The 144,179-nt window shown below is 45.5% G+C and overlaps 1 protein-coding gene across 1 annotated transcript; it reads right to left on the bottom strand.

Annotated features, from left to right (window-relative positions):
• Positions 1 to 28,442: 28,442 nt before the first annotated feature.
• Positions 28,443 to 129,921, bottom strand: MECP2 (methyl-CpG binding protein 2). The gene is made up of 3 exons (XM_075324192.1): positions 129,833 to 129,921; positions 45,752 to 46,084; positions 28,443 to 37,421 (listed from the first exon to the last, which is right to left on the bottom strand). The coding sequence occupies exons 1-3, from the start codon at positions 129,862 to 129,864 to the stop codon at positions 36,419 to 36,421; spliced, it is 1,368 nt and encodes a 455-aa protein (XP_075180307.1). The 5' UTR covers positions 129,865 to 129,921; the 3' UTR covers positions 28,443 to 36,418.
• Between the last annotated feature and the right edge of the window lie 14,258 nt (positions 129,922 to 144,179).

The raw sequence follows: 144,179 nt of genomic DNA, 5'->3' as shown, positions 1-144,179 counted from the left end.
CAGTATGATGTACCCCACACAAACCTTCACACTGCATAATTGCTTGCATACAGTTTAATGGCCCTCAACCAGCCTTTCATAAAACATAAAGGCTCCCTCATAACCCTCCAAATAGAATAATGCATGATCTGCCGCCATTGGCGACATGCCACTGGACCTGGGTCTGGTAATCCGGATTCAGACTTTTTGGACGACTGGTGAAGGTCTCAGGACCCAGCCCGCCACGAATGTAGCCATAGTAATCTATATATATATATATATATATATATATATATATATATATACATATATATATATATATATATATATATACATACATACATACATACATACATACATACACATACATACATACATACATACATACATACATACATACACACACACACACACACACACACACACACACACATTTTTCAGGACTTCACAGTCTGTGTATGAGAGAAATACCTGGAACAGTCGCAGGTCTCTTGAAGCAAGAGAACAGCCTAATAGACATAAGTGGGGTCAGTTCCGGCAATGTGATCTCTACATGGATCATTAAACACACACATGTAAATTCAGACTTACCCTTACTAGTTTGTTGTTTGTTTTTTTTTGCTTTTTGAAGGTGGGTAGATGAAAAACTGTAACGGAACAATGAACTTTACATGTTGTTGGTACATTTCCTAGAGAGATCTCACTTCTTACCCATCTGGGTGGTATACTTCCTCTTCTCTGATTGTGAAATATTTAAAAGTGAAAGTAATGTGGAAGCAGCAATATATTTTCCTTAAATTCATTTGATTTATAGTACTGTGCAAAAGTTTTAGGCAGGTATGGAAAAAATGCTGCAAAGTAAGAATGCTTCAAAAGTAGAAAATAGAAATTGTACTAGTTTATTTTCAAGAATTGACAAAATGGAAAGTAAATGAAAGAGAAATCTAAATTAAATCAATGTTTGATGACCGGCCTTGATCTTCTTTAATTCATCTAAAGACACTTGTACACGAGAGGGAAATTGTTCCAAGCATCTTGGAGAACTAACCCCAGATCTTCTGTGTATGAGGCTTGTGCAGATTCTTCTGTTTCCTCGTGTAATCCCAGACAGATGGGATGATGGGAGATCAGGGTTCTGCGGGGGCTGGATCATCACTTCCAGGGCTCTGTGAGGGCCAGATCATCACTTCCAGGGCTCTGCGAGGACCGGATCACTTCCAGGGCTCTGCAGGGGCCGGATTGTCACTTCCAGGGCTCTGTGGAGGCCGGATTATCACTTCCATGGCTCTGTGGGGGCCGGATCATCACTTCCAGGGCTCTGCGGGGGCCGGACCATCACTTCCATGGCTCTGTGGGGGCCGGATCATCACTTCCAGGGCCGGCTCATCACTTCCAAGACTACTTGTTCTTAATGCCATTGGCATGATGTTCTGCTGCAGAATAAATTTGGACCCAATCAAACGCCTCCCTAAGGGTATTACATGATGGGGCAGTATGAATGGTTTTGTCCAAAAGTACAACACATTACACAAAAAATAAGCCCTTATACGTCTATATGACAGAAAAATAATAAAATTATGGCTCTTGGAAGAAGGGGAGGAAAAAAAAAAGAAAACAGAACTCGGCCCTGGGTTGAAGGGGCTAAAACCTATCTTCAGCATAAGGAAGAACGAGGAGTCCTGGAGGTGATGATCTGGCCCCCACAGAGCCATGATCTCACATCATCTAGTCTGTCTGGGAAATGACAGAAGGATTCGCACAAGCCTCATACTCAGAAGATCTGGAGTCAGGTCTCCAAGATGTTTGGAACAATCTCCTGCCAAGATCCTTTAAAAACTGTACAAGTGACAAGATGTAGCGTTGGCATCTCTGCAGGGATGCCAACTTTCTCACTGCCCGGTCGGGACCCGTTCTCCCCTGCTGCTGCACGGCCTCCCACATGCTCTGCTGCCTCCTAACCCTCTCGGGCCCCATATATGCTGCACAGGCTTCCCGGGAGTGCACCTAAGATGTCCGCGCACACCAACCCTCCTCTTAAAGGGCCGGCGTGCCATTTCCAGGAAATGTCTCTCAGCCTATGGCTGAGAGGCACTGTGTATTTAAGGCACCGTCCCATTAGGGGAGGTGCCTGCACAACATCCTTAGTTAGTTTGACTACCAGTCTGCTAGCTAGTTGTTGGGTACAGAGCTCCTGTCCCGTTATCCCTGTATTCGTCACAGGCACCTGACTTCCCATACCTATCTGCCCCTGCCGTGCCCACCATACCTGTAACTAGCCGCCTGCCTGTCTGCTCCAGCCATCCTGCCTGCATCTTTGTCTATACCTGAGTCCATCTGTCCTGGGGGTCGGCAGCCACAGTCCCGGTCACTGCCCTGGGAGCGGTACCTGGCGTCCGCCTCGCGGTAGGTGCCTAGTTAAGCCCCTTCCACTTAGAGTTAAACCCGGGATCCCCCTGTGGTCCAGTGGGTTCATTAACCCCGCTCACTTCCCCTACACCAGCCGTGAACATTACATAAGTACGGAGAAGAATGGATAAAGGCAAAGGGCGGTCACCAAATACCGATGTGATTTAGATGCCTGTTTTCTTCACTCATTTTGCATTTCATTAATTGAAAAAATAAACTATTAACACTTAATATTTTAAAAGCTTTTTTTCCAGAATTTTCCACACCTGCCTACAACTTTTGCACAGTTCTGTATATTAGTTATTGGTTTAGAAATCATTCGTAATGAAAACCGTAACGCCGGTCCAGATCCGTGTTACAACAGATACTGCTGCAAACCTAACTGACTTATATAAGATGGGATTTCTGTCTGCTGTATGAACACAGCCTTATCGGCACATTTTTGTAGGAGTCATCGATATCTGATATTTAAGTATCGTCCATTACTTGTATTGTGAAACCTGGTGACAGATCTGAGATAATTTCTATTTGACAAGGTGTGAGTTTCCAATTTCATCCTGAAGGGGGCGCTTTGCACCTTTTACATTCTTCTTGTATGAAATCTCAGAAAGTTAATTTCTGAATCATTTTTGTTAGTTTCGAAGAGTAAATAAAGTCAAACCGTTGCCAATATATCGGCCGGTCTGAGTTATCACATATCTAAAAGGCAGATTTTGGAATTTTATTATGTTCCGTAAATCGAGTTTGTGTTTCATTAAGAACATAGAAAAGTGACGTCTGATCCTGTGTGCACAGTGATTAGCACTTATTCCTATCAAAAGGATCAATGTTGCATCTTCTTCATAGAAAGTAATGGTTTCTTTCCAACCTTGTGGTTCTCTTGTGGATTTGTTGCCATTTTCCAAAAATATCTTTTTAGAATAAGCGATTGCAATACTGGAAAGGGTTTCATTAGTCTAAAGATACAATTACATACGACCGAAAGCCACCATCGCCTGGGGGAATCATATGCTCACAGGTTAAAGGGGTTGTCCACTACTTTTACATTGATGGCCTATCCTTAGGATAGTGCATCAATGTCTGATTGGCCAAGGTCCAACACCCCACACCCCCGCTGATCAGGTGTTCTCAATGCTGGTGGCAGCAGACAGTGAAAATGATCAGTTCCAGACCTGGTCCGTCAACTGCCAGGTATTGCACATCCACCTCCTTTTGATTTGAAGGGTAGGCTTTTGTGCAGTACCTGGCCATGGCCACTATCAGAAGATGGGGCAGCTCCGGAACTGAGCATTTCTTGCCGCCGCTGGGAGCAGGTACAGCTGATTAGCAGGGGTGCGGGGTCCAATCAGACATTGATGACCTTTCCTAAGGATAGGCCATCAATAAAAAAAGTAGTGGACAACCTCTTTAAAGGGAACCTGTCACCGGATGTTTATAATACCTAACGGTCGGTGCAGAGCAGACTGGTTGGATGGGCGTCTCCGTTCTCCGGGTCCACACCTCCACTTTCAGCCATTTTTGTCCTTCTTCTGAAGCTAGTGTGGATGACACATTCTACTTCATCTACACTAGCCGACATTGAGGACCCGCGCAGGCGCACAGTGATCTGCCCTGAGTAGGGCAGATCAAAGTATGGTAGTGCGCCTGCGCGGGACCTCAATGTCGACTAGTGTAGAGGACGTAAGACACATCATCCACAGGAGGCGCAGATCCGGAGAACGGAGACGCCCATCCGACTAGTCTGCTCTGCACCGACCGTTAGGTATTATAAAACATCCAGTGACAGGTTCCCGTGAAGCCGGTAACACACCAGTGTTGACAGAGACTCGTTTGCCCCTGCAGGTGAGTGTGGCCTTATCAGCATGTGCAGCACAATGTCCCACAATGAATTTTATAAGCTATTGTCGCTGCACGAAAACGCAGCGTCTAAGGCTATGTGTCAACAGTAGAATGTTGCTGCGGATTTTTCTGCATGAAAATCCACGGCTTTCCCGCAAAATCTGCACCTTTTCAAAGGTGCGGATTTACCGCGGAATTGCCGCGGATTTTTTTTTTTTCCCAATTCTGAAGCCAAAATCCGGATCAAAATCCGCAACAATAATTGACATGTTGCAGATTTTTCCGGATCAAAATCCGCACCAAATCCGCCGCGGAAAAATTCGCAGCATGGGCACAGCATTTCCAAAATGCCATAGAAATGGCTGGGAAGTGCCGCTGCTGCAGATTTTCGGGAAATCCGCGGCTTTTCCGCGAGAAATCCGCGGCAAAATCCGCGCATTTTCCACAGCGTGGACACATAGCCAAGGTGGCTTTACACACTGCAACATCGGAAATGACATCGCTGTAATGTCTCCGGTTTTGTGACGTAATAGCGACCTCCCCAGCGACATTGCAGTGTGTGAAACACATCAGCGACCTGGCCCCTGCTGTGAAGTTGCTGATCGCTACAAATCGTTCAGGACCATTCTTTGGTCCTTTGTTTCCCGCTGTGCAGCATGATCGCTAGAAAGTTTCAGTGTGTAAAGGGGACTTTACAGCGACTTCGTTAGTGACTTCCCTTTCAAAAAGCTGCTTTACAACGTCCCCAATGACTAGCTAGGTCGTTCTGCAGGTCTGGATCGCTGTTGCGTCGTTGGCCAGGTTTGCCTGTTTGACAGCTCACCAGCGACTCACCAGAGACTTTGTAGCGATCCCGGCCAGGTTGGGATCGCTGGTGGGATCGCTGAAAGTCTCAGTGTGTAAAGGGGCCTTAAGCAACATCGCTAGCAACATCGCTGCTGAGGCACAACTTGCTAGCGATGTTGCTGTGTGTGACATCCAGCAACAACCCGGCCCCTGCTGTGAGGTCGTTGGTTGTTGCTGAATGTCCTGGACCATTTTTTAGTTGTTGCTCCCCCGCTGTGAAGCAGACATCGCTGTGTGTGACAGCGACAGAGCAACAACTGAATGTGCAGGCAGCAGGAGCCGGCTTCTGCGGACGCTGGTAACCAATGTAAAGATCGGGTAACCAAGAAGCCCTTTCCTCGGTTACCCGATATTTACCTTCGTTACCAGCGTCCGCCGCTCTCACGCTGTCAGTGCCCGCTCCCTGCACACATAGCCAGACTACACATCTGGTAATTAACCCGATGTGTACTCTGGCTAGGAGTGCAGGGAGCCAGCGCTAAGCGGTGTGCGCTGGTAACCAAGGTAAATATCGGGTAACCAAGGGAAGGGCTTCTTGGTTACCCGATGTTTACCGTGGTTACCAGCGTCCGCAGAAGCCGGCTCCCTGCTGCCTGCACACGTAGCAGAGTCCACATCGAGTAATTAACCCGATGTGTACTGTGGCTAGGAGTGCAGGGAGCCAGCGCTAAGCGGTGTGCGCTGGTACCCAAGGTAAATTGGTTACCCGATATTTACCTTAGTTACCAAGCGCAGCATGCTTCCACGTGTAGCGACGCTCCAGCGATCCCTGCCAGGTCAGGTTGCTGGTGGGATCGCTGGAGCGTCGCTTAGTGTGACATCTCAGCAGTGACCTCCTAGCAACTTACCAGCGATCCCTATCAGGTTGTATCGTTGCTGGGATCGCTGGTAAGTTGTTTAGTGTGACTGGGCCTTTACACTTTAATATCCCTTTCTTCTCGACTACGTTTAACATTCTATAGGTATCATGGTATAAGCATCACCATTATTACAGTTGTGCTCCAAAGTTTACATACCCCGGCAGATTTTTTGGCCTTTTTTCAGAGAATATAAATGATAACACAAAATCTTTTTTTCCACTCATGGTTAGTGGTTGGGTGAAGCCATTTATTGTCAAACTACTGTGTTTTCTATTTTTAAATCATAATGACAGCCAAAAACATCCAAATGACCCTGATGAAAAGTTCACATACCCCAGTTCTTAATACCATGTATTGCCCCCTATAACATCAATGACAGCTTGAAGTCTTTTGCGGTAGTTTTGGATGAGGCTCTGGTAAAGCTGCCCATTCTTCTTGGCAAAAAGCTTCCAGTTCCAGTAAATTTCTGGGCTGTCTTGCATGAACTGCACACTTGAGTTCTCACCAGAGTGGCTCAATGATATTGAGGTCAAGAGACTGAGATGGCCACTCCAGAACCTTCACTTTTTTCTGCTGTAGCCAATGACCGGTCGACTTGGCCTTGTGTTCTGGATTTTTGTCATGTTGGAACATCCAAGTACATCCATTGCGCAGCTTCTGGGCTCATGGGTGCAAATTTGCCTCAATTATTTGCTGATAATGTGTTGCATTCATCTTTCCTTCAACTTTGACAAAGTTTCCTGTGCCTTTGTAGCTTACACAGCCCCACATGATCAGTGATTCACCTCCGTGCTTTACAGTAGGAATGCTGTTCTTTTCATCATAGGCCTTCTTGCACCTGTCCAAATGTAATGTTTATCGTTGTGGCCAAAAAGCTCGATTTTGGTCTCATCACTCCAAATTTCCTTGTTCCAGGAGTTTGCAGGCTTGTCTCTGTGCTGTTTGGTGTATTGCAGGCAAGATACTTTGTGGCATTTGCGCAGTAATTGCTTTCTTCTGGTGACTTGACTATGCAGCTCATTTTTCTTCAAGTGCCTCCTTATTATGCATCTTAAAACAACCACACGGCTAGTGTCAGTGAGTCCTGTATTTCAGCTGATGTGATTTGTGGATTTTTCTTTGCATCCTGAACAATTTTCCTGGCAGTTGTGGCCAAAATTTTAGTTGGTCTACCTGATCCTGGTTTGGTTTTTACAGAGCCCCTGGTTTTCCATTTGTTAATCCCAGTTTGAACACTGCTGACTGGCATTATCAATTCCTTGGATATCTTTTTGTATCCCTTTCCTGTTTTATACAGTTCAACTATCTTTTCCCATAGGTCCGTTGACAATTCTTTTGCTTTCTCCATAACTCCCAATCCAGAAACGTCAGTAGCTTGGGGAAAGATGCAAAAGTCTGTCTGGATCCCAGAAACTCACTCCGCTTTTATGCACACACACTGATTGCAAGGAAACAGGTCAGAGGTGAGGATGTTACCTTTATTAGCCATTCAAGCCCATTTGTGTCAACTTCTGTGAATGTTATCAGGCCAATATCACCAGGGTATGTGAACTTTTGATCAGGGTCATTTGGATGTTTTTGGTTGACATTATGATTTTAAAAGCGAACACACAGGAGTTTGACAATAAATGGATTCACCCAACCACAAACCATGAGTGGGAAAAAAGTTTTTGAGTTATCAATCATATTATCTAAAAAAGGCCAAGAAAGAAAAAAATCTGCAGGGTATGTAAACGTTTGAGCACAACTGTAATCAGGATACCTTGTTATCCTCATTGGTATTAGTGCAATTGATAAAATGTAGTATTAGGGTACCGTCACACTTTAGCGACGCAGCAGCGATCCCACCAGCGATCTGACCTGGTCAGGATCACTGCTGCGTCGCTACATGGTCGCTGGTGAGCTGTCAAACAGGCAGATCTCACCAGCGACCAGTGACCAGCCCCCAGCCAGCAGCGACATGCAAGCGACGCTGCGCTTGCACGGAGCCGGCGCTGGAAGCTGCGGACACTGGTAACTAAGGTAAACATCGGGTATGGTTACCCGATGTTTACCTTAGTTACCAGCGCACACCGCTTAGCTTAGCGTGTGCAGGGAGCAGGAGCCGGCACTGGCAGCGTGAGAGCTGCAGAGGCTGGTAACGAAGGTAAATATCGGGTAACCACCTTGGTTACCCAATATTTACCGTGGTTACAGCTTACCGCAGGCTGTCAGACGCCGGCTCCTGCTTCCTGCACATTCAGGATCGTTGCTCTCTCGCTGTCACACACAGCGATGTGTGCTTATCAGCGGGAGAGCAACAATAAAAAAACGAACCAGGGCTGTGTGTAACGAGCAGCGATCTCACAGCAGGGGCCAGATCACTGCTCAGTGTCACACACAGCGAGATCGCTAATGAGGTCACAAAAAACGTGACTCAGCAGCGATCTCAGTAGCGATCTCGCTGTGTGTGAAGTACCCCTTAAGGTACCGTCACACATAACGAGATCGCTTGCGAGATCGCTGCTGAGTCACGGTTTCTGTGACGCAGTAGCGATCCCGTTAGCGATCTTGTTATGTGTGACATCTACCAGCGACAGGACACATCGCTGTGTGTGACACTGTGTGACAGGGTCACAGTGACTGCTGAGATCGTTATACAGGTCGCTACTGCGACCTGTATTGTTCCTGCATCGCTGGTAAGATCTGACTGTGTGACATCTCACCTGCGACCTCCCAGCGACTTACCTGCGATCTCTATCAGGTCGCATCGTTTTCGGGATCGCAGGTAAGTCGTTGTGTGTGACTGGGCCTTTATTGTGTGTTCCTCAGTCTCATTTCATTATCTTAATTCTTCTGAGGATCAGTATTGTTCAAACAGCATATATTCATCAGAGCTATCTCCATTTTAGTGCATCCTTTATTGCACTTGATAGGGAACAATTAGGGTATGTGCACACGTTGCTTTTTTTTCCGCGCGGAAAAAAACGCACCCTCTGGCAGAGGGGAGAATTAAACAATGCTTTTTGAGAAACAACGCATCGAAAACGCATGCGTTTTTCATGCGTTTTCCATGCGTTTTTTTAGGTGCGTTTTTTAAGACTTGGGTACCTATACGTCAGAAAACCCCCACAAGTGACCCCATTTTGGAATCTGCACCCCTCAAGGATTTTATTCAGGAGTATATTAATCATTTTGAATCCACAGCTACTTCCCCCAAAATGTAGCTGTAGCAACAATATTCTCACTGTTGGGCTATGTGGCCATGATCCAGCGACACGGCGTCTAGTACACAGTGTCAGCCTTCCTGCAGAGATGTGAGTGTTGTCCACGGGAGAACGCAGCTGGCCATGCCCACGATTTGGGTTCAGGCTGCTGTGGAGCTCTATGCTACCTGCAGAGAACACTCATCTACGCAGCATAAATTGACATGCTGAGGCTCGGGAAGCTGCTTCACAGGTCGGTTTATGCTGCAGAGAAAAGAAGCACAGTGGGCATGAGATTTCTAAAAATCCTTCCACTGTGCTTCTACTGCACAACGCAGCGTCATGGACGCAGGGAAAACACTCTGCGCCCAAAACGCTGCAAACCCCAATTGTGGGCATCCAGCCTAAAAAGCGTCAATGGAGGTCAAATATATATACAACGTCCCACCCCCCCCTGCATATTCTAAGCTGGCACCTTTAGTACCTTTCATGTGGCACTAAAGGGTGCCTAGCCTAGTTTTTATCACAAAAACAAAAAAAATAAATGGCGTGGGGTCCCCCCTATTTTTGATAGCCAGTCAGGGTAAAGCAGACAGCTGTAGCCTGCAAACCACAGCTGACAGCTTCATCTTGTCTGGTGATCAATTTGGAGGGCTCCCCGGGTTTTTTTTTTTTATTTATAAATAAAAATAATAAAAAAAAAAAAATAACATGGGGTCCCCCCAAATTAGATCACCAGCCAAGGTGAAGCTGACAGCTGAGGTCTGGTATTCTCAGGGTGGGAAGAGCCATGGTTATTGGACTCTTCCCAGCCTAAAAATAGCAGGCCACAGCCGCCCCAGAAGTGGCGCATCCATTAGATGCGCCAATCCTGGCGCTTCGCCCCAACTCATCCCGCGCCCTGGTGCGTTGGCAAACGGGGTAATAAATGGGGTTGATACCAGATGTGTAATGTCACCTGGCATCAAGCCCAGCAATTAGTGATGTCACGGCGTCTATCAGACACCCGACATAACTAATTGACAGTAAACAAAAGCAAAAAAACACAACAAAAAATTTTTTATTAGAAAAAACACTCCCCAAATCATTCCCTTGTTCTCCAATTTAATCAAAAGAATTGAAAAAAATGGGTCCGCAGAAATCCATATGGACGTCCCACGTCGGCTCTGGACCTTCTAGAATATAGGGGCACGTTCAGGGAACGTATCCCCCATTTTCTAGGAGGGCAGACCCTCCATTTGAGGAGAGTGGGTGCAAAAATCTGCACCCACTCTCCCCGGGTCACAGCTGCAGAGTGCGAGCAGCCAGCACAGCTCACACTGAACACAGTGCTGGCTGTCAGCTGCTCTGCTCATGTGACCGGCCGGCGTCTGCTGTGAAGGAGGAGGGGGCCGCGGGGGATTAGCGCTGCGACCGGACAGGTATGTATGACACCGATACCGGGGAATTGGGGTGAACGGGCAGGGCCTGGGTGCATTTTTCTGTCGCATGTCTCAAGGCACATGCGACAGATAACATAGGAGCAGGGCGGCCGGTGCGCTACTGTGCGTGCGGCCATGTTGGATTTTCGGGAGGGGGGTCGGGGGTCAGGGCGGGCACTTTGGCGACACCGGGGGCTTTCCTGAACTTTGCCAGGAAGTGAGGTCAACAGGAAACCTCTTGACCTCACTTCCAGGTAAATGCCTGCGTTCTGGCGTGCCGACAAAGCCCGCGGACCGCAACAAAAAAGCAGGTCCATGCGGTGTAGCTGCGTTCTGACCCCACATCATTGATTTCAATGGGGGAGAGAACGCAGCCACAACGCACAAAAGAAGTGACATGCTGCTTTTCTTTCCGCACCGATTTTTGGCATCAAAAACGTTGCGTTTAGAAACGCAGCGTGTGCACTGATTTTTCAGCTTTCCCATACACTTTGCTGGGAAAGCTGAACGCATGCAATTTGCCACTGAAACGCTGCGGTTCAAAACGCAGCGTTTCCGCGGTAAAAAACGCAACGTGTGCACACAGCCTTAGGGTCTGCTAGGGCAAGCTGACATGGAACGGGGCGCGTAGTCACATTAGGGTGACAAACCCTCCATGGACAGGCAGGAACCAGCTTTAGGGTATTATCAGGGCTATTATAGTCCACAGACCTAGTTGGTTGCCTGTGGTGGATCCTTGGTGTCTACACAATTCCCCTCCCTTGGCTGTATTTGTATACCCTGGCTCTCTATGTAGTCTTTAATATTTTTCACTTATGTTGCTTTTAACAACAATAAACAATCTTTTAAGGGATTCTGTACTTATTTTGGTTAATTTTCTATTTGTTTTGTAAACATTTCTATTGTATATTGTATCAGGTGGAAAACCCCACTTAAAAAACTGCAAAGTGTGAACACACCCAAATTATACCACTTTTGTCTACGACTATGTCGCTCAGTACCATCATTCAATTTCTTTTCAGAACCTATTTTTTATTTTATTGAATCTTTCTCTGTATAGTGTTTTTTTGAAGTTCCATGGAAACAGTCAGCAAGCTGCTTTACATTACTTCTTGGAGTGCTGTTCTGCTGTTAAAAGGCTCCAAGTTTATTTTTCGGTGTCTCCGATTATTTCAGACCAATGTTAAATAGGACACATGTCTGTTTTTAGAAAATGTTTGTATTCCCTGTGAAATAACAAATCTGAAACATTTTTCCTTAGAACTCTGCAGTGTATCGTTCCTCTGTTATTCTTCCTGGAAAAGTATAAATAAATAGGCAACAGTCGGGATGTGTCCAAGCCAGAACTAAAAGGTCCTCTTTATTTTATAGGTTTATTCCCTTGGGTGCATAAAATATTTATATAAAAAATGAAGTACATCAGCAGAATGGCTTCACATAAGACTATATAGACAAGCCATCTACATTTTTTGTACAGTCAGTCCTAAATTAGCCATACATTACAGTAAAACCTCATTTCAGCCTTCATTAAAGCACAAGATTATAAGACGGTGAATGCGTCCCTGGTGCAGGTTTCTGGGACTTGATAACATTTGTAGACTTGAATCTATCTCCGCACTTTTGCGTTCTCTCATAAATGTGTAAAGCTAAAGGTTTTCCCTTTAGTGGAGCATTTCTAGTTTACAAATCCCATGATCCATATTTTCCAATTCTCCATGGCCAAATCAGAATGAATGAATAGGGATCACTGGATGTGTAAAGACCCCCAGGCACATTCGATCTAAAGCATATTGGGGGAAGGGTCATCAAATTCTCTCAACTGTTGACGTTGGGAAAGAGAATTATTGGGCAAGTTCAATTAAAAATGTCTGATCTTAAAAAAACTGATGCAAGTTTCCAAAACTTCTCCGGGAAACCAAAAAAAATCGTAGATGTAATCTGTGTGATATTTTTCACAGGCCCCTTTCACTTTGGGTATTCTGAATATTGTGATAGCCCCCACGTTATTATCTCTTCTATTATCTCCATTGTATCATTATACAGTCGGTCATGGATGAAAGTATTGGCATCCTTGGAATTGTTCCAGGATATTAAGTATTCCTCCCAGAAAATGTCACTGCCGAGGATAGAAGCTAACCCGGCCGTATAGTACAATACAAAGGGAAGGAAAAAGAGACGCTTTATCGCTAGGAAAATGGGGAAGTGGTGATACCTGACAACAACGTGCAGCTCACCCTCACCGACCCTATAAATGCTCTGCCGAGAAGGAATACCTCGTAATAGGCAAACTCTGATCTGGGCCCTAATTAAGGATGGCGGGTATGAGCGCTTGTCAACACCACTAACACTTAAGAGAGACAAAAGGAAACAATACAGGGGAAACACGAATGCTACCACCTGAGCCCAGGTAGATAGCAAAAGACAAACACTTATCTGAGGAGTAGCTACCACAGAAGTCTCTGGAGCAACAGGAGATGACTGCTGCAGATCACAGCCAGGAACAACTATAAACCGCAAACAAACCACCCCAAGGTGAGGTTAATAAAGGAAGTCAGAGGCTGGCAGCTGAGAGGAAAAATGTCAGTTTCCCAGGGTCATTAGAGTCAGCTGCAATAACAGGGAACTGTCAGATAACATGCGCTGCCAATCTCTGTGATTTTCTAGCACTTGCTGCCCCTGGATTGTCAGCCGACAAAATAATTGCCATTTCACATGTTTTGTTATACACATTTCTTTCCTTTGTGTGTATTGGAACAATACATAAGAAAAAAAGGCAAGTTGGACATAATTTTATACTAAACTCCAAAAATGGGCAGGACATAATTGTTGCCATTTTTCCAAAATTTTGGGTACACTGCTTTGTTTCAAGCATTTGATGGTCATTCAAACTCACTTGTGGCAAGTATCAGGGGTGGGCAATAAGAAAATCACACATGAAACCAGATAATAGGGGAGAGGTTGACTCAATCTTTGCATTGTGTCTGTGTGTGCCACACTAAGAATGGAGAACAGAAAGAGGAGAGAACTGTTCAGAGTCCACCTCATTCTACTTAATGTGCTTCTGATTAGGTGATCACCTGAACCAAATCTTATTTAACGAGGGAAAGTATAAAAAAAAATACTGCTGTGGTCTTCACAATAGGACAAGCTGGATGGCAAAACAAGTGCTAGTAATATCCCACAAGTAATAGGAATGAAAAAATAACTTTTAACCATGGCAAAGGTGTTGAAAAGAAAAGTCTTGTGTGAGGAAAAGGGCTCAATTTTGTAAGCGTCATGCTGCCTCCATCCTTAAAATTTGTAAGACAGCAGTCCATTACAACAAGGTCAAGCAGCAGACATTGGGGACAACAAAGCTACAGACCGGCAGAGGGCAAAAGCGACTCTCCACTGACTGGGATGACTGTCATCTTATTCAAATGTCACTCAGCAACCGCAGGATGACATCAAGTGACCTACAAAAGGAATGGCAAATGGCAGCTGGGGTGAAATGGAGGGCAAGAACAGTTCGTAACAGGCTCCTAGAGGCAGGGCTTAAGTTATGTAAAGCTAGAAAAAAGCTTTTCATCAATGAGAAGCAAAGGAGAGCCAGGCTGAAGTTTACCAAAGACCATAAGGATTGGACCATAGAGGACTGGAGTAAGGTAATCTTCTCTGATGAGTCTAATCTTCAGCTTTGCCCAACACCTGGTCTTTTAATGGTTAGACGGAGACCTGAGGAGGCGTATAAGCCACAGTGTCTTCTACCCACTGTGGAATTTGGTGGAGGATCATTGATGATCTGGGGATGCTTCAGCAAGGCTGGAATTGGTCAGATTAAACTTTCTGAAGGATGTATGAATCAAATAGCATACAAGGTTATCCTGGAAAAACAATTGCTTCCTTCTGCTCAGGCAATGTTTCTCAACTCTGAGGACTGGTTTTTCCGGCAGGACAATGTGCCATGCCACACAGCTAGGTCAATCAATGTGTGTATGAAGGTCCACCACATCAAAAGCCTGTCATGGGCAGCCTAATCTCCAGACCTGAACCCCATTGAAAACCTCTGGAATGTAATCAAGAGGAAGATGAATAGTCACAAACCATCAAACAAAGAAGAACTGCTTAAATTTTTGCACCAGGAGTGGCACAAGATCACCCAGTGTAAAAGACTGGTGGAAAGCATCCCAAGACGCATGAAATCTGTGATTAAAAAATCATGATTATTCCACAAAATATTGATTTCTGAACTCTTCCTGAGTTAAAACATTAGTATTGTTGTTTCTAAATGATAATGAACTTGTTTTTTTTGCTTTATTTGAGGTCTGAAAGCAATTTAATTTTTTTGTTATTTTGACCATTCCTCATTTTTAGAATATAAATACAAATTTATTGCTTGGAAATTCGGAGACGTTGTCAGTAGTTTATAGAATAAAAGAACAATTTACATTTTACTCACAAATATACTGTACCCTATAAAGAGAAAAATCAGAAAAACTGAAAATTTTGCAGTGTTCTCTTAATTTTTGCCAGAACTTTTTAGGTTAATGTCTGTACTCATACACATATTCTATTTGTGGATGATTTGATTTGATGATTTGCTTATTTTATGTATTTTTTGCTTTTTTTTTTTCAATCGTGTTTACTATTTAACTATAGTAGTCATGTTTGTTTAGACCTTAGCAATTCAGATTTATAATTGTGCTTACCCTTAGGGGTACTTTGCAAGCTGCGACATTGCTACTGCGATATCGTCGGGGTCAAATCGAAAGTGACGCACATCCGGCGCCGGTAACGACGTCGCAACGTGTAAAGGCTAGATGCGCCGATAAACGATCGCAAAAGCGTCGAAAATCGGTGACCTGTGTAGCATCGGTCATTTTCATAATGTCGCACCAACAGGAGATACGATGTTGTTCCCCGTTCCTGCGGCAGCACACATCGCTGTGTGAAAAGCCGCAGGAGCGAGGAACATCTCCTTACCTGCGTCCACCGGCTATGCGGAAAGAAGGAAGTGGGCAGGATGTTTACGTCCCGCTCATCTCCGCCCCTCCGCTTCTATTGGCTACTTGCCGTGTGACGTCGCTGTGCGCCGCACAAACCGCCCCCTTAGGAAGGAGGCGGGTTGCCGGCCAGAGCGACGTCGCAGGGCAGGTAAGTGCGTGTGAAGCTGCCGTAGCGATAATGTTCGCTACGGCAGCTATCACAAGATATCGCATGTGCAACAGGGGCGGGTGCTATCGCGCTCGGCATCGCTAGCCGATGCTAGCAATGTCGCAACATGCAAAGTACCCCTTAATCTAGTAGTTTGTTGAACTTTTTTTGTATATCTTTCTCCTTCAAACAGTTAGGACGTCTCCATTTTGTTTGTAGACCATTGGCACTCAAAAAAACAAAACACGTAAAAAGGCCCATGAACTATGTGCCCATGTGCTATCCTCTAAAAAAAATGATGTAGTACTCCGAAAAATGAATAGATCCTTGGTCTCCACATGAAAGAAATGGCATGTCTATCTCCATATGCCAACATCCTGGAAGTGCTGCAGCCATTCCTGTTGGCCGATCTCTTACTGCAGCACGTTATGAGATCAAACATGAAAATAATCCTCTGGAAATTGACTAGCTCATTAATGCACTTGCTGGAAAATGATTGTGCTGGATATATGATAATCTTCTATCAGCTATGACAGGTTGGGAAAAAAAAAGGATTTCACAAACAGACCTTGCCAAGCATGTGATGGCCAAATTGGTTGTTTGCCACGCGGCTTATTTCTTGGATCAAGAGGCTAAATGTAGTTTATCATCAGCATTATGGTCTCATGAAGAAGTGAAGTCTGCAGTCAGGAAGGTAAAAGGTTCAAGGAACTGAACAAGTGCATCTATAGAAATAATACCCCGTTTGCAGCTGATAATTTACTGGATTGCAAGAAGTAGGAGTCACAAATATATTTAACCTTTATAATATTGGAATGTATTCTGTGGAATATGCAATGCTTCCTTATAGGGGTTGTAAGATCCTTAGGATTTGTCATCAACATCAAATTGGTACGGGTTATACATCCGCGCTCCCTCACTGATCTGCGGGTGTCACGGCCGTCACTATGCATTTAGAGACTTGTGTTAGGATCTGGGCCAGAGTCTCACATTGCCATCTCAGACTCCTCACATTAAACTATTTCCCTTTCCTTTGGTGCTAAAAGGGTTATTGGCAGTTTTCCTTTCCAGCAGCTTCTGATTCCCGGCCTCAGGTGCTTCCGGTTTGTGACCACTCCCTTCCCCAATATATGGTCACAGTAGAGGGCACTGGTTATTCTGACTCATTCTGAAGCTAGGCCTTGAGGTGGAAGGAGCTGCTGGAGCCCTTGTTGTGTGAAGGTGTGTAGGCTGCAGTCCTGGTGTCTGACTGCAGCTATGAAGTTGGGCTTTGTTGTTTCCCCTGTCTGTTGTACCTTCCCTTTATGTTGTTTTAGTGCAGTGATAGGACTAGCGATCCTCACCTGCCAACTCACCAGTCAGGGTTATCGCAGGACATTCCTAAGGTGTCAGGGATCCTGCTCAGCAATAGATGCGGAAGCTGTATAGGGCTTGCTAGGAGTGTATTGTGCAGCTGTGTGCAAAAGGTGTCCCATTATCCCCCTGCCTAGCACCAGAGCCCACTGTTGTTAATATGTCCCTGGTGTACCCAGTGTTTGTTGTGAGGAACCCCTTGTTTGTTGTGTCTCACCGTATGCTGGACCCTTCCCAAGTCCATGCGTGACAGCAGGTACTTACAGCCATAGCTGCCAGAACTCCATTACAAAGGCAGAAAACCACAGCTTCATGCACTTTGTACTGGACAATAATGGACATGTAAAATCTTAGCTGCAGTACCTGAGAACGACCACTATGAGGTGTACGGAGCTGTGGTGCTTAATCTCCATAGGCCAAGAACTATACAGATAGAAGCCAAGCGTGAAGGTGCCGGATGTCAGCAGTACACCGATCTTAGTTTAATCATCTCTCTTAGGGATAGATCAATATCTTCGGTCTGGACAATGCATTATAGATATCATATTGGCGGCACGGTGGCTCAATGGTTAGCCCTGCAGCCTTGCAGCGCTGGGGTCCTCGGTTCAAATCCCACCAAGGACAACATCTGCAAGGAGTTTGTATGTTCTCCCCGTGTTTGCGTGGGTTTACTCCCACTCCAAAAACATACAGATAGGGACTCTAGATTGTGAGCCCCAATGGGGACAGTGTTGTCAATGTATGTACAGTGCTCTGGAATTAATAGCGCTTTATAAATGAATAAATCTTATATTAAATGTTGCCATTTAAACAATTCAGCTAAAGGATTTATGCAACAGTTCAAAAATGGGCTTCAAATGTTATATAATTGCACTTACTAGTATACTGTATACTTCAAACCGTCAGCTATTCCAATTTCATCCCTTTTCGAACTTCAGCAGCACTTCCGCGGGTTCTCCTTCTCCTTGACGTTGGCACACTTGTTATTCTTCCAATACACCTGTATATGACGTTTTCGCATGTATTTCTCTACATCTTACCATACCTTTGTAGGGCACGGTCTTCCAAACACGTCTATAAAATGTCTGATGTGGGACGAAGATCAAAAGACAATGCTGGAGGAGAGCGAGGGAAGGAACTTCACTTTCTGTAAATCGCAAGTTCTCAAATACTTTTCAACTGAAAAAAATTGTTTTTGGAATAACATAGTTGCCTAAAATGGAGTTGTATAGCCTCCGCTACTGATGTATGGGCAATGTTTCAAAATTAGACACGTATTGAGTTAAAGGATCCAAGCAAAACAAGTCATAATACGGAAAAAAAAAAAAAGTACGTAACTTGAAGTGTAAATCTACTCTGCACCTCCATAAATTTTACACATGTAATTCCAATGAAATGCAGTTTAAGACCGAGATGTAAAAATAAGTTTCAGGTTTGGCTTCTTATCCTAAATCATGTGGCAAGGCCCCTTTATGGGTCAATATTGACTTTTAGGATTGCTACTTCCAATAGGTGGCGCTAGAGGTCCAGTCTTCTTTGTTTCTTCAGACTTCAGTGTCTGCAGTGCTAGTCACCGACCCACACTAGAGGTGGCTTTACACACTGCAACATCGCAAACGACATCGCTGTAACGTCACCGATTTTGTGACGCAATAGCGACCTCCCCAGCGACATTGCAGTGTGTGAAACACATCAGCGACCTGGCCCCTGCTGTGAAGTTGCTGATCGCTACAAATCGTTCAGGACCATTCTTTGGTCCTTTGTTTCCCGCTGTGCAGCATGATCGCTAGAAAGTCTCAGTGTGTAAAGGGGACTTTACAGCGACTTCGTTAGCGACTTCCCTTTCAAAAAGCTGCTTTACAACGTCCCCAAAGACTAACTGTAGTTTTGCAACAGCTGGAGTGCCACAGGTTCGCCATCACTGAACTAGGTCGTTCTGCAGGTCCGTATCGCTGTTGCGTCGTTGGCCAGGTCTGCCTGTTTGACAGCTCACCAGCGACTCATCAGAGACTTTGTAGCGATCCCGGCCAGGTTGGGATCGCTGGTGGGATCGCTAGAAAGTCTCAGTGTGTAAAGGGGCCTTACCAGTAACAGCCTGTCGTACGTGCAATATTGTGTGATCGCTGCCGTAGTAAACATTATCGCTACGGCAGCGTCACACGCACTCACCTGCCCTGCGACGTCGCTCTGGCCAGCGATCCGCCTCCTTTCTAAGGGGGCGGTTCGTGCAGCGTCACAGCAACGTCACACGGCAGCCAATAGAAGCGGCGGGGCGGAGATGAGCGGGACGTAACATCCCGCCCACCTCCTTCCTTCCGCATTGCCGATGGAGGCAGGTAAGGAGAAGTTTGTCGCTCCTGCGGTGTCACACATAGCGATGTGTGCTGCCACAGGAACGACGAACAACATCGTATCTGTGGCAGCAGCAATATTAAGGAAAGGAGGGACGTGTTAACGAGCAACGTTTTTTCACGTTTTTGTGCTGGTTGATTGTCGCTCATTTGTGTTACACGCTGCGATGTCGGTAACGGCGCCGGATGTGCGTCACTAATGACGTGACCCCGACGATATATCGTTACCGATATTGCAGCGTGTAAAGCACGCTTAAGTAACCAATATCAGATGGGTGAGAGTCTCACCGGTCAGCTGTTTACAGGACCTGCAGCGGTCGTGTAGTGTCCTTTCTCAGGTACTACAACTCTACTTTAATGTGGGCTGACTGTAGTACTCCATAGGCTGAACGTTTGGAGGCCCTGGCTCTTGGTATTGGCTGCTCCAGGAAGTTCTGGGCTTCAATCTCCCGCCGATCGCGATTGATGACCTATCCTAAAGGTTGGGTAATCATTATGTCCTGAGCAACTTCTCTAAGGGTTTGTGCCCACGATCAGTGTTCACAGGGTTGTGGATGCAGTATGCTTCAGCTGTGTCCAAAATGCTATGATGTACACTACAAGCAGAGTGGATGGGATTTCTAGAAATACCATGTCTACTGCATGTGTGCGGCTTTCCGAGCTGCAAGTATGTCAATTGTTTGCTGCGGAGTTGCAAGCGTTCTTCGCAGGGAGAACAGGAGAGAAAGACAACAACTGCCCGAGCCCGGAACGTGGGCATGGTCTCCCGCAGTGGAAACTCGTGGCCCCGCAGGCCAGGACCTGCTGCATCCCAGATACAGTAGGTCCTGATCAAGGAGATGTCCCCTAAGCGGGGCACATGACACTTTAGCAACAGTCTTAATGATTATTTTGCCTTGTGGTATTCGTTGACATTTTCTTTATTTGTGTTATTAAAGGGAACCTGTCAAGTGAAATATGCACCCAGAACCACGAGCAGTTCTGGGTGCATATTGCTAATCCCTGCCTAACCGTCCCTGTACATAGTAGCATAGATAAAGGGATCTTTAGAAAAAGTATTTCTAAAGATCCATATGATATGCTAATTAGAGCGGGGACTAGTCGCAAGGGCATTATTTCCCTTGGTTACGCGGCCCCCCTTAGAATGTTAGCACACCCCTGTGGGCGTACTAACATGCTAATGAATGCGCAGCGTCAGATGATGGTCGTGCTAACCTCTCTAACCACCATGTCCGACACTGGACTTCGGCTCAGTGCGCATGACCCCGGAGGTTCGGTCATGTGCACTACACGAGTTTGAAGCCAGGTCGTCTACACCCGGCATCATTGTGTGCATGACCGAACCTCCGGGGTCATGTGCACGGAGTCAAAATCCAAAGTCGAGCAGCAATGGTAGCGGAGCGGTGAATGAGATAATCCTCTGACGCTAAGCATTCATTAGCATGTTAGTACGCCCACAGGGGCATACTTACATGCTAAGGGGGCCAACTAGCCAAAGGAACTAACGCCCTTGCGTCTAGTTGCTGGCCTCATTAGCGTATCATGAGGGATGTTTAGAAACACTTTTTTCTAAAGATCTCTTTATCTATGCTACTATAGGCTGGGACAGTTAGGCTATGTTCACACAGGGCTTTTTTTGGTAAGTTTTTCTCCTGACCAAAACTTGATCTTGTGGCAGGAAATCTCCTTTGAGCGATCTGCGTTTTTGGTGCGTATTTTCTACAAAATAAACATTGCAAAAATGCTGCAAAGAACTGACATGCTCATTCTTTGAAATCTGCAGTAAAAACGCAGGTTTTTTGACAAAACAGTCAGAAAACAATCTGCAGGTGTTTTGTGTGCGTGTGCATGAGAGATTTCAGAAATCTCATAGACTTTGCTGGTACTGTAAAAAGAAGCTTTTTATTAGCTTGGATTTGCATAAAATCTGCAGCTAAAAAATGCAGCAAAAACGCTGGACATTCCGCAGGTGCTCCCAGGAAACAGCACCACAACTTTTGTCTGTTTCCATGCTGCGGAATGTCGTGTGGATATGGTGCGGGCTTTCTGCATTGAGGATACAGTACCATGGCTTCGGTACTGCATCCTCAATGCAGAAGAAGTGCTGCAGTGATCGGGAGTTCATACTTACCTCCATCATGCAGCACCTCGCTTTCCGGCAGCCGGGTCACTCTCTCAGCGTCTGCAGGAGAAGGTGGGCGGGCCTGAACTAGCTCCGGCTGTCACATGACCAGAGCTCGTGCAGGCTCCGCCCACCTCTTCCTTCGTGTACCTGGATTCACCGCGCTCCTGTACACCGGACGGAGAAAGTGACTCTGGTGAGGCAGGTAAGTATATGGGACCCTGCGGAGAAATCCGCAACAATAATTGACATGCTGCAGATTTTTCCGCACGAAAATCCGCACGATTTCCGCTGCAGATTTTTCCGTGGGCACAGCATTTCCCAAATGCCATAGAAATGGCTGGGGAGTAGCTGTGCTGCAGATTTCTGGAAAATCCGCAGCTTTTCCGCAAGAAATCTGCGGCAAAATAGTCGCATTTTCCGCAGCGTGGGCACAGCATTTCCCAAATGCCATAGAAATGGCTGGGGAGTAGCTGTGCTGCAGATTTCTGAAAAATCCGCAGCTTTTCCGTGAGAAATCCACGGCAAAATAGTCGCATTTTCCGCAGCGTGGGCACATAGCCTTAGGCAGGTATTAGCAATAAGCACCCAGAACAGCTTGTGGTCCTGGGTGCATATTGCACCTGACAGATTCCCTTTAACCATTTATGTCAATTTTTTAGATAAAAAATTCACATTCTGCTAAAATGTTGCAAAGTTTGTGTCCCCTTCCCCCCCCAAAAAATGTCCATGTGTACATAAAATCACTCAGGGGGTGGCAGCACATTTGTACAAAAACTCAGCATCTTTTAAAAAGTCACAACGGAGGAATCGGTTACAAACATCTTCTCAAAAGCAAAAGAAACAAACACAAAGCAAATGCAATAAAAAAAAAAAAAGTCTTCAAGAAAGGCACAAGTTAAAAAGAATTTAGTGCAAAGTGCAAATAAAACCCAGACTAAAAACATTTAAAAAAAAAAAAAAAGACAAAAAAATGCAATCTTTCCCGCAATGATATAACACAGAAATAAACCCACACGATGACAAGTACAGGAGGGTGGGATTGGGTGTAACAATGGGGCCACGACTAGGAAGAGCGTTCAGCATATTTATTAATGTGTTACAAAGCAGTTGTGTTTGGAACAGTTACTTCAGTATTATTTTTTTTTTTTAACAATACTAACTTCAGATAAAACATTTATCGACGTTGTCTTTACCCATCAAAATCTACACACAAATATAAAATTTTTAACACCACAGTTTTAACGGACTAGCAAGGAATTCAATGTCTGAAAACAAACTCAAATCAGGATCTTTTTTTTTTTTTTTTGCTTTTTCGTTTAAAGGGAGTAGTAATAACCTCGGGAGGGAAATTTAGGGAAAGAGAAAACAAAAAAACAGGCACTAGTTTGATACACATGGTAACAGAGCGGAACTGTACAAAGAAAGCACTCGGCATACATTTAATTAACAGTCCTTGTATATTTGGTCATATGATGTTCACTACGGATTCTTGAAGCGAAAGAGTCTGTTTTGTACGGCTGTTAACGGAAGCGGTGAAGAACGGATTCCCTGTGTCAACGGAGGGGGGCGGAAGCCGCCCAGAAAGGAACAAATCTATTCTGCACTTCTCAGTTGGCTTTTCTAACACTGTTAAATCACTTAGGTCAATGTAAATATATTGATTTCACGGATATGAACTTGAAGCCCAAGGGAAGTCTAAGTTACATTAAAAAAAAAAAAGTAGATGGGTCATCCGATCCTTTAGGGAAGACGAAAAATAATCTGAAGACAAGGGCACATAGCATATTAGTGAACATACAATTGTATATTTGACATTTGCAAGCCTAGCGGGTCCTGCACGGCGCTGATGGAAGCAGGAAATCAATCGCCCCTCTTTAGCTTTATGTACACGGAGCAATCACTGGCGCTGTATCTGATCAAGCGATCGTTAACATGATGGTTTCTTTGCTTACACTTTGTTACTGTCTGCAGCTCATCCCGGTGCTCAATAGTTTCACTGGCGGACAACGATGGCAAGAAGCCGCAATCACACAGTGGCTTTCATTGAGGCAAACATGGTCCATCAATGTATTACATCTGACTGACACACAGTACTAAGTTACCCCTGCAGCGAATCGTCAGGACAGGTTTAATAAATTGCAATAGGGGTTTTCTTCATAACAAAATCCCTTTAAAGAGTAAATAAACTTTTGATTTTTTTGGTTTTTAAGCCATTTAATTACCTGGAGATTGTTGGGGTCCGGTGACTCCCATCAATCATTCAAAAGATCTCTGAGAAGAGCGCAGGTCTGGAGGCACAAGTGCGGCTCCTGCCTGACCCAGCATACAGAGTGGATTATAAGTGCAAAATTATAGAGGAGACCCCCAGCAACTGCTCAAAATATCTCTAAGGCTATGTGCGCACTAGAAATGAGAAGTTTCTCAAGAAAATTTCTTGAGAAACTTCTGGGAGTGCAAGATTTCCGGACCTCCGGAAAAAATCCGCACCAAATCCGCATGCGGATTTGCCGCGGAATAGCCGCGATTTTCCCACGGGTGGTTCCCTGCGGATTTTTGCAGGCTGTACTGCTGAAATCCGCAGGGTACCTGCGGAAATAATGGACATGTTCATTTTCTCAAGAAAGTTTCTCGAGAAATTCTTCTCAAGGAAATTTCTTGAGAAAAATCCGCACCAGTGCGCACAGCTATTTTTTTTTACCATAGGATTTGCTGGGAAATGTCTGCACAAAGATTGCAGACATTTCTCAAGAAATTTCCGCGGCAAATCCGCAGGTAAATCCGCGGGTAAAACGCACTAGTGCGCACATAGCCTAAAAAGCAGACAGCTCTGGAGACAGCACACAGATCCTGCCTCAGCCAAGTACGCAATCTCCAGTCTGACCCACGCTTACAAGGCTCCCGTCTGACCCACGCTCACAAGGCTTTCGTCTGACCAAGCTCCCGTCTGACCCAAGCTCCCGTCTGACCCAAGCTCCCGTCTGACCCAAGCTCCCGTCTGACCCAAGCTCCCGTCTGACCCAAGCTCCCGTCTGACCCAAGCTCCCGTCTGACCCAAGCTCCCGTCTGACCCAAGCTCACAAGCTCCCGTCTGATCCAAGCTCACAAGGTTCCCGTCTGACCCAAGCTCACAAGCTCCCATCTGACCCAAGCTCCCGTCTGACCCAAGCTCACAAGCTCCCATCTGACCCAAGCTCCCGTCTGACCCAAGCTCACAAGGTTCCTGTCTGACCCAAGCTCACAAGCTCCTGTCTGACCCAAGTACACAAGCTCCCATCTGACCAAAACTCCCGTCTGACCCAAGCTCCCGTCTGACCCAAGCTCACAAGCTCCCGTCTGATCCAAGCTCACAAGCTCCCGTCTGACCCAAGCTCACAAGGTTCCTGTCTGACCCAAGCTCCTGTCTGACCCAAGTACACAAGCTCCCATCTGACCAAAACTCCCGTCTGACCCAAGCTCCTGTCTGACCCAAGAGCACAAACCTCCTGCCTGACCCAAGCTCCCATCTGACCCAAGCACACAAAGCTCCTGCCCGTCCCAAGCGCACAAACCTCCTGCCTGACCCAAGCGCACAAACCTCCTGCCTGACAAAGCGCACAAAGCTCCTGCCTGACCCAAGCGCACAAACCTCCTGCCTGACCCAAGCGCACAAACCTCCTGCCTGACCCAAGCGCACAAACCTCCTGCCTGACCCAAGCGCACAAACCTCCTGCCTGACCCAAGCGCACAAACCTCCTGCCTGACCCAAGCGCACAAACCTCCTGCCTGACCCAAGCGCACAAAGCTCCTGCCCGTCCCAAGCGCACAAAGCTCCTGCCCGATCCAAGCGCACAAAGTTCCTGCCTGACCCAAGGGCACAAAGCTCCTGCCCGTCCCAAGCGCACAAAGCTCCTGCCTGTCCCAAGCTCACAAAGCTCCAGCCAGATCCAAGCGCACAAAGCTCCTGCCTGACCCAAGGGCACAAAGCTCCTGTCTGACCAAAGCGCAGAAAGCTCCAGTCTGACCCAAGCAAACAAAGCTTCTGCCTAACCCAAGCTCCCATCTGACCCAAGCACACAAAGCTCCCGCCTAAGCCAAGCGAACAAGCTCCTGCCTGAGCCAAGCACACAAGCTCCTGCTTGAGCCAACTGCACAAAACTCCTGTCTGACCCAAACGCACAAAGCTCCGGCCTCACCCAAGTGCAAAGCGGAGTTCAGATTCAATGGGCTCTCCACCACTCACTCAAAAGATCTCTACAAAGTGCACAGCTCTAGATGTAAGAGCACAAGCCCCTGCCTCATCAAGCACACAGTGTGGAGTACGGATTTAATAGAAAGTGCCTGGCTTTCTATTGAATTGGTGGTACTTTGTTTTGTGTTCACTCAGGTAGGAACCCGGCTCTCTTGCCTCCTAAGCTGTGCACTTCCAAGGGGTCTTTTGAGCAGTTGATGAGGTCTCCCTAAAACCAGTTCACGCTCCCCAAAGATCTGCAGGTAATTAAAGGGCCTAAAAAAAATGAAATAAATGAAAAGATTAGTTATTGAATAATCCTGGGCATCCAAGAGCTACACAAAATAACACCATGTAAATTTCAGCTACATAACAGGTTTATGCATTTTTCATATTTTAAGAGTTGAAATAAGAAGGCCGTGAGCTTGGAAGCACAACCCTTACCAGTGGAAGCGAAGATACATCCCTTTTCACAATTTTTTTTTTTTTTAATCCCAAAATGTAACATTATTTTCAACTTCGAAGTGTTAAAAATGTATATGGAGACCCATGTTCCTTCCATGTTCTGCTTCCAATTAACACAGCAAAACTTTTTTTTTCTCCTAAATATATATAGATTTATAGATAGAGCATATAAAACCAGACAGGTTGTGGAGTTGATGGATTTGCTTTTGACATACAGGCAGACTTGGGGGTGGTTGTCGTTATATTTCCCTTCATTTATCCTATAGATAGCAGATATCACATGTAGCTTGTAACATCTCAGCAGACACAGAAAAAAAACAACTGAAAAGGGCACAAAATGGAAAAACAAAAAAAATGTACAAATGATAAAGCTATCAAAGCATTTTTTCGTTTTAATGGAAATGAAGGGTGAAAAGCTCAGTATAATGTATACAGTAATATACAGTATATCTATATATGATCATGTATACAAGTGGAAGAATTTGTCAGAAAGCAGATTTTGGGATCTGTACAATGGCATAGGGAGCCATCAGGCTGGGATACTAGACTACGGCATGCTGCAACACAGAACGTCACACATTTTTCCAGCGGAGTATTACCAGTTATTGATATGATGCTGCCACATTAGACAGAAATCAGATCCTTTTTTTTTAACACAATAGTTGTGTCTGGTATTGCAGTATTCAAGTCAAGGGGCAGATCTGCAGTACCCTATACAGCCCGTGGACAGGAGTGGCACCGTGAGACCCTTTTTTTCTAATCTCCGGCAAACATCTCCTGCAACTTGTGCATGAAAATAGGAGCAGATTTCGGTCACAGGCTGTAAAACAAAGTGCATCTAAACAATGCGAGATAGTAAAGTGCTCAAAGTTCATAATCTAACACTAAAATAATAATTAAAATAGAAAAGCAACGAGATAGCTGGCAGTGATTGTGAACGCCAAGGTGTGTACTGTGTACGCTCGGGGAAAGGTCGGAGTGCTTACTTGAAGATCTCCGATGGCATACCCCTTTGTAAACGGCGATAACAGAGAAGCAATTAAAGGTTTCGGTAATGGGGCAAAAAAAAAAATATATATATATATAAATAATATGCAAAATAAAATGTGGTCATCTCAATTCATGCAGAAAACATCACCCCTATTCTTGTTCTACATCAGTCTAGACACAACACGTGGCAGCTTTCGTCATTTTGGGGTTAAGGGTGCATAACATAGATCCGTTTTGCAGCACATCCCTAATGATCCTATATGTCAGTTTGTTTTTTGGGAAATTTATATTAGCATGCAGAATAGGACATCAGACTACACAATTTTTCATGTTAGAAGTAGCAGAAACCTGATGAATCTGAACAAAGATGCCTAAAGGGAAAAATGCTGCTATATCCTACCCTGGTTACTGTCGTGCACTGGCTCAAAACAACCACAATTCAATATTTGCAGAAGGCACACACCTAGTGATAAAGAACTGAAAGGATGGACTTCTCCACCTTCACTTGAGAAGTCCCTGTACTCCAAGATACGGGGAGCGGTCCTGTCTATTAGTAGCTGGGAACTGTTGGGCATCAAACGGAGTTACTAAACTATTGAAATGTTCCGATCGGCCAATATCAACACCAATAAGAGCTGTGTCGCTTGAAGGGGGCTGTCTGAGTATATAAGCTAAGCCAGGTCCCTTCTCTAATGAACTGAGACAGTCCGGGTCACTTCAAGCACCTCAACAACACTGAGGGGGGAAAAAGCACTTTCAGGTGTCGGAGCGTCATTAGAAGTGTACGGTCAAACAAACATATAGCCATGGAGAGTACATGGCAAATTTTTCGGCACCAATTGTCTTCATGGGAAAAAAAAACACAGCCTACCACTACTTTGGTCTGTTTTACGAACCAGAATAATGTACCGTATTTTCGGATTATAAGACGCACTTTTCCTCCCAAAAATTTGGGAACGAAATGAGGGGTGGGTCTTAAAATCCGAATATAGCTTATCAGGGGGCTGTCTGTGCGGTGACCAAGTGCAATCGGGCGGCCGGGTGCCTGGGGCTACGTGCGAGCAGCCGGGTGCCTGTCGGTGCTGGCTGCTTCTCTGTCTTGGAGGCCGGCTGCCTCTCTGTGTGGGTGGGCGGGCGGCCTTCTGGCTGCCACTCTGTGCGGCAGGTGTCCCAGTGTGTCCACGATCGCAGTTTCAAATGATGGCACCGGGAGTCAGCGTGTGCGCAGATGGAGCTCTTGGATGAGAGCTCCATCTGCGCATGCGCCGCTCCAGGTGCCATCATTTGAACAGAGACCGTAGACAGACTGGGACACTCACCGCACCGGCCTGCTCCACCACTCACCCGCCGCCACTGCTGCTGCCACTACTGACCCGCTGCCACCACGGACCCGCCATGACTGCCGCCACGGACCCCGCCACTGACCCGCCACGGCTGACCGCCGCTGCCACCACAGACCCGCCGCGGCTTCCAGCACAGCCTCTGCCTCCTGTGACCCCGCTTCACCACCACTGCTGCCCCCCTCCGGTAAGACAACACCGGTTTATAAGATGGACCCCATTTTTATCTTTTTTACCTTTTTTGATCTCTAAATTTGGGGTGCGTCTTATAAAACGAAAATACGGTATATAGGCGGCATCAGTGCACAACACGGAAGCAGATGCGAATGGTCCACTATGGCTATCTGAATCCAGTTTCATTCATCCGTGTTATTAAGTCTGTATTGGACAGACTGCGGATCTCCTGACCGAACCATAGGCTTATATGAAGCCATGAAGTTCATGTCAAGACACGCATGGCCAGTCCATACACCGCAGTCCAAGGAAAGACACAGATGAGTGAAACTGGCCTTACATAGAGGCAGCTCCATCTCTAGGAAACACAATTTAAGCTTCTTTGAAAATCATAAATTATATTAGCAAATGTCCATTTTCCTTCAAATTTGCCAAAACAATCTTTTCTTTAGCCAAACAACATCTTGCCACACACCGCCCAATATTAAACCAAGACCAGGGCCCCCTATGAAAAGCTCCTGTTATTTCTCAATAAATATGTTAAAATGTAATTGAACGGGGTCCCGGTTTTAAGAAAACGTCTCACGCTTCAGTTTACTCGCTCGTTAACCAACATCATTCATTTCCACAATAATCTTCACACTGCCGGATTCTTTGTTTTCTGCAGAATCTACCAAAATACAATATTCACTAAGTAAAGGGACGTTGTAGCCAATTTCCATGGTTTCTGTCTCTAGGTTTAACCATTGACATTTGATTTCATACAATCGAGCCATATCCTTGAGTCCGTGATTTAAAAAAAAAAAAAAAATGGCAGAAATTGAAAAATAAGCTGTCTGTCCGCAAACTGAATCGGCTCGGTGCGGTCTAGGCAGACGTACAAACCACAAGTCTTTTCTCGAACATTTTCATACTTTCTCAGTGTAAATCCACGCTGCTTTGCCTACTACTTCCTGGAACACCAAGTTCAGATTAAGACTCCTACAGTATCTTTTCTAAGAAATTACCAAATAGTTCCATCTTGATTAAAAAGAAATAAAAGTGGAATTTTTGCATGAAAAATCCATATGGAAATGATGACAGATTACAGGGGAACTGCTACGTTGTAACTGTTCTGTGCAATGATAGGATCGATGCTTGTATAGAGCTGTCCCCTGTACTGTATACTAATACTCCCCCTAGTGGACAAAGTGGTATCGCACACAGATCTCCTAATTGTTATCTCAGGGCGCAAGCGCATTGGAAGTCCACTCATATTTTATAAGGATGGGCATCAAATTGTGCGTAATCGTTGATGATGTATCCAAGATACAAGACAGAACATAGGAGCCGGTGGCAATGTCTACATGACGTCCACTGTCACTGATTAGGACAGTCCCAATCTTACAAAATAATGAAGAATATACAAAAAGAGTAAAAGGGCTCACAAATGTAGTTTTCTACTGTTCTTTATCACTAAAGTGAAATGGACCAAAATAATAACAATTGTGTAAATGCAGAAGCTGTCAGACCACAAAAAAAGTTAATCAAGTCAGGGACCCTTATTATGCTCATACAATGATGGGTACCAGAAATGAGAAAGACCGCCATGATGAGTATGCTAACTGACTAGAAGGACCTGTGCTGATGTCATACCCATGTGACCAGAAGGGGTATGACATCAGCACAGGTCCTTCTAGTCAGTTAGTAAAACGAATCTATAATAGAATTAGCATATATAACAGGGGGAGGCTGGACTGCCAGGGGGGCGGAAATCACTGAAAACCTACCCTGGCTATCAGCTGATCGGTAGCTGCTGTCATTCAAAAAGCTGCTCATTTTACAAACTTTACTTGCTTGTGTTTCAAAACCTATACATCCGAGCTGACAACTAAAGGTACAGTATGTATAGAATGAGCATGATAGTGCCAGTATAGCACTGGCTTTAGGATATATAGAAAAATCCTGGTTATTGGTGTGCTTTAAGGAAAGCATTTTTCACAACCATTCATTCATGTGGCCATAAAGTAAGAAAATACTGTGCATTTACTGAAAACCCACCCCAGCTATCTGCTGATCAGCAGCTGCTGTCATTCAAAAAGCTGCTCATTTTACAAACTTTACTTGCTTGTGTTTCAAAACCTATACATCCTAGCTGACAACTAAAGGTATGTATAGAATCAGCATGATAGTGCCAGTATAGCACTGGCTTTAGCTTATATAGAAAAATCCTGGTTATTGGTACGCTTTAAGGAAAGCATTTTTCACAACCATTCATTCATGTGGCCATAAAGTAAAAAAATACTGTGTATTTACATGGTGGAGAATAGCTGGGCCCGCTATGACTTCTGCTCATGATTCACAATGTCACATGATTACTTCTGTATTTGAGGCCTATTTTTCCCAGTATCTAAGACAGCAGCTCCTAATAGATCCCTGGACCCATATGTGAAAAAGTTTATCCTTCAGCTGAAAGCAAAAAGTTACCTAAGGCTAGTTTCCCACATCCGTATTTTCGCCGGATTAGTGGAACCGGCGCACTCCAGTACAGTGTATACAGTACAATGGCAGCACGACAAGCTCCGGTCACATGCTGTCATGTGACTGGAGCATGTGACCCGGAAGTTGCAGCCCGCCGATTGTACTGTAGTGTGCTGGATCCGCCAAAAAGACGGATGTGTGAAACTAGCCTTAGGGTACAGTCACACAAACATATACTAGAGTCACAAGTAGGGGCCACAATCCCAGGAAAGCGCACAGGGCTACTCACCAAAACTATAAGCCTAGTCTAGTGACTGTGATCGGACTGCATAATATACTTGTGTGAACAAAGCCTAAATGCCGCTTTACACGCTACGATATGTCGTCGGGGTCACGTCGTTAGTGACGCAAATCCGCCATCGTGTGACATATCGTAGCGTGTGGCAACTACGTGTGAACGAGCAAAAATACTCACCTTATCGTTGCTCGTTGACACGTCGCTCATTTTCTAAAAATCGAACGTCCTTCTGTGCTCCGGTTGTTCATCGTTCCTGAGGCAGCACCCATCGCTCCATGTGACACCCCGGGAACGATGAACACAGCTTACCTGCGTCCCGCCGGCAATGCGGAAGGAAGGAGGTGGCCGGGATGTTTACGTCCCGCTCATCTCCGCCCCTCCGCTTCTATTGGGCGGCCGCTGTGTGACGTAGCTGTGACGTCGAACGTCCCTCCCCCTTCAGGAAGAGGATGTTCGCCGCCCACAGCGAGGTCGTTTGGAAGGTAAGTACATGTGACGGGGGGTTACGACTTTGTGCAAAACAGGCAACAAATTGCCCGTAACGCAAAAACGGTGGGGGCGGGTCCGATCGCACATGCGAACGCACGATAAGTCGATACGTGTAAGGCGGCCTTAACACTAGAAGTCCTAGAGAGGGGTCATTTAACATTTCTACCATTGGATCCCTATGGAGCTCGAAATTCCTGGGACTTCTAGTGTTAAGAGTGCAATAATCTCTAATGTTAAACCACCCCCAAAGTACATTTCGGTAGTGCAAGCATGAAATGAATGATCAAAGACAGGGTTAGTTTGTGTATTTCGGTAAGCAGACATTTACACACATGATAATTGGAGAGTATGGATGCAAAAATATTTTCCTATGATGACAATAATCTCCACACAAACTAAAGTGCTCTCTAAGAAAAGGCATCGGGGAAAGGGCACTTGATCTCTACAAAATAAAGTGCACGTCTCCCTTTAAACATAACAATAAAGTATCAAGGTCCTGCGATATCACGGTTATATAGCGGTCGTATGGAAGCAAAAAAAAACCCTCATTCCAGTGCTAGGAAGGTCTCTGAGTGTCAGATATGTGGTGGGAACGGGAAAACTCGGAAGCTGCTTTTCTAGGTGGTGGATTTGCCGCTTTTGTCAGACATTCTGATAGGAGCTGAAATGAAAGACAACGGGACCGGACAACAATCCAAAGTCATTCTTTCCAAAGGTTTGGTAGCCGCCACCGACAACTGACAACCGCGCTGCCTCCCTTTAACACGTACCATGCCGAGACTCTAATGATCCTGAATACACAAGGTGCTCATTGTCTGACGCTCGGATGCAATGGATTTCTCTGTAAACAATGGGATTCTTCATTTCCAAACAGATGTAACGTGCAGGTTTATAAGGACTTCCAAAGCTTCGCCACGATTATGTAATGACTAGTATTAGACTTTCCATTAGATTATATACATTTTTTTTCATTTATATACTGCTAAAATCCTGAAAATGCATGAAAAACAAAAACAGTCTTCCCATTAACACACACAATGGTGTTTACCGATATATATACACGTGTAAATTTATCATTAAGCGCATAATATATATATATATATATATATATATATATATATATATGCAATAGTTCCTAGGAGTTATGCACGTTTCTAACTGTAAACCCATGCAAACTCACAGCGTCCTCACAAATATAAAGAAGGTCCTTATGCGACATTTTCATGAAAGGAAAGCTAGCACTCAGTTACCGGGGTCTGCGCCTCTGACATATATTGCTGAAAAGCCGCCACCACAAGCTTTCAGGTGCCTCTTAAATCTGTCAGCAGGTTTTTGCTATATAATCTGAGAGCAGCATGATGTAGGGGCTGAGACCCTGATTCCAGTGATGTGTCACTTACTAGGCTGCAGTCAGTCATTTTGATACAATCACTGTTTTCTCTGCTGCTGATGTAGCAGAGCTCTGAAATGCTGAGCTGTGTATAACCTCGCCCACACTAGGGATTGGCTACTTTTGGTGTATAACCCCGCCCACACCACTTTCTGTGTATACTGTATATTTGCATAAAGCTCCCAGTGGTGTGGGCGGAGTTATACACTGAAAGCTACTAACCAGGTGTGGGCGGGGCTATATAGTGAAAGCTACTAACCACTGTTGTGGATGGGGCTATACACAAAGCTACTAACCACTGTTGTGGATGGCGCTATACACTGAAAGCTCCTAACCACTGGTATAGGTGGGGTTATATACACTGAAAGCTACTTACCACTGGTGTGGCGGGGCTATATTATGAAAGCTACTAACCAAGTGTGGGCGGGGCTATACACTGAAAGCTGCTAACCAGTGGTGTGGGCGGGGCTATATTGTGAAAGCTACAAAGCAGGTGTGGGCGGAGTTATACACTGAAAGCTGCTAACCAGTGGTGTGGGCGGGGCTATACACTGAAAGCTAGTACCCACTGGTGTGGGTGGGGTTATACACTGAAAGCTACTAACCAGTGGTAAAGGCGGTGTTATATAAACTGAAAGCTACTAACCAGTGGTGTGGCCGGGGCTATATTATGAACGCTACTAACCAGTGGTGTGGGCGGGGCTATACACTGAAAGCTACTAACCAGTGAGTGGTGTGGGTGGGGCTATATTATGAACGATACTAACCAGTAGTTTGGGCGGGGTTATACACTGAAAGCTACTAACCAGTGGTGTGGGTGGGGCTATATATTGAAAGCTAACCAGTGGTGTGGGTGGAGCTATACTATGAAAGCTACTAGCTAGTGGTGGGGACAGGGTTGCACACTGAATGTTACCAACCGGTGATTGGGGGGGGGTCTATACACTGAAAACTACTAACCAGTGGTGTGGGTGGGGCTATACACTGAAAGCTACTAACCAGTGGTGTGGGTGGGGCTATACACAAAGCTACTAACCAGTGGTGTGGGTGGGGCTATATATTGAAAGCTAACCAGTGGTGTGGGTGGGGCTATACACTGAAAGCTACTAACCAGTGGTGTGGGTGGGGCTATACTATGAAAGCTACTAGCTAGTGGTGGGGACAGGGTTGCACACTGAATGTTACCAACTGGTGATTGGGGGGGCTATACACTGAAAACTACTAACCAGTGGCGTGGGTAGGGCTATACACAAAGCTACTAACCACTGGTATGGGTGGGGTTGTACACTGAAAGCTACTAATCAGTTGCATGGGCAGGGTTATAGACAAAGCTACTAACCACTGGTGTGGGCAGGTTATACACTGAAAGCTACGCACCAGTGCTGGATGCAGCAGGATTAGGCTATGTGCGCACCTTGCCATTTTTTGTGACTACAAAGATGCAGCATTTTTGGCCGCTAATAACGCACAAAAACGCACCAGCTGCAAAAATGCATTGGTAAAAACACATGCGTTTTTGGCTACATTTTTCCAATGCATTGCATGGGTGGAAAACGCAGTAAAACGCAGAAAAGAATTGACATGACCATTTTTTTTCAGCTCAAAAACGCAGCTAAAAAAAAAAAAATAAGTTGTGTGTGAACAGCAAAAATGAAAACTCATAGACTTTGCTGGGGAAGCAAAGTCATGCAGTTTTGAGCCCAAAAACGCACCCGAAAAACGCACTGTGCGCACATAGCCTTAGGAGACATGAGACCCCTAGTCCTGTAGTGATACTCTCCTGCTGAGAAAACACTGAATTTATTGAAACTGCAACACATAGACTAGTAAGTGGCACATCGCTGGAATCAGGCTCTCCACCCCAACAACATGCTGTACTAGCCTAATGATAGAACAGTAAGGGAATCTAAGTTATTTTTTTTTTCTGTTGGTGTGGGAATATGGAGCTAAATAGAAAACTAGACAAACAAAAAATTTGTTTCTAACAGGAAGAACTTATGAAACAGTGCAAAAAAACAAAAACAACACAACAGTCACAAAAATAAACCGCTTATAGTAACAGAAAAAAATAAAAACAAATGCAAGTGTATTTACATCAAACATATAAAACTGAAAAGTAAAATCCCTAGATTTGCGCCTTCATGCTTGTCGACTTGATTTGGATTGTACGGGTGAGAAGAGCAGCGCAGAACTGATTATTACTAGAGAAGTAGCCACTTCTGTTACAATAACTGGAAGAACATTACATATCATTTCCCCATCCTCTCTGAGCATACAGATGGGCGTATGGGTGCAGATATAGCTGCACTCGCCTGCGTATACCGCCACATCCTCTTCGTATGTTCGCTGCCAGTAGGGGCTGCATCTGTAGCTAGGATTGATCTCGGGAGTGAGAAATCAGGGTTTTTTTTGAGAAATAAATACTCGGACAGTCCTCGTTTAGTTATGTAACCAATAGTGCTAAATAAAACTACGTATATACACGAACCATTATAGGATAAAACCAGCTGTCACAATGAACTAAAAAAAAAAAAAAAAGGGGAAGCGATTACGTCATAAGTGACTAGATAAAATAATCTTTTGTAGGTCACCGGCTCAGTGGGAAGTGATTCATTTGGCAATACTGTGGTCTGTCTATACGTTGATCACGGATCGAGTTACCATGTAAGATATTGAGTCGTTGATCTGCAACACTGTGAGACCCCGCTAGAGATGGCACACAGGAGCAAAGCGTAAAGTTGGCATACCTAAAAAGTTGCGGAGACGGCCCCCCACCTCGGGTCAGTAGTATGATGCAGAATAAACCATGATCAAAAGGAGCCTATTTCGTATAAAAAAGTGCAAAGCTGCTTCTGGCTCTGTTAAAAGTCTTCACCCCCTGACTGACTGTGCTCGTCGGTATTAAAAAGATCCACATTCGACATTTACTCCCAACCCCGAAGCTACGAAACTCCAAGCTACAGGAGGAAAAAAAAAATAGACTTTTCTTTACTTCATTTATAGGGAAGCTTTGTCAGAGCCCTACCAACAAGGAGAAAAGACAACAGCTGCCTTTATATATATATATATTTTTTTTTATAACTGTTTTTTTGTTAATCTTCTTAAAGTCAGCTAACCCTCTCCGTCACCGGTGTTCTCGTATCGACCGCTTCCTCCCTGGTCGGCCTTTGTACGGGTGAAGAAACAATGTCTTTTCGTTCGCCGTCCCCCCGGTTTCTGCACTTATCTGCGGGCTGAGTCTTAGGTGGCTCCTGAGCACATCCGTCATTTTCTGGGATTTTCTCGTCTTTGCAGATTTTGACACTTAAGTCCTGGGGCTCGGGGGCACTTATGATGATGTCCTTTGAAGTCTCTGGCTCCGGGTTGGTGGTGGATGCTTTCGATTCGGAGTGGTAGTGGTGATGGTGGTGATGATGGTGGTGGTGCAACTGCTCCATTTTCGGTAACATGCTCCTGCTCTTGCTTTCTGGGCTTTTTGCAGGCTTGGGTATTTTAACACTTTTGTCTAGAACGGTGGAAGGATATTCCGGGGTCTCTGTGTCTATAACATCCAGACTCACAGTTTCCCGGGTCTTGCGTTTCTTAATTGGTAATACGGTCTCTAAAAGCGGCCTGATGGAAGACTCTTTGATTGCTTTTTTCTTCGCGGCCTCTGCCGCCGCTGCAGCCGCAGCGATGACGCTGCCTGGCTTACGGCCCCGTTTTTTCGGAGCGGCGGCTGGGTCTGTATCTAATTTTCTTTTACGGCCTGGACGTTTGATAACAAGGACTTGCTCTGATGTTGTTGCATCCGATTCTTCCTTATTTTCTGAAAAAGGCATCTTCACCAATAGCTTCCCCGGAGTCTTTTCCACCACCCGTTTAACCTGAACCCCCTCTAATTTCACAGCTGGCTTAGCTTTCACACTTCCTTTGGGTCTTCCTCTTCCTCTACCCGTTCCGACAGGCTTGGGAGCTTTGGGTTTTTTCGGCTGTTTTTGCTCCCTCCGAGATGGACTGCCTCTCCCGGTTACCGTGAAGTCAAAATCATTTGGATCAAGGGTTGTGTCTCCTACCTTTTCGAAGTATGCAATAAGCTCAACTTTCGACCGAAAAGCTTTACCAGTTGGGCTAGTAAAAGAGGGGGAAAAAAAAGAAAAGAAATCAGAATGAATGTACGTATGTTATAACATTATTAAATCTAGCCTTGCAATAAAAACATTAAAAAAGTGAAAGTTTAGACAAACATCTACCCTCTGCGGGCGGAAATCTGAAGGTTTATGTCACGTGGAACAAAAGTTATACCAATGGTAGGCCGTACACATTCATTATCTCTTCCATCCCCTCCACGCACAAGCGTAGGCTACTTTCACACATCCGGTTTGAGCACTGCGGCTCAATCCGGCTGTGAAACCTATGCAACGGATGCGGCGAAAACACCGCATCCTTTGCATAAGTTTTTACATGCGTCCGTTTTTTTCCGGTTGCGGCACGCTACTGAGCATGCGCAGTGGAAGAAACCGCATGCGGCGGCCGGATGCGTTTTTTTCCGCATCGCGCCGCATCCGGCGTCCATAGGCATGCATTGAAAAATGCGCCGCAGCGGCCGGATGCGGCGCGATGCGTTTTTTTTACCGGAGCAAAAAACGTGCCAGGGAACGTTCCATCCGGCCGCGGCATCGGCTAAATCTGCCGCATGCGGCAAAAACCGGACCGAATGCAAGCCCATGCGGCACTAATGTAAGTCTATGCAAAAAAAAAAACGCAAAAAAAAACGGTTGCGGTTTTTCTGCAGAGCGCCGTATTGTGCCGCAGAGCAAAAACCAGATGTGTGAAAGTAGCCTTAGGCTACTTTCACACATCCGGTTTGAGCCCTGCGGCTCAATCCGGCTGTGAAAACTATGCAACGGATGCGGTGAAAACACCGCATCCTTTGCATCAGTTTTTACATGCGGCCGGTCCGGTTTTTTCCGGTTGCGGCATGCTACTGAGCATGCGCAGTGGAAAATACCGCATGCGGCGACCGGATGCGGTTTTTTCCGCATCACGCCGCATCCGGCCTCCATAGGGATGCATTGAAAAATGCGCCGCAGCGGCCGGATGCGATGCGGTGTTTTTTGCCGGAGCAAAAAACGTTGCAGGGTACGTTCGATCCGGCCGCCGCATCGGCTAAATCTGCCGCATGCGGCAAAAACCGGACCGAACGCAAGCCCCTACGGCACAATGCGGCACTAATGTAAGTCAATGCAAAAAAAAACCGCAATCGGCGTTACAAAAGCCGGTTGCGGTTTTTCTGCAGAACGCCGTATTGTGCCGCAGAGCAAAAATCCGGATGTGTGAAAGTACCCTTAGCTGTGTGCTTATGCTCTCTACAGTGCCTGACAGATTTTCTGCGGCAAAATCCGCGGGTACAGAGTCCCGTGGTGGGCACATAGCCTAAGGGGGGGGACATTAGATAATGTAAACAGTAAAAACAAAAGTTAAAATCACGGGAAGTGATTTGGAACTATATTTTATTTTAAAAAAACTTTTTTTTTTTTTTTGTTTTACTTTTTAGAATATATGATGTCTCCTTAGGGGACCTGAAGCTTCTTTTTCCCCATTAGATATAAAACAATTAAAAACAACACATATTTTGTATCGCTGCGTTCAGAAAATGAAAAAAAAAAAAAAAGATTAATCCGATTGGTAAATGGCATAAAAATAAAGAAAAATAAAAAAAAAAATGCCACAATTATGTTTTTTTGGTCAATGCAACATAGCAATAAGAGGCGATAAAAACATTGTATTTATTCCAGAATGGTACCATTAAAAAAAATGTCAGCTTAGGATGCAAAAAATAAGCCCTCACACAGCCCCAGATCCTGAAAAATGAAAAGGTTACGAGTCTCAGAAAATGGAGACACAGGCAAAAAAAAAAAAGTTCTAATTTTTTTTCATAACCTAAACAAATAAAAACAAAAACTATACACGTTTGATATTTACGTCCTCGTACTGACCTGGAGAATCACATTGCCAGGTCAGTTTTACCATATAGTGAACATGGTAAATAAAACAAAACAAAAACAATTGTGGAATTGCACTTTTTTTTGCAACTTTAACCCCTTAGTGACGGAGCTAATTTTCACCTTAATGACCAGACCAAATTTTGCAATTCTGACCAGTGTCACTTCATGAGGTTATAACTCTGGAACGCTTCAACGGATCCCGGTGATTCTGAGATTGTTTTTTCGTCACATATTGGACTTCATGTTAGTACCAAATTTAGGACAATATTTTTTGTGTTTATTTATGAAAAAAATTGAATATTGGCAAAAATTTTGAAAATTTAGCAATTTTCAACTTTTGAATTTTTATACCGTTAAACCAGAGATTTCTGTGACACAAAATAGTTAATAAATAACATTTCCCACATGTCTACTTTACATCAGCACAATTTTGGAAACAAATTTTTTTTTTGTTAGGAAGTTAGAGGGGTTCAAAGTTTATCAGCAATTTCTCATTTTTACATCAAAATTTACAAAACCAGTTTTTTAGGGACCACATCACATTTGAAGTGACTTCAATAGGCCTAGATGACAGAAAATACCCAAAAGTGACACCATTCTAAAAACTGCACCCCCCAAAGTACTCAAAACCACATTCAAGAAGTTTATTAACCCTTCAGGTGCTTCACATGAACAAAAGCAATGTGGAATGAAAAAAAGCAAAAATTAAATTTTACCTAAAAATGTTGCTCTAACCCAAATTTATTCACTTTTAGAAGAAATAACACAACAAAATGGACCCCAAAACTTGTTCCCCACTTTCTTATGAGCGCGCCGATACCCCACATGTGGTCAGAAACCTCTGTTTGGACAAATGGGAGGGCTCGGAACAGAAGGAGCAATATTTGAATTTTGGAAAGCAAATTTGGCTGAAATAGATTGCGGGCACCATGTTGCATTTACAGGTCCGCTAAGGTACCTAAACAGAAGAAACCCCTCACAAGTGACACCATTTTGGAAACTAAACCCCTCAAGGCTTCTATCTAGGGGTATAGTGAGCATTTTAGATCCACAGGTACTTCACAGATTTTGTTAACGTTACGTTGTCATATTGAAAATTTTAATAATTTTCTCAAAAATGTTGCTTTAGCATCAATTTTCTCACTTTTTCAAGAGGTAATTCCAAAAATTTGACCTCAAGGTTTGTTAACCACTTTTTTATGAGCGCGGTGATACCTCACATGTGGTCTGAAACCTTTGTTTGGACAAATGGGAGGGCTTGGAACGAAAGGAGCAATATTTGAATTTTAGAAAGGAAATTTGGCTGAAAAAGATTGCGGGCACCATGTCACATTTGGAGGTCCCCTAAGGTACCTAAACAGCAGAAACCCCGCACAAGTGGCCCCATTTTGGAAACTAGGCCCCTCAAGGAATTTATCTAGATGTTTGGTGAGTACCCTGAACCCTCAGGTGCTTCACAGAATTTTATAACGTTGAGCCATGAAAAAAAAAAATAAAATTTTACCACAAAATTGTTATTTCAACCAGGTAGCTTTTTTTTTTACAAGAGTAAAAGGAAAAAATTCAGCATAACTTTTATTGTGCAATTTCTCCTGAGTTTGGCGATACCTTATATGTGGTGGAAATCAACTGTTTGGGCGCATGGCAGGGCTCGGAAGGGAAGGAGTGCCATTTGACTGCAAAATTGGCTGGAATCAATAGCGGACGCCAGGTTGCATTTGGAGAGCCCCTGAGGTGCCTAAACAGTGGCGGTCCCCCACAAGTGACTTCATTCTGGAAACAAGACACCTCAAGGCTTTTATCAAGGTGTATAGTGAGCAGTTTGAATCCACGAGTACTTCACAGAATTTGATAAGCTTAGGTTGCCATATTGAAAATTTTCATTTTTTTCACAAAACTGTTGCTTTAGCATCAAATTTCTCACTTTTTCAAGAGACAACAACAAACCGTGGACCCCACAGGTTGTTATCCAATGTCTTATGAGCACAGGGATACCCCACATGTGGCCAAAAACCTCTGTTTGGATAAATGGGAGGGCTTGGAATGGAGGGAGCACCATTTGAATTCTGGAAAAGTTGAAATAAATTGCGCGCACCATGTCACATTAGCAGGGCCCCTTGGGTACCTATACATCAGAAAACCCCCACAAGTGACCCCATTTTGGAAACTGGATTTTATTCAGGAGTATAGTAAGCATTTTGAATCCACAGGTACTTCACAAAAATGTTGCTGTAGCAACAAATGTCTCACTGTTAGGCTCTGTGGCCATGATCCAGCGACACGGCATCTAGTACACAGTGTCAGCCTCCTGCAGAGATGTGAGTGTTGTCCACGGGAGAACGCAGCTGCCCAAGCCCACGATTTGGGTTCAGGCCGCTGTGGAGCTCTATGCTACCTGCAGAGAACACTCATCTCCGCAGCATAAATTGACATGCTGAGGCTCGGGAAGCTGCGCCACAGGTCGGTTTATGCTGCGGAGAAAAGAAGCACATTGGGCATGGGATTTCTAAAAATCCTTCCACTGTGCTTCTACTGCACAACGCAGCATTATGGACACAGGGAAAACACTCTGCGCCCAAAACGCTGCAAACCCTGATTGTGGGCACACAGCGTAAAATGCTACAATGGATGAATGGATAGATGTCAAACAAATATAACGTCCCATTCCCCTGCATATTCTAAGCTGGCGCCCTTTAGTGCCTTTCATGTGGCACTAAAGGGTGCCTAGCCTTGTATTTAGCCCCCCAAAAAATTAATAATTAAAATAAACGACGTGGGGTCCCCCCTATTTTTGATAGCCAGCTAGGGTAAAGCAGACAGCTGTAGCCTGCAAACCACAGCTGACAGCTTCACCTTGGCTGGTGATCAATTTGGAGGGCTCCCCAGGCGTTTTTTAAAAAAAAACAAAAACGTGGGGTCCCCCCCAAATTAGATCACCAGCCAAGGTGAAGCGGACAGCTGGGGTCTGGTATTCTCAGGGTGGGAAGAGCCATGGTTATTGGACTCTTCCCAGCCTAAAAATAGCAGGCCGCAGCCGCCCCAGAAGTGGCGCATCCATTAGATGCGCCAATCCTGGCGCTTCGCCCCAGCTCATCCCGCGCCCTGGTGCGGTGGCAGACGGGGTAATATATGGGGTTGATACCAGCTGTAATGTCACCTGGCATCAAGCCCTGGGGTTAGTGATGTCACGGCATCTGAACAGATACCCGACATCACTAACCCAGTCAGTAATAGAAAAAAAAAAGACAAAAAAAAAATTTATTTGAAAAAACACTCCCCGAAACATTCCTCTTTTACCAATTTATTGAAAATAAAGAAATTCCGGTCGCTGTAATCCATTTTGGAGGTCCCGCGCCGACTCTGGATCTTCTAGAATATGGGGGGCACGTTCAGGGAACGTATCCCCCATTTTCTGGAAGAGCAAGCTCTCCATGAGCAGTGTGGGTGCAGTAATCTGAGAATACTGCACTCACACTGCCCCGGTCCAACCTAGGGCAGAGTGACCTGCAGTAACCTCATTCCAGAATATGAGGGGCACGCTCACAGAACGTACCCCCCATTTTCTGGAACAGCAGCCTCTCCATGTGAGGAGTGTGGCTGCAGATCACTGCACTCACCCTCCCCCGGTCCACAGTGGAGCCTGTGCATCAGCGACGTCAGCAGGATCCCTGCTTGCAGGGATCCAGCTGACAGCCGCTGTCTGCGCATGCGCCGCCAGCATTGAAGAAGGAGGCGGCGATCGCGGGCCCGGAGCGGCAGACAGGTAACGTATAACCGGGGGCTTGGGGGGGGGGGGGACGGGGGGTGACGGGGGGTGACCTAGTGGGACCTGGGGACACCTTTCTGCCGCATGTGACGTGTCACATGCGGCAGAAAGAGCAGAATGAAGGCGGCCGCGCGCTGTGTGCCGCCATCTTCCACGCTCCGGAGGGGGGAGGGGGGTGGTGGCTCTGGAGAACCGGAGGGGGCTCCGGTGACCAGAGGGCTCCGGTGGACCGGAGGAGGGGTCAGGGGGAGGACATTTCCCTCCGATCTGAAATGTTTGATCATTTCAGATCGGAGGGAAATGACTGCAGAGCCGGCGCCGGCGGCAGTTTTCTGTGCGCTTCGGCGCCATTTTGGATGTCCGGTGGGGGTAGGGGTGGGGGTGGGGGGACTCTCCGGTACCGGGGGCTTTGGGGGCACTAGGGGGTTAGATTTCTTTCTCATCTGACATGTTTGATCATGTCAGATGAAAAAGAAATCAGTTTTACCGGCCATTTCTTTTTTTTTCATGTGTTCGTCGGTATACGGTGTATACCGCCGATCACATGATCGGGGTCCAAAAAAAACACCCCGATTCATAATCTGGGGGGTCTCAGCTACCCCCGGTAGCTGAAACCCCCGAGATTTTCGGTCGCTGGGGGGCGCTACAGGGTTTTTTCGGGCCGCCGCTTTAAAGCGGCGGAACAGAATAAGTACCCTGTTTTGCCGCCGCTTTAAGTCGTACGGCCGTCGTTATGAGGTTAATACACTTGGAATTTTTTCCCCGTTTTCCAGTACACTATATGTTAAAATGCAAGGAGTCATTTAAAAGTACAACTCGCCCTGTAAAGAAACAAGCCCTCATATGGCTATATTGAAAGAGAAATAAAAATGAAAAATCACCCAGGGGTAAAGGAGTTGTTCTCTTTGGAATCTATCATCAGGTTATCGCTGGGGGACTTTATTTACAGTTTCTCAGTGCTGGGGCCCCTAGCAGTCAACTGCAATGTGAGGGGGAACCTTACAATGCCCACCCAGGAGCGGTGAAATAAAGAAGGTGTCCATAGACAGTGGAACCTCGCTTAACGAGTAACCCAGTTAGCGAGTATTTCGCTTAACGAGCAAAGCTTGCTGTAAATTTGTAAGTTGGTTTACGAGAAAGCTTTGCTGTACGAGCAAAATCCTCACCGCACACACTTCCGGATCCGTACATCCACCGCGCTCTGACCCACTCTTGCAGTCCACACAAACACACAGAAACACACACAAACAAACATGCACACACACATATTATGCTCACCTTACCTTCCGTTCCCTCGCCGGCCTCCTGGAACTTGTAGTTTGCTCGTACAGGATGTGTATCGGGTAACCATCGCGACCGATGCCGGACCTTCCACTCCCAGCGCGCTGACGTCAAAGGCAGGACCCGCTTGCCTCTGATTGGTCAGCGCACTGCCTTTGAGTAGCGGCTGACAGGGGACGTTCCTCCCTCGTCACGATGGTTACCGGATACACATCCTGTAGCGGCGAACTACAAGAACCATGAGGCCGGTGATGATATTATGCTCACCTTACCTTCCGTTTCATCGCCGGCCTCATGGTTCTTGTAGTTCGCCGCTACAGGATGTGTATCCGGTAACCATCGCGACGAGGGAGGAACTTCCCCTGTCAGCCACTACTCAAAGGCAGTGCGCTGACCAATCAGAGGCAAGCGGCTCCTGCCTTTGACGTCAGCGCTCTGGGAGTGGAAGGTCCGACATCGGTCACGATGGTTACCCGATACACATCCTGTACCGGCGAACTTCAAGAACCAGGAGGCCGGCGATGGAACGGAAGGTAAGGTGAGCATAATATGTGTGTGTGTGTTTCTGCGTGTTTGTGCGTGATTGAACGTGTGTGGAATGACACAATAGGGGACCAGGATGGGACATTTAACAGGTTGTGTAACGAATGGTCTGCATTCCAATGATTTCCTATGGGAAATCTTGCTTTGCTGAACGAGTAACTTGGTTAACAAGCACACTTCCAGAACGGATGGTTCTTGTTAACCAAGGTTCCACTGTATACAAATCCATGGTGGCTTCTTCAGAACTCTGCCGCCTCCCCTCCCCTCTCTCCTCTGGTTATTAGATGAGGACCCTCTTCTTATAAAGTGGTTGTCAGTATCACAAAGTAGGTGATATATTTATGATTGCTGAGGGTCTGGATGCTAAAAAACACAAAGATCCAGAGCACTAGTGCCCCAAAGTCCTGTATGAAAGCAGAGGTAGTGAGCATGGAGGACCACTGCTTCATTCTGTCTATAGACGGCCATGCTTTCTACCACTCCATTCACACCACACAGGTGACATTGGGCCCAAGTTCGTGTAACTGGAGTCCCTGCAGCCAGACCCAGAGCGATCATAAATTTACCATTAATCCTATGGACATAATTAATATTGCTTATAGGATAACGCCTTAACTTAGACTACCTAAGGGTACACAGAGCTGTTTGAGGGGGTCTGGTGCCAGATTCTCAAAATCCTCGGAAAAACTTGAGCGATGGCGATTAACCTCAGTCACAACTCCAAAAAGACTACATGTGCACATACTCTAATGGTATTTATGATCAGCTCTCTAAACCTGAAATTTAATACCCCTTTACCATATAATTTCAGCGCACTAACATGCTATAGACATTCATATTCCTGGTCATTTTGGACTACTTACTTTATTAAATAGACGTCATATTTTCCGGCAGATCGCCCGGACTTTCTTTGTTTCAGTTTTCTTGTCCAGCCCTCGGGAAGAGTGGGGTCTTCATACATGGGCCCCCTATCTCTAATAACAGAGCGCCGTTGCTTTGGGGAGGCAGAGGCTTCAGCAGGCACCACGGGTGCAGCTTCGGTACTTTCTGGTACCTCTGCTTTTCCCTCTTCGCCGGGCTCCTCCGCTGATGGATGTCCTTCTTCAGGTTTGTCGTCATCATTCTTTTTATCCTTTTTAACTTTCCTGAGTTTTGGTGGTTTATCTTTCTGGTCTAAATCTTCTGTCTTTTCCTCCCTGAAAAATAAAAAGAAGATCGGAATTGAAATGAAATGTAGCCCTTGCACTCACAGAGCCATTCACACCTATGGCAGACGATCGGGAAATGGTTCCATTTTTTTTAGATTTGTATTTTTATCAATTGGGTGTAAAAAGTGGTTTCGAAAGAGAAAACTACTTTTCTTACAGAGCAGTCTTCACTCAACTTTCTCCATTCCTAATAAAACCCAAATAACCATCAGGGAAGGGGGCAACAAACACAAAATTACGCAACAACAGAGGTTATACCTCATTACTGCACTGGAAAGATCCACCAATATCTATGGGATCCGGCTTCTTTACTTTCAGACCAGTGCTCTACATAGGAAGGTGTTCTCTAGGTCAGCGCATCAATGGTGCTTTGTGTGAAGGGGGCTGGCTGACAGATCAACTCAATAGCTAAGCCAGCCGCCTTCCTCCATCTATGTATTGGTTGCAGAAGAGAAGGGACCTGCTTTAATGTGAGCAGACCCTTTATGCACCGCTCCCATATGTACCAATTGAGAAGACACTTTTCTGCTTTGAGGACGGAGCAGAGCAGCCGGGACATTGGTGAAACTGACATCGGTGGGGCTTTGCTACTAAGTAATAAACATTCCCCCAAAATTTTCTCTTAACCCCTTTACGACCAAGGACGGAACTGTTCGGCGGTTATCTCTGCACATGTCTGCTGATTTGAACAGCAGACATGTGGGGCAACAGGCGCATGCTTGCCACATAGATTGTGATGTCAAAATGTGACAGTGCAATATTCTGACTGCGGCAGGGATCGCGCCTTTCCCCACCGCCATCGGATGCCCTGTAAAGCGTTCACGGGGAGCCGATGGTTGCCATGGTAGCGACGGGTCATGTGAGAACTCCTGTCGCTATCATGACGTACTTCCTGGAAGAGCAGACAGAGCGGCGGCTCTTAAAGGAACAGTGCATTTTTGCTGATCTGAGCTGTGCAGCTCTAATCAACAGAAATGCACAAGTGATCAGACTGCTGATCCATAAAGTCCCCTGAATAAAAAATGTAAAAAAATAATGTCTTTAAAAATATGAAAAAAATAAAAATAAAACAATTAAAAAAAAATATACATACAATGGAAACTTGGATTAAGAGTAACTTGGTTAGAGAGCGTTTTGCAAGACAAGCAAAGCTTTTTTACAAATTTGTAACTTAGTTTCAGAGCAATGCTTTGCAATAAGAGCGAATACTCACCGTGCACACTTCCGGTTCTGTCCTTTCACCAAGCTGTGAGCCGCTCTGACGGTACCCTTCTGAACATATGTACTGTATACAGTATACCATTGTACAGTATACTATATAGCATGTCTATTAATTTGCATTTGTGGACACAGTATTGTACTTTCTTATTGATAACCAGTGCAGCACATTGCTTGTACTGTACCTCCTGCACACCAACAATGATATTGTAAGCTAACGTGCAGTTTAATTTGCTTTATATGATTTTACTGTACAGTATTTTGTATTAGTGTACTGTAATAATTGTATATGAATACAGTACATTATTTTGTATTACTGTAATAATTTTGTATAAATACAGTAAATATTTTTGGGTTGTGGAACGAATTGTGGGAAAATTCGCTTTGATATAAGAGTAACTTGGTTTAAGAGCACACTCCCGGAACAAATTATTCCCGTAATCCAAGGTTCCACTGTATTTGTAATCTCTGAGTTCAGAAATGCCTGACCTATCAAAATATAAAATCAATTAATCTGATTTGTACACGGCGTGGTGAGGACAAATTTCCAAACACCAATATTACATTTTTTAGTTGTTGCAACATTTTTTAAAATGCAATACCAGGCAATCAAAACGTAGCATCCGCACAAAAATGGAATAATTAAAAACGTTGGCTCAAGGAGCAAAAATTAAGCTGTCACTGAGCCCTAGACCCCGAAAAGCGAAAACGCTACGGGTCTTGGAAAATGGTGCCAAAAGCGCAGGGTTTTTGTTTTACGAAATTTAAGATTTTTGTTCACCACTTAGATAAAGGTAAAAATTATACATGTTTGTTATCTACGAACTCGAACCGACGCGAGGCATGACACTGACACGTTAGTTTTACCTTTTAGTGAACACTGAATAAAATATGCCAAAAACAATTGTGCAATTGTACTTTTTTTTTTTTGCAATCTCACAGCATTTGGATTTTTTTCCCCCCATTTTCCAGTACACTATATGGTAAAACTAATGATTTTGTTCAAAATTACAACTCATCTCGCAAAAAATAAGCCTTTATATGGCAAGATTGATGGAAAAATAAAAAAAGTTACGGCTCTCCGAAGAAGGTGAGCAAAAAATGAAAACGGAAAATCGCGTAGGGGTGAAGGGTTAATAGGAAAGGGTTCTTTACAGTGAGATCAGTCAGACTGTGGAAGAGGTACACAGACACTAAAGGGTGCTTTACACGCTGCGACATCGCTACCGATATATCGTCGGGGTCACGTCGTTAGTGACGCATATCCGGCGCCGGTAGCGACATCGCAGCATGTGACACCAAGGAGCGACGATCAACGATCGCAAAATCGTCCAAAAACGGTGATCGTTGACACGTCGCTCCGTTCCTTAATGTCGTTGCTGCTGCAGGTACGATGTTGTTTGTCGCTCCTGCGGCAGCACACATCGCTATGTGTGACACCGCAGGAACGACGAACATCTCCTTACCTGCGTCCACCGGCAATGCGGAAGGAAGGAGGTGGGCGGGATGTTACGTCCCACTTATCTCTGCTTCTATTGGACGGCCGCTTAGTGATGTCGCGGTAACGTCGCTGTGACGCCGAACACACCTCCCCCTTGAAAGAGGGATTGTTTGGTGGTCACAGCGATGTCGCTGCACAGGTATGTGCGTGTGACGATAATGTTCGCTACGGCAGCGATCACGAAATGTCGCACGTACGACGGGGGCGGGTACTATCGTGCTCCACATCGCTATCAATCGCTAGTGATGTCGCAGCGCGTAAAGCACACTTTTAAAAAAGGGCTGGACAATTTCCTCAGTCAGTACACATAATATAGTCAGTTATAAGTGATTTAGTGACAAAATGTATAATTGGTGGAGGAAAATTGAACTAGATGGACCTAGGTCTTTCTCCAACCTATAAACCTCCTTTAAACTGGATTAGAGGAATTATCCAGCACCTCATGTCCACATTGGGAAGTGAAATCAATACACGTTTTATTGACAGGTTGTATTAACAAATGCCGATTCCCCCTCCCCCCAAAACGTCCACAAAATCATTGCCAAAAAAAAAAAAACAACCCGCTGCAAAAACACAAAACCTACTGTTTTCTCCAATGCAAAAATATAAGAAAAAAAGACGGATAAAGCCGCTGAATAGGCTCCAATGAAGCGCGGTGCTGAAGGCCGCTGAATTTAGATTTATGAGTAAGGAGTTTCTAATAGTCATCTGCTTTAAAGACATTGGCAGAAGCACAGACTGTTACTGGCAGAAGCTTTAAGTAGTTGGCATGATGGATTGCTATTTGTAAGGATATTTAGGATGCTGAACTACTCTTTGTTGGGAAACACTTGGTAAGAATGCAAAAATATAAAGCCGAATTGTCATATTTAGGCTGGGGCCGAACAGCGACCTGTGGCACTGTGACATTAATGGAATCAGGGTCCTATATAATGTACAGTCAGTGTATGGTTAGATTGCTGTCCTCCATAGTTTTTAGTATCATTCCATTCGTCTTCCGTCGAACGGTACCGCTCTTCAGCTTTGCTGGCTCACACTGTATAGAGCGATGCTGTCCGAGCGTTCCCTTCTCCTATTCTAAAATGTCATTGCACAATCACACAGTTACAAGTGATCTTGTAGCTGCAGGAGGGAAGATCTAGCTATTGGAGGCAGCCGGAGTCCCCATAAAGAAAGCAGAGATGGTTATGATAATCTGTGCCCACTCGATCGCTGTATACACAGCGCCAAAGAAGCGCTGTGTTGGCAGTAATAAAAAAAAGCTGATGGCGTGAACTGCTCCATTCATAACGGTCATGTGATTACGGTGTATAGAGAGGAAGGAGGAGCTGCTGGGTTTTAGGAGGCCCGGACATCTCTAATATAAGGCCAGGAGGCGGCATTTCCGCTGTAACTGGGCCTAATACACCAGCCCCAGTTACAGGGGGAATAGGATGAAAATAAAAAATATTTCAATATTTAAATGCCCCTAAAGGTCTGTTATGAGGGAGAAATCAAAATGCGTAAAATAAATGAACGATAAATAATAGAATAGAATGCCACTTAGAATCCAAATTTCTGTTACAAAAACACAAACAAAACATGTCCTATGCATAAAACTACTTGTTATAGAATGGGGATTGCATTTTTCAATGTAATTTAGAGGACCCTTATGGTCATAAAAAAAAATAAAAAAAGGAAAAGCAGACATTAATTTCCTTTATTTTTCCAGTCTGCAAAAAAAATAAAAAAAATAGAATTATGACACTGACAATTTGACATGACAATGAAGCCTGATGTATAAGGAAAACAAGACGCCAAAATTACTTGAGTGTCTAAAAGGATTATTTGTTTACAGCTCTGTAAACCGCATGTACGAAAAAAAATGATAAAATGTGCCCAGTTAGGGACATGGCTAAATGGTCCAGGCTTGAATTGGTTAACACACTTATGTACATATCTATTAGGTAAAAAAACCTTTTTACTGAGACATCTTTAAAGGGAACCTGTCACCAGTTTTTCGGCCTATAAGCTGCGGCCACCACCAGTGGGCTCTTATATACAGCATTCTAACATGCTGTATATAGGAGCCCAGGCCGCTGTGTAGAAGGTAAAAAACACTTTATAATAGTTACCTAAACTGGTCGCCGTGCTGGATGTGGCTCAGATGGGCGTCTGTCCTCCGGTGCCGGCGCCGCCTCTTTTGGCCATCTTCGTCTTACTTCTGAAGCCGCGGTGCAGGACGCGTCTACGTCATACACACTCGCCGCTCCTGTGCATGCGCACTATAATACTTTGATCCGCCCTGCTCAGGACCTGAATGCCGGCGAGTGTGTATGACGTCGGACGCGTCATGCACTGCGGCTTCAGAAGGATGACAGAGGCGGCGACAAAGATGGCCGAAAGAGGCGGCGCCGGCACCGGAGGACGAAGACGTCCATCTGAGCCACATCCACTGCAGCAACCGGTTTAGGTGAGTATTATAAAGTGTTTATGTTCTACACAGCGGCCTGGGCTCTTATATACAGCATGTTAGAATGCTGTATATAAGAGCCCGGTAGTGGTGGCCGCAGCTTATAGGGCAAAAAAAACTGGTGACAGGTTCCCTTTAAAGTGATGGAATTCAGAGTAATTGACGACTGTAGCACAAGGCTGGCACCCTCACAGGAGACATTAGGCATTGTGTTTCCATCTGTGGAGCGTGACCTTACTGAATATTCTGCCTGCACCCACAATCAGCTACAAAAGCAGCGTCCCGATTGCCTCACTTTATTTCCGAACTATGGCCTGCAGATCGATGTGTCACACGGCTGAAGTAGAACTTCACAGCCGTCGTGTTCGATGGACTGAAAACCTGTCGGTAATAACGCTCTCTCCTATTCAGCCCTTTTGGTAAAAGCGCAGCACAGATCGGATGTAATTAGATATCCTATTTAAAATTCCACCCCATTGTAAAATAGGCTTTTCACAATGAATAAAACCCATCTTCTGCATTTTGTACTTTCATTAGAGAACTGTTGAGTGAAACTCCAACAGGATGTGTGATTCACCTTGCAGCAATTCCTCTGAGCTTTTAGAGATTTGCTAGATGTTCCTGGGTGACTTTTTCCACATCATTAGACCACGGAGTTCACTTTACAGGGAGCCTATCAGTACAGCTGCCATCTGCAGTATAAGTGGTTCAGACACTCATTACTTTTCTGCAGAAATTGTCATGTTAAACTACATTAGTGCAGTATAAGGACTGGTAGCTAAACGCTGGAACAGTAATAGGAATTGTCTGTAGCTCAGACAACATGCTCACAATTTATCGTTTTAATAGGATAAAGAGAAACAGGCGTGGAATAGTAGAGCGTTAATCTCTATAGAAGGACTTGCACCCGAAAAGCAGCAGGAAATAAAATATTCATCAGAGCACCATGATGTAGGCAAGGAGATCCTGAATCCAATGGTGTATCACTTAGATTACTGACTGCAGCCGTTCTGACACTTAGGTTTAGTCATGTAGCAGTGCTGAGTGAGCTGTCCCACAACACCAGGCTCTCTATAGAGGTATCAATCGGGGGGGGGGGGGGGCGTTTTGGACTACTCTGCATGTGAGTTTCTAGTCGTGCAATGATAAGGGTGCTGCTGCTTAAGATCAACCACCAGGATTTTCATATATACTGCTCAAAAAGAACAAAGGGAACACAAAAATACAAAATCCTTATTTAAGTGTTCCCTTTATTTTTTTGAGCAGTATATAAACTACAGCCAGTGCTATACTGATGCTCTCATGCAAATTCTAAACATACCTTTAGTTGTGAGATCGGATGTATACCTTCTGAAATACAGGCAAGTAAAGTTGGTGAAATGCCCTGTTATTTGATTGATAGCAGCTATAGAATATCTAATAGGTGGGTCGGGTTTTGCTAGTTATTCCTGCCCCTGTCTGCCTGCCTATCCTTCCTTCCTCCCCCTGTAATAACAGACAGGGGGAGGAAGGACAGGCAGGCAGATAGAGGCGGGAATAACTAGCAAAACCCGACCCACCTATTAGATATTCTGTAGCTGCTATCAATCAATTAACAGTGCATTTCACAAACTTTACTTGCCTGTATTTCAGAAAGTATACATCCGATCTCACAACTAAAGCTATGTGTAGAATCAATAAGTATAGCACTGGCTTTAATTTATATAGGAAAATCCTGGTGGTTGGTCCTCATTAAACAAACATAGCAACAAGAAACCAAAAGATTGGACTGTGACAAAACAGGCATGCCTGAACTTTTTGTGCTAACCCTTGCAGCATGCTGCCTCAGCGTACATAACAAAAACCTGCTGACAGATTCCCTTTACAGAAATAAAACTTCACTTTGAAAAACCCATATAATGGAGAGAAACCAAAATTTGAGGAGGGGGGGGAGGGCGAGTGATTCCATGAAAGAGCAGCACATGACCCTCGCCGACAGCCCAAGGTGTACAATAAAGTATCAGAATATATATTAGCATACAGGAGCACCAAACCAAGCCCACTCACATATACAATACAGGAGTTTTAGTTTTCCACTTTTCAATTAAAAAAGAAGAAATGTTTATGCTATACTAGCTTTCTCTCAGTATTGAAAAAAAACTACTGTTTTTCACATTTTTCTGATTTCTTTTTGGACCACAAAGTACCAATAAATACACTTAATATCTAATATACGATATTTTGTGTCAAGGGAGAAGCTAGAAACAGAGGTTCAGTCTAGCAATAGCTTTCTTTTTTCAATCCTGCTTTTTTATATATATATATATATATATATATATATATATATATATATATATATATATATATATATCACACATTGTGTACCCCATAAAGTTATAAAAGACCCTCAAGGATACTAAGGCTGCTTTCACACATCCGTTTTTTTGCCATCCGGCACATTCCGGCAAAAAAACTGATGCAACGGATCCGTCGAAAAAACAGATCCGTTGCATCAGTTTTTTCCATGTGTTCCAGCTGTTTTTTGACGGATCCGTTGTGCTACTGAGCATGCGCAGTTCCAAAAACCGGATCCGTCGTTGGATTCCGTCATATGCCGGATGATGACGGATTCAGCGCCCATAGGCTTTCATTGTAACTCACGTCGCACGGCACCGGATCCGGCGCAATACGGTTATTCGAAGGAGACAAGCAGCGTTCCACCCGGCCGCTGGATCAGCTATTTACGCCGGATACGGCAAACACCGGATGCAACGCAAGGCCATGCGGCACAATCCGGCGCTATTACAAGTCTATGGTGGAAAGACCGGATCCGGCAGCAACGCATGCCGTCTCCGTTCTTTCCCAGATTGTGCCGCACGGCAAAAACCGGATGTGTGAAAGCAGCCTAAAAGGCATATTTTTTATTATGGATTTCCCTGTAACATGGAACCTGACATGATCACTAGGAGGAAGCGATCCCACTTCTTCCTAAACTGTATCCACAGCCCCTGTTCAGCACCGTGTATGCAGCGACCAGGAGGGTAGAGATGGTAATAAACTCTCTGCCTTCTCTATGGGAAATCTGCAGATGTATTTACAGACCATTTTTTATTATAATTAAAAAAAAAATCACAGATGGATTTCACTATTCAATGTGAGGGAAAAAAATGGTGTAATAGAAGCAAACATGAATGAAAAGAACGGCCTTTGACATTGCATCCATGGCAGAGTACAGACATGTTTGGATTGTTTCTGTGTAATACATCACATATTATTTTCATATATTTGCATGCTAAAAACTAATATTATAACACAAGGGTGTAGCAAAGACCAATTAATGTAGATATCAGCATTTCCCCCTTGACTATTCTCACAGGGGCAGACTTCAAGGCAATGAAATTCAGTCTCATGACGATAAGATCGTCAATTCGGTGGTGTGGGTTTATAAAAGGTATAGGGGAAAATAAGTTATTGCCTCCAAATAATGTCTATTTAGCTACTTTCACACTTGCGTTGGACGGCTTCCGTAGCATTGCGTTGTGTGACGGATGCATCGGATGCTACGGATCGTACAAAACAATGTAAAGCTTTTTTTTTTTCCTTCTTTACAGTTTTACCGGTGGCCGGGCGCTCAGCTGATCGCTCTCAATAGCCGGCGGCCGGGCGCTCAGCTGAGCGCTCACATGCCAGTGGCCGGGCGCTCAGCTGAGCGCTATCACATGCCAGTGGCCGGGCGCTCAGCTGAGCGCTATCACATGCCGGCGGCCAGGCGCTCAGCTGAGCGCTATCACATGCCAGTGGCCGGGCGCTCAGCTGAGCGCTATCACATGCCGGCGACCGGGCGCTCAGCTGAGCCTTATAAAATGCCGGCGGCCGGGCGCTCAGCTGAGCGCTATCACATGCCGGCGGCCGGGCGCTCAGCTGAGCGCTATCACATGCCGGCGGCCAGGCGCTCAGCTGAGCGCTATCACATGCCGGCGGCCAGGCACTCAGCTGAGCGCTATCCCATGCCGACGGCTGGGCGCTCAGCTGAGCGCTATCACATGTCGGCGGCCGGGCGATCAGCTGAGCGCTCTCACATGTCGGCGGCCGGGTGATCAGCTGAGCGCTCTCACATGCCGGCGGCCGGGCACTCAGCTGAGCGCTATCACATGCCGGAGGCCGGGCGCTCAGCTGAGCGCTATCACATGCCGGCGGCCGGGCGCTCAGCTGAGCCTTCTCACATGCCGGCGGCCGGGCGCTCAGCTGAGCCTTATCACATGCCGGCGGCCGGGCGCTCAGCTGAGCGTTATCACATGCCGACAGCAGGGCGCTCAGCTCAGCGCTATGACATGCCGGCGGCCGGGCGCTCAGCTAAGCCTTATCACATGCCGGCGGCCGGGCGCTCAGCTGAGCGTTATCACATGCCGGCGGCCGGGCACTCAGTTGAGCGCTATGACATGCCAGCGGCCGGGCGCTCAGCTGAACGTTCGGCCACCGAGAAACAAAATAAAGTTTCTGTGATTTTAAAATAAAAAAAAAAAAAAGAAAAGAGCATGCGCAGTGAAAAATAAAGGTTTCCGTCGCTCAAAAAAACAATACATGCAGCGTTCCTTCCGCCCGACGCAGCGTCAAAATAACTACGCTGCGTCGTCCAGCGGATGCAACACTGACACTTGCGTTACAGTGCGTCGTCTATACAAGTCTATGGTGAATAGCGCAGTGCGTTAACGGACTGCGCTATTCTCCATAGTGACGGACTCCGCTGAACGCAAGTGTGAAAGTACCCTTTCAAAGCTGGGTTGATTCAAAGATGGAGTAAACCAGTATCATATCTGCACAGGTGTAACTTGCCCTTCTGATATCATCACCTTGTTGTTACGTTAAATATAGTCCAACCATTTATCTTTAAAGGGCCTGTATTCATCTCAAAGAAAATCTATCACCATGTTCTTACTAACACACATGAGAGCAGCATGATGTAGGGGAAGAGATCCTGCCTCATGTGATGTATCACTTACTGGGCTGCTTGCTGCAGTTTTGGTAAAATCACCACTTCCTCTGCCACAGATCTACCAGTTCTCTGAATGTTGAGCTCTGTATAACCCCACCCACACCACTGATTGACAGTTTTCTGTGTATATTTTGCATAGGCAGGAAGCTAACAATCAGTGGTGGGGATCTGGCCGCCCGACTATGGAGGACAACATGGCAGCAGATTTACTAGTCCTCTAGTGATCATCACTGCAGGAAGCAGCCCAGAGACATACTGCTGGAATCAGGATCTCTGTTTCTTTATTATGCTGCTCTCAGATTGGGTTGAAAAAACCTGCCGAGTCTCTTTAAAGGGTTATCTCATCTATACAGCTCCTGGCTGTATTCCATGCATCTTTACAGGAGAGGCTAGTGCAAAAAAAAAATGTATATGCAGAAGCATTAAGATATTGTTTAGAAAAAAAATAAAACACTAACATAAGACTTTGCTTTGCATGTGATTGCTGCAGAAAACAGCACTACCACAAACCACACAGACCAGAGGTAACTTGTGCTGGCAGAGGAAGGCAAAAGTAACAATTAGCAAAATCTCAAAAACAATTTTTTTTAACCTGCAGAATTTCTGAGACTTGAAGGTGTCACTAGAAATATCTCATAACGCACATTATTAATTGGGTAAACATTCAGTGTTAATTCAGTGGGTATCCAGCACATATGGTAAGAAGAAGTACATGTTTACAAGGATGAGAAAATTATTTAATTCCCTAAGCAGGTACCTGCAATCTACATAAAAAAAATAATAAATAAATATATTTTATATATATATATATATATATATATATATATATATACGTACGTACGTACGTACGTACGTACGTACGTACGTATATATATATATATATATATATATATATATATATATATATATATATATATATATATATATATATATATATATATATATACACACACACACACACACACACACACACACACACACACACACACACACACACACACACACACACAGTGAAATAGTCCACATTTAGCTATGTTGGCAGAAGCATCAGGCTCCAGGCATTTTGATGGGAAGTACACCGTATTTTTCGTTTTATAAGACGCACCCCAAACTTAGAGATAAAAAAAGGTAAGTAAAATAAAAATGGGGTCCGTCTTATACTCCGGTGATGTCTTACCGGAGGGGGCAGCAGTGGTAGTGAAGCAGGGTAACAGGAGGCAGAGGTTGAGCTGGCAGCCGTGGCGGGTCCATGGTGGCAGTGGCGGCAGGTCAGTGGCGGCAGGTCAGTGGCACGTCAGTAGTGGCAGCAACGGCGGCGGGTAAGTAGTGGCAGCAGTGGCGGCAGGCGAGTGGTATAGCAGGCCGGTGCGGAGAATGTCCCAGTCTGTCTGTGGTCCTGGTTCAAATGATGGCGCCTGGAGCGGCGCATGTGCAGATGGAGCTCTCATCCAAGAGCTCCATCTGCGCACGCGCTAACTCCCTGTGCCATCATTTGAAACTGGGACCACGGACACACTGGGACACCTGCCGCAGAGCCACCGCAGTCCACACAGCCACCCGCACGCACAGAGTGGCAGCCAGTAGGCCATCCGCCAACCCGCACAGAGAGCCAACCGGTCTCCAGGTCAGAGAGGCAGCCGGCACTGACAGGCACCCGGCTGCAGACACGCAGCCACAGCCACCCGGCCGCCCGAACACACCCGGTTGCTGCACAGACAGCCCCCCTGGTAAGCTATATTTGGATTTTAAAACGCACCCCTCATTTTCCTCCCAAATTTTTGGGAGGAAAGTGCGTCTTATAATCCGAAACATACATTATATATTATATTCACCGCTGGAGTGGCGCTTTAAATGTAAGCACCCTCCCCCCTATCATATGCTCACCTTCCAGCAGCTTCGTTTTTGAGCTTTGTACCGCAGCACCATTTTTTGCCCGTAACATCGGATTGTCCGGAAGTCAGAAGTTACGTCACAAGGTCTCAGTACAACTCTATGAGAGCCAGAAGGAGGCCAGAACGAGGCTCTCATAGAGTTTTGACCTCCACTCGCTCCATGAAACACTGGAACGGCTGACAGGTCACAGATCACATTAGACCTACGGGTGCGGTGGCGACAGGTGAGTATAGACCAGGGGCAGGGGACTTAACGTTTAAGCACCACTCCAGGGAAATAATAAAAAAACAAAATGTTGGTATGGTTCTGTAATTTTTTTCCATCTTTCTAAAATTCCAGATTTGTTTTTTCTCTAAAAGTCTACAGTGTTTGCCAAGTCTTCTTGGTGTGAAAAGACACTAATCCTCTGTGCTTGAAGCACTATTTTTTTTCATGCGTCGTTTTCCTTGCTGATTTTAATCAATGCTGCAAGGGAAAATGCATCACAGTAAAGTCTATCAGAATCTTGAATTGCTGTGCACATGTTGCAGATTTTTTCCTTGCAGATTTTGGTGCAGAAAAAAAATCTGCAGAATGTCAATTCTTTCTTTCTGCATTTTTTCCTGTGTCTGATATCCATTGCAGTGCTCGATCTGAGCAATAGATTAGATCTGTCAGTGGTGCACTCACAGACCTGGCTTCACCTCACAGACAATGCATCCGGCATGGCATGTGAGGCGATCCGTAGCTCAGTAACCCAAGGTGGTCATGGTGATGACCCAGGGTTGCCATGACAGTAATTGGATAACATCAGCTGGAGACCCGCCGCCAATTGTGAGGATACAGTGCAGGACCCCCCATAATCGCCTTGAAACCCTTGAACCCTTTAATAAAAAAACAAAACGAGATTAAAAAAAAAAAAAAATTTTGTCTACTGCATTTTTCCTGCCACAACATGCAGTTTTGTGTACAGAAAATCTGCAATGTGGGCACATACCCTAAGGCTATGTGCGCACTAGAAAAGTGATTTTTCTCAAGAAAATTTCTTGAGAAACTTCTGGGAGTTGAAGATTACCGCACCTACAATAAAAAACCGCACCAAAAGCGCGGGAAAAACGCATGCGTTTTTCCCGCGTTTTTTTACCGCAGGTTGGCCCCTGCGGATTTTTATGCTGTAACTGCAATAAATAATATAGATAATCGATAGACAGACAGATAATGGATAGAGGGAAAGATAGATAGAGAGAGAGAGAGAGAGATAGATGAGAAAGACCTATATAATATCCTACCCCCCTGCATATTCTAAGCTGGCACCCTTTAGTGACTTTCATGTGGCACTAAAGGGTGCCTAGCCTTGTATTTAGCCATAAAATAAATAAATAATAAAAAAAAAAAAAAAAAAAAAAAAATCGACGTGAGGTCCCCCCATCTTTTGTAGCCAGCTAGGGTAAAGAAGACGGCTACAGCCTGCAGACCACAGCTGGCAGCTTCACCTTGGCTGGTAATCCAAAACAGAGGGCACCCCACACTGTTATTTTACATTAAATAAATAATTTAAAACAAAAAACGTGGGGTCCCCCCCAAATTGGATCACCAGCCAAGGTAAAGCGGACAGTTGTGGTCTGGTATTCTCAGACTAGGGAGGTCCACTGTTATTGGACACTCCCCAGCCTAAAAATAGCAGGCCGCAGCCGCCCCAGAAGTGGCGCATCCATTAGACGTGCTAATCCTGGCGCTTCGCGGCAACTCATCCCGTTGCCCTGGTGCATTGGCAAACAAAGTAATATATGGGGTTGTTGCCAGATGTGTAATGTCACCTGGCATCAAGCCCCGGGGTTCGTGATGTCACGCGTCTATTAGATACCCGACATCACCAACCCAGTCAGTAAGAAATAAAAAAATAGACAACAAAAAAAGTTTTATTTGAAAAAACACTCCCCAAAACATTCCCTCTTTCACCGATTTATTGAACACAACAATTAATTCCACATCCGGCGTAATCCAATAAAGGGGGGGATTCCCATGACGATCCATACCATAGTCACTGTCCCAGTCAATGAAGAACAGAATGTTCCCCATTGGCTGGGAGAGCAATGCAGTGACCTGAGCTAACATCAATAGCCCAGGTCACTGCAGGGGATGACTAGCGCTGCTGTCAGGAGGATAGATGAGATCATTACCTGCTGTGATCATCTCCTGTACTGCTGACGTCAGCGCTGTCACTGACTTCTATGCCCGCCACGTTGTCAGCAATATCGCGAGAGCCCGTGACATCACAGCTAGTGACAGTCTCGGGCCGCTCGCATAGACAGCAGTGACTGCGGTGACGTCAGGAGGCAGGAGATCGTCACAGTAGGTAATGATCTCATCTCACCTCCTGACAGCAGCGCTCGGCATCCCCGCGGCTGCACGCACTGCTGTGTGTCAGTGTCTGCCTGCGCTGCAGAGTGACAAGCAGCTGATACTGCGGGCAGACATTGACACACAGCAGTGCAGGCAGCGGCGGGGCTGGAGCGGGACACAGACTGCACGGGCACCTGGAGGTCACATGGAAGCGCTTCTGTGCGGCGTCATGGGAGTGTGACGTGTGTGTTTACTCTGCTCCGCTTCCTCTTCTGTCATAATGACATCACTTCCTGCAAAACCGCAGGCAGCGATGAACATTACCGCAGGTAAATCGCGGCTATACCGGGGGTATACCGCACATCATTTGCTACCTGCGGTATACCCCCGGTATTTTGCGATTACATTACAGTGAATGGAGTGAAATACCGGGGGTATACCGCAGCTACCTGTGGAAAAGAAGTGACATGCACATTTTCTCAAGAAATTATTCAGAAAGAATTTTCTTGAGGAAAAAACCGCAGTGTGCGTACAGCTAATTATTTTTCCCATAGGTTTTGCTGGGAAATGTCTGCAGAAAGATTACAAACATTTCTCAAGAAATTTCCGCAGCAAAACCGTGGGTAAATCCGCGGGTAAAAACGCCTAGTGCGCACAGGGCCTAAAACTGTTTTACCATTGACCAATTTTCTATGAACTTAGAAGGACTTTGAACATTTACAGAAACACCGAGGAAGGAACTTTTACACTTTGAGTATTTGGTGAGTTGTTGTTTTTTTTACATAAGTATTTATAAACCAAAACCAGAAGTGGAAGAGTCAAAGGAACAATATATAAGAAACATGGGCAACAATTCTGCATTTTTAACCCACTCTTGGTTTTGGCTTTCACATAATGTTGAAAAATATTGAATGTGTGAATATGGCCTTTAAAATAATATACAGTGTGTCCACCCATATCCTGTCCTCTGCCATTAACTTGAGAACGGCGGCAGCTATAGAAGTGGTGTCTAGGTATAGTAAAGTAGCCATGCGCTATGCAATGAAACCACCTATAGCGCCACCTGGTGGAAAACAACGGAGTTAGCATTTTTATCTCGAAAACGGAACGAGATAGAGAAAAAAAGTGAATTACAAAGTTGTAGGGCATCATCAATTCAATACGAATAGACACCTTGCATACAGAAATGCTATGATTAGAACGTGTAAAACTCACAAGGCTGTCACAAACCACCGGGGGGGTCACTCAGAAATCCCCCGCGCTGGCTACCAGTACGTCACAATCGGGGGGTAACAAGTGGGGGTCACCCCTCCTTTATACCTCCCGACCGACAGACAGAGCACGTGACGCGCTCTCTAGCGCCCCTCTTATAGTCAGGCCAATTATGGAATTGCCCGACAATAAGCAAGGAGGCCGCTATACTACTTATGCCGATTATTGAAGGGTCCCCGGTGAGAGTAAGGTATATATTCCCCCGACCTCCGCGGGCGGAATATATAAAATCTCCCCGAATCTCACTGGCCTCCCCACAATAATCCTTGGCACAATTCGCTGCCACCAACCGATTTACGGTAACTATTAGCCGAACACACAGACGTGGGATTCAAGATCGAGATAACAGAACAGCCCAAGATTAATTATATAATTTAATCAGCCTAAAGCACACTAGAAACTACAATATATACAATAGGGAATCTACAGAATATACATATGTCAGAGTACAGTTACAATCAAAGCATGGGTTACAAACAGGCATACACAGTTCCAGCAGTTACCTTGTTGCGTCTGGCCACAGGGGGGCGCTGTACCCAGGTTTCTAGGATCCTTCCCACAGATGTTTCCTACACGTGCCCCCAGCGAGAAGAACCTTGGAAAATGGCCGAAGTAGGGTTATCAACCTGGGCAGATCCAGGTCCCCTCCTACCTTCGTGACCTCACAGGGAGCACTGCTCCACCCCTGGCTTGAGTTATGGACAATATCCCAACATGGAATATGGGCCATAACTTTGCCTGGGAGCGTCGTAGGCGGACGCCAATGCTCTCATTGTGACAGTTATGAATTTAGCTACAGAACGAGGGGACTCATGACCTGCCTGCCAGTTCCCCATTGGCTGATATCACGCCTGGGGCATTTCCCGATGTCCTGCTCCCATAAAAAGGGTGTGCCGGCATCGTCTGCATGCGGAGACACCATTTTTATGGTTGCCATATTTATCGGAAATATGGCTTGCGAGATATGAACCATTTTTTACTGGAGTCGTTCTGTCTGGCTATTTCCATAGCCTTGCTAACTAGCTAGCAGCTCCTACTACAGGGTGACGGCAGGGAGTCATCCTGTGTCCATTGTTCCCACACCACCTAATTTCCATATCACAGGACATGGCCATGGAGGTGTAAGTGGAACACTGAGAACAAGAAGGGAGGGGGCACTGCCAGGGAGTGATGAGGGATTATGACTGGAGTCATAATTCATCTTCATATCCCGGGATTTGCCTCACACCTCCCCCCTTTTGAGGGCGCTAGGGGGCAGCACACTCCGGTGTTCCCCCGTGCGCCCATCCGCGACCTCTCCTTGTCGGGACAGCCCGTCTGCGTTACCGTGGTCACGGCCCCTTTTGTGGCGAATGGGGAAGTTGTATTGCTGGAGCGCAAGGCTCCATCGCAACAATCGCCCATTCGTCCCAGAGACGGTGTGCAACCAGCTGAGGGGATTGTGGTCCGTCTCCACGATGAAGTGGCGCCCGTATAGATAGGGTTGCAGACGCTGCAGGGCCCACACTATGGCCAGGCACTCCTTCTCCATCGTGGAATAGGCAACTTCCCTTGGTAACAGCTTCCTGCTCAGGTACAAGACTGGGTGCTCTTGGCTCGCAGAGTCCACCTGGCTGAGCACCGCACCGAGGCCGAAGTCACTGGCGTCGGTCTGTACTACAAACGGCCGCGTGAAGTCGGCTGCCTGTAGCACGGGCGGGCTGGACAGGGCGTCCTTTAGGGCCCGGAAGGCTGTCTCGCAGTCCATTGTCCAATCGACTGCAGAGGGCAGCTTCTTCTTGGTGAGGTCCGTCAAGGGCTTTGCCAGGCTACTATAGCATGGAACAAACCTCCTATAGTACCCAGCGGTCCCCAAGAAGGACATCACCTGCTTCTTGGTCCTGGGGGTGGGCCAGGATGCGATGGCCTCCACTTTCTCAGGCTCGGGCTTCAGTGTTCTCCCACCTACCCGGTGACCGAGGTACTGGACCTCGCTCATGGCCAGCTGACACTTTCCCGGCTTGATGGTCAAACCTGCCCGGTGGATCCGCCTGAGCACCTGTGCTAGATGCTCTAGGTGGTCCTCCCAGGTGGGACTGAAGACGGCAATGTCATCCAGGTACGCGGCCGCGTACCCTTCAAGTCCCTTGAGCAGGGTGTTGACCATCCGCTGGAAAGTGGCAGGGGCATTCCTCATCCCGAATGGCATCACCGTGGACTCGTATAGTCCAAATGGGGTAATAAAGGCAGAGCGTTCCCTGGCCTCGCGAGTCAGGGGGATCTGCCAATATCCCCGGCTCAGATCCATGATGGTCAGGTACTGAGCCCCGGCCAACTGATCGAGCAGGTCATCGATGCGTGGCATTGGGTACGCATCGGCGACCGTGACAGCATTGAGCCCCCTGTAGTCCACGCAGAACCGAGTGGTTCGGTCCTTCTTAGGGACGAGGACTACAGGCGAGGCCCAAGCGCTGTTGGATGCCTGGATCACCCCCAGCTTCAGCATCTCGTCAATCTCCTGGCGCATGTGTTGCTGCACCTCCAGGGAGACCCGATATGCTGAACGCCGGATCGGGGGATGATCCCCAGTGTCCACGTGATGGACAGCCAAGTCAGTCCTTCCGGGCTGGTTGGTAAACAACCCCCGGAAGGGGTGTAGGGTGGCCCACAGCTGGGACCGTTGGTCCTCCAAGAGCTGGTGGCCAACCTCCACATCCTCAATGGATCCGCCTGCCCTAACCTGGGCTAGCATATCCAAGAGGGTTTCCGCTTCTCCCTCCTCGGGCAGGTTGCACACGGGGAGCGCACATGCCTCCCGCTCCTGATGTGCCTTCATCATGTTCACATGGAAGGGCTTCCGCCTTCCACGGGCAGGGTCCAGGGTGACCAGGTACGTCACAGGGTTGAGCTGCTGGTACACGAGGTATGGGCCTTCCCAGGCTGCCTGAAGCTTGTCCTGTGGTACGGGGACCAGTACCCACACCTTTTGACCCACTTGGTAGGTCCTCTCACAAGCGTTCTGGTCGTACCAACGCTTCTGATCGGCCTGGGCTTGAGCCATATTGTCGTGTACCAGTTGCGTCAAGGCCTGCATTTTGTCCCGGAAGCGCATGACATACTCGATAACCGACACTCCAGGGGTGGCCAAATCCCCTTCCCAAGCCTCTTTCACCAGAGCCAGGGGGCCCCGCCCACGTCGCCCGTACAGGAGCTCAAACGGTGAGAATCCTGTTGAGGCCTGTGGAACCTCCCGGTAAGCAAATAACAGGTGTGGGAGATACCGCTCCCAGTCACGCCCATGGGAGTCGACCAACATCTTAAGCATCTGCTTTAAGGTGCCATTGAACCGCTCGCACAGGCCATTAGTCTGTGGATGGTACGGGCTGGCCACCAGATGTCGCACCTGGACTTGCTTACAGAGGGCCTCCATCAGCTGGGACATGAATTGGGTCCCCCGGTCAGTGAGCATTTCCTGGGGAAAACCCACTCGGGAGAAAATCTCCAGCAATGCGGTGGCCACCTTGTCAGCCCGAATGGACGACAAGGCCACTGCTTCTGGGTACCGGGTGGCATAGTCCACTACCGTCAGTAGGAAGCGTTTCCCGGAGCTGCTGGGGATGGCCAGCGGGCCGACCAGATCCACAGCCACCCTCCTGAAAGGCTCATCGATGATTGGCAGAGATACTAGTGGGGCTTTGGGGCGTGGCCCCGCCTTCCCCACTCTCTGACAGGTTTCACACGAACGGCAGTAGGCAGCCACATCGGCCCCCATTTTTGGCCAGTAGAAATGCTGGTTTAACCTGGCCTTGGTCTTAGCGATCCCTAGGTGTCCGGCCATCGGAATCTCATGTGCGATCCGCAACAACTCCGTCCGGAACGGATAGGGTACCACCAACTGTCGGTCCCTGGGCCACGCCTCCGGTGAACCCTGCTGGACCGTGGCCCGGTACAGCCGTCCTTGGTCCCAGACCACTCGCTCCGGGTCCGAGTCCGAGGGAGGCTGTGCCGCCTGCTCCTTAAGAGCTTTCAGGCTGTCGTCAGCTTCTAACGCTGCCTGAAACCCCTGACTAGATGTGGCCAGAATCGACGAGACTGTCACATCTTCAGTCAGTACCCCGGGACCTGTGTCCTGGCCTCCACCTGACTCGGCTGCCACTTGGTCAGAAGGGGAAGAGCTATCGGACCTCCGGGAGGCCCCTTGGCTTCCAGCACTCCCACTGCGGGTGACAGCGGCCACAGCCGCTGCGACCGTGGGTCGTGCCTGCTCCTCCTCCGTTCCTGACCAAGTCGCCGGTTCAGGCAGACCTACCTGGCTTCCTGACACCCCGGTTGTGGGGGAACCATGCACCGAGATCTTACCTGGGAGCACTTCCGCTCCTGGACCGGCCCCAATCTCACCTGCCTGTTCCCCTCCTGCAGCAACAGAACCCCGCTGTGAAATCTCTGGGGACCCCACATTTGCTGTGGTAGCCCCCACCCCACACACTGGTCCTCCCCCTGCAGCACCCTGCTCTCTGCTTATCCCTGCAGAGGGCAACAGCTCCCAGCTCACAGGCTGGTTACTTGTAGAGGCATTGTCACACCTTTCTCTGACCCCCTCCCCTCCTGTCACAGCTGCAGCTGCGTGTGTGTCTATGGTGTCTGTGCAAGCAGAAATATCAGAGTTCACTCCCTCCTCCCTTACATCATTCATAGATAACACATTAACATTGTCAGGAGTCATGTCAGTACTGGCTGAAGGTTCAGCCCTTGGGGGGGCCCAAACTGGGAGGTTATCTGCCCCAAATCTGTCCCAAGTAGCACGTTTGCAGGGATCCGATCAGTTACCCCCACCTCCCTCACCCCCCGCCCTGCGCCCCAGTCCACATAAATGTCAGCAACAGGCAGCGCCGGGTCAGTGCCTCCAATCCCGGAGACAGCGAGGGTTTTTCCAGGGATCAAGTCTTGGGGGGACACCATCTCAGGCCGCACCAGAGTCACCTCCGAGGCGCTGTCTCGCAGTCCTATGGTCACAGACCGGCCGACGGTGACAGGTTGGAAGCTGTCCAGGGACCTACCACCACCCCCACCCACACAATACACCTTGGGCGGCCCTTGGGACGGGGACGGAGCCGGGGCCTTGGGACGCTGAGGGCACATGGCCTTGAAGTGTCCAGGTAGGTTGCACTGGTGGCACCGTCTTGGTTCCGCCACGGGCCTGGAGAGGGGAGTTGAGGGGGACACCCCCTGCAGTCTAGGGGCAGGTGGGGCAGTCGCAGAATTCATCTTACCCCCTCTCCAGGTGCTGCTGGTGGCCGCTCTCCTGGCCTCAGGGGCCCGGTTGTTGGTGTAGTCATCGGCAAGGGCAGCTGTAGCCGTGGACCCCTTTGGCTTCTGGTCTCGGATGAACTGGCGGAGATCCTCAGGGCAGTTCCACAAGAGTTGCTCCGTGATGAACAAGTCCAGGATCTCCGGTCCGGTGGAAAGCTGCAGGCCTTGGGTCCAGTGGTCGGCAGCTCGGGCAAGTGCCCGCCTGTGGTCAGCCCAGGAGTCCTTTGGTCCCTTCTGTAGGCTCCGGAACTTCTTGCGGTAGGACTCCGGGGTGAGGTTGTACTGTTGGATCAGGGCCCGCTTGATGGTGTCGTAGCCCTGATCTGCCTCAGCAGGCAAGTCCCCAAGGACATCCAGGGCCTTACCCCTTAAACGGGGGGTCAGGTATTTGGCCCACTGGTCCTTGTTCAGATGGTGCTGCAAGCAAGTCCGTTCAAAAGCAGTCAGGAAAGAGTCCAAGTCTCCATCCTTCTCCAGCACTGGGAAGTCCTCAACACGGACCTTTGGAAGTTTGGTGTTTTGAAGGTCACATGTGGCTGATGAGGGCCGGAGCTGAGCTAGCTGCAGCTGGTAGTCACGGTCTGCCTGTCGCTCTCGCTCTCGCTCTTCACGCGCTGCCTGCCGCTCTCGCTCCGCAGCCTCACGCTCTGCGTGCCGCTCCGCAGCCTCAGCGTCACGCGCTGCCTGCCGCTCTGCCCTGCGCTCTGCCAGGAGTTCCTTGTAGCCCTTCTGGTCTCCAGCCTGGAGAAGGGCCATAGCCATTTGAAGAAGGCTATCCGAGCCTCCCAGGCTCGGTGGAATGGCACGTGGTGATCTGCGGCACGCTGCAGAGCTAGGCGATTCACTGTCCCTTTCAGAGCGGAGGGCTGGCATCTGGCTCGTTGAGGAACCTTGGGTGAGCTCCTCCTCATCTTGTCCAGCAGTGCCAGGTTGCGCAATGTCCTCGGCAGAACGGTTTTCTGGCGTCGAGCTCCTGGAGGACTCGTGGGCAACCTCCTCATTGCTGTCCACAGCACCGTCCTCCCTCTCTTCGGCTCCTGCCTTAGCATTGGCCAGTTGCATAGCTCTGCTCCTGGTGCCATCAGCCATTCTTGCAGACTTTTGGTCACTGACACAGAACTGACACCTGATGCCTCCACACACCTTACAGTATCTGCACTCTGACACTCTAGTGTTGAGCTAGTCTGAAGACCCCAGCAGCCACAGCTGCTGCAGGCAGTCTTTAGTGTCTGGGAGTATGGGTCTCACACTCACACACACTATTATCTCGATCCCACCGCTATGCCACCAATATGTCACAAACCACCGGGGGGGTCACTCAGAAATCCCCCGCGCTGGCTACCAGTACGTCACAATCGGGGGGTAACAAGTGGGGGTCACCCCTCCTTTATACCTCCCGACCGACAGACAGAGCACGTGACGCGCTCTCTAGCGCCCCTCTTATAGTCAGGCCAATTATGGAATTGCCCGACAATAAGCAAGGAGGCCGCTATACTACTTATGCCGATTATTGAAGGGTCCCCGGTGAGAGTAAGGTATATATTCCCCCGACCTCCGCGGGCGGAATATATAAAATCTCCCCGAATCTCACTGGCCTCCCCACAATAATCCTTGGCACAATTCGCTGCCACCAACCGATTTACGGTAACTATTAGCCGAACACACAGACGTGGGATTCAAGATCGAGATAACAGAACAGCCCAAGATTAATTATATAATTTAATCAGCCTAAAGCACACTAGAAACTACAATATATACAATAGGGAATCTACAGAATATACATATGTCAGAGTACAGTTACAATCAAAGCATGGGTTACAAACAGGCATACACAGTTCCAGCAGTTACCTTGTTGCGTCTGGCCACAGGGGGGCGCTGTACCCAGGTTTCTAGGATCCTTCCCACAGATGTTTCCTACACGTGCCCCCAGCGAGAAGAACCTTGGAAAATGGCCGAAGTAGGGTTATCAACCTGGGCAGATCCAGGTCCCCTCCTACCTTCGTGACCTCACAGGGAGCACTGCTCCACCCCTGGCTTGAGTTATGGACAATATCCCAACATGGAATATGGGCCATAACTTTGCCTGGGAGCGTCGTAGGCGGACGCCAATGCTCTCATTGTGACAGTTATGAATTTAGCTACAGAACGAGGGGACTCATGACCTGCCTGCCAGTTCCCCATTGGCTGATATCACGCCTGGGGCATTTCCCGATGTCCTGCTCCCATAAAAAGGGTGTGCCGGCATCGTCTGCATGCGGAGACACCATTTTTATGGTTGCCATATTTATCGGAAATATGGCTTGCGAGATATGAACCATTTTTTACTGGAGTCGTTCTGTCTGGCTATTTCCATAGCCTTGCTAACTAGCTAGCAGCTCCTACTACAGGGTGACGGCAGGGAGTCATCCTGTGTCCATTGTTCCCACACCACCTAATTTCCATATCACAGGACATGGCCATGGAGGTGTAAGTGGAACACTGAGAACAAGAAGGGAGGGGGCACTGCCAGGGAGTGATGAGGGATTATGACTGGAGTCATAATTCATCTTCATATCCCGGGATTTGCCTCACAAGTGTGTCCACCCATATCCTGTCCTCTGCCATTAACTTGAGAACGGCGGCAGCTATAGAAGTGGTGTCTAGGTATAGTAAAGTAGCCATGCGCTATGCAATGAAACCACCTATAGCGCCACCTGGTGGAAAACAACGGAGTTAGCATTTTTATCTCGAAAACGGAACGAGATAGAGAAAAAAAGTGAATTACAAAGTTGTAGGGCATCATCAATTCAATACGAATAGACACCTTGCATACAGAAATGCTATGATTAGAACGTGTAAAACTCACAAGGCTGCGGACGTGAAGCGATACCTCATGGAGGCCTTCCTACAAGTCATTGGGTATGGTGGCTGTGTGGAGTGGCCTCCGCTCACCTGACCTGACCCCATTGGACTCTTTCTGTGAGGTCACATCAAACAGCAGGTGTATGCGACCCCTCCACCAACATTGCAGGACCTACGACGACGTATCACAGATGCTTGTGCAAACGTGTCACCTTCCATATTGCACAACGTGCAGCAAGATACAGTATGCTGTGCAGAGTCCAGATGTGCATTGCAGCTGACGGGGGCCACTGAGCATCAAAGTTAAATGAGTGCCATATGCGTGACCAGCATTCAGCGTTTTTTTTTTTGGGGGGGGGGGTCATGGGTTTCACATCATAGCATTTCTGTATGTAAGGTGTCGATTCGTATTGAATTGATGATGCCCTACAATTTAATTCACTTTTTTTTCCTCTATCTCGTTCCGTTTGAGATAAAAATGCTAACTCCGTTGTTTTCCACCAGGTGGCGCTATAGGTGGTTTCATTGCGTAGTGCATGGCTACTTTACTACACCTAGACACCACTTCTATGCCTATAGCTGCCGCCGTTCTCAAGTTAATGGTGGTGGACAGGATACGTGTGGACAGAGTGTGTGTATATATATATATATATATATATATATATATATATATACACATATACATATACACACACACATACACACATATATATATATTATATATATATATATATACATACACTCACAGTATCTTACAAAAACTTACGCTAGAACAACAAACTAAAGAATACACTAGCCACATATAGCCTCTTTTTAAAAGCAGCCCAGTTAATTTGCTCTCCGCTTCTTAAAAGGGTCTGGATCCCCCCCCACCAGAAATAGCGCCACCCTGCACCCTGTGCGTGGAGTTGCAGCACCTCATTACTCAAGTAAATGGGGTGCAATCGGGACACAGCTCACAGACAGGAGAGGTCTTCTTTATGGGCACAAAACATACTCCATTTTTTAAGTCCGTAAGCACCATGGTAATATTCCCCCGCCATGTTTCAATACGTTTATGTCATAGGTTTCTAAGTCTATACAAAGACAATTCCTTCATTTCTGTGCTACATACTGCTGTTTTATTAAATGTAACAAAGGTTATGGTGCTTCCCCCTTACGCCCGCCGCACTCCAGATGTTTTAGTTGGTAGCTTTCAGCAGGAATGCACGATTGCTAACATTCACTTACATCAAAACTGGGAACGTGAAAAACCCATTAGTAAGATCCTCGAGCATTACTACATAAGATTGCATAACAGTAATCCAAACTGAGCAGGGAAAGCGGTGTCCGATCAATACCTACACTGAGCAAATCTAAATACCAAATGCCATTCAGATAAGAGTTCATCATCAGCAAAAATGTATCAAGGAGACATGACTGCGGCTTTTCTAAACTGAAATAAAAACAATTAAAAAAAAAAAGGAAATAACAGATTTATTTTGCACACAAGAAAAATTGATGACACATGGATGGCAAACACAGAAGCAGAAACAGAAAAATTAACTAAGCTGATTAAAAACATAAATAGAAAAAATAAATCTACACACAGACACACATATATATATATATATATATATATATATATACCGTATATGCCGGCGTATAAGACGACTGGGCGTATAAGACGACCCCCAACTTCTGCCCTAAAAATATAGAATTTGGGATATACTCACTGTATAAGACTACCCCGCTCGCTCCCAAATGAAAAAAAGTCTGCTTTGATTGCAACATGTTAATTTTAATTCCGCGAGAGCGGTACAATATGTTTTTAAAGGGCCATTGACAGATCAATCGCTCCAATGTTCACTTAGTACAGCAAGAAATGCTCCTCCCTGCTGTATAAAGCCACAACTGGACTGAAACAATGGTACTACACTCTGCTACAAACAGACACACACAACTCTGCTACAAACAGACACACACAACTCTGCTACAAACAGACAAACACACACAACTCTGCTACAAACAGACAAACACACACAACTCTGCTACAAACAGACAAACACACACAACTCTGCTACAAACAGACAAACACATACAACTCTGCTACATACAGACAAACACATACAACTCTGCTACATACAGACAAACACATACAACTCTGCTACATACAGACAAACACATACAACTCTGCTACATACAGACAAACACATACAACTTTGCTACATACAGACAAACACATAGAACTCTGCTACATACAGACAAACACATACAACTCTGCTACATGCAGACAAACACACACAACTCTGCTACATACAGACAAACACATACAACTCTGCTACATGCAACAAACACACACAACTCTGCTACATACAGACAAACACATACAACTCTGCTACATACAGACAAACACATACAACTCTGCTACATACAGACAAACACATACAACTCTGCTACATACAGACAAACACATACAACTCTGCTACATACAGACAAACACATACAACTCTGCTACATACAGACAAACACATACAACTCTGCTACATACAGACAAACACATACAACTCTGCTACATACAGACAAACACATACAACTCTGCTACATACAGACAAACACATACAACTCTGCTACATGCAGACAAACACACACAACTCTGCTACATACAGACAAACACATACAACTCTGCTACATGCAACAAACACACACAACTCTGCTACATACAGACAAACACATACAACTCTGCTACATACAGACAAACACATACAACTCTGCTACATACAGACAAACACATACAACTCTGCTACATACAGACAAACACATACAACTCTGCTACATACAGACAAACACATACAACTCTTCTACATACAGACAAACACATACAACTCTGCTACATACAGACAAACACATAGAACTCTGCTACATACAGACAAACACATAGAACTCTGCTACATACAAACAAACACATACAACTCTGCTACATGCAGACAAACACACACAACTCTGCTACATACAGACAAACACACACAACTCTGCTACATGCAACAAACACACACAACTCTGCTACATACAGACAAACACATACAACTCTGCTACATACAGACAAACACATACAACTCTGCTACATACAGACAAACACATACAACTCTGCTACATACAGACAAACACATACAACTCTGCTACATACAGACAAACACATACAACTCTGCTACATACAGACAAACACATACAACTCTGCTACATACAGACAAACACATACAACTCTGCTACATACAGACAAACACATACAACTCTGCTACATACAGACAAACACAGAACTCTGCTACATACAGACAAACACATACAACTCTGCTACATACAAACAAACACATACAACTCTGCTACATGCAGACAAACACACACAACTCTGCTACATACAGACAAACACATACAACTCTGCTACATGCAACAAACACACACAACTCTGCTACATACAGACAAACACATACAACTCTGCTACATACAGACAAACACATACAACTCTGCTACATACAGACAAACACATACAACTCTGCTACATACAGACAAACACATACAACTCTGCTACATACAGACAAATACACACAACTCTGCTGCTCTGTGGGGCCTGCACCCGCGGCTCGGCGGGTACAGCACCCGCGGCATCGGCGGGGGGGGGATTGGCAGGGCATACATCTGGGGGGTTAGAAGCAGCTCACCGGGGCCCATAATGGGCACAAGTCCCCCTGTGTTAGATATCTCCCCCATAGTGCTGCCCATGGCCCCTATATAGATCGCACAAGTCCCCCTGTGTCAGATATCTCCCCCATAGTGCTGCCCATGGCCCCTATAGATCGCACAAGTCCCCCTGTGTCAGATATCTCCCCCATAGTGCTGCCCATGGCCCCTATAGATCGCACAAGTCCCCCTGTGTCAGATATCTCCCCCATAGTGCTGCCCATGGCCCCTATAGATCGCACAAGTCCCCCTGTGTCAGATATCTCCCCCATAGTGCTGCCCATGGCCCCTATATAGATCGCACAAGTCCCCCTGTGTCAGATATCTCCCCCATAGTGCTGCCCATGGCCCCTATATAGATCGCACAAGTCCCCCTGTGTCAGATATGGCCCCTAGGCTGCTGCCCAAAGTAAAATAAAACCCTCTTTCCTTATCTCCTGTCTGCTCCGTGCTTCTGTTCTTCCACTTCCTGGTTGTCAGTGCGGTCATGTGATCGGCACAGCAGCCTGAGATCTCTGCCTGATCACAGTGGAAGCAGGGACACGGGGAGAAACGCTGCAGGGGTAAGTAAAGCTTTTTTATTTTAGAATGAGCAGCAGCCTGGGGGCCAAATCTAACACAGGGGTGGGCATGTGCGATCACACTGGGACGCAGGCTCATATAATATGCACCGCTGCCCCAGCCCATCACTGCGTGCGATTTCAGCACCATTGGAGATGGACAGCGGCTGTGCATATTATATGAGCGGGTGCAGGAGATCAAAGGATGCAGGCCGCAGCGTTCCCCTGTGCTCCAGAGCTGCTGCCCCCACCTCCCCTGGACGCTGCAGTGTACATACACACCCCCGCCCCGTATATCCGGCGTATAAGACGACCCCCCACTGTAGCCATTATTTTAAGGGGGTAAAAAGTCGTCTTATACGCCAGTATATACGGATATATATATATATATATATATATAAACTAAGCTGATTAAAAAAATAAATAAAAAAAAATAAAGTTTACATATAATATACACACACGCATATATATATATATATATATATATATATATATATATATATATCTATGCAATTTGCAGCCTGAAAATCTGCAGTGCTTTACAGTATCAGCAATATGAAAGACTTTGCGAATCAAATCCATGTACCGCATGAAAAAAAAAAAAAATCTGCAGAATGAATTGACCTCTGGTGCAAATTTTCAAGCCCCAATATGTGAACTTATTCTGAGCATTTTCACTGCAGTTTTCATTTTTTTGCAATAAATTGGGTGAAAACGTCAGCAAATCAATGGCCGTCCCGCAATGAAATCCGCCACAGAAATCGGCTGTACATACACAGTTCCAACATTGTGAATATTTGCCAAAAACGTATCCATGCAATGCAGAAACAATGCACAGCCTAAATCATGGATATGAAATCCCACATTTGATTTATGCTTTGGGAATATTAGCGGATTCCCCCTCTTGCACGTCAAAAGATGAAATGTGCGGAAACATTTCAGTATTTCCGCAATGAACGTATGCGGAGTTTACTTCCAGATCACAGTCATTTTCTTTTTTTTTTTTTTGCAGAATTTGTACAGAATCGTTCCCAAGAAAAAAAAAACATAATTACTGGACCGAGCTGACAGGTTCCCTTTATATACTTTGTTCTTCTGAAACATATTTTGTATTCGTTGTTTCTTCATGCAGAAATTATTTCTCAGAACCTCACGATATAAATAACATCAGACGGAGCATTTATACATTGTGCACTTCAGGACACTGGCTTACAGCATACTCGACACAAGCAGTTTGCCCAAAGATGGCTTTATGCCTGCGCTGATGGAAGAAGGTGGCAAGGAAGCTTCCGACAGTCACCGGAGACTCCCACCTTCTCATCCACCTCGAACTCAGCAATAGGCTTTGGTCTATGGACAGGAATACAAAAGGAAGGCAATAGGAGTGCAACAAATGTATTTTGTGATAAATTTGCCTCCCCACCCCAAAAAAACGCATTCTATGTAGTATGTTTGCCCTGTGCTCCATCACAAAAAACAAAACGCATTCTACGCAGTACATTTCTTTTTTTTTTTTTTTCCAAATGTTTTTATTAAATTTTTCAATTTTTATAAACATAACAAAGACCTTCATGGTTACAAAAGAAGAACATTCCTCTGACAGAATAAAACATAATAGGGGATATTGTCCCAACTTAAAATTCCAGACTGCTCTTTGGTAAGTCGTTAAAACCTGTGTCAACCCTAGGTATTTCCGAAGTTGCTGATGTGTCCCGATATACCCTTATCTGCTCATCTTCTCCGCTCTCCACAACCCACTACTGGATGATTCTTAATTTACCCAAGTTGTCTTGGATATCATTCAAGAGATACCACTCTGAGTGTGTAAAAGGTGTCATCACATTATTTATCTCTCCCGGGGTAAATTGGCGTTCAATAAAGTTTCTCCATCTCCCAAAAAACTTGCCTGTCAACCTGTCTTTGTCCCTTTCCGCTGCCATTTTTTCTAGTCTCAATAGGTTGTGTAATTCGCCAATGACTTCCTTCATGGATGGGCTCTCTCTGTGTATCCAGTGTTTTAAAATACATCGTTTGGCTATCATGGCTATGTCATGTAGTATTGCAAAATTTTTCTGTCCCTGCGCCTCCGAACCCCCTCTTACTCCTTTCTCAAAGGAGTGAAAAATCCACACCATTAACTCTAAATCACTAGAAATTCCCCATGTTGCTCTAACAAATGCCCTAACTTGATTCCAAAACCCCTGAATTTTCTTACATTCCCATAATCCATGTAACATATCTGTTTTCTCTTCTTGACACTTAGGACATCGCATATCTCTTCCTGGTATATTGAATCCCAAGATAGCCCTATGTAAGATTCTAAATTGAGTGTCCCTCCATCTCTCATTAGTAACATGTTTCCGCACTTGTACCCAACCCTTCAATATGGTGCCCACCACTTCTTGTCCTTTCAATTGTTTCCCCCAAGCTGTTAGGGTACGGCTATCTTCCCTAGATATAAGCACCCCCCGAAATATTCGGTAGATATGAGAGACATTGACACTTGCTATATCACCTTCCATAAGTTCATCAATCAAACTTCTGTTCAGTTCCCTTCCAAGCTCACTCAGATCTCCAAGCACCCCAAATTTTAATTGTTCATATTGGATAATATGCGAGCTATTGAGGTCATACTTATCTAGCACTTCTTTGCCTGTCATCCACCTTCTCTCCTCCACATTCATAACGTCTTTCACCCACCTAATGCCCTTCTCTTTCCATCTAATAAACAGCTTGTTTTCTCTTCCCAAGGGGAAGTTTGGAGATGCCCAAGGGTTCAAGTACTTAGACACTTTCCATGAAAGACTCAGCTTCTTTCTCACTGACTTCCAGGTTAACATAGTGTCTCGGAATATGATTGAGCACCTTATGTGCCTTTCCACCTTGGACAATGGAGAGTGTAGAATGGACGTCAAATCCCATGGTGATGCATACTTAGCTTCCATACCGTAGTCTGAGTGCCTACTCGTCCCTCTCATCCAATCCAACACATGCCTCATTATACACACCAGATTATATCCCCGAACATCTGGGAAGCTAAGTCCTCCCTCCTCCGCTGACTTCATCAGTGTACGCAATTTTATTCTGGGTTTCCTTCCCCTCCATACAAAATCCGCATACGCAGAGTTCAGTCTATTCACATCCTTTAGTTTTAGTAATAACGGGATTGTCTGGAATGGATATAGTAGTCTAGGAAAGCTCATCATTTTTATCAGGTGACATCTTGCCAGAAGTGGTAGAGGCAGACCCTTCCATCCCTTGATTTGTGTTATAATTTTCCTTATTAACGGTCCGTAATTTAGCTCGTAGATCGATTCCATCGTTCTCCCTATATGTATTCCCAGGTATTTAATTGAAGTCTGTGCTATAGGGATGCCACAGAAACAACCCTCCCTTGCGTTTCCCCCTGTTGGTCCTTGAGGCCCCCTCAGAAACATGATCTCGCACTTTTTCTTGTTTAGCTTAAATCCCGATATTAGTCCAAATTTCTCAATCAAGGCAAGAGTCTGTGGTAAATCTGCGCTGGGGTCCCCCATATACAGTATAACATCATCAGCAAAAAGCGCTACCTTTATTTCCATTTCCCTTATCTTGATCCCTTTAAAGCTGTTCTGTCCCTGTAAAATTCTTGATAAAGGTTCAATTGCCAGGTTGAATAGGAGGGGAGATAGCGGGCAACCTTGTCTTGTTCCCTTCATCAAAGGGAACACGTCTGATAGAAAGCCCGGAGTGTATATCCTAGCTCCCGAGTTGGCATATAGTGTTCTGATATAAAGTCTCATTTTGCCTACTAATCCTATGGCCTCCATTACCCTGTCTAACCAGCTCCAGTTTACATTATCGAACGCTTTTTCAGCGTCAAGAGTAACTAGGGCTGGTTTTGCCCCTTTCCCAGTGCACTCTAATCTCACTGCGTCTAACACTAGAATTGTCCTCCGGATGTTAGTGACAGCATTTCTCCCTTTAATAAACCCCACCTGGTGTTCTGTAATGATCCTAGGTAGAATCATGGCCAATCTGTTAGCCATGATCTTGGACATTATTTTTAAATCCTGGTTTATAAGTGATATGGGCCTATAGCTAGAGGGATCATCTAGATCTTTGGTCCCCTTGGGGAGTAATTTGATATATGCTACATTAGAATTTTTGGGAATTTCCCCTCCCTCCAGTAATGCGTTAAATACAGCCGTAAGATCCGGTGAGATCAGATCCTTCATAGCCCTGTAAAATTCGCTATTAAACCCGTCAGGTCCCGGTGCCTTGTTGGTGTTAAGGTCCCCGATTGTTCTCATTACCTCCTCCACTGTAATAGGTGCATTCAAGGCACTCAAGTCTTCCTCATTTAACCTGGGCATGTGTGCTTGTCTCAGCCATTCTGCCTCGTCAGTCATGTCATTATCTCCTGGCCCATATAATTTTCTATAATAATCTCCCAGCAGTTTATTAATTTCCTTAGGGTCCGTGGTCACCCCTCCCCCCTTTGTTTTCAGTTTGGGGATCACTGTCATCTTTCTGCTGCCCCTTGCCAGGTTTGCCAACATTCTCCCCGCCTTGTTGCCGAATCTATGCAACTCAGCTTCTTTGTGCGACCAGAATAATTGTTCCTTCCTTTTGGCCCAATCGTCAAATCCCCTTTTCGCCTCCAACCATCTGTCTTTAGCTGTGGGAGATCTGTTTGCCAGGTACTTAGTGTAAGCTACCCGAACTGCTTCACTCAGGGCATTATAATTTTCATTCGTTTTTCGTTTGATCATGGCCGCATACCCAATCAATCGACCCCTCAATACCGCCTTTGCCGTTTCCCAATATAACATTGGTGTCCCTTTATGTTCCTTGTTGTCTTCTATGAATTCTCCCCACCACTCTTGCAGTATTTTTTGGAAGTTTTCTTGTCTAAGAAGAAAAGATGGAAATCTCCATATGATATCTGTACCTCTCTTGAATTTTTCTCTAATGCCCAATCTCACTGGACTATGATCTGATATCACCATGTTCTCTATCTCACAGTTTTGTACTCCATTCACTAGGTCTTGAGATATCCAGAACTGGTCAATACGTGACCAACTATCATGTGGGTGTGAAAAGTGCGTATATTCTCTATCATGCGGATGCGTTAGTCTCCAGATATCTTTCAATCCTACATCTTCTAATGTTACCTCTCTATTGTCTGACCTCCTGTCCACGTTTCCGACTCCCTCCTCCCTCCTCCTCCTATCCTCCGCTGAGTCTGGAACTGTGTTAAAGTCTCCTCCCACTATTATGTTAGTCCCCCCCTCTGTTAGTAATCTGGCCTTTATGCCTTCATGAAAGGAGTTCTGTTGTGCGTTTGGACCGTAAACATTATAAATGCTAAGTTTGCCCGCTGGACTAATGATTGTTAAGTGTTGCCACCTTCCCTGGTCATCAGCCTCGTGTGTCACTACTTCATGGCTTAGTTGTTTATTTATAAGAATCATGGTACCCGCTTTCCTGCCTTGTGCTTCCGCCCCGTATACGGTGCCCACCCATTGTTTCTTCATGCGGAAAAAATCCTCCTTCCCCAAGTGCGTTTCCTGTAATAGTGCAATGTCTGTTTTAAGTCTTTTCAGGTGTCTCAATATCATTGCTCGTTTGTTAGGAGATCTCAGACCTTTAACGTTCCACGTAATTATTTGTACCATGGTTACTAATGCATTCTGCTTTTGCTGGTCCCTCTCCTGTGGGCCCTAGCCTCCCGATAGGCGAGACAATCATCACTAAATACCTTGTTAGCCCCCCAAAGTTGACACTTCCCTTCCCCACCTTGTAAGTATAACAAAAGTAACAAAAAACAAGTAACTGTGAAACATGTTTTCCCTATCGAGAAATTTTTGGCACTTTTCGCCATGTTAGTGACTTCCACTTTTCCTGACCAAACCATCAAGCTCCCTAGTCCCCCCCCCTTAAAGTATACATTTTATCCCCGGACCATCATGAACGAGCCCCGAATGATATGAGGAGATTGAGACATTATGTTAATACCTCTCAAGAAGAAGAGAAAATTAAAAAAAAAAAAAAAAAAAAGGGAAATTCGGGTCCAACTTAGCTCTGAGTCCTGGAAACCATCCTGACGTTCAGATTAGATCCCCTTCAATTGTGCCTGCATGCCGATCTTGGACAAAGGAAAGAGGAGGTAAGGGAAGAGGGGGGAAAGGAGAAAAAAAAAAAAAAAAAAAAAGGGAGGGGGGAAGGTGAAGCAGGGAGTAAAAGGAGGAGGCCCAAAAATTGGCACATAGCCTCCCCTTCCACCTCTCACGACCCCTCGCCCCTCTCTCCTTGACAAAAAATACGAAAGGGATCTATTTGATTTCAGTTGTCCTGAATCTTCCCCAAGAGTTAGTCTCTGTGATCCGTGCGAGGAGTAGGTTGTTGTAATCCTGGGCTTGTTCTCCTCTCCTTTCTGCTCTCAACTTGCGTTTGCTCTCCGACATGTTTCGGATCTTTTCCTGGGCTCATGGAAAATCGTCTTCTGTTGCTCCCCTCTTCACTAGATCCCCTCCCCTGTCCATCTGGCCGGGACTTGTCTGGCTCTGCCATGATAGCATTTTCTGCTTCTTTATAATCTTTGTAGTAAGCAAACGAGCCATTGGGGTTTTTAACTTTTAGTGTAGCAGGGTACATCAGCTGACATTTTATTTTTTTGTTATACAGAAATGTGCAAATTTTGCTAAAATCTTTTCTTCTTCTGGACACTTCAGCCGAGTAATCACCAAAAATCAGCAATCTATTGCCTTGGTAATGTAACGGGCGCTTACGTTCCCTAAAGGCCCTCAGTATTTCCTCCTTGTGCTTGTAATCTAGATATTTAACTATCACCTGTCTAGCCCTCACCGGGTTTTTCTTGTTGAGATTCTGATCCTCTCCCTTGTTCGCCTCTTGTTGTCGCAGTGGTCCCACTCTATGAGCCCTTTCTACTCTGAATTTTGCCTTTATGCCTAAGGCCTGAGGTAGCTCCAGCTCACATATATTGTCCAGTTGCCCCAATGAGACCGATTCTGGCAGCCCGACTATACGTAAATTATTTCGTCTCGACCGATTCTCCAAGTCTTCAGCCTTGTCTTTCAGATATTCATTAGACTTCACTAGACTTGCTATTTGTCCTTGCATAGCCAAAATTGTTTCTTCAGAATCAGATATTCTCTGTTCCGTTTCTGCCAATCTAGATGCCTGGACGTTTATCTGATTTTGCATAGCAGCCAATGATGTTTGTATGGCTGTCTCAATGACCACTTTGATCTCTTTTGACAGATGTGATGTCACTTCTACAGCTAATTTTTTATAATCTATATTGAGCTCCTGGTTGTACTTGTTTTGGCCTCCAGGTGGTGCAATTGTCTTATATTTCTTATTTTGCACTGAGCTTTTCCCTCTCTCTGCCAGCAGTAATTTGCATGATTGAGACATTGGTGTCCCTGGCTGCTTCTTGTTTTCTTTACAGGGGGTACTAGTGTTTCTGGAATGTAGCTTCTGGTGAGGTCTTTCAGGATTAGGTCCCTCATGTTGCTTAATTATTTTCCCTTCTCTTCCTGCTGCTCCACTGTGCAATCTTTGCTTGCTAATTCCTCCTTCCCATCTCTCTTCCATGTCCATGTCGCCTTCATCTTCCCACTGAGATCCTTCCTCTTCTGTCCCCTGCATCCATCTCTCCCCAGCCCCCTCCTCTTCTGTCTCATAGCTCGCATCTCCTTTATCTCCCCCTCTCCTAATCTGTGTTACCGCGGCTTGCAGCTGGGACTCCGTCCCCTCCTCCACCAGACTCTCCGGCGCCATGTTAATTTCTTCCTCCACACATGGCACTTCAGGATCATTACTTCTCCGGGACATCTCGCTGCAGCCAGCACTTCTCAGGAGGTACCGCTCCATGCCTGCTGACTTCTAATTCCCCTCCAAGGTCTTTTTGTCTCATCCACGTGTCCGGGTGAGTTATTTTCTGTCGGTTTCTCCGGGGGGTGGCAGGAGCTTCCCCTCTATGCTGTCACCTCAGCCAGGACAGGATCCGGAAGTCAGTACATTTCTTAATGCGTTATAGACTTTAAAATCTATGTTAAAAAAAACAAAAACAAAAAACTTGAAGAAAAGTCAGGAGCAAGATGCATCAAACTCATAAAGAGGCGTGAGCACCTTAATGAATTGGGCACATCCTTGATGCTGCCCATCAGCTAAAAACTCAAATATCCGTCACCTTTTCAAATTTATTGCACTGTGTATCTGACCCCTGTGGACAAGCCTAGAGGGTTTTTTTTTTTTTTTTTTTTTACAGGCCCATAAAATATTTTACAAGCGCCCAACAATTGTGGAAAATAGGGACCTTAGAAATTCCATGCCTCTACCTCCGCTAGTCTATTTACTGGGCTTCAGTTCTTTGTCACATGTGACTAGCTAAACCAATCACAAGTCGCCACGCCCTCATTACTGAAAAAACTACCTGACCACTATTTTTACCCCTCCTCCCTCACATTCGCCTTGTAATTTAGTCTTCAATTCTAGAATGTGGTCTAAACTCCAAAATAGTGTTTAATTGTCACAGGCTTCTCACACACACACACATATACATACATATACATACATATATATATATTAGATACATATTAACAGATTTCTATATTTTCTCCACCATGATTTTAAAGATACTTTAACTCAAAGGAATACATATCATCAACAAATAAACAGAAATCAGAGTATATTGTATCAAAATAGTTTTATTTTGCAAAAAATATTTTTTTTAAAAAAACATTTGTTCCAATTCCAAATCACTAAAAACATCACAACATCAAGAAAAACATCACCAGAAAAAACACATAGACTAAGGGGATCTTTGACCTAAAAAAATATTATTGGTGAGGAGAGCAGAAGGAGGTTATACTTAGTACATAACGAAAATATATCAAAGTTTATATCATTAAAGCATCCCCTCTGCCCTTTCACCAATATTAGAAACAGCACTGATACATATATTATATTAATAAATAAATAGATATTACATCAGTAAATACATATAATAGCCTCTGTATATAAATATTCAATCCCCAAAGGAACAAATTCAACTCTCATAAATCTATAAAACCTATATAGGAGGGATCTCATCTACATACATATAGATTCCCCCTTAGAAATGATATTAGATTATAGCTATGGAGTTTATAAGGAGTACAAGGGGTTAATAGGGAGGAAAGACGCAGCCCATTCACTGACTTGTCTACTCGGGCTGGATGTGAATATGTTGTGATGTTTTTAGTGATATGGAATAAATAAATATTTTTAAAAAAAATACTTTTTGCAAAATAAAACTATTTTGATACAATATACTCTGATTTCTGTTTGTTTGTTGATGATAAATAAATATATATTTATTTATTTAATTTTTGGGGGGCTTTAGAACAATAATCACAACAAGTAATACTGATGGTCACAAGAACAACCAATTTTTTAATAGGTGGAAAATTGCAAAGTTGTTTCTTTTTTACAAGCACTTTGCAATTTCTTACTTTAAGGAACTTGATACACCCCTTTTACTATTATTTGGGAAGAATCGAGCCTGGGAAGGGTAAAGTTTATTGTATGTCATTTGACCCTCTTTTGTGACTTCATGGGGGAGCTCGAAATTTCTGGGACTTCTAGTGTTAAAGTTCTGCGTCCCATTAATGCTACATTTGAATATAGCATGTAATGGTCACAGGAGGAGAGCAAAAAGTGTGCCGACATACGGTATTCCTTAACCTGTCTGTGAACCCTCTGCTCATTACATAATGCTGATAAGACTTATGTGATCACTGGAATGATTACATTCTCCCTCCTGTTTCACAGCATCCCAATTTCTCTAGTAGTACCTTTATTCCCCAAAAAAGATTATTTATGGCCCCTTCACTACAAGTATAAAGCCCCAATATGTCTTATGGGTGTGCCAGCTGAAAAAGACGACCAGTCCATCTGTGAATATGAAGTCCGTTTCCCTACCCAATTATCTTGCAAGTAAACATTCATTCAGAGGCACCAGCATTAAACTGGCTGTATGATAGTTTGTTTAAATGCCATCATAGCCCTCATCCGGGTCGAACAGTCCAAAAGTCACCACTTGTGGTGTACTCCACTTATTTATCCATCCCAGGTTCGTGTCCTCTTATCACAATTTACCATCGTCTTCACATCCAGTGCCCTTTCTATTTTGGGTACTAATAAGCTCTCAGTAGCGTCACTGGAAAACAATACGGTATTAATAAAGAAGGCAAATGGGAATTTGTACACTACATTGCACATCTGGGTGCATTAGTTAAAAAAAAAAAAAAAGCCCAGTGGAAATCTTTTCCAGCACTGTCTTCTTCATAGACTATGGCTAGTTTTAAAATAAATTGCAAAAAAAAAAGTATATAAATACCCTAATGTAAATTATTACTTTTTTTAGTGGTCTATAGAGGGAACAAAATAAACAAAATTCTCCCAGAACACCACATGTAGTATGGCACTAGGGTGACACATACATACAGATATATTTTGTATAAAGAGGAAATTTCCTATTTTCAAGAAGCTGCAGCACCCATTCACTTCAATAGGAAGTAAGCTTGCACTACTAAGAAGCGGCCACCGCACAGTGCGCGGAGCTGTGCAGATCTGACATATTTAGCGCCACGGGACTTGATAACAGCTGATTAATTGGCAAATGTTGTATCCACACTAGTCTGGTATTGAACCCCTGATGAACCCCATCAAATCAGTGGGGAGAAACGCGTTGGGTGAAGGAATTGGTTTATTACACAACACCAAGACTTAATACTCTAGCTATGAAGATTGGGAGAGTTTTGGCATCTGATTACTGAGATCCACTGTAGCCCAGGAATACTACCAACAACTAGTAGAGTATCCTTTTGCAAATTATGGTGATATTTTGCCGTATGCCTTAAGGTATAAATTATAATCTAGGACAGTATTCTCTCAGCATAACAAAAAAAAAAAAAAAGGGGGTGTTGGTGGCACTAGCCCTGTGTTAATAGATGTGGAGTACTAATTTGGGCAATTTTATACTTATTGGTGGCTCAAATTGTATCTGTACTGTGAGCCTCCCAACAGAGTAATATAATACCTCTTCGTGTTGTGTCTGGCATTTATGTGCTGATTTTATTGCACTTTTGGAGACTGGTGGTGGGTATCCTGTAAGGTAGTTAGGAGCATAGAGGGAGAGCCGTCGTGGAATGGGGGCACCACACACCTAGGGTGCTTAAAGCCCTATTGTGAGGTAGGACCAAGAGAAGGGAAAGGTATATCCCCCAGTGTCCGTCATTCATTTGAATATCTCGCGTCTCACCCACACTTCAGGCCCCTCTTTATCATTCTCCAATACCTTTCTACCAGGTGTGCACTTACACACTACACGCACATTGTGTGTTTGCTTGTATGTTTGGAATGTTGTTTTAATTATTCTCTAATAATTAATTTTAATGGTTATAAATATTCTAATTGGTCTAACTTCTTGAAGTACCCCTCATCGCTTTGGTCATTTTTTTGGAGAGGCAGTGCGGGAACCGAAAAAGCCAATTCTCGTCATTTCAATTTCTCCAATTTCTCAATATGAGATAAATAATTTAATATTTTACTAGTTTGGGCAAGTACAAAGAAGTTATTTATCTCATAACGTTTTTTTTTTTTATTTCTGGTTTGGTCTTTGCATTTTTTTTTTTATATATACCGTAAGTCCCCTATACAATACACTGCAACATTATAGTAGTGCTATATGACAACCATAGTAGTAGTACTTATACTATAGCACTACAGTGTATTATAAAATAACAGCTTTCCTATAAAAGGCCAGCTACAAGCAATGTGCTGGCTATATAATGGAGCCGGCACCCGCGCTGTGCGGATCGGGTTTTGGTCCATTCTTGGTATTTACTTTGCTTGTTTTGAGTGTGAGTTGCCACTGCCTCTCAGTTCCTGAGCCCGCTCTACAGTGCTGCAGTTAGGCTCTGTGCGCACTGGGAAATGGAATTTTCTTGAGAAAATTCCGCATCCTCTCAAAGATTACCGCACCCGCGGTAAAAAACCGCGGGAAACCGCACCCGAAAACCGCATGCGGTTTGCCGCGGCTTTACCGCGGTATTGTTCGCGGTATTGCCGCGGTTTTGCCGCGTGCGGGTTGGGATGTGCTTTATTGCATTCAATGCAATAAAGCACATTGAAGAAAAAAAAAAAATACATTTAATTCTGATAGTAGATAGACAGAAGAATAGATAGAGGGATAGATAGATAGACAGACAGATAGATAGAGGGATAGATAGATAGATAGATAGATAGATAGATAGATAGACAGACAGAGGGATAGATAGATAGAGGGATAGACAGATCGCTGCATTTCCCACGGTCGGCAGTGAGTTCACATTACCGGCCATGGGAAATGACCGGTAATTACCTCTGCTGCATTCATTCAGCGCTGTGTCTGTGACACATCGCGGCTGGATGTCAGCAGTGCAGGACGCAGGAGCCGGAGCTGTGTGGATTACGCCGGAGCTTTGTTTGGGAGGGGTTAATAAAATGGTGAACGAGGCTTGTTGGTTTTATTTAAAATAAAGGATTTTTGGTGTCTGTGTTTTTTTCACTTTACTTACGGGTTGATCATGTCAGCTGTCACATAGACGCTGCCATGATCAAGCCTGGGGTTAATGGCGGTGGTCCCCCATCACCATTAACCCCTTGTATTACCTTGTCACCACTGCTACACGGTGGCAAGAAGAGCCGAGGACACGCCGGCGCTGCCGCATATTGCATGCGACAGTGCCGGGGCAGCTGCTGCTGATATTCTCGGCTGCCGGAGGGGGAGTGAGGCTGGGGACATTAACCCTGCCCCTCTCCCTCCCCAGCCTGAGGATACTGGGCCGCCGCTGTGTGCTTACCTCGGCTGGAAGGTAAATATGCAGCGGAGCCCACGTTCTTTTTTTTCTATATTTCCGTTTTCTTTCTATGTGTGTTCTATGTGTCTGTGTCTATGTGATCTATGTCTGTGATGTGTTCTGTGTCTGATCTGTGTGTGTTTACTCTGCACGACTTCCTGTTCCTGTAATGACATCACTTCCCTGCAAAACCGCAAGCAAGTGATGTACATTACCGGAGGTAAACCGAAAAATACCGCAGGGAATAACGCAGGAAAACGCAGTGAACCGCACAGAATTTGCTGCCTGCGTTATTCCCTGCGGGATTTCATGATTAACATTGAGTCAATGGAGTGAAATCCCGCAGCGATGTGCGGAAAAGAAGTGACATGCACTTGTTTTTGCTGCGGGATTCCCGCAGCAAAACATGCAGCTGTCAAATTCCGCCCAGTGCGCACAGGATTTTTTTTCTTCATAGGATTTGCTGGTGATTCACTGCAGAGATGTTATGAACATTTTCTGCAGCGAAACATGCAGCAAATCCGCGGCAAAATCCGCGAAAAATCCGGTAAGTGCGCACATAGCCTTACACAGTGACCCACGACTATCCCTCCTGACTCCCCCCATACAAAAAAGCAAGGAGCGGGCTGCTGGCCGCAGTTTATCTCCCACAGGAACACTACTCTATGTTTTGGGGTTGTTTTTTTTTGTTACTAGTGACATCAACTGCATACGGTGGTAACTCTACAAGAAGAAAACCTGAAAACACGGAAAAGCTTCTCAGTCCTGCTGATTAACAAGCAAAGGAGTCTCTACTCAAGGGGTTACCTAACAGCTTGTAGTACGTCACTGCGGTCAGAAGTAATCTTATCCCAGGTCTGTGCAGACTGAGCTTACATTGAAGCCTGATGTAATCATAAAAACAAATGTACAGGCTTGTGTTTATCAATCATGCTTTCTGAAATTGTTCTCGTATGATTTAGTTTTCCTAGCCCGTTCCCCTTTTGTTTGCCATGATCTGTAAAAATATTTGCTCCAGATGGCTTTCTATTCTTGGTATTTGCTTTGCTTTCTCAGAGTATAAGCTGCCACTTTGGCTCTACTCAGACTGGGTTTTTCCCCATCCCATTCCTTAAATACATTCACTGAGAATGCTCCTGGCATATACAGTACAGACCAAAAGTTTGGACACACCTTCTCATCTCTAGAACAACTGTTAAGAGGAGACTTTGTGCAGCAGCCTTCATGGTAAAATAGCTGCTAGGAAACCACTGCTAAGGACAGGCAACAAGCAGAAGAGACTTGTTTGGGCTAAAGAACACAAGGAATGGACATTAGACCAGTGGAAATCTGTGCTTTGCTCTGATGAGTCCAAATTTGAGATCTTTGGATCCAACCACCGTGTCTTTGTAGAAAAGGTGAACGGATGGACTGTACATGGCTGGTTCCCACCGTGAAGCATGGAGGAGGAGGTGTGATGGTGTGGGGGGGGGGGCTTTGCTGGTGACACTGTTGGGGATTTATTCAAAATTGAAGGCATACAGAACCAGCATGACTACCACAGCATCTTGCAGCGGTGTGCTATTCCATCCAGTTTGCGTTTAGTTGGACCATCATTTATTTTTCAACAGGACAATGACCCCAAACACACCTCCAGGCTGTGTAAGGGCTATTTGACTAAGAAGGAGAGTGATGCTGTGCTACGCCAGATGACCTGGCCTCCAGTCACCAGACCTGAACCCAATCGAGATGGTTTGGGGTGAGCTGGACCGCAGAGTGAAGGCAAAAGGGCCAACAAGTACTAAGCATCTCTGGGAACATCTTCAAGACTGTTGGAAAACCATTTCCGGTGACTACCTCTTGAAGCTCATCAAGAGAATGCCAAGAGTGTGCAAAGCAGTAATGAAAGCAAAAGGTGGCTACTGAAGAACCTAGAATATAAGACAAATTTTCAGTTGTTGTTTCACACATTTTTAAGTATTTCATTCCACATGTTTTAATTCATAGTTTTGATGCCTTCAATGTGAATCTACAATTTTCAGAGTCCTGTAAATAAAGAAAACTCTTTGAATGAGAAGGTGTGTCCAAACCTTTGGTCTGTACTGTAGGTCTAACTAAAGAATTAAAAATATGTCGCACAGTGGTAGCTACCAATCATAAAACTCAGTGCGAATGTGTTGGGCTTTTTTTTTTTTACTGGATGTCTCTGTACACAATGCTGTAGTCAGCTGTAATATTCCATACACTCACTTTAATCCTGACACTTGTGATCTCACATAATAAAAGCCACAACATTCTTCTGGGACCAATGCATGATGAGCATCACCAGTGATCAATACACCTCAGTGACGGAAAATCATGTCTTTTGCGTTTTGACATGATCCATCCCTTTATTTCTCAAGAAACAAATGAACATGTAGATCCTAGACAGACGTAAACACAGCTTAACGCATTGCTTCATTGTCAAAACATGTTTGGATGCGAATTACAGTGCCTTGTGAAAGTATTCGTCCCCCTTGAATTTTTCAACCTTTTCCCACATTTCAGGCTTCAAATATAAAGACAAAAATGATAATGTTCTGGTGAAGAATCAACAACAAGTGGACACAATTGTGAAGTTGAACGAAATTTATTGCTTATTTTAAACTTTTATAAAAAATAAATAACTGAAAATTGGGGCGTGCAATATTATTCATCCCCTGTAAGTTAATACTTTGTAGCGCCCCCTTTTGCTGCGATTACAGCTGCAGTCTCTTGGGGTATGTGTCTACCAGTTTTGCACATCGAGAGACTGAAATTCTCGCCCATTCTTCCTTTGTAAACAGCTGGAGCTGAGTGAGGTTGGATGGAGGCGTTTGTGAACAGCAGTTTTCAGCTCTTTCCACAGATTCTCGATTGGGTTCAGGTCTGGACTGTGACTTGGCCATTCTAACACCTGGATACGTTTATTTGTGAACCATTCCATTGTAGATTTTGCTTTATGTTTTGGATCATTGTCTCGTTGGAAGACAAATCTCCGTCCCAGTCTTAGGTCTTTTGCAAACTCCAACAGGTTTTCTTCAAGAATGGTCCTGTATTTGGCTCCATCCATCTTCCCATCAATTTTAACCATCTTCCCTGTTCCTGCTGAAGAAAAGCAGGCCCAAACCATGATGCTGCCACCACCATGTTTGACAGTGGGGATGGTGTGTTCAGGGTGATCAGTTGTGTTCCTTTTACGCCAAACATATCGTTTGGCATTGCTCCCAAAAAGTTTGATTTTGGTTTCATCTGACCAGAGCACCTTCTTCTACATGTTTGGTGTGTCTCTAAGGTTGCATGTGAAAAACTTTAAACAACACTTTTTATGGATATCTTTGAGAAATGGCTTTCTCCTTGCCACTCTTCCAGGTCAGATTTGTGCAGTGTACGACTGATTGTTGTTCTGTGGACAGACTCTCCCACCTCAGCTGTAGATCTCTGCAGTTCATCCAGAGTGATCATGGGCCTCTTGGCTGCATCTCTGATCAGTCTTCTCCATGTTTGAGATTAAATTTTTGAGGGACGGTCAGGTCTTGATAGATTATCAGTGGTATGATACGCCTTCCATTTCAGTATGATCGCTTGCACAGTGCTCCTTGGGATGTTTAAAGTTGTGGATATCTTTTTGTAACCAAATCCAGCTTTAAACGTCTCCACAACAGTATCATGGACCTGCCTGTTGTGTTCCTTGGTCTTCATGATGCTCTCTGCACTTTATACAGAACACTGAGACTATCACAGAGCAGGGGCATTTATACGGAGACTTGATTACACACACGTGGCTTATATTTATCATCATGAGTCATTTAGGACAACATTGGATCATTCAGAGATCCTCAATGAACTTCCGGAGTGAGATTGCTGCACTGAAAGTAAAGGGGATGAATAATATTGCACGCTCCAATTTTCAGTTTATTCTTTTTGCAAAAGTTTAAAATAAGCAATAAATATTGTTCACCTTTACAATTGTGTCCCACTTGTTGTTGATTCTTCACCAAAATATTAACATTTTTATCTTTATGTTTGAAGCCTGAAATGTGGGAAAAGGTTGAAAAATTCAAGGGGGCCGAATACTCTCGCAAGGCACTGTAATCTCTGCATGCATGCTCGCTCACTAGGATTCATGTGGTGCAATCTATTTTGCCAAAACAAGGAATGACGGAAGTGTGTCATAAAACACTGACCATGGTCCTAAATCTGCACTGTTTAGGGTGGAAGTCCACAGCACTGCCTGCACTCAGCACATATTTAATCACTAACACTGCATTCACTTTCCTAAAAAATATGCACAGTGTGAACTTAGCTTTAGCAATCACTTCTAGTCTTGTCCAAAATATAAATTAAAACCTGCCCACACTGCCATGTTTTATTCATTAGTGGTTCCATGGCACATGGGGGTTATATCTTCTTAAGAAGCAAAGCTCCTCAGAACATTAATTACAGTCGTTTTCCCACAAAGTTCATTTTAATCAATACATCTTGGAATAATAATAAGTTCCACAATTAGATGTGTTTGAAAAAAAATGTTCCTGTCCTGAGATAATCTTATATATGTGCCTACTATGTACTATGAAACGACCATGTCTGACTGTACATAAAACATTTTCAAAAACAGGCAGGAAAATGTTTTACCTCATAGAAAGAATCAGCTGCAATCCTGTGCTGGAATGTCTGTATACTCTTCTGTGCCCCCCCCTGTCCAGGAGATGTGGTATGATCAGACATTGTCCCTATACAATCAGACACGGCCATTACACAGTACAGAGCAGGGACACATATATAACATTATCTCAGCACAAAAACATTTTCTTTTCAAACAAATCCGAGTGTGGAAATTATTATTATTATTCCAAGACTTTTTGATTAAAATGAACTTTAAAATTAGCTTTTTTCATGGGAAAATCCCTTTAAATGCAGAAATCCAATGGAAATAATAAGGCCTCATTCAGATGTCCATTTTTTTCGATCTGTGTGCTGTAAACGTGAAAATGGAAGCACACGTTATGGGATGCAACAAGTTTTTCTACCCAGACAAATGTCTGTGCGAAGGAAAAAAAAAAAAAAAAAGCACAGTGTGCATTACTCACCCACAAGAGTTTAATGGGTGACATACTGACACTATGTATGGTATCTTGTTTTTAATAGAACTATTGGCAGATTACATAGGAAAATAAATTAGGCCTTTTTTTTCATAGTATCATAGTATCATAGTTTTTAAGGTTGAAGGGAGACTCTAAGTCCATCTAGTTCAACCTGTAGCCTAACATGTTGATCCAGAGGAAGGCAAAAAAACCCCAATGTGGCAAACAAGTTCCAATGGGGAAAAAATTTCCTTCCTGACTCCACATCCGGCAATCAGACTAGTTCCCTGGATCAATACCCTGTCATAAAATCTAATATACATAACTGGTAATATTACATTTTTCAAGAAAGGCGTCCAGGCTCTGCTTAAATGTTAGTAGTGAATCACTCATTACAACATCATGTGGCAGAGAGTTCCATAGTCTCACTGCTCGTACAGTAAAGAATCCTCGTCTGTGATTATGATTAAACCTTCTTTCCTCAAGACATAGCGGATGCCCCCGTGTTCCAGTCGCAGGCCTTGGTGTAAAAAGATCTTTGGAAAGGTCTCTGTACTGTCCCCTCATATATTTATACATTGTGATTAGATCCCCCCTAAGCCTTCGTTTTTCCAAACTAAATATCCCCAAGTTTAATAACCTGTCTTGGTATTGCAGCCCACCCATTCCTCTAATAATCTTGGTGGCTCTTCTCTGCACCCTCTCTAGTTCAGCTATGTCCTTCTTATATATCGGTGACCAGAATTGTACACAGTATTCTAAGTGTGGTCGCACTAGTGACTTGTACAGAGGTAGAACTATATTTTTTTCATGAACACTTATACCTCTTTTAATACATCCCATTATTTTATTAGCCCTGGCAGCAGCTGCCTGACACTGTCCACTAAAGTGAAGTTTACCATCCACCAATACACCCAAGTCTTTTTCTGTGTCTGTTTTACCCAGTGTTCTACGATTAAGTACATAATCATAAATGTTATTTCCTCTACCCAAGTGCATGACCTTACATTTATCTACATTAAACTTCAATTGCCACTTCTCAGCCCAATCCTCCAATTTACATAAATCTCCCTGTAATATAAAATTATCCTCCTCTGTATTGATTACCCTGCAGAGTTTAGTATCATCTGCAAATATTGAAATTCTACTCCGCATGCCCCCAACAAGGTCATTTATAAATATGTTGAAAAGAAGTGGGCCCAATACTGACCCCTGTGGTACCCCACTATGAACTGAGACCCAGTCCGAGTACGTACCATTAATAACCACCCTTTGTTTCCTATCACTTAGCCAGTTTTTAACCCAGTTACACATATTTTCCCCTATCCCCATTATTCTCATTTTATGTACCAACCTTTTGTGTGGCACCGTATCAAAAGCTTTTGAAAAGTCCATATACACAACATCCACTGCATTTCCCTGGTCCAGACTTGAACTTACCTCTTCATAGAAGCTGATCAAATTAGTTTGACAGGATCGATCCCTCATAAACCCATGTTGATACTCTGTCATAAGGTTATTTTTCTTGAGATACTCCAATATAGCATCTCTCAAGAAACCCTCAAGGATTTTACCAACCGTAGAGGTTAAACTTACCGGCCTATAATTTCCCGGCTCAGTTTTTGTCCCCTTTTTGAATATTGGCACCACATTTGCTATGCGCCAGTCCTGCGGTACCGACCCTGTTATTAAGGAATCTGAGAAGATTAAAAATAATGGTCTATCTATCACAGAACTCAATTCCTGTAGTACTCTGGGGTGTATGCCATCCGGGCCCGGAGATTTGTCAACCTTAGTGATTTCGAGGCGGCGGCGTACTTCCTGCTGGGTTAAGCAGGTAATATTCAAGTGTGAATTTATGGTATCACTGGTCATGTCATCTGCCATGGCATTTTCTTGTATAAAAACCGTAGAAAAAAAGTCATTCAGCAGGTTGGCTTTACCCTCATCCCCTTCCACCAAGACTATTTTTAAGGGGGCCAACACTATCGCTTTTCAGTTTTTTACTGTTTATGTAGTTAAAGAATATTTTAGGATTATTTTTACTTTCTCTCGCAATGAGTCTCTCTGTCTCAAACTTAGCTAACTTAATTTGCTTTTTACATATTTTATTTAATTTTCTATAATTATATAATGCCTCATCACTACCTACCCTCTTTAATTCTTTTAAGGCTTTCTGTTTTTCTTTTATTGCTTCCCTTACAGCTCTATTTAGCCATAGGGGTTTCCTCCTATTTCTAGCATGTTTGTTCCCATAGGGTATATTTTCTGCACAAGCCCTATTCAGGATGCTCATAAAAGTCTCCCATTTGCTTTGTGTACTTTTATTACTTAGTACAAGTAATACAGAACTGTACTGTTCTGAATGTGAACACAGCTCCGCCCCTTTCGGCCATGTTTTTTCCATCTCCTATATAAGAAAGTCCTTAGTTACCCCTCTCCACCCATAGCAGTTTTTAATTGCAATGAGATGACACACAGTTAGGGTCACAGAGCTAGGGACCCCAATATAGAGATATGCCTTGACGAGGCTTTGGGGCTCAGTTACATTGATCAATGCGATTGCTAAATATCTCCTTTTTCCTAATATTCATAGCAGGTATGCAATTCATTATTCACATGTTCAAATTAGCAAGTAGCATTTTTCATTGTATATTCCAATATTTTCCCATATGCTTGAGGCATTATACCATTATCTAAGTTTGATGTGCAGCCTTATTCTTATATATAACTTATATATAATATATAATTAAAATAATTTTTAATTATCATTACTTTTTTTTTAGTGCAAAAATGGCAACAAAAAAAAAAAAGAAAGTCACAACTTGTCTGAACACAGCCTAAAGCCTGCTTTACACGTTGCAATTTAGCATACGATTTCGTATGTGATTTGCAACGCCCCCATCGTATGTGTGGCACGTTCAATTTGTTGAACGTGCCGCACATACGAGTAACCCCCGTCACACGTACTTACCCGTCCATACGACCTCGCTGTGGGCGGCGAACGTCCACTTCCTGGAGTGGGAGGGACGTACACAGTCGTCACGCGGCAGCCGGCCAATAGAAGCGGAGGGGCGGAGCTAAGCGGGACGTAAACATCCCGCCCACCTCCTCCTTCCACATTGTGGGCCGGGAGCCGCAGGACGCAGGTAAGATCTGTTCATCGTTCCCGGGGTGTCACACACTGCGATGTGTGCTAACCCGGGTACGATGAACAATCTGACGTGCAATTCTAGAGACAGGTACCATGTGTACGCGATGACCGTTTTACCGTTCAATCGCACGTACCTGTCACACACTGCAATGTACCTTACGATGCCGGATGTGCGTCACTTACGACGATACCCCGCCGACACATTGTAAGATACATTGCAGCGTGTAAAGCGGGCTTAACACTCAAGATACTCTGGTTGCTCACAGATCATATTAAAGGTGATCTATCACCAGGACAGGTTTTTGCCACCTAATCTGAGAGTAGCATAATGTAGGGGCAGAGATCCTGATTTCAGCAGTGTGTCACTTACTGGGCTGCTTAGTGTAGCTTTGCTAAAATTACTGTTTAATCAGCAGGAGATTATCATTAGAGGACTAATTAGCCTGCTGCCAGGTAGTCCAGCATATTCATCAGCTCTGTATCAGCTAGATCTGCAGCAGAGAAAACATTGATTTTATCAAAATGACAGAAAACAATTCAGTAAGTGACACATCGCTCGAATCAAGGTCTCTGGCTCTACATTACAGATGGGGTAGCAAAAACATGGTGACAGATTCCCTTTAAGGCCAAGGCCGCACCGGATTCTCTCGCTGAACGAATATATGCTGATCGATTAGTTAGTGACACTCCAATCAAACTCTGATCCCAGTTTGAGGTGTCCGCTTAGGCTAGGTTCACATTTCCGTTATTTTAAATCTGTCAGGTCCATCAGCAACGGATCAGTCGTTTTTAAGTTGTCAACTGATGCAACGGATGTGTTTTTCACAGGATTCCTTTCACAGGAATCCTGTGAAAAACTGATCCGTTGCATCCGCTGTGCGTCCGTTTTTTGACGGATCAGTCATGATCCGTTTGTGTTTGGGACAGCCCAGTGGGCGTGCCAAACATGCTGGGCATGCTCGGTAGAGCATGACGGAATCCAGAGCAGGATTCCGTCATAAGACGGATTATGACGGAATCCAGCACATAGACAAACATTACAAGTGTGACGGACTGCGGTGGATTCCTGCGCGGTGCGTCAATTTTGACGGCCAGAAAAACTTTACATTCTGCATTGCTCCCCACCCAGCAGTCAGTCAAAAAACGACGGACCGCGACGCAGCAGACACAACGCAGGGTCATCAGTCGCAATCCGCCACTAATGCAAGTCTATGGGACACAACGGAATCCGCTAAACGGATAGCGTTGTTTACCAGAGCGGCGGATTGTGACATTTTAGCGGAAATGTGAACTTAGCCTTAATGTAAATCAATTCTTTCAGATGAGAGAGTCAGAGCACAGGTGAAAACAAGATGGAGAACGCAATTTCTCTATTCTGTAGAAAACAGACTGCACTTGGATGTCATCTGAGTGCAGTCCGATGATTTCCACGCACTCATAGACTTGTATGGGTACGTGCTGTCTGGTATTTGCTGCCACTTGCAGTTTGCTGCAACTATGGTGTGGGCTTGGCTGTCACTCCAGGGTACCACCTCCTGCTTCCCGAGTGCCGCCTCTTGGATCCAGCCTCCCCGCCGGGCCCTGCTCGTTCCGGCAGAAGCAGCCACATGTGACGTTAAAACCACCATTCCTGCTCCAGACTCCTGCCTTTTGCCCCCTCCCGGCCGCATAGAGAAGAAGAGTGCCATTGCCACACAAAGTGTTTTGAGAGTGCCGGTAAGTTTTATCATATGGAGACACTGACACTGCACCAGCAATTAGGGTTAAAGTTACTAACCCTAAGGCTATGTGCCCACGGGGAAAGTGTCCTGAGGCTATATCAGCAGGAGCTCCCAGAAAACCGCAGCATAACTTTGTCTGTTTACATGCTGCGGTTTTATTGCGGAATGTCCTGCGGATATGCTGCAGTCATTCTGCATTGAGGATACAGTACCATGGCTTCGGCACTGCATCCTCAATGCAGAACAAGTGCTGAGTGATCAGGGAGTTCATACTTATCTCCATCACGCAGCACTTCACTCTCCAGCCGTGTCTGTCTGCACATTGCCGGAGAAGGTGGGCGGGCCTGAACTAGCTCTGGCTGTCACATGACCGGAGCTCATGCAGGCCCCGCCCACCACCTCCTCCTTCCTGCTCCTGGCTCCACCGTGCTCCTCTGCACTGGAGGAAGTGACTCCGGTGTCTGCTATCAAGGCAGGTAAGTATGGGATCATGCGGAAAAATCCGCAGAAATAATTCACACGCTGCAGATTTTTACGCAGGGAAATCCGCATTTTTTCCGCTGCGGAAAAAAACGCAGCATGGGTACAGCACTCCCCAAATGCCACAGAAATGGATGGGGACTCGCTGTACTGTGGATTTTTGAAAAATTCCCGGAATTTCCGCAGAAAGAAACGCAAGTTTTCCGCAGCGTGGGCACATAGCCTAAAGCTGGCCTTACACCTTCAAGGTAAATTGAAGCATAAATGTGTGATTGCTGTTAATGGAAAAAATAAGCTCTCCCCCAAAAAATAGCCCTAGCCCTTTTTTTGGAAATGAAAATAATACAAGACCCGGTCTTATTTTTGGAAAAACACGGTAGGTGGTTTCATTAGTGTATTGGAGGAGGGGGAGGTGGCAGACTCCCTTTAAAATAAGCACAAATGAGTTAACACTACATCTGTAGCATAGTGTGTGTGTGAAAAATACTGTACACCAGACCCAAAAAAAATCATTCAGGCATCCGTTACTCACATACGTAACCTACCCGTGTTTTTCATGGACACAGCATATACCCATAATAATCTATGGAGCTGTTAAAAATTACCCAAGCAAGTAATGGCAGCCACGTGTTGCCCATGATGAACATTGCAATATACAGTGTGTCCACCCATATCCAGTCCACCGCCATTAACTTGACAATGGAAGCAGCTATAGGCATAGAAGTGGTGTCTAGGTATAGTAAAGTAGCCATGCGCTACGCAATGAAACCACCTATAGCGCCACCTGGTGGAAAACAGAATAGCATTTTTATCTCGAAAACGGAACGAGATAGAGAAAAAAAATGAATTACAAAGTTGTAGGCCATCATCACTTCAATCCGAATCGACACCTTGCATACAGAAATGCTATAAGAACGTGTAAAACTCACAAGGCTGCGGACGTGAAGCGATACCTCATGGAGGCCTTCCTACAAGTCATTGGGTATGATGGCTGTGTGGAGTGGCCTCCACGCTCATCTGACCTGACCCCATTGGACTTTTTTCTGTGAGGTCACATCAAACAGCAGGTGTATGCGACCCCTCCACCAACATTGCAGGACCTGCGACGACGTATCACAGATGCTTGTGCAAACGTATCACCCACCATATTGCACAACGTGCAGCAAGATACAGTATGCTGTGCAGAGTCCAGATGTGCATTAGCTGATGGGGGCCACTTTGAGCATCAAAGTTAAATGAGCGCCATATGCGTGACCAGCATTCAATGTTTTGGGGGGTCATGGGTTTCATATCATAGCATTCCTGTATGCAAGGTGTCGATTCGTATTGAATTGATGAAGCCCTACAATTTTTTAATTCACTTTTTTTCTCTATCTCGTTCTGTTTTCGAGATAAAATGCTAACTCTGTTGTTTTCCACCAGGTGGCGCTATAGGTGGTTTCATTGCGTAGCGCATGGCTACTTTACTATACCTAGACACCACTTCCATGCCTATAGCTCCTGCCGTTCTCAAGTTAATGGCGGTGGACAGGATATGGGTGGACACACTGTATAGGAGAAGCTTGCAAACTAGGTTTTCATCAGTAAAAATCACTAATGAAACATTGATAGTAAAAACTGCCACAATGACCAAACACTGATGGGAATCATATCTAACACTCTGATAAATAACAGTTAGTGTTGTTACGTATATTAACCCCTTCACGACCTTGGACGGATCTATCCGTCCAGGATCGTGTCCCGTTAAGCCCCGCCCCCTGCCGCGGGCAGGCGGCGTGGATAGGCACACATATCAGCTGTTTTCAACAGCTGACATGTGTGCCTACTAGCCGCGGGTGGAATCGCTTCCACCCGCGGCCATTAACCCCTTAAATCTTGCTGCCAAAGTCTGGCAGCAAGATTTAAATGCGCGCGGCCATGTTTGTTACTCACCGCCGCCCCCACCGGAAGTCACGTGTGTTATCACGTGACTATCGGTGGTTGCCATCGTAGCACAGGGTCATGTGATGACGCCTGCTGCTACGATGTTTCACTTTCATTTTCCCTCGGCCGAGAGCAGAGGGAAAACCAAAGTGACTGAATCTGCTGATTACAGCGGTATAGCTGTGATCAGCAGATAGCGATCAGCAATCGGATTGCTGATCGCTATAGCCCCCTAGGGGGACTAGTAAAATAAAAAAAAAAAAGTAAAAAAAAAAGTTTTAAAAAATAAAAAAAAAAACAAAAAACCTAAAAGTTCAAATCACCCCCCTTTCCCCCCATTGAAAATTAAAGGGTTAAAAAATAAATAAATATACACATATTTGGTATCGCCGCGTTCAGAAATGCCCGATCTATCAAAATATAAAATCAATTAATCTGATTGGTAAACGGCGTAGTCGCAAAAAAATTCCAAACGCCAAAATTACGTTTTTTGGTCGCCGCAAGTTTTACGCAAAATGCAATAACAGGCGATCAAAACGTAGCATCTGCGCAAAAATTGTACCATTATAAACGTCAGCTCGAGACGCAAAAAATAAGCTATCACTGAGCCATAGATCCTTAAAAATAAGAACGCTACATGTTTCGGAAAATGGCGCAAAACGTGCGCCACTTTTATTGGACAAATTTGTGAATTTTTTTTAACCCCTTAGATACAAGTAAACCTATACATGTTTGGTGTCTACAAACTCGCACCGACCTGAGGCATCACATAGATACCTCAGTTTTACCATATAGTGAACACAGTGAATAAAATATCCCAAAAACTATTGTACGATCACACTTTTTTTGCAATTTTTCCGCACTTGGAATTTTTTTGCCGTTTTCCAGTACACTATATGGTAAAACTTATGGTTTCATTTAAAAGTACAACTCGTCCCGCAAAAAACAAGCCCTCATATGGCAAGATTGATGGAAAAATAAAAATGTTACGCCTCTCAGAAGAAGGGGAGCAAAGAACAAAAACGCAAAAACGGAAAGTGCCCGGGGGCTGAAGGGGTTAAAAAAAAAAATCACAAGAGTTTGAATGAGGCCTAAAAACGTGAAGAAAAAAAAAATACAGAAAAGCAATTTTTGGAGTGCATTTCATATTTACTCACACAGACTGCATCTGACCTTATTTTTTTTCTGCGTACAAAGTTGCTAAACAGTCCAGAAAATAAGGCAATAAATGCTGTGTGCGTGGAACCAGCTTTAGACGGTATCTGGTGCCGCAGTTGAGTAAATTATTTCTTATGATTGAATATATACAGTAAACGAATCATCGAGAATATCCTCTCAATCCTGCCTCTTTAACCTCTGAATACTTATAGGGAATCAGGGGTTAATAACAGAAGCACGCATAGAGATCAAACGTTGCAATGTAAATGCGGTGGAACATGTGTTCCTGAAAGCTGATCTGAGGGTCGGCGGCTAAGTGGAAGCTGAATGCTTTTTTTGATGGCTGCGTCTATTCCAGCCGTCATGTGCAAAGAAAATATAGTCATAGTAAATTTACAATTAAATAATAGTTTCTTATTTTTCCTTTCTGCTTTTCTTCCTCAACCACACAGGGCCCTGCTCCTCTTTTGTTTCATTTTTGGCATATTTCAGTATTTTGTGATTTGTAGGGTTGATACTATTTACAGTCATATGAAAAAGTTTGGGCACCCCTATTAATGTTAACCTTTTTTCTTTATAACAATTTGGGTTTTTGCTATTTCAGTTTCATATATCTAATAACTGATGGACTGAGTAATATTTCTGGATTGAAATGAGGTTTATTGTACTAACAGAAAATGTGCAATCCGCATTTAAACTAAATTTGGCCGGTGCATAAGTATGGGCACCCTTATCAATTTCTTGATTTGAACGCTCCTAACTACTTTTTACTGACTTACTGAAGCACTAAATTGGTTTTGTAACCTCATTGAGCTTTGAACTTCATAGGCAGGTGTATCCAATCATGAGAAAAGGTATTTAAGGTGGCCACTTGCAAGTTGTTCTCCTATTTGAATCTCCTATGAAGAGTGGCATCATGGGCTCCTCAAAACAACTCTCCAATGATCTGAAAACAAAGATTATTCAGCATAGTTGTTCAGGGGAAGGTACAAAAAGTTGTCTCAGAGATTTAAACTGTCAGTTTCCACTGTGAGGAACATAGTAAGGAAATGAAAGAACACAGGTACAGTTCTTGTTAAGCCCAAAAGTGGCAGGCCAAGAAAAATATCAGAAAGGCAGAGAAGAAGAATGGTGAGAACAGTCAAGGACAATCCACAGACCACCTCCAAAGACCTGCAGCATCATCTTGCTGCAGATGGTGTCACTGTGCATCGGTCAACAATACAGCGCACTTTGCACAAGGAGAAGCTGTATGAGAGAGTGATGCGAAAGAAGCCGTTTCTGCAAACACGCCACAAACAGAGTCGCCTGAGATATGCAAAAGCACATTTGGACAAGCCAGTTACATTTTGGACGAAGGTCCTGTGGACTGATGAAACAAAGATTGAGTTGTTTGGTCATACAAAAAGGCGTTATGTATGGAGGCAAAAAAACACGGCATTCCAAGAAAAGCACTTGCTACTCACAGTAAAATTTGGTGGAGGTCCCATCATGCTTTGGGGCTATGTGGCCAATGCCGGCACGGGGAATCTTGTTAAAGTTGAGGGTCGCATGGATTCAACTCAGTATCAGCAGATTCTTGACAATAATGTGCAAGAATCAGTGACGAAGTTGAAGTTACGCAGGGGATGGATATTTCAGCAAGACAATGATCCAAAACACGGCTCCAAATCTACTCAGGCATTCATGCAGAGGAACAATTACAATGTTATGGAATTTCCCAGTCCCCAGACCTGAATACCATTGAAAATCTGTGGGATGATTTGAAGCGTGCTGTACATGCTCGGCGACCATCAAACTTAACTGGAATTGTTTTGTAAACAGGAATGGTCAAATATACCTTCATCCAGGATCCAGGAACTCATTAAAAGCTACCGGAAGCGACTAGAGGCAGTTATTTTTGCAAAAGGAGGATCTACAAAATATTAAGGTCACTTTTATGTTGAGGTGCCCATACTTATGCACCTGTCAAATTAAGGGTACTTTGCACGTTGTGACATCGCACCTGCGATATCGTTGGGGTCAAATCGAAAGTGACGCACATCCGGCGCCGGTAACGATGTCGCAACGTGTAAAGCCTAGGAGAGAAGATGAACGAGCGTGAAACAGTCAAAAATCGGTGATCTGTGTCACGTTGTTCATTTTCATAATGTCGGTGTGTCCGCAGGTACGATGTTGTTCCTCGTTCCTGAGGCAACAGACATCGCTGTGTGTGAAGCCGCAGGAGCGAGGAACATCTCCTTACCTGCGTCCCGACGGCAATGCGGAAGGAAGCAGGTGGGCGGGATGTTTACGTCCCGCTCATCTCCGCCCCTCCGCTTCTATTGGCCGCCTGCCGTTTTACGTCGCTGTGACGCCGCACGACACGCCCCCTTAGGAAGGAGGCGGGTCGCCGGACAGAGCGACGTCGCAGGGCAGGTAAGTGCGTGTGAAGCTGCCGTAGCGATAATGTTCGCTACGGCAACTATCACAAGATATCGCATGTGCGATGGGGGCGGGTACTATAGCGCTCGGCATCGCTAGCGATGTCGCAGCGTGAAAAGTACCCCTTAGTTTAAATGCAGAGTGCACATTTTCTGTTAGTACATTAAACCTCATTTCAATTCAGAAATATTATTATCCATAATTTATTAGATATATGAAACTGAAATAGCTGTTGCAAAAACCCAAATTGTTATAAAGAAAAAATGTTAACATTAATAGGGGTGCCCAAACTTTTTCACTATGTAACCTAGTCCAGCCTTACAGCTAGTAAACATGTCTCTTCCTCAGTTTGTCCCCCCCCCCAAAATCAGCTAATGGGGTCCAAATTTTTCACAACCACATTTAAAAGGGACCCATCACCAGGATTTTCGTATATAACCTAAAGCCGTTTTGTGCTAGCATACCTGTAGTGGTCAGCTTGGATGTTTAGGTTTTGAAATCCAAAAAGTAAAGTGTATAAAATTGGCTGCTTGTTGAGTGACAGCAGCAAAGGAGCAGATAATATATTCAGAGTTATCCCCTCCCCCTGTTAGAATTAGCATAAGTATTATACAAAAATTCACTTTGTCTCTTGCAGGACCTGTGGTGAGGACACAACCGTGTGACCAGAAAGGGCGGGGCCTCAGCCAACAAAGCTGGATACTAGGTCACAAGGGTATGACCTCACACAGGTCCTGCAAGAGACAAAGTGAATTGCTTGTATAATACTTATGCTAATTCTAACAGGGGGAGGGGATAACTATGAATACCCCCCCAGATATAATCTGCTCCTTTGCTGCTGTCACTCAACAAGCAGCTGATTTTATAAACGTTACTTTTTTGGATTTCAAAACCTAAACGTACGAGCTGACCACTACAGGTATGTAGAGAATCAGCCTGATAGTGCCAGTATAGCACTGGCTTTAGGTTATATACGAAAATCCTGGTGATTGGTTCCCTTTAAAGGGGTGGTTCACCCATTTTTTTATTTTCCCAATGAGTGTCACTTACCATTATATGCATCTTCTCCATTGGCTTGTATTTCCAGTTCTGACACTGAGCGGCGCTATCCTGCACGCTCAGTGCCTGTCACATGACCCCCTGGAGCTGTGGCCGCCAGTATCCTCTGACGTCCAGGCATTTCCGGGCTCTGAAACTTGACGCTTACGTCAGAGGAGGCTGGCACCACTCACACTGATTGACTGGGCTGTGGGCGGTGACTACCGCACGTCAAAGCCCAGCATAGAGGGGAGGACGCCAGTGTGGAGCGGTGAAGGCAGAGCGCGCCGCTTACCATCGGTCAGCTTTGGGAGGTACGGGCTCCAGTGTGGAGTACAGGGGGGTTTCCTTCGCTGAAATCCCCCCTGTCACGCAAGTATATGATCACACTGTCCACCCGCCCGCTGTGCTCAGCTATGAGGAGAGCGGCCGGTGTCGGCAGTGTGATCATATAATCCTACCAGCAGCACAGGTGACCGGACGCTGCATGGGACCAATCTGCTCCACTCTGTCACCTGCACAACAAGTCCCAGAGTGGAGACAGTGACATGTAGCATCCGGTCACCTGCACAACAAGTCCCAGAGTGGAGACAGTTAGTGACATGCAGCATCCGGTCACCTGCACAACAAGTCCCAGAGTGGAGACAGTGACATGCTCTGCTCTGACACATAGTGTGCTATATGTCACTATCTGTCTCCACTCTGGGACTTGTTGTGCAGGTGACCGGATGATACATGTCACTAACTTGCTCCACTCTGTGACTTCTGCTGCATAGTACCAACTGTATATACCATGATTAGGCAGTGCACACAGGAAGGAGGGGAGGGAACTGTTGTGGTGGAGATCTGAGGGGAGGGAACAGTTTGGGTGGAGCTCAGAGTGGGTGTGAGATAGATTGCTAGTTACTGCAAAGGATTATGGAAGTTGTAGTAACTGAACCTAGGAAGTCAAGAGAGCGATTAACTACATCAGAGCTGGAGCCAGAAATGAAGATGTTATGCTAGAGCATGATAAAAGGTAATACTGGTAAAATAACGTGATAGATGTGTGGAGAGGCACATAATAGCAAGATTTATCAGAAAAAAAAAAAAATCAGTTTTGGTAACTGGACAACTTCTTTAAGCACTAGGACTGCTCTGTCTGGTAACCCCATATTCACAAATAAAAAAGTGAATGGCTACATATTGGCTGCACTAAAATGAAGAGAATCTATATTTTTTAGAACCAGAGAGCACAATTCATCTGGATCTATTGCGTTCACCTCATGCTTTCATTCACCTTTTCACAACACTCCATCAGATCTAAGTGTTTGACACCTATCAATGTTTGATGCAGTAGGATCTTGACGATCAGCCGAGCGTAAATGTCAAGATGAACTCCTTAATGGCCACTCAACAACTGTTACAGTCGAACGGCGCTATATGACGTTACACCAGAAACAACCGTAGCCATTAACAGTTGGATATCAGTGAGAAAATAAAGTCTTCCCATTGAACGGTTATGTGTGCTACCACAATGCAATTTCACAGTTTGGAACATTTCCTACAAATTTCAGTTACAAGAAAAAAATATATAGGTATCTATGTTCCAAACATCAACGGGTGAATTAAGCGTAAATCATGTCTACAGGTAAATATTACATTTCTTTATTTACATAGTTCGCTTTATATATAAAAAAATGTTCTTCCTGAACTTTTGTCAGTGTTTAGTTGGGGTCCGTTTTTACATTCAATATTTCATCTTTTTTTGTATGCCAGAAAAAACTGATGTAAGTTTCTCTGTTCTTAGTATCTTTCATTTCCATATCTGGAGGAGGACACAACTGAAGTGGAGGACGTTTGGCAGATTCGGCATCAGGCCTACTAAAAAGAATAGGACACATGAACAATAACCGGTGGACACCGCGTCAGTAGCGACTCTGAGCTAGCATGAAAGGCGCTAGATAACATTGGGGGTGTTCACGTTCGTGTGGTCTTGTGAACAATCTCCCAAGGAAATAAAAAAAAAAACCAACTAAAAAATTTTTTTATTCAAGTCTTTCTCATATATGTCTAGGAGTCTGAAAAACTGGCACAGCAGTCAGAAGTGATCATAGTGCTGTTTCACTGTTTGATAGGAGAACCTTCCATCAGTTTTTTTGGGCATACGAGAAAAGATGATGAAACATTCGAGGTAAAAATCAACCCTGACCAAACACTGAAGAGAATCTGACCTAGCACATTGATGGAACTCACACAAAAAATAAACAAAAAAATTGGAATTCTGAATGAGGCCTAAGTCTGTAAAATCGTGATTGATAACACAATGACAATATCTTACTTGAATACAAAATCAGAGCTTTTCAATGTACATGAAGCAGGCGACCCCCATTTATCCACTATATTGATGTCCTTCTTTACTCACTATAATAATGTCCTTCTTTACCCCATTTATCCACTATAATAATGTCCTTCTTTACCCCATTTATCCACTATAATATTGTCCTTCTTTACCCCATTTATCCACTATAATATTGTCCTTCTTTACCCCATTTATCCACTATAATAATGTCCTTCTTTACCCCATTTATCCACTATAATATTGTCCTTCTTTACCCCATTTATCCACTATAATATTGTCCTTCTTTACCCCATTTATCCACTATAATAATGTCCTTCTTTACCCCATTTATCCACTATAATAATGTCCTTCTTTACCCCATTTATCCACTATAATAATGTCCTTCTTTACCCCATTTATCCACTATAATAATGTCCTTCTTTACCCCATTTATCCACTATAATAATGTTCTTCTTTACCCCATTTATCCACTATAATAATGTCCTTCTTTACCCCATTTATCCACTATAATAATGTCCTTCTTTACCCCTTTTATCCACTATAATAATGTCCTTCTTTACCCCATTTATCCACTATAATAATGTCCTTCTTTACCCCATTTATCCACTATAATAATGTCCTTCTTTACCCCATTTATCCACTATAATAATGTCCTTCTTTACCCCATTTATCCACTATAATAATGTCCTTCTTTACCCCATTTATCCACTATAATAATGTCCTTCTTTACCCCTTTTATCCACTATAATAATGTCCTTCTTTACCCCTTTTATCCACTATAATAATGTCCTTCTTTACCCCTTTTATCCACTATAATAATATCCTTCTTTACCCCATTTATCCACTATAATAATGTCCTTCTTTACCCCATTTATCCACTATAATAATGTCCTTCTTTACCCCATTTATCCACTATAATAATGTCCTTCCTTACTCCATTTATCCACTATAATAATGTCCTTCTTTACCCCTTTTATCCACTATAATAATGTCCTTCTTTACCCCTTTTATCCACTATAATAATGTCCTTCTTTACCCCTTTTATCCACTATAATAATGTCCTTCTTTACCCCATTTATCCACTATAATAATGTCCTTCTTTACCCCTTTTATCCACTATAATAATGTCCTTCTTTACCCCATTTATCCACTATAATAATGTCTTTTACCCCATTTATCCACTATAATGATGTCCTTCTTTACCCCATTTATCCACTATAATAATGTCCTTCTTTACCCCATTTATCCACTATAATAATGTCCTTCTTTACCCCATTTATCCACTATAATGATGTCCATCTTTACCCCATTTATCCACTATAATAATGTTCTTCTTTACCCCATTTATCCACTATAATATTGTCCTTCTTTACCCCATTTATCCACTATAATAATGTCCTTCTTTACCCCTTTTATCCACTATAATAATGTCCTTCTTTACCCCATTTATCCACTATAATAATGTCCTTCTTTACCCCATTTATCCACTATAATAATGTCCTTCTTTACCCCATTTATCCACTATAATAATGTCCTTCTTTACCCCATTTATCCACTATAATAATGTCCTTCTTTACCCCATTTATCCACTATAATAATGTCCTTCTTTACCCCTTTTATCCACTATAATAATGTCCTTCTTTACCCCTTTTATCCACTATAATAATGTCCTTCTTTACCCCTTTTATCCACTATAATAATATCCTTCTTTACCCCATTTATCCACTATAATAATGTCCTTCTTTACCCCATTTATCCACTATAATAATGTCCTTCTTTACCCCATTTATCCACTATAATAATGTCCTTCCTTACCCCATTTATCCACTATAATAATGTCCTTCTTTACCCCTTTTATCCACTATAATAATGTCCTTCTTTACCCCTTTTATCCACTATAATAATGTCCTTCTTTACCCCTTTTATCCACTATAATAATGTCCTTCTTTACCCCATTTATCCACTATAATAATGTCCTTCTTTACCCCTTTTATCCACTATAATAATGTCCTTCTTTACCCCATTTATCCACTATAATAATGTCTTTTACCCCATTTATCCACTATAATGATGTCCTTCTTTACCCCATTTATCCACTATAATAATGTCCTTCTTTACCCCATTTATCCACTATAATAATGTCCTTCTTTACCCCATTTATCCACTATAATGATGTCCATCTTTACCCCATTTATCCACTATAATGATGTCCTTCTTTACCCCATTTATCCACTATAATAATGTCCTTCTTTACCCATTTATCCACTATAATAATGTCCTTCTTTACCCCATTTATCCACTATAATAATGTCCTTCTTTACCCCATTTATCCACTATAATAATGTCCTTCTTTACCCCATTTATCCACTATAATAATGTCCTTCTTTACCCCATTTATCCACTATAATGATGTCCTTCATTACCCCATTTATCCACTATAATGATGTCCTTTTTTACCCCATTTATCCACTATAATAATGTCCTTTTTTACCCCATTTATCCACTATAATAATGTCCTTCTTTACCCCATTTATCCACTATAATAATGTCCTTCTTTACCCCATTTATCCACTATAATAATGTCCTTCTTTACCCCATTTATCCACTATAATAATGTCCTTCTTTACCCCATTTATCCACTATAATAATGTCCTTCTTTACCCCATTTATCCATTATAATGATGTCCTTTACACTGGACGAATGGTTGGGAAATACTTTGTTTCTTTCCTATAATATGTGCAAATTGTTTATAATATTTTTTCTACTTAGATGCAGATTTTTTTTTATGTACACCAAGAACTGAGACAAGCAGCTTGCAGGCCCATGAAGTGGTCATTATTGTGGCTTTTAACCACAACAGTCCAGTTACTCGCAAATCGTTTTATTATTTCCCTGCACAATCACTTAAACGTGCAGGAAAACATTACGAATGTCCGCGGTCTTGCAATGTAACAGCCGCTTCCCAGCATCATTAAAGGGAACCTGTCAGGTGCAATATGCACCCAGAACCATGAGCAGTTCTGGGTGCATATTGCTAATCCCTCCCTAACCGTAGCATAGATAAAGGGATCTTTCAAAAAAAATATTTCTAAAGATCTTTTATCATATGCTAATAAGGCCAGCCACTAGTTGCAAGGGCGTTACTTCCCCCTACTTGTCCGCCCCCTTATCATGGTACTACGCCCACAGGGGCGTGCTAACATGCTACTCAATGCGGCATCACCAGCGGTGACATACGTACCTGTGTCCGCTGATACGCTGTGGAGAAGTCCCCAGCACTTCCGGTCATGCGCACTAGACCTCGCTGAAGCTGGGACGCGTACACCTGGCTTCATACTGCGCATGACCAAAAGTGTCAGGGATTTCCCAATAGCGGACACAGGTACGTGCATCCCTACTGGTAATGCTGCATTGAGTAGCATGTTAGCACGCCCCTGTGGGCATACTACCATGCTAAGAGGGTGGACTAGTCAGGTGAAGTAACGCCCTTGCGACTAGTCACTGCGCTCATTAGCATATCATAAAGGATCTTTAGAAATACTTTTTCTAGTGATCTTTTTATGTATGCTACTATAGGCTGGGAAGGTTAGGCAGGGATTAGCAATATGCACCTGTGACGCCCTGGACCCCCAGGGGTCACAGAATAACATCACACACACACACACACACACACACACACACACACCCCTGGTTAGGTGCATCAGTCAAACAAAACCCATGTTGCCTCCCTCCAGGCTTGATGTCCACACCAGGTGGGGCGGAGCCAGGCGGTTGACCCTGCCCACCGAGGAGTTCACAGGCCTGGAGGCGGGAAAAAGTCAGTGAAGTTGAAGGTGAAGTGGAGAGGTGGAAGTGAGAGGAGAAAACACTGTGTGTCTGGGTCGGAGTCCAGGCACAATCAGCAAGGTCGGCAGACCGTGGTGGCCGTCTGCAGGAGTTGGTGGAGGTCAGCGGAACCGTAGGACCGGGGTCGGGCGGTGGCCCGCCGGTACCGAACCGGGGAGCAGATTGAAGCCAAGCACCAAGGCAGGGTACTCAGACCCAGACTAGGCTAGGAGCCGCCGTAAAGGTCAAATTCTCTGATTAAGGTCTGGACCTCAGGGGTTCATTCCCAACCAAGTCCCGTCAGAAGGCAACAGCCCAACAAGTCCGGATAAGAGCCACCGCCAAGGGCCAGAGATTCAAGGGCCAGCGCCTGCGGGCAAAACGGGCTCTCCCGGCACGTACACGCCGGGGAGCGGACTACCTGTGGGAAGCCATAGGAGTCATACACACAGGTGCAGGAAACGACAGCCACCATCAACCCGTCCGGGGAGAGTGAGAGCACCGCAGCCGGCTGCGGGCCCCGTCCATCCAGCCGTTTGGTTTACCAGAGACTCTGTCCTTCTGTGTCTGAGTGAGTACAACAGAGCCATCCGGCACCGCGCTGCACCGCAACGTTGCACCCGCGCCCACGCTGCCTCCCCGCATCGGCACCTGCACCTATACCTCCTCCCTACTCCCCAACCGGGGCCCCGGGACCAACAGCCCCTACCCATGGAGGGGTCAACACCTTAGCTGCTCTCCGCCATCGCTCCTGGGATTTCCCGTCACCAGCAGCGGTGGTGCCCACCATCACCACAACCCGTGAATGGCGTCACGACCGACATCCCACCACAAACCTCCCCTTTTCACTCGTGGGCGAGGAGGCGCTGCTCGAGCCCCGTGTCCGGCCCCGTGCTCGAGCCACCAGACCCGAGCGCCAGCGAACCCCCCAGCCGAGCGGCGCTCCCAACCCCTCCGCCCGCGACACACCCAGAACTGCTCATGGTTGAAGGTGCATATTGCACCTGATAGGTTCCCTTTAAGTGATGGTGCAGGAAAACAGTGGCAGGGCTGCTGCATGTGCATGCGGCCTAAAGTATTAGAAGTAGGGACAATAAGACACTACAGAAGATTTTCACATGACTTGGTGTTTACCATGGCGTACAGTACTCATAGGAGCCAAATATTCACAAAAACAAATAATAGTTACTTAGGTTGACAAAAGACCTAGGTTCATCTCGTTCAACCTGTACATAATACATTAAAAAAAAAATATTCAAACTAAATTATATAGATTAATTCTTCATTTATATCGAAATCATGGCGCTAATGTGAACAAAGCCTAAGAGGGCTTGTACCATGCAGGTAAGAATCACTTCAACGCAGAATCCCTGCTCATCCCATAGGACGTTTCACAACAGTATTTCCAAAGCTTTGCAGCTACAGTAAAACATCAGCAGATACAATAGATGAGAAAAAAAAATCAACAATCAGAGCAGGCAACATTGCATGTTCAGGTAGAAAATGATCCTATTTGCACTAATGGTAAGGTGCAATGGTCAAAAACCACTAAAGCAAGTACTATGCTCTTTTAGGTCCTAACATTTTTCCAGCTAAAACAGCAATTGTAACCATAATGCAAGCACTCAAATGTGACTATACCAAGAGCAAATAGCCCAGAACCTCAATCACACCTGCGTTTTTCTAAGTCAGAACAGAAAAGTTTAATTGAAAGATGTCACCTCTTGGAAACCAATTTCTGCCTAAAAAAAAATACGCAAAGGTGACTGCTTTCACACTTCCGGTTAGCAGAGCCGGCCAATCTGACTCTAAAACCTATGCAATGGATGCGGCGACAAAACCGCATCCTTTGCATACGTTTTTTACATGCGGTCCGTCCGTTTTTTGCCGCTTGCGGCAGGCTACTGAGCATTTGCAGTGGACAAAAACTGCATGCGGCGGCCGGATGTGGTTTTTGCGGCGTCCATAGGCATGCATTGCCGGACAAAAAAACGTGCCAGGCAACGTTCCATCCGGCCGCCGCATCAGCTAAATCTGCCGCATGCGGCTAAAAACAGACAGAACGCAAGCTATGCGGCACAAGACGGCACTAATGTAAGTCTATGCAAAAAAAACGCAACTGGGGGCAAAAAAAAACGGTTGCGTTTTTTCTGCAAATAGCCGTATTGTGCTGCACAGAAAAAAACGGATGTGTGAAAGCAGCCTAAGCCAAAGCTGGGTGCATGCAGGTTCCAGAATAATTTGGAAGAACTGCTGCAAAAATGTTGGCTTCAGATAAGTGGGACAGTTGCAAACACCATATCAGAAACCATTTTTGATGGGGTTGGATTGAATTAACCTCTTCACGACATCCACCGCACATGTACAGCGCAAGTCAGAAACAGGTGTATGGGGTGGGCTTGCGCAATGAACGTGATTACAGCCAGGACCTGCTTCTAATGCCGGCGTCACACGGGACGATCTATCGTGCGATCGCACGAGCGATCGTACCCGCCCCCGTCGTTTGTGCGTCACGGTCAATTAGTTGCCCTGGCGCACAAAGTCGTTAACCCCCCCGTCACATGTACTTACCTCCCGGACGACGTTGCTGTGGGCGGCGAACATCCTCTTACTGAAGGGGGAGGGACGTTCGGCGTCACAGCGACGTCACACAGCGGCCGCCCAATAGAAGCGGAGGGGCGGAGATGAGTGGGACGTAACATCCCGCCCACCTCCTTCCTTCCGCATTGCCGGCGGGACGCAGGTAAGCTGTGTTAGTCGTTCCCGAGGTGTCACACGGAGCGATGTGTGCTGCCTCGGGAACGATGAACAACCGGCGCGCAGAAGGAGGAACGAGTTTTTGAAAATGAGCGACGTGTCAACGAGCAACGATAAGGTGAGTATTTTGGCTTGTTAACAGTTGCTCGTAGCTGTCACACGCTACGATATATCAGACGATGCCGGATGTGCGTCACTAACGACGTGACCCCGACGACATATCGCCCGATATATCGTACCGTGTGACGCCGGCATAACATTCGTCAATGTGTTAAATCTTGCTGTCAAAACTCTGACGGTGGGAATTAACACGCGGCTGTACGGAAAGCGTCATTTTAAGCTCCCATTGGCGCGTTAGTAATGTGATCGCTGGTCGCCGATGGGTTGCTATGACAGCAGGTGCTTAAGACCACCATGCTCATCATAGCAATGTTCCTTTCTAACCTGCCGGTGGTCGGGCTTCAAACGAGACAGTGAATTTTGAAAATATACAACAATGCTATGGCACTGCTGTATATAGCACAAGCCATCAGACGGGTTATAGTCCCCTAAAGGGACTATTACGAACAGTAAAAAGTTTAATAATAAAATAATACACATAAACATTCAAATCACCCTTCTTTAAAAAAAGATAAAAAATGTATAAAATACACATGTGGTATTGCTGCGGTCAAAGGTGTCTGTTCCATGACAATATATCACAATATAAAAATAATTAACCTGATCGGTAAACACTGTACACAAAAAATAATTGAAGAACACCAAAAATGACACTATTTTTAGTCACTGCAGTACCACAAAAAAATGATGTAACAAGCGAACAAATATTTATACCTATACCAAAATGGTATCAATAAAAACAATGTCTCGCCTCGCAAACAATAATCCACAACAAGGCTCCATCGATTGAATAATGCAAACATTACGGGCCTTGCAATATGGTGACACAACACCCCCCCCCCCCCCCCCACACACACACACACACACACACACACACACACAATTTTTTTTTTTGCAAACATCTGGGGGGGTGGTGGGGGGTCCACTACCAAAATACCGTAATACAAAAGTTACAAAATGTACACAATAAAGACAATTACCAAACAAATATGTCAAAATTGTAGGGGGCTCCACAATTTCTTCCTATTTGGACTTTTTTACCAATACACAATGTGGTGAAATGAATGGTATCATTCAAAACTACAACTGGGTTTCAAGAAAAACCACAAAACGCCCTTTTATGTCTATGCGGTGAGAAAAATAAAAAAAAACGTTATGGCTCTGGGAAGAAGAGGAGGAAAAGACTAAAAAGGAAAAAACTGAAATTAGCCTGACCGTGAAGGGGGTAAAAAAAGAAAAAAGGGACACATTTTTGCCTAGAAACAGCACTCTTTTCAACGTGCTGTATCTGGTGGTTATGATTCTCTTTTTTCGCACAAATCAATTAAAGGGATTGTCCAGTGACAACGAGTTATCCTGTGCTGATCGGTGGGGGTCTGACCACTAGGACCCACACTGATCGACAAAACAGATAATTTTTATCATAATGACAGCTGTTCCAAGTGTTCATCCTCTATGGTGCTGCTGGAAAAACTGACGGCAGCCGCATAGAAGATAAATGGAGGTGGTCAAACGTGCACTGCCACTTCATTCTAAGGGGAATAAGGCTATGTGCGCACTAGGCGTTTTTGCCGCGTTTTTAGCGGCGTTTTTTACCGCGTTTTTGTGCTGAAAACGCAGTGACATTGCTTCCCCAGCAATGTCAATGGGTTTTCAGAAGTGCTGTCCTCACACAGCGTTTTTTTTTAGCTGCGTTTTTGTGGTGACCACAAAAACGCAGCATGTCAATTATTTCTGCGTTTTCCACTGCGTTTTTCACTCATTGAATTCAATGAGATGTTAAAAACGCAATGAATAACGCATATAGCCGCGTTTCTATGACTAAAAACGCAGCTATAAACGCAAGGGGTGGGCACTACAGTGACGTGTACAGGAAGAGGATTCCTTCTGTTGGTAAACACAGAAGCGTGAATCCTCCCGGTACCGTCACCGCTGCGTCCACCTCCCGTCCTGTGCATGTCAGCTCCGTGCGGCGCCATGTCTGGGCGGGAGGTGGAGGCAGCGGCGAAAACCAAAGTGAACAGTAGAAAAAAAAAAATGTCATATACTCACCTGTCCGCAGGGTCCCGGTGCCATGCCCGCTCCCATCTCCTCCCGGTCCCGCCGCTCCGGCTGTGTGCAGTCTCCCCGGGGCAGGACCTTGCTTGCAGGACCTGGCGCTGATCACCTGATGCAGTCACCTGACGCATCAGCTGATCGTAGTCTCGCCGGCTTTTTCGCGCCCGGCCGGCTATCAGCTGATCCTGCCGTCAGGGGACTTCATCAGCTGATTACCGGCAGCGATCGTATAGGATCAGACTCCTGTCCAATCGATCGCTCCAGGAGCTGCCGGTAATCACCACAGCACATAAGTGAGTATTATTTTTTTTTTTTTTCTACTGATGCATCAGCTGATTGTATAATCGGTTTTTATACAATCAGCTGATGTGTGATGGGATTCAGGCACTTGATCCTGACACATCATCTGATCGCTTTGCCTTCCAGCAAACCGATCAGATGATATTGGATCCTGATTGGACGGCGCGGGACCCTGACCCAGGATTACTGCGGAGGGGGGTTTATTTCAATAAAGATGGAGTCACTAATTGTGTTGTGTTTTATTTCTAATAAAAATATTTTTCTGTGTGTTGTGTTTTTTTTTTATCATTACTAGAAATTCATGGTGGCCATGCCTAATATTGGCGTGACACCATGAATTTCGGGCTTAGGGCTAGCTGATAATATACAGCTAGCCCTAACTCCATTATTACCTAGCTAGCCACCCGGCATCAGGGCAGCTAGAAGAGTTGGATACAGCGCCAGAAGATGGCGCTTCTATGAAAGCGCCATTTTCTGGGGTGGCTGCGGACTGCAATTCGCAGTGGGGGTGCCCAGAAAGCATGGGCACCCTGCACTGTGGATTCCAATCCCCAGCTGCCTAGTTGTACCCGGCTGGACTCAAAAATTAGGCGAAGCCCACGTCATTTTTTTTTAATTATTTCATGAAATAATTAAAAAAAAAAGGGCTTCTCTATATTTTTGGTTCCCAGCCGGGTACAAATAGGCAGCTGGGGGTTGGGGGCAGCCCGTATCTGCCTGCTGTACCCGGCTAGCATACAAAAATATGGCGAAGCCCATGTCATTTTTTTTTCTTTTTGGGCAAAAAACTGCATACAGTCCTGGATGGAGGCTGCTGAGCCTTGTAGTTCTGCAGCTGCTGCCTGCTCTCCTGCATACACTAGTGAATGGAGGATGCTGAGACTTGTAGTTCTGCAGCTGCTGTCTGCTCTCCTGCATACACTAGTGAATGGAGGATGCTGAGACTTGTAGTTCTACAGCTGCTGTCTGCTCTCCTGCATACACTAGTGAATGGAGGATGCTGAGACTTGTAGTTCTGCAGCTGCTGTCTGCTCTCCTGCATACAATGAACATTTTGAAGAAGGAAATGACATCAGACCTTTTTTTTTTTTTTTTTTCATCAACAATCTTTAATGGCATTGTGCACTGATTAAAAACGCAGTGAGCAAAAACGCAGCAAAAAACGCACCAAATCGCGGCAAAAACGCATGCGTTTTTGCCGCGTTTTTTTAGCCGCGGGTGCGTTTTTTAGACAAAAACGTACATAAAAACGCAGCGTGAAAAAAACGCCTAGTGCGCACATAGCCTAAAAGTACCCTGTTGTGCCAAACAAGTCTCACTTATCAACCAGTTATAATCTATCCTGTGGATTAGTTATTGCTTGTTTATACCAGACAACCCTTTATAGTGGGCTTCATTGTATATTTTTACACTCAACTGTGCGAGCCAGCCTTGTCAAAGGAATATTTGCCATCGGACTTCTTTCCACAGTTCCAGTGCTCCCAATGAAAGTGATGATGATCCAAGAACCGGATTCTGCAGCAATTCAGTGATTTCGAGGGTCAGGTCACCGATGGTTGAAACATGACCGCTTCGGTCAATGGGCAACGAAGCTTTTTTAAGTGTGACTCTCAGTTGTTGAGTTTCAAAATATAGGTGGGAACCCTCCAAAAATAAATGTAATTTTGTTTTGCACCAGGAAGTGTAGACATGTGCACCAGACACTCTTACAAAGTGTCTAGAAAATAAGGCGTGGATTTGGAATCTAAAAATATGCCAGAGTTAATATTGACATTTGCCAGGTTTAAGATGTAAATTCATGATCTAAAGTAAACCGTATAAGATCTAACAGAAGTAAACGTTTCTAGTGTGTAACAGGATGCATTATGGTGATAAATTTGGCGCATCTTCAGACTGCCCGAAGTTAATGCGGTCTACAATAAGGCTATGTGCGCACTTTGTGTTCAATTCTGCAGCGTGTAAGTCACTGAATGTGCGTCTCAGAACGCAGCCGAAAAAGCTGCGTTCTGAGACGCATTTGGCAGAACGCAACATGCGCACATTCCTGCAGAATTCATGCGTTCTGGATGCTTTCTCTGCCATAGACAGAGTGGGAAAAGCATCCAGAACGCACATTTTTGACAGTGCGGTCCCACTCGGCTCTGCAGCATCCCCATAGTCTTGCAGCAGAGCCGAGTGGGACCGCACTGTCACGGCTGGCTGCGGGACAGTGCCGCGCGATCAGACAGAACTCGGATGAACTTCACCCGACTTCATTGTGATCGCGCGGCTCTGTGCGTGTGCCATGGCTTGATTTGCGTTCACACATTGAGGACTCACCTGTGATCGCAAATCCCCTTAGTGACTGCAGTGAGGCGCGCGATTAGCTGTGCTTTCACTCACGTTACTCGCAGCCACAGCTGCAGTCCTCCACCTGAGAGCGGTGGCCGCGAGTAACCTCAGTGACAGGACAGCTGATCGCGCGACTCACTTCAGTTGCTGCATGGAGCTCACAGGAGCAGCGGTGTTCTACTGCCGCTCCTGTCAGCTTCCGATGTAGCAGAGCTGAAAGCGTCGTGGGACCTTGCGTGGATTACGTCGGACCTGGAGGTGTTTTTGAGGGGTTAATAAAGTGGTGAAAGAGGGTGTTTATTTGTCTTTCATTACAAATAAATGATTTTTTGGATGTGTGTGTTTTTTTCATTAACTTACAGGTTAATCATGGAAAGTATCTCGGGGAGACGCCTGCCATGATTAACCTAGGACTTAGTGGCAGCTATGGGCTGCTGCCATTAACTCCTTATTACCCCGTTTGCCACCGCACCAGGGCAATTCGGGATGAGCCGGGTAGAGTCCTGGGACTATCGCATCTAATGGATGCGGCAATTCCGGGCGGCTGCTGGCTGATATTGTTAGGCTGGGGGGCTCCCCATAACGTGGAGCTCCCCATCCTGAGAATACCAGCCTTCAGCCGTGTGGTTTTACCCTGGCTGGTATCCAAATTGGGGGGGACCGCACGTCGTTTTTGTTTTTTAATTATTTTTTTTTTTTACTGCTCGATATAGACACGCCCACCGGCGGCTGTGATTGGTTGCAGTGAGACAGCTATCACTCAGCGTGGGGGCGTGTCTGACTGCAACCAATCATAGGCACCGGTGGGCGGGGGAAGCAGGGAATACAAGATGGATTAATGAGCGGCCGGCATTTTCAAAAGAGGAGAAACCGCCATAGTGTGAACGCCGTGCAGCGCCGCGCCGGTGATCGGTGAGTATGAGAGAGGGGGTGGGAGGGAGACACCGACATGGACAGAGAGGCTTGTGCGCACTTGCACTCATAATATATATATATTAGTGCTCACTTCAGTTATCCTATTCAGTTATATGTAGTTTTTTTCTGAATGTGAACACAGCTCCGCCCCTTTCGGCCATGTTTTTTCCATCTCCTATATAAGAAAGTCCTTAGTTACCCCTCTCCACCCACAGCAGTTTTTAATTGCAATGAGATGACACACAGTTAGGGTCACAGAGCTAGGGACCCCAATATAGAGATATACCTTGACGAGGTCTTGGGGCTCAGTTACATTGATCAATGCGATTGCTAAATATCTCCTTTTTCCTAATATTCATGGCAGGTATGCAATTCATTATTCACATGTTCAAATTAGCAAGTAGCATTTTTCATTGTATATTCCAATATTTTTCCATATGCTTGAGGCATTATACCATTATCTATGTTTGATGTGCAGCCTTATTCTTGTATAGTATGTATTTTTTGGCTTGCACTCATAATATATATATATATATATTAGTGCTCACTTCAGTTATCCTATTCAGTTATATGGACAGAGAGAGACATAGAGAGAGCGAGAGACCGACCGACAGAGAGAGACCGAAAGACCTGCCTTTGTTACGTCAAAAAACCATGTGGATCGCAACAAAACTGCAGTGCAAACGCACTGCTTAACATTTTGGCAGCGTTTTTCTACAACTCATTGATTTCAATGGGTGTAGAACGCTGCCAAAACGGACAAAAGAATTGACATGCTGCTTTTCTAAACGCAGAGATTTTGTCAATTTTTTGACAATCAAAATGCTGCGTTTCAAAAAGCATCGTGCGCACAGATTTTGCATGATTCAGTGCAGTTGTTAAACGCAGCCAAAACGCTGAAACAAACGCAACGTGCGCACATGGCCTAAGACAGTATCAGAGCTCATTCACCAGTTTTCACGTGTGCGGTCAGTGTTTTCCACATTATATTCTCTATGGGTATGTGCACACACTGAAATTTTCAGCACCTTGTGGAAGAAAACCGCACCAAAAAAACGAGGTGAGTTTTTTTGGTGCATTTTTTTGTTAAGCATTTTTCATAATAAAGTCAATGGGTGGAAGGGCTGAAAAACTCAGGGAAAACCGCATGAAGAATTGACATGCTCAAGTTTTTTTCTACATCAAAATCTGCAAGGATAAAACAAGCAAACGTGAGCACAGCACTTCAGAATTCTCATTGACTTTGTTGGCTTCAGGATAGACATGCATTTTTGTCACAAAACTGCATCAAAAAATGCAGCGTGCGCACACAAAGTAGGACAAGTCTCCCTGTCTGACATGTGGTCTGATTTGTTGATCAAACACGCCAATTCAAGTGAATTGGGAGGGGAAAAAACGGAAAAAAATGGCCAGCGCACAGGATGCTCATCATGTTACATCAGGGTACTATCCGCTTTTCACTAACTGGTTGCTAGAAGATTTTTTTTGCAAATAGGGAAAACAATAAAAAAACAAAAACATACGACAGTAAAAAGACACAAGCACCAAAAAAAAACCCCTGTGTGTGTCTACACTGAAAGGGGATTTCCACATTTAGAAAAGTGAACCCCAAACATTTCCTGTAATGGTAAATATAATGAAATAGTATTCACCCCCTCCCCGAGTCTAGCACCAGCTCTTCACCACTGCTCCAGTATCTGTGTTTTGGATACAGAGGTGTGCTTAGCGGTTTGGCTAATGCAGATGGCACCAGCCACTGACCTCAGTGATTGCCTGCCCTAACCGATGATGGCAGGGGTCGCTGTGATATTACTGCTGCAGCCAAAACACAGATGGAAGCAGCTCCTAAGAGCCTGTGCTGTGCTGGACCTAGGAAGGGCGAGTACTAAGGCTGCTTTGACATGTTTTTTTACGGTAGCATGTGTCATGAACGTTTTTTTGCTGCAAAAGCGGAGAAAAACGCATGCAAACGCATGTGTTATTTTGCAGGATCCTGTCACTTGAAGTTTATGGGCGGGCATTGGAGTCATGTGATCGGGAGTGAGGGGAACTGAATGTGACACAGGGAGCCGGCATCTGACAGCTGCTGTAAGCTGTACCCAAGGTAAATATCGGGTAACTAAGTGAAGTGCTTTGCTTGAATACCCGATATTTACCTTGGTTACGAGCATCTGCAGCTGCTAGGAGCCAGCTCCCTGCACACATAACCAAGGTAAACATCGAGTAACTAAGAAGGGCTTTGCTTGGTTACCCGATATTTACCTTGGTTACGAGCGTCCGCCGCTCTCAGGCGGGGGGGAGAGAGAGAGAGGGAGGGGAAGAGAGGGAAGGGGAAAGACTGATCATGACAGGCTGGTTTCTGGGCATGCTCAGTAGAGCAAGCAGGATCCTGTCTATCAGCATGCCAGCGTTCACATGCGTTTGCGTGCTGTTTAGTCAGGATCCAGCGATTTGCAGTATTTGGACGCAGCTCAAAAACGCTACAAGTAGCGTTTTTGAAAAAAAATTAAAAACTGCAAGTCGCTGGATCCTGACTATAACGCACGCAAACGCATGTGAACGCATGTTAACGCGAGTCCATTGCAAATGCATTGAAATGAAAACGCATTTGCACTGGATCCGTTTTTGCGTTAAAAAAACGTTCATGACGCATGTTATAAAAACATAGTGTGAAAGCAGCCTAACCCGTCTTGCACTCCAGTGGTCCCAGTTGGTCCTTATTTTTCTCCAGCACTTACATTCACAGACAATCACCTGCCTCAGTGATTGGCTGCAGTGGTAATGTGTATGTACATGACGTTGTATTGTATGACAAGTAAAGAGGGTGGGGACAAGAAGAAATGAAGCAGCGGACATGGCTTACGGTACTTTTTTTTTGCTTTAGGACATTACCTGTTAAATGGCTTTTTAAATACTGCATGACCCAGGCGGGAAATAAAAATAAATAATGTAAGAGGCAATAAAAAAAAAAAAAAAAAAAGATACTCAATACTTCATTTTTGTGATGAGTCTTTTTGTATGAGTATTTTTTTAAATAGCATGTTTCAGGCAGTTTTTTTTTCCAGATGTTTATAGCCAAAGATTTTTGAGTATGGGCAGAAAAAAATATTTTTTTTATTTACAAGCACAAAAACAAGGGTTGTTTTTTTTTTTACAATGTGTTCACATTGTGTTACATATTTGACACACTGCATTTTGCTTTTTTTTCCCAAAAGCAATGTGCTCTGGGATTTTTGTGGTTGAAACTTCTAATTGTCTCTATACGACTTTAATAACAATGCTACTTGGAGGCAGAAATCCCAATATTTTACGGCCGTTTCTGAGCAATAGCCATAAGTGCATCCAGCTAAGGAGAAGTACAAGTCCCTCCTACATGTTTCCCATTCTTTTTCAACACACTTCTGGCTTAGCTAAAAAAATATGTAAAAAACACTGCTTCAAAACTGCACATGCGACTCCTACCAATTGGATTTATTTTTTCATGTAGCATACTATGGGTAGACATGGCATATTTTCTGGCATTTTTAAAGTAGGACTAACAAATTATATATTTTTATTTCGCAAAAAAAAAGCAAAGTTAATGAAAAAAAACATCAAAAGCAAAAAAAAAAAAATAATCTATCAGAAACAAAAAAAGTCACATTCACCATTTTTTTTTAGCAAGCATTTAAAAAATGAAATCATAAGCGCATTTTTTTTGGTGAAAAAACATATTGCATTGTCAGATACTTTCACACATGTACATTTACAGATTCAAGTCACAAACGTCCATTTGCTGAGCATCTCCCCATATGTATAAGCAAAGGGTAAAATCCACAGTGTAATATCTACAGCATCAACTGACACGACGCAAGTTTTAATTCCGCATCATAGATTAATTTCTGAGGTGGATGTGGAATGCCGTATTTGTCGGATTATAAGACGCACTTTTCCTCCCCAAAATTTGGGAGGAAAATGAGGGGTGCGTCTTAAAATCCGAATATAGCTTTACCTGGGGGGCCTGTCTGTGTGGTGATCGGGAGCGTTCAGGCGGCCGGGTGCCTGTGGCTGCGTGCAGGTGGCAGCCGGGTGCCTGTCGGTGCCGGCTGCCTCTCTGTGCGGGTGGCCTGCTGGCTGCCAATCTGTTCGTGCGGGCGGCTGTGCGGCAGGTTTCCCAGTGTGTCCGCAGTCCCAGTTTCAAATGATGGCACCGGAGTCAGCGCGTGTGCAGTTGGAGCTCTTGGATGAGAGCTCCATCTGCGCACGCGCCGCTCCAGGCGTCATCATTTGAACCAGGACCGCAGACACTGGGACACTCACCACACCGGCTTGCTCCACCACTCACCCGCCGATGCTGCCACTACTGACCTGCCGCCACAGACACCGCTGCGCCTGCCGCCACGGACCCGCCGCGCCTGCCAGCACAACCTCTGCCTCCTGTGACCCCGCTTCACCACCACTGCTGCCCCCTTCCGGTAAGACAACACTGGAGTATAAGACGGACCCCATTTTTATTTTTTTTACCTTTTTTATCTCTAAATTTGGGGTGCGTCTTATAATCTGGTGCGTCTTATAAAGCGAAAAATACGGTAATCGCTTTCAAATCCGGACGGAGCAATAGAAGTAGTTCTAGAAAGTGTTACTAGATCTGCATCTCTGGAAAATGACTGTGTATTCCCAGGAATATGGCTACGTTCACACGTGGCATCTTTTTGCAAGTGCATCAAAAATGCACTAAAAACGCATCACATCCAATGCGTTTTTAAATCAAATCTATTGACTGGAAGAGCACAAAAATGCTGCAAAAATAATTGACATGCTGCATCTTGGGTGCATCTTCAAAAACGCATCCAACAAATGATGCCCAGTGTGGACAGCAAAATAGAAAACTCAGACTTTGCTGGAGGAAGAAAATGCATGCATTCTGGTGCATCTCTGTGATGTCACAAACGCACCAAAGATGCATCAAAAGATGCCCTGTGTGAACTTAGCCTATGGGTTTTACACGAAATCTAGATATTTTACCCAATCATATTAATGGGGGATGACCTGTTGGAAAGGGACTTTTAAAACTCCTATTCACTACTACACAAAATCAAGAGAAATATGTTGCTGCTGCTGCCAATCACGAGAAGACACAACCAGCAGGTGACCATGGACACTTTTGAAAACCTTCAGGGTTGTAAATAGGTGTAGTGATACAATGCCCAAAAAGATAGTTTAGTTTAAATTTTCTCGAATTTTTAATTTCTTTTAGGTTTTTTTTTTGTTTGCTTTTTTGCACATTGGAACATGAGCAGTGCTGCTGACATTGCATCTACATACATATTGTTGCCTCGGAGTAACCCTCGACTCGGCTTCAAAACAGCAACTTGTTACAGAGAGCCTGGAAATGTCATATAAAACGCTAGTAATGATGGTGCATTTTTGTTGCTTTTTTGTCTCGTTTTTATCAATCCTTAAACAAGAATCCGCAAAAACACTATTGCATGCCCTCATAATCTCCTACTTCGACTACTGCAACCTCCTGCTCTCTGGCCTCCCTTCCAACACTCTTGCACCTATCCTAAACTCTGCGGCCCGATTAATCCGCCTGTCCCCTTTCTATTCCCTGGCCTCTCCTCTCTGCCAATCCTTTCAGTGGCTTCCTGTTGACCAAAGACTCCAGTTCAAAACACTAACCATGACATGCAAAGCCATCCAGAACCTGTCTCCTCATCTTCCGGTACCTACCTGCACACAACCTCAGATCCTCACAAGATCTCCTTCTCTACTCCCCTCTTCCCACAGTCGCATGCAAGATTTCTCCCGTGCCTCCCCCATACTCTGGAACGCTCTACCCCAGCATATCAGACTCTCACCTATTGTGAAAAACTTCAAACGGAACCTGAAGACCCACCTCTTCCGACAAGCCTACAACCTACAACAACCCTCAGACCAGTACAAAAATGCGCAACCAGCTCTGTTCTCACCTATTGTACCTTCACCAATCCCCTGTAGACTGTGAGCCATCGGAGGCAGAATCCTCTCTCCTTCTGTACCAGTCTGTTTTTGTAATGTTCATGATTATTGTACTTGTTTTTTATGTATACCCTTTTCCCTTGTAAAGGGTCATGGAATAAATGGCGCTATAATAATAATAATAATATTGGGACGGTAACATGGTGGACAGGTGCTGTGCAACTATAAATTGCCACAGGTTTACTGCGCTAGTGACCTTTACAAGTTAGTGCCACTATCACATCACTGACCCCTGAAAGACCACCATGGTCTGCATCTTGCAATGTATTTACTGCAGGTGCACAAAGCCATCGTGCGACAACGGATATTTTTATTTATTTTTTTGCATGACGGTGTTAGTTTTCTGGTGAAGTAGTAGTAGATTGTATTAATGCATATATACCCACCCATCCTCAATTAAATTAGAGGCAGTTTACTCTGGAAAACATCAGCGGTAGGCCAAGCATCCACTTGCGATTTCAAATACCTTTTTTATACAATGAAGTGAACCAAAATAGATAGTAGTGATGATTACTACACTACAATGCAAGGGTGCTTAGCACTCATCTCGAGCAGTTGGATGCTCGGATGGTCGCAACTATAGAACCAAGTATAATGGAAGTCAGTGGGGGACTATAGCATTTTTCTTGACGATGCTCGAGTTCCACATTGATTTCCATTATACTCAGTACACGAGTCAAGCCCGTCTGGAGCATCTGACCTGCTGATTACAAGTACCGAGTATGGTAGTGCTCATGCATTACTGATAGCAATAGCTGCCAAAACATATAACTCCATTTTATTCCCCTCTAGAAAGGGGTATGGTCATATATTCATGATAAGAAACGTATTATAAAGTCTCCAATGCTGGACATCATCATGTATTTAAAACAGTTATCCGATGCCTTACACCTCTTATTGGACAGTGATCGGCATTAATGATCCATCAGGTCTAACTCACCCGTCCTATTCTAATTACGATGCGTTCCAAAAGCACGTAACATCTGTATTGCTTCTTCCCCCACTGTAGAAGTGAGATGTTTACAAAGGTTGCCCTTATATCAACAGGAAAGGCGGTAAGTGCCTCTTCGCTGGCGAGCCCTTAGATCAGGATATGAGATAAGTGTCTGATCACTGGCGAGCCCTTAGATCGATGGGATAGGTGATAAACATTGGATCGTTAGGATAGGCGATAAGCGTCGGATCGCTGGTGAGACCTTATATTGACATAATAGGAGATAAGCGCCGGATCACTGGCGATCCCTTACAGCGACAGGATAGGCGATAAATGTCGGATCGCAAGCAAGTCCTTGGATCAGGACAGGCAATAAGCATCGGATCGCTGGCGAGACCTTAGTTCTATAGGCTAGCTGATAAGCGTCGGATCGCTGGCGAGACCTTAGTTCTATAGGCTAGCTGATAAGCGTCGGATCGCTGGTGAGACCTTATATTGACATAATAGGCGATAAGCGCCGGATCACTGGCGAGACCTTACAGGACAGGATAGGCGATAAGCGCCGGATCACTGGCGATCCCTTACAGCGACAGGATAGGCGATAAATGTCGGATCGCAAGCAAGTCCTTGGATCAGGATAGGCGATAAGCATTGGATCGTTGGCGAGACCTTAGTTCTATAGGATAGCTGATAAGTGTCGGATCGCTGGCGAGCCCTTAGATCAGGATAGGTGATGAGGGTCTAATTACTGGCGATTCCACTAGTCACTAGGATGGATTTTCTCTGAATGGAGCGATGGTCGTGCTCGTATGCAGCACTCCGCATGTAGGACCAGTGAAGATAGCCTAGAGCAGTCTCCAAGATTACAGTCGCCGGCCAGTCCGTGCAGTGCTGTCAATTTTACACGACCATCTGAATGCACCCTTAGTGCAATCAGACATTTATTGCCAATCCTAACTCTCTTAAGACAACTCCCATAAAGGCGTTATCTAGCGCCTCTCACTTGTTTATTGTTAGTTGGAAGGCGCTAGTGACGCGGTACCAACTGGTTATCATTCACATGCCCTATTCAATAAGCCTGGTGCCTAAATACTCCCAAACATACACCACTTCAGCAGTGGTGACAGTCTCCTCCAAATGTGGAAAGGAGAGGTGTTAAAAAAAAAAGTTATATAATATAAAAACGCTGTGATCGATAGAATTGGTGATAAGCGTCTGCTGGTGATTCCACCATATACGGGAGTGTAAAGCACCTTCTCTGTGAATGGCGCGGTGGTCTCACATGCAGATCGTCAGAGTCTGCACTTAGTTGTGGGATCCCAGCGATCAGACATGTCATTATCCTATTTATCTTAGAATACCTTAACGACATTATCAATCGCATCACAAGAGGCGCTACCAATTGGTTGTCCAGCAGTTATGGTTTACGTGTCCCATTCTGAAGCCCACCATAGCTAGCGCCTCACGAGAGGCACTACTGATTGGCTGTCCAGCAGTTATGGGTTACAAGTCCTACTTTGAAGCCCACCAAAAACAGCGGCCTCACAAGAAGTGCTACTGAATGGTTGTCCAGCGGTTATGGTTTACACGTCCCATTTTGAAGCCCACTAAAGGGCGCCTCACGAGAAGTGCTACTGATTGCTTGTCCAGCAGTTAGGGGTACTTTGCACCCTGCGATATCGCTACTGCAATATCATCGGGGTTAAATCGAAAGTGACGCACATCTGGCGCCGGTAACGACGTCGCAACGTGTAAAGCCTAGATGCGCCGATAAACGATCGCAAAAGCGTCGACAATCGGTGATCTGTGTAGCATCGGTCATTTTCATAATGTCCCACCAACAGGAGATACGATGTTGTTCCTCGCTCCTGCGGCACCACACATCGCTGTGTGTGAAGCCGCTGAAGTGAGGAACATCACCTTACCTGCCTCCACCAGCTATGCGGAAGGAAGGAGGAGGGCGGGATGTTTACGTCCCGCTCATCTCCACCCCTCCGCTTCTATTGGCCGCCTGCCGTGTGACGTCGCTGTGACGCCGCACGACCCGCCCCCTTAGGAAGGAGGTGGGTCGCCGGCCAGAGCGACGTCGCAGGGCAGGTAAGTGCGTGTGAAGTTGCCGTAGCGATAATGTTCGCTACGGCAGCTATCACAAGATATTGCATGTGCGACGGGGGCGGGTACTATCGCGCTCGGCATCGCTAGCCGATGCTAGCGATGTCGCAACGTGCAAAGTACCCCTTAGGCTAGTTTCACACTTGCGTTGGGTTGAATCTTCTGCGTCGTTTTGACGCATCCGTTATTTTTGTGTCGTCAACGGATCCGTTATTTCACAGGAATCCATTAGCTGATCCCTGTGAAATAACGGACTCGTTGCATCCGTTAGGCGTCCGTCTAACGGAATGTGTCGGCTCCGGGGTTTTTTCCCCCATTTTTTTATTCTGGGCATGCTCAGTAGAAATTAGCGGAATCCAGCGGCGGATTCCATTGTAAAGCACTTTGCAACGGAATCCGCCACCATAGGGATCCATTATAACTATTGACGGATGTAACGGAATCCGCCGCTTGGCGTCATTTTAACGCAATTAACGTTACATGCTGCATTCCTTCCGCTAGGCGGAAGCAACGCAGCATCGGCCAGCGGAAGCAACACAGGTACTTTTGGCACAATCCGTCATTCATACAAGTCTAAGGGAAACAGCGGAATCCATTAACGGATTCTGCTGTTTTCCAAAACAGCGGATTGCGGCTGAAAGGAAAAAACGCAAGTGTGAAACTAGCCTTATGGGTTACACGTCCCATTTTGAAGCCCATGATAGATAGCGGCTCACGAGAAATGCTACTGAATGGTTGTCCAGCGGTTATGGGTTACACGTCCTACTTTGAAGTCCACCATAAATAGCGGCTCACGAGAAGAGCTATAGATTGGTGGGCTTCAAAATGGGACACGTAAGCCATAACCGCTTGACAACCAAAGACAGCGCCTCACGAGAAGTGCTAAAGATTGGTTGTCCAGCAGTTATGGTTTACGCATCCCATTTTGAAGCCCGCCATATAGATAGCGCCTCACGAGAAGTGCCACTGATGGGATGCGTAAACCATAACCGCTGGACAACCAATCAGTAGCACTTCTCGTGAGGCGCTATCTATATGGTGGGCTTCACAATGGGATGCGTGAACCATAACCGCTGGACAACCAATTTTGAAGGCCACCATAGAGATAGCGCCTCACGAGAAGTGCTACTGATTGGTTGTCCAGCGGTTATGGTTTACGCTTCCCATTTTGAAGCCCACCATATAGATAGCGCCTCACGAGAAGTGCTACTGATTGGTTGTCCAGTGGTTATGGTTTACGTGTCCCATTTTGAAGCCCACCATATAGATAGCGCCTCACGAGAAGTGCTACTGATTGGTTGTCCAGTGGTTATGGTTTACGTGTCCCATTTTGAAGCCACCATAGATAGCGCCTCACGAGAGTGTTCGTTCTGCTCCAGTCTTCTCTAGGAGAGACATCTCTGGCGGCCATACACACCATCCGCCTATTTCGGCATTAGTCTGGGGGCTGCATTAATTCGGTTGATGCCTGGCGGCTATCACAGCGCCAGCACCTCCCTTCGCCAGAGGCAGTAATGACAGCGTGACAGGACCGGTGATGAGCGACTGACCACCCGCCGGTCCAATACGGGCTTCATTTATGACCCCCCCCGCGCTCTCGCGACTGGTGGAAACGCCAGCAGTTCTAGCTTGTTACGCAAATACGGCAAAACGTACCTTTGCGCTAATTCGGCAAAACGTAACGTTGCGCCATTTTTACGTTTCTTAAAGGGGCAGCGCAGACCCCTTGAGCGTCAGCGTCCCTCCACACAGACGGGCAGCACCCCCGGGGTGACAGGACATGCTGCAGGCCCCCTGCCCAGCCCCCTTCCTTCCCCCCTCCTCAGTTTTCGGCCTCTCTGCTCTGAGGGGCGCTGCAGTGACGCACTGTGTAAATCCCACTCAGGAAGGTGCCCCCCGGCGACCCCCACACACAGAACCGAAGGGGGGAAAAGCCACAGCCGATGTCAGGGACATTTTTATCCCCACAGCCCCGCCCCCCTTCTCAGCCTGAGGGATTCATCAAGAAGAAAAAAACCCATCCACCCTGCGGGGCCCGCCCCCCTCACACACCACACACGGACATAATGGCAGGCAATCGGCAAGCGAGAGGGCGGGAAGGGGAAGCGGAAGGAAAAAGGGAGAGCCAGCACTCACAGTCTCTCCTCTCCGCTCGGCGCGGCGGCCATTTTCTAACGGCTCCTCCACAGGCTGAGGAGGGAAAAGAGTGGGCAGGGCGGGAGCGAGCAGCGGCGAGGTGACGTCACCGCGCGTGCCGAGCCTACCTGCCTCCTTACTCGCGGTGACGTCAGGGAATGTTTCATTGTACAGAAGGGAAAAAGGCGTGGCTACACCCGCTTACCCCGCCCTTTGATTTGCATGAAACCCGCCTTCGTCAAATAGAACCTTATGGAAGGGGGGCGTGGCCGCGTCATAGACGGTGAAGGCTGTGGTGACGCAGTTACTATTATTTAGGCGGGAACTTGGAGCAGGTTCCTCTGTGGGGATTTTTTTTTTTATTTTTTATGTCTGTGCAAAATATAGGATTGTATTTTCTTATACGATGTTAATAGTATCTGTAAATGGAAAAAAAAAGTCTAGAAGAATTATTTTAAAGACTTATTGAAGCTTTTAAGGGGAAATTTACTAAGCAGTGGCTTGTGCATAGATAATTTAGTTGGAAAGTGGGTGAGAATGTAACGAATGTCCTCCACGTGCTGTGGGAAAAAAAATTACCTCATGGAAATCCACCATCCTAAGTCGCACCACCTATGGGCCCTGTAATTGGGTGCTTGGTTGCATTTTAGGGACTTGACCGTAGGTTTCACAGCCATAAACCGGCACAACTTGCTGAGACGTTAGTTTTTCAATGCCTTCTTGTTACATACAACATTCAGAGTCCAAGAATGGACTACGAAGCCCATGTACAGACTGCAAAGTCCAAGTACAGACCGTGAAGTCCAAGTAAGGACCTCAAAGGCCAAGTACAGACCGCGAAGTCCAAGTACAGACTACGAAAACGAAGAACGGACCATGAAGTCAAATTACAGACCATGAAGTCAAATTACAGACCGTGAAGTCCAAGTATGGACTGTGAAGTCCAAGAACAGACCGTGAAGTCCAAGTATGGACGGTGAAGTCCAAGTACAGACAAGAAAGTCCAAGTACGAACCATGAAGTCCAAGTACAGACCGCGAAGTCCAAGAACGGACCATGAAGTCCAATTACAGACCGTGAAGTCCAAGTATGGACCGCGAAGTCCAAGTACAGACAACAAAGTCCAAGTACAAACCATGAAGTCCAAGTACAGAACGTGAAGTCCAAGTGCAGACTACAAAGTTGAAGTACGGACCACGATGTCCAAGTTCAGACCACAAAGTGCAAGTACGGACGGTGAAGTCCAAGTACAGACCACAAAGTCCAAGTACAGTCCGTGAAGTCCAAGTAAAGAACGCAAAGTCCAAGTGCAGACCACAAAGTCCAAGTATGGACCACAATGTCCAAGTACGGACCGTGAAGTCCAAGTACGGACCACGATGTCCAAGTACGGACCACGAAATCCAAGTACGGACCATGAAATCCAAGTACGGACCACGATGTCCAATTACGGACCACGAAGTCCAAGTACAGACCACGGAGTACAAGTACGGACCATGTAGTACAAGTACGGACTACGATGTCCAAGTATGGACCACAAAGTCCAAGTATGAACCAAGGCCAGCCACGGGTTTCATGATCTGACACAACAGCATGTATAGGATGGTCAAATTGTTGAATCGTACTTGGACCACTAATGTCTCAAGTTTGTACCCAGCCTTAAAGTGTCCTCCTTTATATTAGTGGCTTCTTTTGATTTAATCCCACGATATATGCTAGTTATTTTATAGGAGTCATGGAGGTGGAGCTATTGGGAGAAGAGTCACAGTCCCCAGGCTGAAAATACTTATTATTTGATTGATAAAGCAGATCACAGGTCAAGCCCTCTTCTGTCACGCTGATGGCTTTCAACTTGCAAATAGAAGCTACGTATACTTGTGTCAGCCTTGTTGGTGCATTTTGCATGTGGCGGAAGCCTCCAAGATGTCAGCCGCGATCTTGAGATTAATTATCCTGTGCACAGGGACATCAATCAAGCCAGATAGGCCATATTTAAAGGGAATCTATCACCAGATTTTTGCCTCCTAATCTGAGCGCAGCATGATGTAGGGGCAGAGACCCTGATTCCAGCGATGTCTCACTTACTGGGCTGTTTGGTCTATTTTTATAAAATCACCATTTTATTAGTAGGAGATTATTACTAGAGGACTACTATGCCTACTATCATGTAGTCCTCCATATTCATGAGCTCTGTATAACTCCTCCCCTACGACTGATTAGTAGCTTTCTACCTATGCACAATGTACAAAGAAAGCTGCCAATCAGTGGTGTAGGAGGGTTTATACCAAGCTCAGCATTCAGAGAACTGCTAGATCTGCAGTAGAAAACAGTTATTTTATCAAAACTGGAGAAAGTAGCCTAGTAAGTGACACATTGCTGGAATCAGGGTCTCTATTATTACATTGTGATCCTCTCAGAGAAGGAATAAAAACCTGGTGTCAGATTCTCTTTAAGGGCTGACCACCATCACTCTCCTCCTGAGCTACTCTACCTTCAAAACTCCACCTTGATGACTTCACCTCCATTACTTCCACTTCCATGTCTCTACCCCCATGACTCCACTCCATGACTCCACTCCATCACTCCACTCCATGACTCCACTCCATGACTCCACTCCATCACTCCACTCCATGACTCCACTCCATGACTCCACTTCCATTACTCCACTCCTATGAGTCCACCACATGACTCCACCTCCATTACTCCATCTCCATTATTGCACCCTCATGACTTCACCTCCATGACTCCACCTCTATTACGCCACCCCATGACTCCACCTCCATGACTACATCCCCATGACTACACCCTCATGACTCCTACTGGGTAATTTACATAGAGGACAGGCTTTGATTCAACTTATTGTCTTTCATGATCTAGCTAATAATATTACATATGATGATACTTTAGAAAGCTAAAACCACTTAAAGGTTCCCTTTGATGGGGCCTAAGCTAAATCTACTGCTCTTCCGACTCTATCATGGGTCTTTATTAGTTATTGGTCCTCTCACGTGGGCCAAGGAGACCCTCAGGGTCCATGTCACAAACCACCGGGGGGGTCACTCAGAAATCCCCCGCGCTGGCTACCAGTACGTCACAATCGGGGGGGTAACAAGTGGGGGTCACCCCTCCTTTTCACCTCCCGACCGACAGACAGAGCACGTGACGCGCTCTCTAGCGCCCCTCTTATAGTCAGGCCAATTATGGAATTGCCCGACCATAAGCAAGGAGGCCGCTATACTACTTATGCCGATTATTGAAGGGTCCCCGGTGAGAGTAAGGTATATATTCCCCCGACCTCCGCGGGCGGAATATATAAAATCTCCCCGAATCTCACTGGCCTCCCCACAATAATCCTTGGCACAATTCGCTGCCACCAACCGCTTCACGGTAACTATTAGCCGAACACACAGACGTGGGATTCAAGATCGAGATAACAGAACAGCCCAAGATTAATTATATAATTTATTCAGCCTAAAGCACACTAGAAACTACAATATATACAATAGGGAATCTACAGAATATACATATGTCAGAGTACAGTTACAATCAAAGCATGGGTTACAAACAGGCATACACAGTTCCAGCAGTTACCTTGTTGCGTCTGGCCACAGGGGGGCGCTGTACCCAGGTTTCTAGGATCCTTCCCACAGATGTTTCCTACACGTGCCCCCAGCGAAAAGAACACTGGAAAATGGCCGAAGTAGGGTTATCAACCTGGGCAAATCCAGGTCCCCTCCTACCTTAGTGACCTCAGAGGGAGCACTGCTCCACCCCTGGCTGGAGTTATGGACAATCCACAACATGGAATATGGGCCATAACTTTGCCTGGGAGCGTCGTAGGCGGACGCCAATGCTCTCATTGTGACAGTTATGAATTTAGCTACAGAACGAGGGGACTCATGACCTGTCTGCCAGTTCCCCATTGGCTGATATCACGCCTGGGGCATTTCCCAATGTCCTGCTCCCATAAAAAGGGTGTGCCGGCATCGTCCGCATGCGGAGACACCATTTTTATGGTTGCCATATTTATCGGAAATATGGCTTGCGAGATATGAACCATTTTTTACTGGAGTCGTTCTGTCTGGCTATTTCCATAGCCTTGCTAACTAGCTAGCAGCCCCCACTACAGGGTCACGGCAGGGAGTCATCCTGTGTCCATTGTCCCCAAGCCACCTAATTTCCATATCACAGGACATGGCCATGGAGGTGTAAGTGGAACACTGAGAACAAGAAGGGAGGGGGCACTGCCAGGGAGTGATGAGGGATTATGACTGGAGTCATAATTCATCTTCATATCCCGGGATTTGCCTCACACCTCCCCCCTTTTGAGGGCGCTAGGGGGCAGCACACTCCGGTGTTCCCCCGTGCGCCCGTCCGCGACCTCTCCTTGTCGGGACAGCCCGTCTGCGTTACCGTGGTCACGGCCCCTTTTGTGGCGAATGGTGAAGTTGTATTGCTGGAGCGCAAGGCTCCATCGCAACAATCGCCCATTCGTCCCAGAGACGGTGTGCAACCAGCTGAGGGGATTGTGGTCCGTCTCCACGATGAAGTGGCGCCCGTATAGATAGGGTTGCAGACGCTGCAGGGCCCACACTATGGCCAGGCACTCCTTCTCCATCGTGGAATAGGCAACTTCCCTTGGTAACAGCTTCCTGCTCAGGTACAAGACTGGGTGCTCTTGGCTCGCAGAGTCCACCTGGCTGAGCACCGCACCGAGGCCGAAGTCACTGGCGTCGGTCTGTACTACAAACGGCCGCGTGAAGTCGGCTGCCTGTAGCACGGGCGGGCTGGACAGGGCGTCCTTTAGGGCCCGGAAGGCTGTCTCGCAGTCCATTGTCCAATCGACTGCAGAGGGCAGCTTCTTCTTGGTGAGGTCCGTCAAGGGCTTTGCCAGGCTACTATAGCATGGAACAAACCTATAGTACCCAGCGGTCCCCAAGAAGGACATCACCTGCTTCTTGGTCCTGGGGGTGGGCCAGGATGCGATGGCTTCCACTTTCTCAGGCTCGGGCTTCAGTGTTCTCCCACCTACCCGGTGACCGAGGTACTGGACCTCGCTCATGGCCAGCTGACACTTTCCCGGCTTGATGGTCAAACCTGCCCGGTGGATCCGCCTGAGCACCTGTGCTAGATGCTCTAGGTGGTCCTCCCAGGTGGGACTGAAGACGGCAATGTCATCCAGGTACGCGGCCGCGTACCCTTCAAGTCCCTTGAGCAGGGTGTTGACCATCCGCTGGAAAGTGGCCGGGGCATTCCTCATCCCGAATGGCATCACCGTGGACTCGTACAGTCCAAATGGGGTAATAAAGGCAGAGCGTTCCCTGGCCTTGCGAGTCAGGGGGATCTGCCAATATCCCCGGCTCAGATCCATGATGGTCAGGTACTGAGCCCCGGCCAACTGATCGAGCAGGTCATCGATGCGTGGCATTGGGTACGCATCGGCGACCGTGACCGCATTGAGCCCCCTGTAGTCCACGCAGAACCGAGTGGTTCGGTCCTTCTTAGGGACGAGGACTACAGGCGAGGCCCAAGCGCTGTTGGATGCCTGGATCACCCCCAGCTTCAGCATCTCGTCAATCTCCTGGCGCATGTGTTGCTGCACCTCCAGGGAGACCCGATATGCTGAACGCCGGATCGGGGGATGATCCCCAGTGTCCACGTGATGGACAGCCAAGTCAGTCCTTCCGGGCTGGTTGGTAAACAACCCCCGGAAGGGGAGGAGGGTGGCCCACAGCTGGGACCGTTGGTCTTCCAAGAGCTGGTGGCCAACCTCCACATCCTCAATGGATCCGCCTGCCCTAACCTGGGCTAGCATATCCAAGAGGGTTTCCGCTTCTCCCTCCTCGGGCAGGTTGCACACGGGGAGCGCACATGCCTCCCGCTCATGATGTGCCTTCATCATGTTCACATGGAAGGGCTTCCGCCTTCCACGGGCAGGGTCCAGGGTGACCAGGTACGTTACAGGGTTGAGCTGCTGGTACACGAGGTATGGGCCTTCCCAGGCTGCCTGAAGCTTGTCCTGTGGTACGGGGACCAGTACCCACACCTTTTGACCCACTTGGTAGGTCCTCTCACAAGCGTTCTGGTCGTACCAACGCTTCTGATCGGCCTGGGCTTGAGCCATATTGTCGTGTACCAGTTGCGTCAAGGCCTGCATTTTGTCCCGGAAGCGCATGACACACTCGATAACCGACACTCCAGGGGTGGCCAAATCCCCTTCCCAAGCCTCTTTCACCAGAGCCAGGGGGCCCCGCACACGTCGCCCGTACAGGAGCTCAAACGGTGAGAATCCTGTTGAGGCCTGTGGAACCTCCCGGTAAGCAAATAACAGGTGTGGGAGATACCGCTCCCAGTCACGCCCATGGGAGTCGACCAACATCTTAAGCATCTGCTTTAAGGTGCCATTGAACCGCTCGCACAGGCCATTAGTCTGTGGATGGTACGGGCTGGCCACCAGATGTCGCACCTGGACTTGCTTACAGAGGGCCTCCATCAGCTGGGACATGAATTGGGTCCCCCGGTCAGTGAGCATTTCCTGGGGAAAACCCACTCGGGAGAAAATCTCCAGCAATGCGGTGGCCACCTTGTCAGCCCGAATGGACGACAAGGCCACTGCTTCTGGGTACCGGGTGGCATAGTCCACTACCGTCAGTATGAAGCGTTTCCCGGAGCTGCTGGGGATGGCCAGCGGGCCGACCAGATCCACAGCCACCCTCCTGAAAGGCTCATCGATGATTGGCAGAGATACCAGTGGGGCTTTGGGGCGTGGCCCCGCCTTCCCCACTCTCTGACAGGTTTCACACGAACGGCAGTAGGCAGCCACATCGGCCCCCATTTTTGGCCAGCAGAAATGCTGGTTTAACCTGGCCTTGGTCTTAGCGATCCCTAGGTGTCCGGCCATCGGAATCTCATGTGCGATCCGCAACAACTCCGTCCGGAACGGATAGGGTACCACCAACTGTCGGTCCCTGGGCCACGCCTCCGGTGAACCCTGCTGGACCGTGGCCCGGTACAGCCGTCCTTGGTCCCAGACCACTCGCTCCGGGTCCGAGTCCGAGGGAGGCTGTGCCGCCTGCTCCTTAAGAGCTTTCAGGCTGTCGTCAGCTTCTAACGCTGCCTGAAACCCCTGACTAGATGTGGCCAGAATCGACGAGACTGTCACATCTTCAGTCAGTACCCCGGGACCTGTGTCCTGGCCTCCACCTGACTCGGCTGCCACTTGGTCAGAAGGGGAAGAGCTATCGGACCTCCGGGAGGCCCCTTGGCTTCCAGCACTCCCACTGCGGGTGACAGCGGCCACAGCCGCTGCGACCGTGGGTCGTGCCTGCTCCTCCTCCGTTCCTGACCAAGTCGCCGGTTCAGGCAGACCTACCTGGCTTCCTGACACCCCGGTTGTGGGGGAACCATGCACCGAGATCTTACCTGGGAGCACTTCCGCTCCTGGACCGGCCCCAATCTCACCTGCCTGTTCCCCTCCTGCAGCAACAGAACCCCGCTGTGAAATCTCTGGGGACCCCACATTTGCTGTGGTAGCCCCCACCCCACACACTGGTCCTCCCCCTGCAGCACCCTGCTCTCTGCTTATCCCTGCAGAGGGCAACAGATCCCAGCTCACAGGCTGGTTACTTGTAGAGGCATTGTCACACCTTTCTCTGACCCCCTCCCCTCCTGTCACAGCTGCAGCTGCGTGTGTGTCTATGGTGTCTGTGCAAGCAGAAATATCAGAGTTCACTCCCTCCTCCCTTACATCATTCATAGATAACACATTAACATTGTCAGGAGTCATGTCAGTACTGGCTGAAGGTTCAGCCCTTGGGGGGGGCCCAAACTGGGAGGTTATCTGCCCCAAATCTGTCCCAAGTAGCACGTTTGCAGGGATCCGATCAGTTACCCCCACCTCCCTCACCCCCCGCCCTGCGCCCCAGTCCACATAAATGTCAGCAACAGGCAGCGCCGGGTCAGTGCCTCCAATCCCGGAGACAGCGAGGGTTTTTCCAGGGATCAAGTCTTGGGGGGACACCATCTCAGGCCGCACCAGAGTCACCTCCGAGGCGCTGTCTCGCAGTCCTATGGTCACAGACCGGCCGACGGTGACAGGTTGGAAGCTGTCCAGGGACCTACCACCACCCCCACCCACACAATACACCTTGGGCGGCCCTTGGGACGGGGACGGAGCCGGGGCCTTGGGACGCCGAGGGCACATGGCCTTGAAGTGTCCAGGTAGGTTGCACTGGTGGCACCGTCTTGGTTCCGCCACGGGCCTGGAGAGGGGAGTTGAGGGGGACACCCCCTGCAGTCTAGGGGCAGGTGGGGCAGTCGCCGAATTCATCTTACCCCCTCTCCAGGTGCTGCTGGTGGCCGCTCTCCTGGCCTCAGGGGCCCGGTTGTTGGTGTAGTCATCGGCAAGGGCAGCTGTAGCCGTGGACCCCTTTGGCTTCTGGTCTCGGATGAACTGGCGGAGATCCTCAGGGCAGTTCCACAAGAGTTGCTCCGTGATGAACAAGTCCAGGATCTCCGGTCCGGTGGAAAGCTGCAGGCCTTGGGTCCAGTGGTCGGCAGCTCGGGCAAGTGCCCGCCGGTGGTCAGCCCAGGAGTCCTTTGGTCCCTTCTGTAGGCTCCGGAACTTCTTGCGGTAGGACTCTGGAGTGAGGTTGTACTGTTGGATCAGGGCCCGCTTGATGGTGTCGTAGCCCTGATCTGCCTCAGCAGGCAAGTCCCCAAGGATATCCAGGGCCTTACCCCTTAAACGGGGGGTCAGGTATTTGGCCCACTGGTCCTTGTCCAGATGGTGCTGCAAGCAAGTCCGTTCAAAAGCAGTCAAGAAAGAGTCCAAGTCTCCATCCTTCTCCAGCACTGGGAAGTCCTCAACACGGACCTTTGGAAGTTTGGTGTCTCGAAGGTCACATGTGGCTGATGAGGGCCGGAGCTGAGCTAGCTGCAGCTGGTAGTCACGGTCTGCCTGTCGCTCTCGCTCTTCACGCGCTGCCTGCCGCTCTCGCTCCGCAGCCTCACGCTCTGCGTGCCGCTCCGCAGCCTCAGCGTCACGCGCTGCCTGCCGCTCTGCCCTGCGCTCTGCCAGGAGTTCCTTGTAGCCCTTCTGGTCTCCAGCCTGGAGAAGGGCCATAGCCATTTGAAGAAGGCTATCCGAGCCTCCCAGGCTCGGTGGAATGGCACGTGGTGATCTGCGGCACGCTGCAGAGCTAGGCGATTCACTGTCCCTTTCAGAGCGGAGGGCTGGCATCTGGCTCGTTGAGGAACCTTGGGTGAGCTCCTCCTCATCTTGTCCAGCAGTGCCAGGTTGCGCAATGTCCTCGGCAGAACGGTTTTCTGGCGTCGAGCTCCTGGAGGACTCGTGGGCAACCTCCTCATTGCTGTCCACAGCACCGTCCTTCCTCTCTTCGGCTCCTGCCTTAGCATTGGCCAGTTGCATAGCTCTGCTCCTGGTGCCATCAGCCATTCTTGCAGACTTTTGGTCACTGACACAGAACTGACACCTGATGCCTCCACACACCTTACAGTATCTGCACTCTGACACTCTAGTGTTGAGCTAGTCTGAAGACCCCAGCAGCCACAGCTGCTGCAGGCAGTCTTTAGTGTCTGGGAGTATGGGTCTCACACTCACACACACTATTATCTCGATCCCACCGCTATGCCACCAATATGTCACAAACCACCGGGGGGGTCACTCAGAAATCCCCCGCGCTGGCTACCAGTACGTCACAATCGGGGGGGTAACAAGTGGGGGTCACCCCTCCTTTATACCTCCCGACCGACAGACAGAGCACGTGACGCGCTCTCTAGCGCCCCTCTTATAGTCAGGCCAATTATGGAATTGCCCGACCATAAGCAAGGAGGCCGCTATACTACTTATGCCGATTATTGAAGGGTCCCCGGTGAGAGTAAGGTATATATTCCCCCGACCTCCGCGGGCGGAATATATAAAATCTCCCCGAATCTCACTGGCCTCCCCACAATAATCCTTGGCACAATTCGCTGCCACCAACCGCTTCACGGTAACTATTAGCCGAACACACAGACGTGGGATTCAAGATCGAGATAACAGAACAGCCCAAGATTAATTATATAATTTAATCAGCCTAAAGCACACTAGAAACTACAATATATACAATAGGGAATCTACAGAATATACATATGTCAGAGTACAGTTACAATCAAAGCATGGGTTACAAACAGGCATACACAGTTCCAGCAGTTACCTTGTTGCGTCTGGCCACAGGGGGGCGCTGTACCCAGGTTTCTAGGATCCTTCCCACAGATGTTTCCTACACGTGCCCCCAGCGAAAAGAACACTGGAAAATGGCCGAAGTAGGGTTATCAACCTGGGCAAATCCAGGTCCCCTCCTACCTTAGTGACCTCAGAGGGAGCACTGCTCCACCCCTGGCTGGAGTTATGGACAATCCACAACATGGAATATGGGCCATAACTTTGCCTGGGAGCGTCGTAGGCGGACGCCAACGCTCTCATTGTGACAGTTATGAATTTAGCTACAGAACGAGGGGACTCATGACCTGTCTGCCAGTTCCCCATTGGCTGATATCACGCCTGGGGCATTTCCCAATGTCCTGCTCCCATAAAAAGGGTGTGCCGGCATCGTCCGCATGCGGAGACACCATTTTTATGGTTGCCATATTTATCGGAAATATGGCTTGCGAAATATGAACCATTTTTTACTGGAGTCGTTCTGTCTGGCTATTTCCATAGCCTTGCTAACTAGCTAGCAGCCCCCACTACAGGGTCACGGCAGGGAGTCATCCTGTGTCCATTGTCCCCAAGCCACCTAATTTCCATATCACAGGACATGGCCATGGAGGTGTAAGTGGAACACTGAGAACAAGAAGGGAGGGGGCACTGCCAGGGAGTGATGAGGGATTATGACTGGAGTCATAATTCATCTTCATATCCCGGGATTTGCCTCACAGTCCAAATCACAGGGACAACTGCAACCCCTACTCTGACTATAGTTACACGTCTGGACAATAGTAATGTCATGTAGTGTTTCTGTGCACCAAGTACTAGGTTAGATGAAAATAATGGAAATATTAAACTGGGACGGGAAAAGGTCGTCTCCTTGTAAAGGGGGTTGTAATAGATATTACTCCAAACTAGACAATATGGGACAGAAATGGTCTATTTGCAAAAATAAAATTCATTCCTTATACCATGTTGGATATTGTCTAGTTTCTTAAAAAATTATAATTTTCTTCCCCCTCTGACTCCTAAGATTATACAAATTGCATGATTACAAATTGATGCGAGAGTACTGTGCTGCAATGACTATATATATATATATATATATATATATATATATATATATACAGTATATATATTTGCATTTTTTCCTTTTGACGTAGAGGTATAAGGGCTTGCTTTAATCTAGGCCGTTTTTGAAAGGAACCATTTAAGATGTATTTAATGTATTATTATTCTTTATTGTTAAACCATGGTGCTGTGTATACAAGTAGAGTTTAGATGCAAAATACATATATATAGGCTACAATGAACAAACTAACAGTGAGAAATTTATACAGGGGGGAGATGATTTACATTCTACAGGATTATTTAAAGGGAAGCTGTCAAACACAGATTTCAACCATGCATCTCTTATTGCACTGTGTGTTTACAGTTCTATATAATTGACGGTGGAGTATTATTTTGCAGGTTGTTACAAATATTATTTATGATTTTGAACAATAAAAGCACTTTTTAAATTTAATCTAACTGTTTCGCTGCATTTAAACAGGTGCAACCTTTTTATTTTTCCATCTACTTGGCTGCTTAAGTTTTTGTTTGCTTTATTTATGTATATGTATAGTACAGACCAAATATTTGGACACACCTTCTCATTTCTAGAACAACTGTTAAGAGGAGACTTTGTGCAGCAGGCCTTCATGGTAAAATAGCTGCTAGGAAACCACTGCTAAGGACAGGCAACAAGCAGAAGAGACTTGTTTGGGCTAAAGAACACAAGGAATGGACATTAGACCAGTGGAAATCTGTGCTTTGCTCTGATGAGTCCAAATTTGAGATCTTTGGATCCAACCACCGTGTCTTTGTAGAAAAGGGTGAACGGATGGACTCTACATGCCTGGTTCCCCCCGTGAAGCATGGAGGAGGAGGTGTGAAGGTGTGGGGATGCTTTGCTGGTGACACTGTTGGGGATTTATTCAAAATTGAAGGCATACAGAACCAGCATGGCTACCACAGCATCTTGCAGCGGCATGCTATTCCATCCGGTTTGCGTTTAGTTGGACCATCATTTATTTTTCAATAGGACAATGACCCCAAACACACCTCCAGGCCGTGTAAGGGCTATTTGACTAAGAAGGAGAGTGATGGGGTGCTACGCCAGATGACCTGGCCTCCACAGTCACCAGACCTGAACCCAATCGAGATGGTTTGGGGTGAGCTGGACCGCAGAGGGAAGGCAAAAGGGCCAACAAGTGCTAAGCATCTCTGGGAACTCCTTCAAGACTGTTGGAAAACCATTTCCGGTGACTACCTCTTGAAGCTCATCAAGAGAATGCCAAGAGTGTGCAAAGCAGAAATCACAGCAAAAAGTGGCTACTTTGAAGAACCTAGAATATAAGACATATTTTCAATTGTGTCACACTTTTTTGTTAAGTATTTCATTCCACATGTGTTAATTCATAGTTTTGATGTCTTCAATGTGAATCTACAATTTTCAGAGTCATGAAAATAAAGAAAACTCTTTGAATGAGAAGGTGTGTCCAAACCTATATATATATATATATATATATATATATATATATATATATATATATATATATATATATATATATATATATAAATAAAATGCCTTGCACTTTTGAATGGTACACATTGGAGTATGTCTGTTTTCTTGTCATTATTTATTCCAATTTTGAAAGATGGGATAAATAAAAATTAACAGTCTTGGCAATAATATGTAATATGTGAATAATTTTGTTTGTTTTAGTGAATGAAACCGGCAATACCAATTATGGATTCTTTTTAATACTGTATTAAAAAAGGACTTTATAAAGGAAAAGGATACTTTTTTTAACTTAAAGTTTGTATTATTTTTTATATATATATATATATATATAAATAAATATATATATATATATATATACATATATATATATATAATTTATTTATTTATTTATTTATAAACGCAATTTGAACCATTTAGGAAACTTGAACGCCCCATCTCCAGATCGCTTAGATAGTACTCTGCATTATATCTGTAAATCCATGAGCGTCTTGCTGAAATACCTTCAATTCAGATAGAGGAAATTGATTCTTCAGTCACATAAATTCCTGTAAGATTTTTGCCTCATGTGAACATATCCTCATTGTATGGCCTGATAACTTATGGGCCGTTTTTTGTTTTGTTTGGTTTGTTTTTATTTTTTATTTTTGTTTGTTTTTTTTCAATGATGGCAAGCTAAAATGTGTGTAAAAATAATGTACTACCTACCTAAGCAAAAAAAAGAGAGTTTAAGGCGCATTACAAACCATCCATGCAATACAAACTAGATTCTGATGTGATGGATAACTGTTCAAATTGGATATACTGAGACAAAAACACACATTTTGGATATTTTTTTGTAATTTAAAATATATGTACAATTTTGTTACATTTTTATTTTATTGCTACAATGTATTTAATAAAAATGAAGATGATTTGTATACATTATTGATTAAAAAGAGCCTAACGTAGATTTATGTGTCACTGTAGTTACAGTACCTTGAAGCACGGGCGGACACAGACACAAAAGGGCCCCTGTGCAAGAACAGTATATCGTCCCTTTGCAGTCCAATAGTTCATCACAATGCACAATACCACCTTCTTTGGAGGTAGAAATGGGCCCCTTCCCTCTTGGGCCCCTGTATGGCTGCACAGGTTGCACCAATAATATGTCCGCCACTGCCCTGAAGGCCATCAAACTTCCTACTGCTGAAATTTAAGATCCATCCTTTTGTATACTCTGCAAAATCTTCCGTGACTGTGATAAATACACGAAAAAGAGTGCAGCAGCATACAGTGTGCACCAAAATACGTACAAACATTGCATATATAAAATACCGGCCACAACAAAGCAACCTTATTTTTGATGGGACCCTAACCTTTTCTATAAGACATAACCTTCCTAGGCAAAAAGCCTACAAATTTATAGAGTTCCTGCCATCACTCCATCCATTAGGCCTAGGTGTTTTAAAGTTAGCAGAACACTGAAAAAAATTGCCTAACTAGTGATGAGTGAGCACTACCATGCTTGAGTGCTCAGTACTCATAACGAGCAGGTCGGACACTCGAACAGGCATGACTCTTGTGCCGAGTAT

The sequence above is a fragment of the Anomaloglossus baeobatrachus genome, chromosome 9, assembly GCF_048569485.1.
Source record: "Anomaloglossus baeobatrachus isolate aAnoBae1 chromosome 9, aAnoBae1.hap1, whole genome shotgun sequence".
NCBI lineage: Eukaryota > Metazoa > Chordata > Amphibia > Anura > Aromobatidae > Anomaloglossus > Anomaloglossus baeobatrachus.
Note: the sequence above shows the minus strand (reverse complement) of the source record. Positions and strands in the feature narration are given on the sequence as shown.

What these genes read in the sequence shown, in the direction of transcription:
- MECP2 (XM_075324192.1), bottom strand. Translation starts at nt 129,864, where the DNA reads ATGGCCGCCGCGCCGAGCGGAGAGGAGAGACT. An exon ending in CCGAGCGGAGAGGAGAGACT is followed by an intron (nt 46,085 to 129,832) that starts GTGAGTGCTGGC and finishes TTTATTTTTCAG; the next exon opens with GGAGGAAAAGACAGAAGATT. An exon ending in TATGACGTCTATTTAATAAA is followed by an intron (nt 37,422 to 45,751) that starts GTAAGTAGTCCA and finishes CTCTTTTACTAG; the next exon opens with CCCAACTGGTAAAGCTTTTC.